A 144,179-nucleotide genomic window follows, 5' to 3' on the forward strand; every position below is an offset into this window, starting at 1 on the left:
AATTTCCCGTTAGTGCTGAAATAATCTAGAATGAGGCAGAGATACTGTAATTATGAGATTGTTTTGTGATTGCACTAGTCATTTTCTCCCCATTTGTAGACAAACCAGAATCAAAACAAGCCCCTCTCTTTTTTGTCCTTAAAAAAATAATAATAAACACAATAAAGCAACATTCAACTGTTTTTTTTTTTCAACTTTCTTTTTTAGAAAAAATTTCAGTGCTTGAGGTCACCCAAAGTTCAGAAAGCCAACTGGATGAAATTAACCACACCATCATTTGGGCTAAATGTAGATGGGTGGTCTTCTCAAAAACACCATTTAGAAGATTATTAAGAGTCAAAAGTGAGTCTTTTTAAAGTCTGAATTTCACACACTGACAAAATATGTTAGGTGTGGCAGGGTGTATAAACAAGAAAGAAACTTTCAATTCCAATGCCCTGGCTATGTTTTATAAAATATTTCATGGCACAATATGGACCTAAGGGGGCACCTGGGGGCTCAGTCAGTTGAGTGTCTGACTCTTGATTTCAGCTCCGATCAAGATCCAAGGGTCATGGGATCCAGCCCACCCTGGGCATGGAGCCTGCTTAAGACTTTCTCTCTCTCTCTCTCTCTCTCTCTCTCCCTCTGCTCCTCTCTCCAACTTACAAGTTCTCTCTCTCAAAAAAAAAAAAAAAAAAGAATAAGAACTGAAATAAATAACAATATGGACTGAAGGTCTAGTCTCAGCTCTGACTTTCTACATGGTCTTACTTATTAAGTGACTCCCCCACATTGTTTCTTTTCTTACATAAAAAATGACAGAAATACATATACTCTAAAGTCTCTTGAAGCCAACAGATTATATGATTCGTTGTTTAAAAAGTAACTTTAAGGCCTAAAATGGTTTACTGAACAACTGGGACAATTAGGGTGGGGGTTGTTTTATTAACTTAGAGGCTTTAAACACAAGACCTGGCCCTCACTTCCTGATTGTTACAAAGCATCTGCTACCTATGTTCTGAAGTACACAAATCTGCTCGTAGTAAATCACAGTCACCTCGAAAATGACCTCTTCCTCTTATGTTTTCATAGCAATCAACATTTACTAGGGTCTTTGCATTAAAGTCATCTGTGTTACATTTGATTTCAAGAGCCAGGTAAGGGGCAGACATTCCTGATGAAGAGCCTGATAGTCCTTGGGATAAATTGTCCCCCAAAATATTAGATTATGAACCTTTAGATCAGGCCATGCTCATCAGCCTCTAATAGGTTTGAGGGACTCACAGTCTTAATTTCCTATGTGAATCTATAATTGTCCGCAGGGGTCAATTTCAGTGGACGCCTCATATAAATTAGAATTGAAGATAATGATGCCTGTTCACTTGATCAACTAAAATGACCAGCTGGGTTTAATGGGAGGAAAACAGAAACCCCTGTGAAATTGGAATAGCTTCAAAGGTGATAGAATGTAATTATTTTTCTGCAAAGTTTCTTCTCTAAAGGTGACTGGCCATTGTGCTGTGGGCACCTGGGCTGGTATGTTATGAAGGTGGATATGGTATTCAGAGCAACCAACCGTATCCAAAGGCGTTAAGTTAAGAGTTAGCTTTCTGCTAAGGCAAGGGGGAAAGTGGATTTCTTCTCCGTTCTTATTTTAGTCATTTCATTTACGGTTGGAGAGGTGCCGTGGGGACTTGCCTAATTGATTCCCGAGAGGCAAATCCTAATTTAGATTGCTCCAAAAGTGTTTTCTCTTTATAGCCATAAAACATTTTCTAGAATTTGTTGTAATTACCCTCAGGGTAATATAATTTTAGGTCTGAAAGAACCTTGATGTCACCTGCCCAACCCCTTTCTTTTATAGATGAAGAAGCTGAGGTCCAGAAATGTGAACTGACTGAACCAAGGTCATAGAGCTAGAAAGAGGAAGAGGCTGGCTAGAATTCAGCAATGGGATGAAACCGAGACGGGTGCCCAGTGTGGGGTTTCCCACTTACGAGTAGCTGGAGACTCGTTCAGGGAGCATAAAAGATTCTCTCTATGAAAATCCCCATTTAAGAAGACGTAGGCACTATAATTCGGTAGAGGTGCCAGCAAGCAAAAATGGCAGAGATGGAAACCTGGAAGAGACAAAGAGCAAAGGACCGAGTAGACCACAAAGTAGATAACCATCCCCAGAGTGGACAGTGAGCTCTGTGTGTGCTGAGGGACAGCGATACATGGCATGACTGCACAGACTCAGGAGCCAGACTGTCTGTCCGGGCTTGATTCCTGACTCTGCTAATTTTGAGCTCTGTGATCTCTGACAAATTGCTTAAGCTCTCTGTGCCTCAGTCCCTCATCTGTATAAAAGGATGATAATATCAGTTCTGTTTTCGGGATGAAATAAGGATTAAATACATTGATCTATGTAAAGAGCTTAGCACATATTAAATGCTCCGTTAGTGTTTGCTGCTTTTTCTCCAATCACGATGCCAGAAAATCTTAAAAGTTTCAGAATATATACATAAGTTGTACTCACTAATAATGTTACTAAGGTGCTTTATGATATAAATATACAAAGGCTCTACTAGAGACATTCACAAAGTCATGGATAAAACCTTTTTGTATGTTTAACGGATTACTTGTTCAGTATGTACTATTAGAATTTATAGTTCCTTTCCAAAACAATAAACTACAGAGATTTTTTAAAAAGGCAATAGCCATAATGTCATATAACAATGACAGACGTTTCGTTAGCAAAACAATTAATAAAAGAGCGTATCTGTTGTAAAAATTAAAGACAGATTTTCATGGCAGGAAATTAGTGTCAAGTCAGTGAGTCCTGGAGTCATTAGAGTACGGCTGGCAGCTCTGGAATGCTCCATTTTCTTTGGCTAAAGCACATTTCTTGGGCAGTTTAGCATTTTTTTTCCCCTTAGAATTTAATGTCATCAAAGTTATCATTAATATTTTACTCAGAATTTTTTAAGAGGAAATCTTCACAAAATTAACAATGCAGATCATTAAGTAATTAGAACCATTTCAGATGTGCCTGAAAAGAATACCACGTATGGATTAGTTGTTTTTTCCTTTTATTTTTTGAATTAAATTCAGTGAAAGCTTGAAGGGAAAAAAAACAAACAAACCGTCAGTTACCTATTCGTTCCCTCATACTTTAAATAATTTTAGCAGTTATGTAGAAAAACACATTTTAAACATCGTTGTAAAGAACTTTTCTGGAATCGGTCTGATTTAGGACATAGGAAGATCGTGATAGGCTGCATATCTTCCAGTCACATGATGGTAAATCTGTGAGGAAAATCAGAATTCAGTTAATTAATAATGATTATATAGCATATATATCAGTTAATATTTACACTTTTAAATAATAATTAATAATTTAATTGATGTTTCATTCTAAAGCCCTACATTATTATGCACTTCAGCAGACTCTGCAGTCAGCCTACTTCAGGTGCAGGTTTGCTTGGAAGAAAACAGAACTTTGGGTACGATGAGGTAAATCCGATGAATTCTTATCTCTAGTTCTCATAGCCCAGTAGGGGTTATTCATTTCTTTCTCAAAAACACACTTGCCAATTTGTGCCAAGGACAACGGATTATTACTCACCTGCCTCTCGATGTCAGAAAGCAGAGTACTGGCACCTATTCGAAAGAGTTCTGGCGTCAGCCATTCGTCTCCTAGCTCTTCTTTTATGAGAGAGAGCCAGGCAAGGGAATCCTTTGCACTGCGGATGCCTCCTGCTGGTTTAAAGCCGATCTAAAAGGGAAGGTGGGAAAGAGAACAATGTTTGTTACTGGAGTACTTTAAAAACTGGTAGCGCATTAATACAGGGTCTCGATTCTCTTTCTCTCTTTCTCTCCTTCTCTTTTTTAAAGTCTATTTCACTTTACCCAGCAAAAGAGCTTAGATCGCTGGCTCACGCCCATTCACAGTACAAAATGACTTCTCTAAGATTAATGGGAAGAATGTCACTGCTTCTGAGGAGACACTAATGAGCGTTAATAACCCTCATTAACATTGCACTTATTGGAAAGTCATAAACCTCAACCATCTAAACTATAGCTGTGAACTGGGGATAAACAAGAGAGGTGTCAATAAACAAGGAAAACAGATATCACAAAAGCCCATTCATTCTGCATTTCTACCAGTGAGCCTGGCTAGTCACCTTTCAGCCCTTCATCCTGAGGTGCAAAAGACACACACATGTATTCAAAATAAGAAGAGGGAATCAGTGAGGCCACACTAACCAAACTGGCAGCAATCAGGAAGGAGTGTTGACAGTTGTTTTCATCAATGTAACTGCAGGGACTTTCTTCTAAGTTGTAAGTAGAAAGAGTTATATAAAGCAGCCAGACCACTTAAATAAGTGCAGCAGAAAAAGACAGTGTAGGAACTCTTCACAGTTCAGTAGTCTTTGCAGGTGAACTTAAAACAGCACAAGTCAGCCAGTATCTGATGTTTACAAATGATGTCCCCAAATCCATTAGAAATGGATAAATGTGTTCTATAAACAGTAAAACCTGCTTATCTGGATTTACTGGTCTCCAGAACTCGAATCCAGTAGTGTAGAGTATCTATAGATGGGAACAATCAAGAAAACACTCTATGGCCAAGTACTAAAGCTCAGGCATTTAAACACTAAGAGCTGTTGATTCGATAGGTAGCACCAACACGGGGTTAACTGCTAAAAGAATGCTAGAGAAGGGAGATGATAAATGCAAGGTCCCATAATTTACCCAAACTAGAAGCCTCAGAGTTAACCTAGACTCCGCCATTTTCCTCACCACACCAAACCCAATCAATCAATGGTCAAGTCCTTAATCTTCTCTCCTTAACTTCCATATCTACCACACACACTTCCTCTCTGCTTTCACTTCTGCCGTATTAGTTTAGACCCTCATTCATTCTCATATGGAATATCGGTCGGTCTCCTTACTGGTTTCCCTGCCTCAGGCACACATGGCCACATGACTAAGCAGCAGCTATACACTGATCCTAACCCTATCTGTCTATTCCTCTGGAGCCCAACTGGCTCTGAAAGAGTGCAGGGACATGAGGCGAGTGGGGGAGATAAATAGGATGAGATTATTTCTTGAGAAGAAGCCCCCAAAATCAATTAGCTTATATTAGCATACATGTTAATCATAGGAGCATTTTTGTCAATTAGGCAGTGCTGCATATAGATTTTTCCATATAGTTCAGTTGTGTCAGCAAGTCTGTTTGGCAATGTTTCTAAAGAGAGGTTCTAGCATAAGTTTATCCTTTTTTTTTTAAGGGAGAGAATATGGAAAACATAAATCTGCAATGAAATCAGTTATGAAATATTAAACCTCTGCTGCTCAGAGTGACACTAATCATGGTCTGGAAGACGGCCCATCACATTTTAAAACTCCCCTTAAATCAATGATGTAGAAAGTTTACAGTCTAACGGCTGCCCAGGCAACTTGTCAACAACCTGAAAGGATGCACCTGATTTGTAGACCGAGACACAGATCCTCACCGTGTGAAATCAAACGTGATTATAATGACTATGATTTGACTTGTATCGGTCCACTGTTGATAAAACTGGGGTGAACTTTGTTTGTTAGCTGAGGAAAGGGTCAATACAAGTAAAAGAAAAGTACTGGAAGACAGTGAAGTGTCCCTTCTACTGTACACTGACCTAGGATATTGAGTACTTAAAACTTCTACTGAAATTCTTTGCTTGTTGTCTAAGAGATCTCCTGGGAAGGGACTTGTTCATTTTGTATCCCTGTTAACACAGGTTAACATGGCACATAGTTAACCACTCAATCAATGTTTATTGAGAACACAACAGGATTGGGTCTCTAATGGTGAGTTTTAATCCTGACTCTGGAGTTTATGAGACACACAGATGCCTGAGGATTACTCCTGATCTAGAAGTTCTAGGGATGAGGGCCCAGGCATCGAACATCTTATTTTGTTGTACTTTGGCACAAAATAGGAACTACTGGTCTAAATGAATAGTAGTGGTCTCAGGTGGGAGGGCCAAAGAGAGAATTCTCTTTTTCAGAGCTAAACATTTTTTTTTTTTTAATTTGGATCAATGCAGAAAGGCTACCAAGTAGAGGTTACTCAAATTGAGTCAACTATCATAAGTAAGGTCACAGTAGACAGCATTCTTATTTGTACTTTTTTAAGATATGAAGTTATTCTGAAGGAGAAAATTCTGGAAGAAGTTCATTTCCTCTGAAACCCAGAACATTCTGAAAAGGGGCTCCAGTTCCAAAATGAACTGAAGGTACAGTGACATATACAGTCATCACATCCAGTTGGCACAGGATTAAAGGTCTTTTTTGGGGGGGGTTTCCATTCAGCAGTAATCCAGAGATCAGCTTTTAAAGATGTCTTCTGAGGAAGGGACAGTCTCATTACAAAACAAAACAAAATAAAACAAAACAACCTTTCTCTCCAGTGATATAAAAAAAAAAAAAAAATCCTTTGAGATAATTTGCAGCTAAACAAGCAACTTGAAGCTAAAAGGAAAATCCAAACTCATTTTAAAAAAACACCTCATACGCATTTTTCTTTTTAACTTCCTATGTTTCAAAAAAATATGTATTATTTTTCGAAAAGCTGACAAAAGCTAGCACATACCCTCCTCAGCTTAACAGTCTTCCAAAGAGCACATCCAACTGCCATAAAACGCAAAAATGGATATTTAATTCAAGAGCTATATAACGTCTAGCTACCTTTTCCCTGCTGTTTCACAGCATTTCATTATTTTGTTTAATAAGTTCATCTCCTCGAGAATTTTCTCTTCACCTCATATTATTAAAAGTAATAAGTTTTTCTGGACCGGGGGTTTCCCAACAGAAAAACCAATTTATGTGTGTCCTTCAATAATGACAGGAAAAGATTATTTCCCATTATATTGCATACTTTTCATATCACCACCACAGCTTATCATTCAATAAATGTTACTCTGCAATTCTTTCCATTCCTCAAGGAAGTTTAATTTCTGCATTAACCTGTTTTCGCTGGCCAACGCCTTACCAGAAAGCCTCTGTGTTGCAGCAGAATTAGTTCGTTAAAGAACCCATTTAGGAATCTCTTGTCAGTGATAAAATTGTCTTCAGTTAATAAAAGGACATAAAGTGAGTTTACATCTTGATCACACATACTTACTCCCACACTCACACTCACTTTCTGCTAATCGCACATTTTTCTCCATGAATGTGTTCTTTTGTAATGAAAGGTAAATTAAACATTTATCTTAATAAAGGTAACTCATTCACACCTTCTGCATATAAAGACAGTTTTTGTGGCTGTAACTAGTATTATAAATAACATTATCTTTACTCCGAAGAAAGATTTGCTGGCAATAATATACCTTGTTTCCAGTTTTCCAGAAGAAATCTCTAATGGCCCGTAGCATTACTATAGCTACCGGGAAAGTGGCATTTACTGTTTCTTTTCCAGTAGAGGTCTTAATAAAATCTGATCCTAAAACAAAAGGAAAAAAAACCCTCTATGTTAATTAAAATTTTATTTTTTACACATCTTAGTCAGCGGAAGAAATGAGTTGTGTACATTTTTTTCCTGAGGAACACAACTTTATTTTTCATTAGCTATCTGAAAAATTAAGAAGAAAATCCCTCTTTAAAATAATTCTATCCATACTTTCCACCCCTCCCCCCCCTTACTAGAAGATGCATGGAATTAAGTACCGAATGGATTCTGATTCCTAGGGCCCTTGCCTCCATCTTTCCATATCATCAATTAAAATCAAGTTGGTTTATTTAATGCATAACTAAGATGAATAAAAACAATTTTATGCCCTGTGCTTAATATCATTTATCACAACACTTTACTACAAAACTGCAGTGCCCACTCATTTTCCCCTCATTTTCTTATGCTCGACAGAAAGTACTCAGTACGGCTCTGACCACGCAAGAAGAATCACCACTAGCTTATTTGTACCGCGCTGTTCAGTAATGAAAGCTGTGTATCTTCCAACGAGATTAGGAATTTCACGAAAGACATCAACTATTTCATAACCTACAAATACTTTAAACAACTTTCTGTCTCTCAAATGCATCCTAAACCTATTGATGTAGTTTAACAGAATAGCCCAGGAGACAAAGAAATGATAATAACAGTTAAGATTCACTGTGTGTTATGCACTATTCTTTATTCTAGGTGCTTTACAAGTAATAACTCAGTCATTCCTCACAACACCTGCATAAGTTAAGTACTAATATGATCCCCATTTTAAAGGACAAAATTGAGATACAGAAAGGTTAAAATGGGGCTCCTGGGTGGCTTAGTTGGTTGAGTGTCTGACTTCGGCTCAGGTCAAGATCTTAAGGTTCATGAATTCAAGCCCCATGTCGGGCTCTGTGTTGACAGCTCAGAACCTAGAGCCTGCTTCAGATTCTGTGTCTCCCTCCCTCCCTGCCCCATCCCTTCTCGCACTCTGTCTCTGTCTCTCAAAAAATAAAACGTTGAAAAACAATTTTTTTTAAAAAAAGAAGACGAAATGTTAAATAACCTGCTTGGGGTCACACAGTTAGTAAGGGAACGGGGTAGAATTCTAACCAAAAAAACACAGCTTAACCAATATTATAGTGTCTCCAAGAAACTTACCTAGGGTCACAAAGTCAGGTAGCCAAATAGGGATTCCATCTTTAATGTGGTTATCTAACCTTGAAATACTCAACATGCCCACAGACCAGCAGCATGGGTACCATGGGGGTGCTTGCTAAAAATGCAGACTCTCAGGTCCTACACTAGATCAACTGAATCAGAATCTGAATATAAACAAGGTTCCTAGGGGATTCCTGTGCAAATTCATGGCTCTAGCCCACTGAGTCTGTGGGACCACAGGTAAGGCTAATGTCTGGGATTCTCCCAAGGTGCATCAAAGAAGTGGTCAATGGAAATGTTGGAAAGAAATGGCTAAAACTTTCCCCTTTAGTTTCAAATGGAAAGATACTTCCACAACTATTCTGTGGATGGGAAGGTTCAAATCGACACACCTTTGTAAACACACTGTGTGTGCGGCACAGTGGAAAATATAACAACAAATAATTCAAGCCCTTGCCCTCAAAAGCATACATTCTAGGTGCAGGTGGAAATGAAACATAAATCCTGGGTAATTACTTGATAGGCTAGAAGTCAGAAGACCTGGTTTTACCTCCTGAACCATCTTGCCTATAAAATACGCCTGAAAATTCTTACTTGCTTCACAGTGTTCGTTATACAAGGAATTAAAAGAGACAATCTATATGAAAGCGCTTTGAAAACTCTCAAGCATTATACAAATATAAATGAATCAAAGACTTAGGTAGGGTTTCAATGCGTAAAAATGTGATAGAAATTCTGATTTATGAAAGCAGGTCATCAGAAGCCTTTTTTTTTCCTGTGGGTCTATAGACCCACTGGAAGAAATGGAGATATATCTGTCATGCATGCATTTATCTAACGAATATCCACTAAGCACTTACTATGTGCCAGACTCTGTTCTAGATGCGGAAGACAGACCACAAAACAAAATAATAAAGTTCCTACCCTTGTAAGCAGATTTTCTAGAGGAGAAAGACAATAAACAAATGAATATAGAACAAATGTCAGTGGAGGTAAGTGCTATGAAGAAAAAAGCAATGTAATGAGATAGAGAGTGATGGAGTTGGGGAGAGGTAGCCATATTTAAATAAAGTTATCATAAAGGCATCGCTCAGGAGTGATATTCAAATACAGACTGAATGAAAGGTATCACTGAAAAGAACATCACAAGCAGGGAAACAGCAAGTGCAAAGAAAGGCCCTTAGGTAGGCATGAGCTGAGTTGATTAATAAATGAACAAATGAATAGGACTACAGAACCAACGTGTGGTCACTACCACCCCAGAAAAAAGACAACCAAGGAGAAGAGATTAAAGCCTCCAAAAAATAGATGTAAGAGGTGAGGGGAACATCTCCAAAGAATTCACAATGAGACCAAGACCAAGATGTGATTTCCTAAAGTGTGACATTGTCTTCTGATTCACTAGAAAGCTTTTGGGTACAACACTGGATATCATGTAAATTCTTTCAAGCATCTTAAAAGATTATTAAGATAAAAGTCCAAGGCCACATTTGGAGGCCTAAAAAAAGCTATGGTCACTTAAAAATCACACAATTTAAAGTTAACCAAAGAAGCCAAACTCCTTTGAAAGAATCTGGAGGTAGGATAAGGGAGAAGACTCTCCTCCTAACATATTTGGGAGGAGCAGAGCAGAATACCTATCATGATAGCAACAAAAGTCCAGGAGTAGTAACAGTGGCCTACACATAGTGTCTGTCTCTCATTCTTGGTTGTACGGTAAGCACATTTGAGGGCAGGTGCTATATCTTTCTATGCACTCTGTATCCCCAGAGAATGACACACAAGCAAGGCTCAATAAATGAATTTTGGATGGATGGATAGATGGATGGAAGGAAGGAAGGAAGGAAGGAAGGAAGGAAGGAAGGAAGGAAGGAAGGAAGGAAGGAAGGAAGGAAGGATACATGGAGGGATGGAGGGATGGATGGATGGATGGAAGGATGGATGGATGGATGGATGGATGGATGGATCAAGCGGTAAATAGAGGGCCACAGCTACCAAGAAAAAGCAATCTACAATATTTCCTACCTTTAACTGACTAATGGGAAAGGAAAGACAGTTTTGAGTTTCATCCCAGTTCAGGTAACAAAACTGGACAGGTGACTCAGAAGAATACATTATTTTATTTATTTTTAAATGAATTTTAAATTTTAGAACAGATCTAAATCTACAGAAACATTGTAAAGCTAGTACAGAGAATCCCCATAAACCCTACACCCAGTTTCCCCTATTATTAAAAACTTTTATCCATATGGTACATTTGTTACAATTAATGAAGCAATATAGACATATTGCTATTAACCCAAATCCCTATTTTATTTAGATTTCCTTAGTTTTACTTAGAATCCAATTGCACCCAGGATAGTATGATGTGTACATCTGTCATATCTCCATGGTTTCCTCGTGGCTGTGACAGCTTCTTGGACTTGCCTTGTTTTGATGACTGTTAACAGTTTTGAGGAGCACTGGTCAGGTATTTTGTAAAATGTCCCCATTTGGGACTTGTCTGAAATATCTCTCATTTTGATTAAACTGGGGTGATGGGTTTTTGGGGAGGAAGACCACAGAGGTAAAGTGCCATTCTCACAGTATCACATCAAGCGTACCTACCATTGACATGATTTACCACTGTTGATGTCGACTGTAAACACTTGGGAGGTAGGATTTGCCACGTTTGTCCACTGCAAAGTCACTCTCTTTTCTCTACTTTCCATACTGTACCCCTTGGAAAGAAGCCCTTATGTGAATCCCACACTTGCATGGGAGACTGGCCTGCTCCCATGTACATATTTATGATCATTTCTAGCAGTACAGACTCGGAGATATTATACTTGGGTTTATAATCCAGTTCATTATTTTCTTGCTCAAATGGTTCTACCTTTGGCCACTGGGAGCTCTTTCAGTTGCTTCCTATATACCTTTGACACACCTCCACCATGGAGCATTTTTATTTTTTAAGCACTTACTCTGGTATTGCCAAATGCTCCAAGCTCATCTTTTATGTTTTCTGCCCCAGTCTGAGAATAAGCCCTAGTTACTTTTATTAGAGAATGGTATTAGAACCCACCCCAAATCTTGGTGCTAGGCATACTCACTGTTACTGCAGGGGCTTGTTTCTGGCTCTCTCAGCTGCCTAGCAAAGAAATATACATGTGTATACTAACCCACTTATATATACACATCTATTAATAATTCCATGTTTAACTATATTACACTACATATGCATAATACTGATGTCTCCAACTCAAGACTCATCACCACATGGATCATTCTAGCCCCTTCCCCCTCTGGAAACTGCCATTTCAACAGTGAGGAACCTGGCACCTACCATCTGTCATTCATTTATTTAACTGCGCACATCCAGTATCCATGTGGAGCACTATCAGAATTGTTACCCACACCATGGGAAGTAACTTTATCAACTACTCCACAGTGCTAATGTGCAGTTTCATTTGCCTTTAGCCTTACAGCCCACCCTCATTTATAGTGTTATGTGGGTCAGCACCTTTCTTCCCACCTCCTTTAGTAAGGCTGTTTCATACATGTGTAACATAGATTCTTTGCTCAGAGCCAGCATTCTATCCTGGAATCCCCTAATCTCCTAAATTATATATATATATTTTTATCTGTATACATTAAGGGTCACATTTTGTGAAGCTTCTAGTGGTTCTGACAAAAGTGCAGGGTCATGCATCAACCATTACAGTATCACACACAACACATTCACAACTCTGCTTCACATTTTCATCTTCCCCCACACGCACTGGCAACCACTGATCATAAACTATTGGAACAGTTTTGCCTTTTCCAGAATGTCATGTATTGGAATCATCCAGCCTTTCAGACTGGCTTTTTCACTTAGCAATATGCATTAATAAAATGTTTTAATGTTTATTTATTTTTGAGAGAGGGAGAGAGAGAGACAGAGACAGAGACAGAGACAGAGAGAGTGAGGGAGGGGAAGAGAGAGAGGGAGACACAGAATCCAAAGCAGGTTCCAGGCTCTGAGCTGTCAGCACAGAGCCTGATGTGAGGCTTGAACCCACGAACTGTGTCATCACGACCTGAGCCAAGTCTGACTCTCAACTGACTGAACCACCCAGGTGCCCCAGCAATATGCATTTAAGATTCACTGGTGTCTTTTCATGGCTTGATAGTTCATTTCTTTTTATTGATAAATAATATTCCATTGTATTCATGTACCACAATTATATTCATCCACTCACTTATTAAAGGATATCTTGGTTGCTTCAGTTTTGGGCAATGATGAATAAAACTGCTACAAACACTCATATGCAGGATTTTGTGTAGACATAAATTTTCAAATAAGTTGGGCAAATACAGAGAGGGCAACTGCTAGATTACATGGTAAAACCACATTTTGCTTTGAGAGAAACTGCCAAATTATTTTTCAAAGTAGCTGTATCATTTTGCACTCCCAATAGCAGTGAATGAGAGTTCCTGATGCTCTATATCCTCACGAGCAATTAGTGTCATCAGTTTTTGAATTTTATCCAGTCTAATAGGTGCACGTATAGATTACATACATATTTTTGTCAGATTATACCTAAGTATTCAATTTATGGATTGCTGTTACAAGTGATAGTTTTTTTGAGTTTCAAATTCCAACTGTTCACACTGCTGGTGGATAGGAAAGCAATAGACTTTTTATATTAACCTTGTACCAGGAAGCCTTGGTAAACTCACTTAGTAGTTTCAAGAGTTTGTTAGCCTGGGGGGGATTTTCTCCACAAATGATGATGTCATCTGCAAACAAAGACAGCTTTATATCGTTCTTCCTGTAAATTTTTTCTTGTGGTTGTCGTCACAAGTTATAACAAACTTGGTATCTTAAAACAATAGAGATTTATTTTCTCGCAGTTCTGTATGGCAGAAGTCCAAAATCAAGTTGTCCACAGGGCTGAACACCTTGTGGAGGCTCTAGGGCAAATCTGTTCCCGAACTCGCCCCGCTTCTTCTAGCTGCCAGCATTCCTTGGTTGCATCACTTTGACCTCTGCCGCCGTCTTCTCATGGCCTTCTTTTCTGGGTATAAACCTAATCACCCTCTACTTCTCTCTGATAATAACATTTGTGATGGTATTTAGGTCCCACTTGGATAATCCTGAATAATCACTTCATCTCCAGACTCTTAATCATGTCTGCAAAGGCTTTTTTGTTTTTCCCCAAAAAAGGTAATAGTCAGATTCTGGAGATGTGGTTAGAACTCTAGGAGCCATTATTAGCCTACCACACCTCCCAATTTGTATTTATCTAATTTCCTTCTCTTATCTTCTTGCAGTAGGTAGGGCTTTCCAGTACAGTGTTGAATAGGAATAGTGAGGGAGAACACTCTTGCCTTCTTCTTAGGGAGACCTTTGGGGATAGTGTCTAGTTGTTCATACATGTGTTAGCTAAAGTTTGTAGATTTTCTTTACCAAGCTAAGAACATTCCCCACTATTCCTAGTTTGATGAGAGCTTTTATTATAAACAGATGTTACAATCTGTCATATGCCTTATCTGTGATAATTGATATGACCATATGATGTTTCCTCTTTAGTGTATTGATATGGTCAATTACATTACACTGAACCAGGCTTGCATATCTGGAGTAAATCCCCCTGTGTCGTGGTATATAATTCTTTCTATACATTGTTGAGTTCATTTTACTAACATGTTGTTGAAGATTATTTTTTTGCATTATATTCAAGAGTGATACTGATTTATGGTTTTCCTTTCTTGCAATGTCTCTGTCTGGTTTTGGTATTGGGGTAATGATGGCCTCACAAAGTGAGCATTCTCTCTTCTTCTATTTTCTGGAAGACATTGTACAGAATTGATATTCTTTCTTCCTTAAATGTTTGGTAGAATTCATCAGTGAAACCATCTTTAGTCAGTGCTTTCCTTTTTGGAAGGGTTTAATTTTTCTCTAATAATTTATTAAATTATTAAATAATAAAATTATTTTATAATATTCTAGAATTAAAATACAGTTTTATGACATAGCTTATAACATAGTTTATATAAATATATACTTACATATTTACTATTTTATATAATATTTACAAAATAAATTAAAATTAAAATTACTTCTTTGATAGATACAGGCTTATTTGGGATTATTTCTCCTCGCAGGTATCAATCCAACTAAATCAATAATCACTTTAAATGTTAGTGGTCGAAATGCACCAGTTGAAATCAGAGATTGATATGAAACAAGACCCTTCTATATGTTGTTTATAAGAAATCCACTTGAAAAATAAAGAATCAGGGGACACCTGGGTGGCTCAGTAGGTTAAGCTCAGGTCATAATCTTGCAGTTTATGAGTTCGAGCCCCTCGTCGGGCTCCATGCTGACAGTATGAAGCCTTCTTGGGATTCTCTCTCTCTCTCTCTCTCTCTCTCTGTCCCTGCCCTGTTTAAGTAGGCTCTCTCTCTCTCTCAAAAATAAATAAACATTAAAAAAAATATGAAGATTCAGAAGGTTAAAAATAAAGGGATGGAAGAAGATATAACATTAATCAAAGTAAAGCAGAAGAACCTATATTAATTTCAGACAAAGCAGACTTAAGAAAAAGGAACATTATCAGGGATAAAAAAAGGGTTTTACAGAATGATAAAGGGGCCATTTCTCCAACGAAACATAACAATCCTAAACATGTATACACCTGACAATAGAGCATCAAAATACATGAGGCATAATCTGGAAAGAACTAAAGAGAGAAGCAGACAAATCTACTATTATAGCTGGAGACTTCAAAACCCCTCTTTCAGTAATTGATAACTCAAACAAGTAGAATATGAGCAAAGATGTATTTCACTCGAATAGCTTTATCAGTCAGTTACCAATTATCATGATCAAACTGACATGTATAGGAAACTAAAAACAAAAAACAACAGTAGACTACATATTCTAAAATTCAGATAAAACATTCATCAAGATAGGGCTTTTTGTCTTACTTTTGTCTTTATTTTTACATCTCTTTTTCTGCCTTCTCTAGCTTTAATTGAACATTTTCTATAGTTCCATTTTATCTCCTCTCAGCATATCAATTATACTTTCTATTATACATTCTTTTAGTGTTGCCCTAGAGTTTTCAATATACATTTTTAACAAATTTAAGTCTATCTTCAATACTATACTGCTACTTCAATACCATACCGCTAGATACTGGGAGGTATCTTTTAACAAAGTATTCCTAATTCCTCCTTTCTATCCCATCCATACAGGATTAAATGCCCAGTACATTCTTACTATTATTTTAAACAGTTATCTTTTAGATTAATTGAGAAAGAAAAGTAATTTTATTTTTCATATATTCTCTTCTGATGTTCCTTTTTTTATATATAGATCAGAATTTCTGACATATATCATTTTCTGTCTCCTTGAAGAACTTCTTTCAGCATTTCTTATAGGGCAGTCCTGCTTGGCAGTGAATTCCCTCAGTTATACATGTCTGAGCTCCTTCACTTCTGAAGGATAATTTCACTGGATATCGATTTCTTGCTTGGGTTTTTTTTCTTCGAACACTATGAGTGTTCATTCTATAAGTACTTTATTCTACTCACTTCTTGCTGACATGGTTTCCAATGAGAAGTCTACTGTAATTATTTCCTTTTCTTCTATAGGTAAGGTGTTTTCTTTCTCTGGCCTTTTTCAAGATTTTCAATTTGTCTTTGTTTCCTTTGGTTTGAATATGATATATTTAGGTATAGTTTTTTGGGTTTTTTCCCCCCATATTTATCCTTTTAGGTGTTATCTGAGCTTCCTGGATCTGTGGTTTGATATCTGTCATTAATTTTGGAAAATTCTTGGCCATTAATTCAAATATGTTGTCTGCTCCATTTTCTCTTTCTTCTTCTAGTATCCCAATTATATATGTATTACACGTTAGAAATTGTCCCTCAGTTTTTATTGTTTTTCTAAATCTTTTTTTAAAGTTTATTCATTTTTGAGAGAGAGAGAGAGAGAGAGAGAGAGAGCACACAAGTGGTGGGGGGACAGAGAGAGAGGGAGAGAGAATCCCAAGTAGGCTCCCCACTGCCAGCACAAAGATGGATGCAGGGCTTGAACTCATGAAACATATCATGATCTGAGCCAAAACCAAGAGTCAAATGCTTAACTGACTGAACCACCCAGGACCCCACTGTTTTCTGTTCTGTTTGTTTGTTGTTGTTGTTTTCTTATCCTTTTATCTCTTTATGCTTCAGTTTAGGAGGTTTCTTTGGATCTATCTTCAATGGTCACTCATTGTATCCAGTCTTCTCATGAGCTCATCAATGCAGTCTTCATTTCTGTTCCAGTGTTTCTGATTTCTAGCTTTTCCTTTTGAATATTTCTTAGAGTTTCTATCTCCCTGCTTACACTAACTATCCTTTCATGTTGTCTATTTTCTCCATTAGAATTATTAACATATTAGTCAAAATTATCTTAAATATCTCTGATAATTTCAATATCTATATCATGTCTGAAGCTGGTTCTGATGTTTGTTTTGTCTCTAGAGACTGTGTTTTTTCTTGGGTTTTAGCATCTCTTGTAATTTTTTGTTGAAAGTCAGTATGACATTAGGAACAGACCTTTTGTGTCAGATTTTATGCTAATCTAATCAGGAACCAAGCTGTATTTTATGTTTGCTGTAATCACCAGTGCCAAAGTCTTCAAGCGCCATCATATCCTTGTTGTGGTCCATCCTGTTTACTTTGGGTTTCCTAAGTGTTCCTCCTCAGAGAGAGTCTCTGTCTTTTAGCTCTGTTATCTACAATCCACTAATTACTGGAACCCTGTTGGTGTAGTGATAATGTATAGGGGAAAACAAGTATTTCATAATCCTATGGTTAAACTTTTAGTGGACCAATGTGCCTAGATTGTACCCTTCACAAATGTGTATTAGCTTTTCTCTCCTACTTTGATGAGGCAGGAAGAGTGAAAGGGAAATGCCCTCCCAGGTGAGATAAAACTCGAGCAAATTCTTTTGTCCTGGAGAGCAGGTCTTTGTTAAGGAGAATGCTCTGTGTATATTTTGCAAAGATTATCTTCCCCTTACCCTGTGATAGCCAAGAGAAGAAACTTCTTGGCTCTTCACTGTGAGAACCTGGGGTTCCATGAGGTAAAACCCACAAATATGCCAGCACCCTATGCAGCTTCTAACAAGTGGTCAAAAAATTACCACTTAAAGAGGACATGGGTGGCTCGGTCGTTTGAGCGTCTGACTTCGACCAGGTCATGATCTCATGGTTCTGGAGTTTGAGCCCCACATTGGGCTCTGTGCTGACAGCTCAGGGTCTGGCATCTGCTTCGGATTCTGTGTGTCCCTCTCTTTCTGCCCCTCCCCAAGTCATCCTCTGTCTCTATCTCTCGAGAATAAATAAACATTAAAAAAAATTTTTTTTAATTACCACTTAAGTGTTCTTGCCAGTTTATGGCTCTTGCAGGTAAGTAAGCAGATCTTAGTTGACTCTCAGGAGTCCCTCTCTCCATATATCAGAGTGGGAGTTTGCCCTGAGGCCTAAGTTCTTTGCAAGGTCTGGGAAAAGCCACTGATTTTCAGTGTATTCATCTTTTTTTTTTCTCCTCCAAGAGCAGAAATGACAACTTCCAAGCTCTTTACATGTCAGGAAGTTCTTAAATATCAAGACAAGCCTTTATTGTCTAGATATCAGGTATAGATAAAGATACAAATTATATATAGTATTTAAGGTGTTTCAGGTACATGCCAAGTAACTTATGGTCAACAAAAATTGGAAAGGCCTGCAGAAATTCACTTTAGCTAAAATGATAAATGAAGGCTTCACGGAACAGATAGAATTTGGTATGAACCTTGAAGAAGACATAAAATGTAAAGACGAGAGGGCAGAAGAAAGAGTACAGCCATCAGAAGAAACACTGGAAGCACAGAAGGATGAGACACATCCTTAAACGATAATAAATGGATCCATCTAAGGAAACTCTGTGAGGGACAGGAAGCGTGACAGATGGCAGTAGTGATATTTGGGGGTAGGGGGTGTCGATGTGTGTTTTAGAACGTGTAACTTTTAGAGTCTGGGGTGTGTGGGATCTCGTGACAACAACTGAGAGTCAGAGACCACACAAGAGATTAAAATCGCAGTTCGGGCATACAGCTATTTCTTTATATCCAGGACTATGACCTAGCTTTAATTACACAAAATACTTCAGAAAGTACATTAGTATTTTACTACTGTCAAAAGAACAATGGATTTTCCAGTGGGACTAAGTGGGCACACACTTTTGTTTTACTCCTTATTTTAATATTGCTTCCCTTGCCCCTCTGCTAAAACAAAAAATTACCATAGAGAAATAAATGCTACATTTCAAATTATCCACATCACAGAGCACCATAAACTCTCCTCAGGGCTCATGTAAATCCAACATTAACCAAGCTCACCTCTGCTCAGCTTTGGGGGAAAACCCTTATGAGAAAATATCTCACAATTAAAATAGCTATCCATATAAATGTTCCTCCATCAGTGCCCACAATTTCAAGGAAATGACAAAACTAGGAGATAAAAGGCCTGAAAAGTCAAAAGCAACACATTAAATAGACTAGAATTCAACTGTGGTTAGTTGAAATTAACATTAATAATAAATTCATAGAATTACATTCAATTGTATTTTTTTATTTTCTTAATCTGAAACCTCTAGCACAATACTTTTTTTTGTGGTCTAAAGCAACTCAAAGCTTTTCTAAGGCCTATAATTACAAGTCTCCATGGTACAGTTTCATTAAAAACTTTCATTAAACAACAGCTGCCCTTGTATATGGTCTTCTAATCAATTTGGTCAAACAGAATGACTTCTAATCAGCTGTTGATAAAAATAGAAGATGAAATTTTAATTCTAATAGATTAACCACAAACTCAAGACAGTCTTCAAAATCCATCTAGCTCTATTCTCCAGTGGATTTAATGACTATTCAGCAACTCATTACTAAATAGAACAAGATGAACATTTTCCAGTTCATTAAAGAAATGTACTATGTATTTTTGCATTGTCCTCATGATTCGTTACAGGGAGTCTTAATTACAAGATAATGGATAATGGTTATTAAATGCAGACTGCAGTAATGAAGCTCTATTCATTTGCGAACCTCAGAGACTGCAAAGAGAGGAAAATAAAATTACTAGCTTCAAAAGATTAACGGATCAAATTATTATTCAATTTTGAAAATCTCATTCAGACTTCATAGAAACAAGAAGAGATTAAAAACTAGTATTAAGACCACAGTAGTACATTAAAAAAAATAATATCTTAAGGCTATTACTGCATAATAAGCTTCAGATGTGATTATTAGAAAAACATATAGCTAACAATGGGAAAACATACATTTTTATTTCCTGAACAAATCTTATTTATGAGATAGGAAGTTACTAGTAGGATCTTAAAGACAGTCTTGGTGAACACAGAAGATACATGCTCCTGTGTTACAAAAGAACAGCACAATGGAAGGTATTATTAACATTTTATACTTCGTTAATGAAAAATAGGATTTAAAATCAACTGCTGCTTGAGAAAGCTTGTCATTAAGTGGAATTCATGCCAACCCTATAATAAGAGCTTCTGGGCACATTATTCATTAGCACCATGTTTTCTATCGCTCTCTAAGAAACTACCTTAAAGTTAGCAAGAGAGTTTTGTATGGTAATTCTGGTAATTCTGACACTAATTTATACTTGCAATCTGCAATAGGACTTTTTTTTTTAAACAAATATAATGTACAAAAATATGAAGCCCCAAATTAAAACACATTCTTTGATACTGTATTCTTTTGATCAACATAGGCTTGAAAATAATTTGGGGTGAGATATCAAGATCCAGTGTTATGACTTAAGAACTGGCCAGAGTAAAGATGGAAGCAGAAAGCCTCTGGGGAGGTATCAATATGATGCTAATACTCAGTCTGGAGACAATTAAACCCACAAAGACAGCCTTACAAGATCCAGGGATAATAGCTAACTTTATGAAAAAGGGGGTCGGGGGTGTTTCCTAAAAGAGAGAGGAAAAGCTGAAGAAGGAAAGAAAAATAAATAACACCTGCTTTCTCAGTTCTTTCCTTTGATCTAAATAGTGAGCTCTGAAAATACTCCTCAGTTGGTCTAGTCCGTCACGTGAGAAATGCAACAGAACATCGTAATTAAGCAGTAAGGCATGTTCAAGCAGAATGGCAATCAGAAAGCAATCACAATCTCGGAGTTAGGAAATATCTCAAATACCCCAAGGGTAAGATTAGTTCATGATAACCACATTCCTCGCAGTTGCCTTCTCCTCAATAAAAATAAAAATGTGGCCATTTAAAATAATGCAGAACAGTATGATTCAAATGGAATACAAGGTGGGGACTCTGACTATATAATCCTTGGTAATTGACAGTAATGTCCCTGGGAGAATTTTCTAAACCATTATGTTAACCATACAAAGATATGTGTTAGAACTGCTTGACACAAACAAGAGTCCCTGAGTTATGTCTAATATGACAAGAAGTTTCCTTTCACTTCTAAAACTTAGGTTATTTGAAATGAGTTTCATAACTTTAATAATGCTGCAGATGACGTTCCAATCAATGCAAACAGCATCTCTTTTAGAGTGAATTCAAATTGTTTAATCTTTCAAACAACTCTAAATGGTTTTTGTTTATTGTTTTGTTTTTTTATTTTACAAGTTCGGAAAAAGAAAAGGATTATTTAACTCAACTGTTTATGAGACCATATTGTCAGCATTTTGGACTAAGAGTCAAACTGAGACACAACAGAATGTTTTCTAAACCTAGCTCTATGCCTCCTCTAATTTTTAATATTGCATTAGTGCTCCTGAGGATATCTATAAATATCTACATGAGTTAACAGTTCAGACAGGAGCTCCCCATGGGGTGCCTGGGGGGCTCAGTCAGTTGAGTGTCCGATTTCAGCTCAGGTCATGATCTTACATTTGAGGGATCAAGCCTGGTGTCAGGCTCACACAGAGCCCGCCTGAGATTCTCTTTCCCTCTCTGTCTCCCTCTCTGCCTGCCCCTCCCTTCTCAAAATAAATAAATAAACATTTATAAAAAAGAAAAAAAAGAGCTCCCCCAAATCATGCTACACTTCTGAGTTCTCATCTCTCCTCTTCCCACTCCCCCTTTTGAGTAAGGGTATCAGGGAAGGAGAGCTGGGACAGGCGAGCCCCAGAAGGTCTGAAACTAAAACAAAGGTTCTCGGAATTAAGATAGTGGGGATGGTTGCAAAACTTTGTGAACATACTAAAAATCCCTGAACTGTATAATTTCAAGGTGTTTATCTTATGGAAATTTTATCTCAGCTTAAAATAAAAAACAAAAGGCAATGTGTTCATGAGAGAAAACGGGGGAAGGCAAAAAACTAATAAAGCGAACTCTACATAAAATTATCAATTAGTTGACAAATCAAGTATATATAATCAACTGTACCCTTACCCTTTTCTTGAACACATTTTAACACTATTCCTAGTCCTCTCTGTAAGTGGTTCCTATTAGCTGCCAAGTAGGACATCCACAATCCAAGCCTCCTAACTGTCATCAACGATTACAATATAACTGTAAGCTGTTATTAGTCTAAATAAATATGGCATCCATTGATAATGCTTCAGCCCGTAGGTAAAGTTAACCAAAAAATACAGCATTTATATTCAAAAGCCTTAAACAATCTAAAGCATTACTTTTAAAGGAGAATACTTCAACAAACACATCATTACAATTCCTTAAAAATATTTTTGAAGAGTGGTATCAACACGGAGAGTATCATGCTGGCCAAAGAGAGAGAGAACTTTAACGAAAGGACCTTTCAGGACGAGTTCAATGATGCCTGGTGGGGGCAAGGTGGGGGATGCTGAGACTCTGCCCTTGCACAGTCTGGAGTTGCACTGTCTAATACAGTACTCACTCACCGATGTGGCTACTGAATACTGCAAAATGGTTAATCCAAACTGGAATGTGTTAGAAGAGTAAAATGCACAAAGGGTTTCAAAGCTTTAGCATACAAAAATGGAATGGAATGTAAAATATTTCTTAATTTTTATATTGATTATACATTGAAATGAGATATTGTGGATTTACTGGGTTAAACACAATATACTATAATTACTTTCACCTATTTTTTTACTTTATTAATGTAGCTATTAAAATTTTTTTAAATTATGCATCTCTATTAGACAGCACTGGTCTAGAGCCTCAATGAGACACCAAAGTCTGTAATCACTCTGAGTAGGCTACAATTTGATGTCCTTTTATACTAATATCCTTTACATGTTGGTTTGCATTTATTTAGGGGGGAAAAAAAGGCTTACTTCTGCATAGGGGTAGAACAAGAAGATTTCTGGTGACAGCACTTAACTATTCTCTCTCATCCAAGCAATTCAGCTCAGCCCCCAAATTTGAATCCTCCCTCAGCCAAACAAAAGCTCTGTAATTAACTAAACCCACCTTTATTAAAAAGTGTACACTGGGGCGCCTGGGTGGCTCAGTCGGTTAAGCGTCCGACTTCGGCTCAGGTCACGGTCTCGCGGTCCCCGAGTTCGAGCCCCGCGTCGGGCTCTGGGCTGATGGCTCGGAGCCTGGAGCCTGCTTCCGATTCTGTGTCTCCCTCTCTCTCTGCCCCTCCCCCGTTCATGCTCTGTCTCTCTCTGTCTCAAAAATAAATAAACGTTAAAAAAAAAAATTAATAAAAAAAAAAAGTGTACACTATCCATTTGGAGAACATAAGAGCATGTCCCTGGAATGTCTTATACCCAATCCTGGTCACATAATGTACAGGAATGCTAGCACATGCAATTTTCTCTGCCTGGAACATTTTCAGTGGTTTCAAGGCTTCTTGTGGATTAGCACCCAAGGAAACTGGCCAGCTGGCCGGCCCTTCATCCTGTCTGTGATTGACCTTGCTTTCAGTTTTCAAACACAGGACTAACTCTAAAACTACACTTACAGACTCATGACTATTTATGACTTGTGCTCACAGCTCTGTGTTCAAATCGACCCAGCCGTTCTCTTTCCCAACCCTTCAATATCCTATTTATCTACCGAGTCCTACTATGTGCCAGTACAGTGGTATATCTATAGACACAGCAGCGTGTACAAGCCAAGGCTTTCCTCTACAGGACTCTGTACCATCAGAGGTGACACTGACTTAGCTATATAAGTTACATTTGCTTTCTCTTAGTCTGGCTACTTAAATTAAAAAAGAAAAAATCTTTATCTGTCTCCATCACCTTACCCTCTGTTTTTCAGAGAGCTTGTGGCATTGCCGAGAAGACAAAAATAAGATTCGTGAGATGAGGCTAGCACCCTATGATCAAACAAAAACACCAGAAATACCCACAGGCATTGTTATTGTGTAGGTATGATGGTTTGGATAAAATAGTAAAGTGTTTTAGAGTCAATATAAAGTGAAAACATCGATCTGTAAACCAAGTTACTGATGACAAATACCTCAAAATCACAATGCTTTCCTTTTTAGCCAGCCCCTGCAGCCGAACGTACTGATGTAGGGATTTACTATGTTAAGCAAATGTCCTCTGTTGATATGGTCCTTTTAAAGTCATCTTATCTTAAAATGACACAAGCATATCTAACATACTCTTTTTTCCTTCACATTTGCGGGGAGGGAAGGGGGAGATGGAACTGCAATACAGGGTAAAACGTGATTTGGTATCACTATACTTTGGCAAAGAAGAGTAAAATGAAGAAGCATTTTAACAAAATAACAAGCTAGATATGCTTCAAACAACTGAATTTCATTTTGATTGTGCTTTCTATTGTCACTAGCAAGTTTGGAATATATAGTATATATTAACATTAAAAGTCAGGTATGCTTGTGTGGAATCTATTAACTTGAGAGAAAATTACTCAAATTGAAGAAATAGCTGCTTAAAATGGATTTAGAAATACATTTTACTGAACAAAGCAAGCTAGAAAATTAGTCTACTTTATCAGGATTAGAAAGTGCTATGAATTTTAAACACAAAGCTTTTAAAAACAATGCAGAGCATATTTGAGATTATCATACCTCAATGTCATCATAAATCTTTTTTTTTTTTTCCAACAGTTGATGATAAGTATGTAGAGTTACTTTTTACAGTGACCTGTCTTTCATAAAAGAAGTTGTGTTAATTTTTCTGTGGGGAGTTTTATCTCTTGGTGATTGTTTCTCTGTACCTGGAGACTCGTATCACATGCATCCCATTAGCAGATCTATAGATGGACACACCTTGAAAGGCTCTGAACAGAAAGTATTTACTGTGTGGAGCTCTCAGGCTGGCCATCTGGGTTACTGCACTTACCACTTACCAACCACTTACAAAGACAATGCTGCCCTCTCTCCTACTGTTCACAGTTTTCACGTTAAAATTCTGTCTCTATTTTTCAACCAGTCCTGCCTTCATTTTTATCTTTATTCCCCCTTTTCATTCAGCCACCACCAGAGGCCTTGATTCCTCAACAAAAGAGGTATGTACTGGCAAAAGAGAAAGTGTTAGAGCCCCCGCAAATCTCACCAATGGGTAAGGGTCTATAATCAGAGAGGGTCACCGCAAACTTTTCCCAGGTCGTGTGCATCACTGGGATATTAGAATCATTCACAATTCCTGAAAACACTTGAGGCAAGGAGAAAGGAAGGAAAAAGAGGTTTGTCAACGAGGCAGAAAGAACAGTCCTGAGCTAGACTCTGCAAAAGCCATGAACTAATGCAACATGCTTGCAAGCTGGATCCATTTTGAATATTAACTAGAACTCATCTAGGATCTCCCCGGATGTCACACATTTTTTTTTTAAAGCACTGCCTTGCCAATGAATATATATGCCTGTACTTCCCTCATAGCAGAAAGGTTGTGAGTTCCTTTTCCAAAAGTAAATAGAAATAGAAATAACATATAACCATACAGTAATGATGTATATTTCAGACAAATAGCTTACACTACACACTTAATACGGAGGTTTTATCTGTCTCTCGCAGAACTTCCTATTACAAAACTAATAGGTTTGATTAAAAGGCTATTCATTTTTAGGAGATTTCCCCCCCATCAGAAAACAGAATATAAATAGTTTCTTAACATGTATAAGTTAGGTCTTTACCTACCTTCCTTTTAAGCCTACATTTAAAATTTTTGATACATATTTAATGTTTTTAATATTACCTATATAATTGCTTTAAGTGTGGCATTTATTTCCTCCCTCTAAAGTACATGTTATATCATAGATATAATTTCTCCCTGGTATTTCAGGAAGCTATTAAATGTCAAAATCCAAAGTGAATACATAGGTAACTCAAAAATGTAAAACCTCATGAAGACAAAAATTCAGCTGTTAAGTTTATTACCAAAAATAGGAAATGGGATTCACAATGATAACCTATAAGGTAAAATGGCATTTAAAAAACTGGGTTAGAGACAGTTCACAGTGTCAACTTATGTTGGAGATCCATTTACTTGTGTTTCTGTCATAAATATCACAAATTTACTCTTGATAAAGAAGATTTTCTGGGTTGACCTGGCCTAGTTTTTTTTTTTTTTTATATCCTATACATGGAAACTAAAGAGCACAAAAATTTAAAATTTTTTAAGCATGAGGAGCTAAAAAGTGTTGTAATACGGAATGGGCAGATAAGACAGGTTTAATCAGGGCATTTTTCATCTCAAAACCTCCAACTGGTTAAAGAATAAAACTTTAGGATCCATTCGCCAGGATCTGCATCTAATCTAATATTCCACTGTTCTCTTCTGCTGTTCACTCTAAAGTATCACAGACTCTAGCTAACTCTTATGATGATGATGGTGCTGATGACAGTAATTACCAGTGGTAGTGGTAACAGAATAGGCCCCCCTTTCTGAGAACTCACCAGGTGCTTGGTTCCAGAGAACACTTTATACATCTACACTCACTCCATCTTCATGATAACTTAAAGATCAGTACTCTTTTATTTTTTTATTTTAGAGGGAGAGAGAGAGAGAGAGAGAGACCAGGGGGAGGGACAGAGGGGGAGAGAGAGAGAGAGAGAGAGAGAGAGAGACAGAGTGACAGAGAGACAGAGAGACAGAGAGGGAGAATCTTAAACAGGCTCCACGTTCAGCATGAAGCCTGATGCAGGGCTCGATCTCATAACCCTGAGATCATGACCTGAGCCCAAATCAAGAGTTGGATGTTCAAGTAACTGAGTCACCAGATACCCCTAAAGACAGGTTCTCTTATCATCTCCAATTACAAATGAAAAAATCAGAGGGTGCAGACATTGAGGCACTCATCTATGACAATTTGTAAGTGTCATGAATGGAATTTGACACAGCCTTTTCTAAGCCCAGGCCATACTCCTGTCCTCCCAACCAAGACTAGTTACTGTTTTGCAAAAACACCCTCTACCGTATCAACTTTGTACTCTCTATTCTTTCTCTCCCTCTCAAAATCTTATCTGGCCCAGTTCCCTCCAATATGAAGTGGCATTGGGGCACCTGGGTGGCTCAGTCAGTTGAGCTTCCGACTTTGGCTCAGGTTATGGTCTCACAGTTTGTGGGTTTGAGCCCCGCATCAGGCTCTGTGCTGACCACTTGCTCAGAGCCTGGAGCCTGCTTCAGATTCTGTGTCTCCTTCTTTCTCTGCCCCTCCCCCGCTCATGCTTTGTCTCACTCTGTTTCTCAAAAATAAATAAATGTAAAAATTAAAAAAAATTATAATATGAGTGGCATTAACACTGCTTTCTTTCTGTTTTTTGAATATAACATGATGACTGGAGCTATGGCAGCCATTTTTCAACCATGAGGGAAATGCCAAGAGAATAACAGGTATCAATCCTGACACTGATGATGAACTAACTAGACTTCTCATTATGTAAGAAAAATAATGCCTTATTTATTTAAGTCACTGTTGTCAAGTTCAGTGCTATTTGCCGCCATCCAGAATCCTAACTGATGCAGCCTCTGGACTATTTACTTTTGCTCTGTTGACCTAGAAATCCAATGGTACACTATATCTGTTAATTTCCCAGAGGCATCACTCTCCACAACCATGACACAAAGTATCACATCCCCATACACTCTGCTTTGCAGGGCTGAGACTCTTTCTACTGCTTTGCAGTACTATATACTGCCAGCTATGCTCATCCAAGCCTCTAACTTCCCACTCCATCTACACTGGTTAATCAGACAGAAGTCAGAATCCAGTGGAATAAAATGTGGAAGGAAAAATAGCAAGTAAAAGGGGATTCAAGAGGGGCACGTGGGTGTCTTGGTCAGTTAAGCATCTGACTTTGGCTCAGATCATGATCTTGTCATTTGTGAGTTTGAGCCCCACGTCAGCCTCTGGGCTGACAGCTCAGAGCCTGGAGCCTGCTTCGGATTCTGTGTCTCCCTCTCTCTCCGCCCTTCCCCTGCTTGCACTCTGTCTCTCTCTCTCTCCCTCGTTCTTTGCCCCTCTCCCCCTTTTGCGCTCTCTTAAAAATAAATAAACACTAAACAAATTTTTTTAATTATAAAAAAGGGGGGATTCAAGAAAGCTGTTAGGAATTACTAGGAAAAGCCGAAAGTGAAAAGCCACAGAACAGCAGAGATTTCTTAGAGAAGCAACCATCCGAGAGACTAGTGCATGAAGCATCTATATACACCAATCTGTGTGAACAAGTTATTGAAGAAACAGGAAGGAACTGTTTTACCAACAGAAAGTATAAGAAGCTCTACCAGTAGTAGAAAATGGAGGAAGAAACTAAGGCACAAGTCTTTCTTTTTTTTTTTAAGCTAAGCGAAGAAGCTACAAGGCCAGAATAAGTTGAGATATTTCTACACATGTCTGCCCCTCACTCCTCGGCCCAGTCCCTCACTTTGAGGGCCATGACTATCTCATTCATCATCGTGATATTGACCACGTGAGCTAGCACAGTGGTCATAGTATGAACTTAATAATTACACAATCCAAATGAATTCCGTATTAGTCAAGCTTTAGTGAAACATAATGTCCACGTTGAACACAAATGAACTCTTCAATGATTCCACAGCTGCCTACTTGTATAAACAAGCGGGTTTTTACTTAATTAATTCCTTTAATCAACACTTACATAGCACATACCAGGTGCTGGCCATTGCCCTAAGAGCTTTAAAAATAACCTGACAAATCTTTAAAAATAAAGCAGTGATCTGATGCTTCAGGATCCAAATGAGGCTATCTTGCTGAGAAAGTCTTAGAGTAACATAGGGAGAAAACCATATTTTTAAGGCTCAAGTACTCAAGAAGGAATCTTGAGAAATCCTTGATGGCAGCACGGGCTTATGCTTCCTGACTCTGGGACTCTTTCCTCGACCTATTCTGTCCCAACTCAAGTATTTGTGGCTGGCTGCTGTGTGCTCAGCAATAACTAATAAGCTTCCCTGACTGGAAATGGCTCCATTTTGAGAGAGGCAGACATATGTGCTAAGTAGCATGTACAAAGCGCTAGAGAGGGGAAGGAGAGTTAGGAAATACCATCAAGGGGCAATGACAGAATGGAGTTCCCAGGAGGGTATGATGGAAAGATGTGAGTGGCTGAGGAGAAACCTCAGAGGAACAGTGATTGGAGAGAGCAATTTAGTTCCAGGACATTCTAAACTAGGGCTCCTCACTAATTGGTAAAATTTGGGTTTTGATTACCCGATTTTAGTCCTAGATTCAGTCAGTTCAACTGAGCAAATTTATATTAAATTTCTTCTACTCTCCTTTTCTAAGTTATTTAGTCAAAATATTAACACAAAATATTTTGATTGGCAACACTGCTCTCAGCCCAGGGAGAAAATTTTCTCTTTTCTTGGAAGAGTTTCTGATTTTGGTTGGACAAATGACCTGACTTCTCTTCACTGGGAGGGAGGGGAGGACAGGGTGAGGAAGGGTTTGTAACCTATGGTTTCAATTCAATGAATTTTCTTTAATCAAATATTTTCACAAAGTCCATATCTAGTTCTCTTCACCTGTCAACTAGTTTTGTGCAAGTAATGTTACACAGTTACTAAATGTATTACTTCTTTCACATAGATTTAAATTTTAACAGGCTTAAACTAAGGACTAAGCATCTAATCATGGAATTTCATACATTAGCCCCAGGAACAGGAAGGGGCAATGTTGCAGAGACTGCAAGGGAGGTGTTCTGTACTTGGACCCTTACAATGGCATGCCTATGCTTCTACAGCTACGTGTTAACTGTAATACTGTCTGCTTAAAAATTTATATTTCTAGGGGTGCCTGGGTGGCTCAGTCGGTTAAGCATCCGACTTCGGCTCAGGTCATGATCTCGCAGTCCGTGGGTTCGAGCCCCGCGTCGGGCTCTGTGCTGATAGCTCAGAGCCTGGAGCCTGTTTCAGATTCTGTGTCTCCCTCTTTCTCTGACCCTCCCCTGTTCATGCTCTCTCTCTGTCTCAAAAATAAATAAATAAATGCTAAAAAAAATTAAAAAAAAAATTTATATTTCTACAGACCATAATCTTCTATGTCTACAGGACTTGACAGAACCTAATGAGTATTCTTTGGTTCAAAATTAATAATGATACATGAGGAAAACTTTGCCATATTTTCAAATGTTTGATGTGATGGACTTAAACAAAAATACACAATTTTCCTTTTTGTAAACATACAGGGTCTTTTCTAAACACATGTGTGCTATGAATGTCTTGCTGGGATATCTATTACACGGTATCCCCAAAGCTGTGTGGCCATGAGACCCTTTTGTAAGAAAGGTTTTCATTGGCACACTGTGCCAAGGAACACAATTTGAAATCACTGTTTTAGCTGAAAAACTGTCCCCAAATACACAACCTTTCTTTATTCATCTGGTTAGGGGCAACCTGGTCTTTAGAATAACCTTTCAATTCTGGCTGTACTTTTCCAGTATTCCAAATCATCCAAGGCCATGTATTGTTGAGTTCATTACACTGGCTACCTAATGAAAATGTGTTATGAAGCAGACTGCATGAAAAGGAAGAACACAATCTTTTAACTTCTAAAACTCTTTATTTTAGCAAAATTTTATTTGAACTTTATAGGACATGAAATCAAATCCTCATTGCTGTTTCTTCTTTAGTCTAGTTATTCACAGACCAAGTCTTAAAATAGGTTCATTTCAAATTGTCAAATTATCAAAAGGTTTCTAACCCCTTGCACTAAGATGCACACATACAGAGATGATCTTTATAAATCTTGATTTTGAAAGCTCCCACGGTATCTCCATCTTAATTTATAGTAGGATTTCCCTTAGTTCTTAAAAAAACATTTTTCATTAACATAATCCCGGTTAATTTTTGAAAAAAAGACTGTAACAAAGAACTGAAGTCCCACTAAGTCATTTGTTGCCGTTATACAGAGAATACATCTGCAAATGCCCTCATTCTTAAGAGGGGACACACAATTGCAACAACATGGATGGAACTAGAGAGTACAATGCAAGGTAAAATCAGTCAGAGAAAGACAAATATCACAATTTCACTCATATGTGGAATTTAAGAAACAAAACAGATGAACATAGGGGAAGGGAAGGAGAAGTAAAATAAAAACAGAGAGGGAGGCAAACCATAAGAGACTCTTAAATACAGAGAACAAACTGAGGGTTGCTGGAGGGATGTTGGGTGAGGGGATGGGCTAAATGGGCAAAGGGCATTAAGGAAGGCATTTGTTGTGATGAGCACTGGGTGTTATATGTAAGTGATAAATCACTAAATTCTACCCCTGAAATCATTATTACACTATGTCACTAACTTGGATTTATATAAATAAAAAAAGAGGGCATTGTATGAAGAGGGCATACAATTTAACAAATTACAGCGATTACTAATAAAAATTTAGGAAGACGGCCAGTTCTCTTCCTATGTCAGAGAATACAGCCTCCCCTTTCCTCACTAGCTTCATTTTTTTCCCCAGTTGATTAACAAAAATTGAGAATTGTGGCATTTAAAAGCTATTTTTTATTAAAGATTCCATGAGGCATGAGACTTCTAGATTTACACATTAAAGAAAAGAAACACGGTTTCGTAAGGGAACAAGGTTGTCAGCAGTTAAAGCTCTTTTAGTTTAGTGTTGCCTTATGTAAGGTCTCTGGGGGAATTATGTGTGCTTTTAATTTTTTCTCTGTATTTATATTTTGAATACTTGGTTTTAGATTCAGATTTAAATGATCTACATATATGAAACTGCTAGTTGACTACAGCAATAAACCAGTTATATTTTTCTACCTTCAATTATTAAATTGAACGGTTTAATACCCAAGTCTCCAACCTAGAAGTGGACTGCATTCCAAAAGTTTATAAATTCATGGCTGCCTGGAAATCAAAATGTACTTCTCCAGATAAACAATATTTCACCTGATAGTAAGTCCCAGGCCAGCACCCCAAAGCATGTTTTACCTTTACTGAACCTGAGTTCTACTAACCTTCCTAAGCATTATGCATAGCAATTCCCCTAAGAAAAGAGAGGAAGGGCCAGCCTACATCTGACCGTCCATCTCTACAACCCAACACCTCTATCATCTGCCAGGTTGGGGATGAATCACTCTGACCTTCAAATTATCAATGGGGTAATTTGGACAAGCAATCTCTAGATGATGAGGCAGAGAAGGGCGGTATCCAGGTTTGTGGGGGAGTGGGTGGTGAGGGCAGCTCTGAGGAGCAGAGGCATTTCCAAGTTCTCTGGCAACATTCTTGCTAGTCCCTGGTCATGAAGAAGAGCCACATTTATGTCAAGGTTATTAACACTAGGTACCACCTAGTATTTCTTTCTACATCCATAATTCCTCTAGCAAATAACCTAGTATTTCTTTCTTTTTTCTAAAATTTTTTAATGTTTTTATTTATTTTTGAGAAAGAGAGACAGAGCATGAGAGGGCGAGGGGCAGAGAGAGAGGGAGACACAGAATCCGAAGCAGGCTCCAGGCTCTGAGCTGTCAGCACAGAGCCTGACGTGGGGCTCAAACTCACAAACTGCGAGATCGTGACCTGAGCCGAAGTCAGACACTTAACCAACTGAGCCACCCAGGTGCCCCCCTAGTATTTCCTTCTACATCTATAATTTCTCTAGCAAACAGTTTAGAGTTTATAACCTTGTTGTTTAATGTGCCCCGTAATCAACCTAACTTTATTTAATTGGAGCTATTTGAGGCACTAAGGAAAGGGATGTTTAGTTCAAAAAGCCCACACTGGGATCTCCTTTCTAAGCTCCCAGAACACCCAAACTCTCAAGAACTTTGCTGCCAAATGCTTCCCTCTCCAATATCCCAGCTGTGGTTGTCTCTGGGGAGGAGGCAGGGTGGTCACCCTCAGTGTTCTCTCAACTCATTATATCGCCCTCTTAGGAAATTCTTCCTCCAATACCATTTACTCTTTTCTTGGCCTTCCTAGTTGCATTCCCCACTTACTACTCTACTAACACAGGGACTACCATGTGATAGACACAAACTCAGGCAGATCCTCTGGAAATTGATGAGGTCCAGGGATCCCATACATGTCTAGATTACTCAGCCATGGCACACCTTTAATAGCAACAAATACATCACACAAGACCAACACCACAAGACTATGGCTTTACAAGCACCTGTCTCCCTCTCTTTGTTTCTTAGCATGAATCTCTTTCCCATCTCTATGGGAGTCCCTCTTGTCTCGGAGCAAATTGTCTTGAATTAAAACCCTGAACTTTTCCAGTCTACCCCTGAAGGAACAACTAAAGAAAACAGTTAGTGGAAAGGGATGGGTATAAGTGAAAATTATATTCAACTATAGGAAGTACCTAATCACCTCTTGGGAATCTGGTTAAAAAGCAAGGTGGGAAAAAATATAGCATCAGCCAGGCCTGGGTGTGTGCTTATGGATAGGAGATGAAAATGAGAAACGTACTTCAAAAATAATTTCAGCAGAAGAATATATTTAATAACTACTCAATTTAGAGAATACCATCTATAATGAAAATGTCTCAGCTGTTTCAAGGATTTTTTATTTTAAATTTTTGAAAGGCATTATAGTAATGAATACTATAACATGCAAACACCAAGAAAGGTCGAAGAAAATCTGCTTTTTAATTGCCTCAATGATCTAATCGATACTCCTAGGCAGAAACCTCAACGTCTGTGAATGCAACTATAGGTAACACTACAAACTCTGAGGTAATTTATATGCTTTTGCTTTTTATTAAAAAATAAACAGGAAAATTTTAATTATTCACTAGAATGTTAATATCAAACCAGTGTGATAGCAGCTAACATTCTACAAACAGCCTTTTGCAGGCTTTGTGTGACATGGGTGATTTAAATTCTTTCCAATTTCATTGACTATTCAGCGCCTCTTCTGCTGTCCCTGCCCAATTTAGCAGCTTTGTAGCATCAGAAACTGACTTTCGACGCCCCAGTTGATGATAAATTTTTTACAAAATGCATCCTATAACATTCATTCTTAGGCCACTAGCAAAGCAAAGCATCACCCCGATAATTCAAGTAAAAGCATGGATTTCCTTTTCCTCCTCTCCATTTTGCTTTATATGCGTTGTCTTGTTCATGTGTTCTAAATAGAAAAATAGACTCTCTCTCTCTCTCTCTCTTTCACCACCATAATAACCTTAATCAGATTTCCTTAAGAACACTATTTTTTTTCCTTGTTACAAGAACAAAAAAGTAGACGAAAAGTGGTGAGACTCTAGCACATTCTGTAGTAAGCCAGCAACGGAATGAACAGGTGGAGGTCTTCTAAGGGGCAGCAGAGACTTGGTTCCTGGGCTGGAAGGGAGCCTTGCTCGTCTTGAACTCCCTACCCCGGGGAAATGGCACCATTATGAGTTATTGCAGTGAGGGTGCAGAACGACACCATTAAGAGTTGTTTTGTTCTATCCCTCCCCTGCTCAGCACAGAAGCACTCGCAAAACACTACTCATTCTGCCCCGAGTGTCTCTCCCCAGCCGTCTACCCCTCTTCATGCTCACTGCACTATCTCAATTCAGTGCCACGTGATGATCAACTAGACGGTTATAACAGCTTCCTAACGGGTTCCCTGTCTCCAGCCTAAACACAGGGCCCAAAGGCCATGTTCCTAAAATGAAAATCTGAGTACTGCTCCACTACTACAAAGTGTCTGGAGTAAGAGTGTCTTACTGATCTTTATCCCTGGTCACAGGGATGTGTCACCTGACACATAGGGGACTTCAATAAAGCCTTCAATAAAGTAAGAGTGTCTTACTGATCTTTATCCCTGGTCACAGGGATGTGTCACCTGACACATAGGGGACTTCAATAAAGCCTACCGAATGAATAATTGGATGGATAAATTACTCAACCATTCATTTCTCAGGCTAGAAACTTTCCAAGGGTCAAACTTACCCTACTTGCAAACAGAAAACCCCAACTCTTTAGCATGACATTAAGCCCTGAGCAACTCACCAACTGTATCCTCTCCTATCCTGCCACTTCTCCATTAACTCTTCATCCCAACCATACTAGCTTTCTCACCACGACATGCCTTGCACATGTCTGTGTATAAAAAAGCATGTGCTGTCTGCCTGAAGTGCCTTTCCTCTACATCTATCTGCCCTTGGCAACACCTACACAACGTCACTTGCTTTGCAAACCCTTCTATGACTCTCCAGAGGTTAGCTCAGCTTGTGCAGTGCTTGGCCGAAGTGTTCCTATGGCTCCCAACCTGTTCCCAATGAGGCAATCATAAACCCTACCTTTCACTCCCTCATCAGACTAAAAGATACTGTCAGTGTTTTGAAGGGATGGGGTTATATCTAATTTTTCTCTCCCCTTTCTCTCTTATCATTCTCCCATGTGCAGAACAGCATCTGATAAACATTACTGTGCTCACCAAATACTTATCTCCAGGATAGGCCAATTCAAGAGAAAGAAATGTCCCCAGGCACCAAGACGGCAGAAAACCTTAGCCCTTCTCTTCTTGACTAGCCTCCGTCCCTCTCCCCTGCTTGCTCAGTCCTCCCTGCAGACCTCACCATCCCTCAGCCCTTGGTCTCCTTCCACTCTCTGGCACAGCTTAGAATTGGGGAGTCCCCAGTCAAATCCTACACCTAATACATTAAAGGTGGAAGGAGGAGAAGCCATGCGACTACTATCGAGGTGGTGAAAGGAATAAAAATGTTCTTGGAGTCTTAATTAAAAGCATAAATTCAGGGGCGCCTGAGTGGCTCGGTCAGTTAAGCATCCAACTCTTGATCTAAGCTCAAGTCATGATCTCACGGTTCAGGACCCGCACTGGGCTCTGCGCTGGCAGTGCAGAGCCTGCTTGGGATTCTCTCTCCCTCTCTCTCTCTCTCAAAATAAATAAATAAACTTTAAAAAAATATATAAATTCATGTCCTTCCACAACCACTGTTTCATGTTTTAGTTAGGACCTATAGAACTATTGATACAGGGCTGACCACTTATAATCTTGTTTCTATGGGAGTGCAGGCATAGGGTTCCAAACAAGCAATCTGCAAAGTAGCCAGCTGCTAGGACAATAGATTTAATTGTGGGCTCTCTATGCTCAAGGATATTCCCACTCTAGAATTTGAATTTCTCTCTCTAAATAATTTCTAAACTACCAGGGCGAGTAGAAAGAACTCGTCTTAACATCGGGGAACCCCGATTTCAGATAGAGGTTCTCATTCCTGCCTAGACAGTAGGAACACTCAAGAAAGTTTTAGAAAGTACTAATTCTTTTGGCTCCATTCAATACCAACTAAAATCAGGATCTCTGGTGGTAGGATCTTTTAAATGGTTTATTTAAAAAGCCCTTCAGGAAATCCTAACATACAGACTGGGTTGAGAACCTCCTTCAGGACTATTTTGCCTTTAGGATATTTGTCCCTGGATAAATTCCTTGTGAATTTGACCTTTCTGGGTCTCGGTTTTCTCACCTGTAAAATGAAAGCTTTGAAGTTAATGAAGCTTCTTTATACTTTATAATCCTTTCCAGTTTTCAAAGCACTTACAACTCTTATGAGTTAACTTTTAAATGTTTAGTTGCTCTATTCCTCTCAGCTTATCTGACAATGTACAAATCAAGGAAAAACAGAGATGAATTTGTAAAGACCTTTCTGTGACTTAGACAAAAGGAGTTGCAAGCAAAATTCCAGTTTTACAAGTGCGTTTCCCACATACTTAACCGGAGAGGACACAGCTTATATATACAATTACTGAATTTTATGGATTGTTTCGAGCCATTATGTTAAATTTTTTAAAACAGAAGGGAGAAAAGTTCCATACTATAATATTTCACTGCCTCAGATACATAGCTACATCATTCTAAACAATGACTTTTTTTTGTATATGCTTCCATTAAAGTCATGACTGCAGAATAAGCTGATGATTTCAAGAACGCCCCCTCACTCCTTAAGTCTTTTTACTGAATAGCTTGCTGAGCAATTTAACACACAGGGTCCCTAATTTCTTCATTCTAGTGATGGCAATATAACCTTTGTCTTGCTTCAACTGATTTTTCTCTCAGCCAGCACATCTTCCCAAGTTTAAAAAGAATATTTTTCCCATTTATTTGGCTTATAAAGTAAACCTAGAAACCTGCAAATACTTTTTAAAAAGCAAATAGAGAAATATTCACCCATGCAGAAGAAAACAGAACGCAGGAGAATCGCTTGCTCCATTTTATAATATTATGGTACATTGTGTAGTCTTGTGTCAGTATTTATTATCAGTCATTTAGTTTATGATAGAGAATAACTTTTGATTACTGATGCTTGTAGTATTACTCACTCTGTCTTGGACTGTTTGAAGATCTGTATTTTTATTACAAAGTCCAATAAAAATAAAGTGAAAAACCCATAGGTCCCAAAACTGATTCCTGGCTTGTGCTGTATGTCACTCCTTTCCAATCTAAAAAGTATTTCCTTCTACTGTTAGTCTCTGTCTCTTGCTCATAAGCAAATTTATCTCCTAATGCCTCATTCTTTATTTTAGCCATTAATCTCCCATTGAGAACCTTACCAAATGCTTTTTGCAGATAAAAATATTTAATATCTACTAGATTTCCCCTATCCACAAAACCATCCAACATTGCTTAGAGGGAAAAATCAATCTTTTGTACCTGAATTTAAGTTTGCTGGTTTGACTCAAAAGTATTTTTTTTCTAACTTCTTCAGGTCTTTACAGGAAATAACAGAATCAGAATCACAGCACAAGAACCCTATTTCTCTTTGTGATGGGTCGAGTCTTGTCCCCTAAAAGAATATGATGAAATTCCAACCTCTGGTACTTTAGAAAGTGACCTATTTGGAAATAGGGTCATTGCAGACATAATTCATTAAGTAAAGATCAGGTCTTGTTGAGCAAGGTGGGGCCTTTAAATGAGTGGTGTCCTTATAAAAAAGGAAGAGACACAGACAGAAATACACATGGCCATGTGATGATGGAGGCGGAGAATGGAGCGATGCATCTCAAGGATTGCCAGCAAACACCAGAAGCTACAAGAGGCAAGCAAGGATTCTACCCAGCAGATTACAAAGGGAGCATGGCCCTGCAGATACCCTGATTTCAGACTTCTACCCTCCAGAATCATGATAACAAATTTCTGTTTTTTAAGCCACCCAGTTTGAAGTGGAAACCCAGGAAACCAATACACTCCTCTTTCATTTTTGCATTTGGGGCCCTGTCTATACTGGATTGTAATCTACACTGAAATTTCTCACACACATGTAACAGTTGTGTGTGTGTGTGTGTGTGTGTGTGTGTGTGTGTGTACACAATATGTTTTTCTCTTCTGCACAGGATCATACTGAACTCTGAAACAGCAAGCATCTCTAATCATCACTGAGCATCACATATGTTAACAGTAGTTTCATCACAATGCCATCCAGCCTCTGTGCTTTGAACATCTCCTACCTCCTGATGTGGCCCCTCCAAGTTCTGGAAAATCTGGGCGTTACAAAACTCTGCCTTACACCAGGTCAAAATCCATCCTTCCATAACTTCTAAAAGTTGGCCCCAATCCTCCTATCTTGGGATAATCGAGAACAATTATCCTTTTCCATCCTTTTTGTATGGACATATATAAGTATTTGAATACAGTATCACAACCCAGTAATTGCATCTTCCTAAATAAGATGCCCACTTTCCTTTCAATCACTCTTCACGGGATGTTTTCAATGCCCCTCATCCTATGCTAGGACATCCCCCCACCTATGCTCCAATACCACTGCCATTATCCCATACCCTTTAATGTCACGCCCTCCGCTCCCTCATTCCCAGACTATCCCCAGCTTTGGCATCTCTCCTCCTTCTTCATCGGGTGGATAAGAGAAAGGTCCACTTTCTCAGCCACTCCCTAGCTGTCCTCTCGACACCCAGGTAGGGGAATCTGAAAATAACCAAGAACTTTAGTGCAGAACTCGAGTAGAAGTCATTAAATCACGACTCTATTAATGTTCCCAGGGCATCATCATGGGACCATCAGCAGAGCAGGTAAACACGAAAAAACTGCAAACTGCCTGAGGTGAGGGTGTTCTTGGCACCCTTCCTTTCCACTCCAACAAGGATTTACTGTGGGCCTATGGGGCATGGGTTCCTGGGCTTTCTTTCATTTCTCTCTTTTAGGTTTATTTCATGTCCACCACCCCCTATAATTTTTCGCCAAATACTGTGCCTCTCTATTGTCCTTACTTCCTCTCTGTTGTCCTTTGCTTGTCAATAAAAAAGTGTAGCTCAGCATATAAATCTCATTCAGGGACTCTAGACATACCTCTTGCCCCCAAAGATTAAACATGGCTTATACATAGTATCTTACATACAGAACAATTGCAGGGTTGAGAACGGGATTGTGCAGTAACACCTGGAATCTAGAGTCAAGAGTCCAGAATTCTGCCACTTCCTCAATGTGTGGCCTTGGTCTAGTCACTTAACTCCTGGGCTTTAGGTTTTCAGTCACTGAAAGATGATAAGGTACCTTCCCTAGTTCCCTCTTAAGACAATTGTGAAAAGAATCTGTAAACTAGTGAGGTGCCTGGGTGGCTCAGTCGGTTGAGCATTCAACTTTGGCTCCGGTCATGATCTCACAGTTCATGAGTTAAAGCCCTGCATCAGGCTCACTGCTGTCAGCACAAAGCCTGCTTTGGATCCTCTGTGCCCCCCCTCTCTCTGTCCCTCCCATGCTTGTTCTCTCTCTCAAAAATAAATACACATTAAAAAAAAAAAGAATCTGTAAACTAGTAACTTCACATGATTTATTAATCTTTAAATCATTTGCTCCTTCAATAAAATGTGTATCAAGTACCTACCTGGTGCAATATGCTGAGAGACCCATTCAAGGATTCCAATTGCCCAGCATTTAAGAGTTTGCTAATAGATCAGTCACTACCTGACACAGATATTAAAGAATAAATAACAAAGGTGAATGTGGTAGGGAGTAGACAAATGAGTAACAGAATCTCAGAGACATGAGCCAAATAGCTACAGGCCTCTATGTCATGTACCAGAATTTCACCAAGACACGAAAAAAAAGCCCCTTAATGTTTGTTTTAATGCAAAATATAGATTTATTTAAACACTGAGTTTTTATACATGTTGCTTACAAACATCTATTGATGCCCCCATGCCTGACAGCTGAACCTATTAACAAGCACTTCTGAGGCACTTACTATGCACTAGCTTCTGTGCCCAGGAATTTTCTCTGGGTAAGCTAGGTCTGGAGAAGGCAGTTATAGGATTTTGGAATAAGGTGCGCTACATTTTTAAAAATCTCACACAGTAAAATTTTACACAGACTACTATACAGCACATAAAAAACTAAGCTTACAGGATTTTTCTTTTTTTCCCTAGAAGCCCAGCCATGAAGAGGCAAAGAAATACTTCATGGTTAAATGTATTCTTCATTTCTTTAAAACAATACATGTATACCAAAATGGACCATCAGAAGTTCCCGAGCTTCTGGGAGGTCAGAAAACATGGCAGTTTCTCCCTCCTGCTGAGCTCTCTACTTTGCACTCAACAAAGTGCAAAGGGGATGCATGAATACTGAAGGTGGGTGGGTGGGTGGGTGGGTAGATTTGAGGGGGTAACCTTTCTGAAAGCTTTGCTCTAGGGGAGCTGAATTTAAATTTGCTCCCTGGGGGCACCTGGGTGGCTCCGTCAGTTAAGTGGCTGACAGTGTGGAGCCTACTTGGGATTCTCCTTCTCCCTTTTTCTCGGCCCCTCCCCCACTCTCTGCCTCCCTCTCTCTTCCTCCCCCCCCCCCCTCCGCCCCCATCTGACCTTGGCTCAGGTCATGATCTCTGGGCTCCTGGGTTCCAGCCCCACACTGGGCTCTGTGCTGACAGCTCAGAGCCTGGACCCTGATTTGGATTCTGTGTCTTCCTCTCTCTCTGCCCCTCCCCTGCTCAAGCTCTGTCTCTCTCTCAAAAAAAAAAAAAAGAAAAGAAAACATTAAAAAATTTATTAAAAAATAATAAAAAATGAAATGAAATGAAATGAAATGAAATTTTAAAAATATATGCTCCCTGAATGAGATGGCAAGTTAATTGGTTTTAACCCTATAAGTGGTTTAATATTCAGGGCTACTTTAAGGAACTGTAAATCAATTTATATTTTAAATCCATGAACTCTTAACCAAATACACGTTTATATTCTTATGCCTTCCCCAGTGACTAACTTTCAATTGTAGCATACCTTTCATAAATTAAATGTTTTTCCTGTGAAAGGCAAGATCTTATTTAAAAAAAAAAAAACCCAAACAAGAAAACCAGGCTGGATCACCACAGGAGTCTAGATGTGCCATCTGGATCGATACTCCTTGAGTATACAGAGATTTGCAGCCCAAGATGAAGGACTCAGTGTGACTTGTGACAGTCTTTAGAAAGCTCAATCCACACTGCCCTTTACTCTATTTGATTCTTATGTAAATTTTTAAAAACGGTTTTTAAAAAGTTTTATATGTTACTTTGCTACTAATCACAGCATTTTTTTAGGGCTTTGGTTTCCTTCAGTCATAACAAGTTTCCCACTGTCTATTTTCTCCCCTTCATTTTATTTTTTTAATGGCTTCCCTTCTATTTTCTTTTATTTCTCTGCTTCACCTTATTGTTTCTGATTTACTCTGATCTTATTGGGTTGAATTTCAAATATCCCCTCCCTTGGTTCCTACTTTTTTCGTTTTTGATTTCCTATACATTACAAAATTCCAGCCAAGTTCAAAACTCATTTTGCATTCCTTCACGGTCTGCTTTTTCTCGAGCCCCATATTTTTGTGTTAGTACTCTTCCCACAGATCTTCATCAGCAATTCAAACCTGATGACATTATGATTGCATCTTTAGTGCTTTTCTACTCCAACCTTATTTATCATGCCTGCATTATTTCCAAAGATAAGGTCTAGAATAACTTCAGAGCGGGGCTTGTTAGCTGTTGCATGTGTGTGAACAGTCCACCGCTACTGAAAGATAAAGCCACTTTTCTACACTCTGGCATTATTCTTAATGTGTACGTTTTCAGGGCTGAAATCCCTTAGCAGTAGATTGACCTGCTTTAGACTTCTCTTTTCTACAAGCATGTTTCCCTTTCTATCTTACTTCCTATCACTTGTTCTTGGATTGTTTGATGAAAAACTATGGCTCTCGTTTCTCTTTCCTGATTATATTCCCTTCAAATTGTTTACTCCTACCTCTCCTCCTCCTTTATTTGTATCTCTCTCACCACATTTCCAGTAATGTCAAAGGAAGATCCATTTTCTTTGACTAAAAAGCCAAGGCAGGAAGTTTTTTTTAGTCCTTTCTTGGCCCTCGAGCTGCCTTGGAATCCTCACAAACCTTTTATAGGTCATACCACTGCTTAGATCATCTGAACAATACTCAAATACATAATCTCTTTGTCAAAGGTATAAATTATCTATCTTTTTGTTCAATTAAAACAAGATTTTGAGCTCAAAATAACATGTCCAAACTCTACAAGGTCGTGGCACGTGTAGAAAGAGGAGCCTAAATCTTCAATTTCTATTTTGCATGTTTTTCCTTTTCCTTCTTTCTTTTTTTTTTTTTTTTAATGTTTATTTATTTATCTTTGAGAGAGAGAGAGCAAGCCTGGGAGGGGCAGAGACACAGAGACACACACACACACACAGAGTCCGAAGCAGGCTCCAGGCTCTAAGCGGTCAGCACAGAGCCCAATGTAGGGCTCGAACCCAGGAGCTGTGAGATCATGACCTGAGCCGAAGTCAGACAGACGCTTAACTGACTGAGCCACCCAGGTGCCCCTACTTTTCTTTACCTCTATCTTTCTTTCCCATCCATTCATTCGTGTATTTCAAAAATTTTTTTAGGCTCTCCTAGATGCCTGGAATGGTAGTAATCACAGAGGAATATAAATAAGTACGATACAGCCCCTGGCTCAGAGGGGTTCATAGTTTTGCAAAAAACTCAACAGGTGAAACAAGTGATGATGATACTGTGTGACAAATGCTACTAGTATTTACAACTGTCCTAGGAGCACAATGGTATGAACAATTAAGTAATTCTGCCCCTAGAGGATCATGGAGAGATTTGACAAAGTATGGAAATTTTATTTAAATCTTTAAAAACACCTAAGGGAAGGAGAGAAAGCTGTAACAGACAAAGGAAATGATGTAACCAAGACAGAAGTATCTGGAATGTTTCCAAATATCAATAATGACCACACAGCATCAGCACAAAAAATCCTTTTTAACTGATGTTTTCATTTTTCCATGGAAAAGTACCTACCTCATAGAATTGGTGTGAAGGTTAAATGTAAATATACATAAAGCACTTAAAATAGTACCTGTTACACAGTAAATGTTCAAGAAATGTTATCATCTATTATTGTTGTTGTATTGTAGATTATATTACATATATTTCATCTCTTTGAAAGGTTTTCTTTCTTTTTCCCCTGGTTCCTGGTTTGGTTCTGGATCATTGTGGCTGCTGAGGAATCGATCCCTAGTTAAATGGCATTTTATTACGAATCACATCTGAGAGCTAAGGTGGCTGCTATAGTTTCCAGAGTAAAAGAATTAGGAAATATGACAAATAGCCATAACTGAGAAATGTAGCATAAAAAAATTAACTGGACCACATCTAATGGTGATTCTCAACTAATCAGATTTTCACACCTTTCTTTTTTAAGACAGAGCCAAAGTTGACAAAACAAGTTCCTATCTAACAGTCACTGAACAATCCTACAAACATATTAATAAGCTTTAAGATCAGTACAGAATGGAATCCAGCTCAATACATTATATCTCCTACAGCTATGCCAAATGGTTCTGAAAAAGGGGTAGTCTGAAGAATGCCTTGTGATAGTCTAGGGGGAAAAAAATGCCATTATATTTCCTTCCTGACTGAGGTAGTATGGCATAAGAAGGTACGCTGGTATTTTTTAATAACCTGCAAAGTACTTACTTTATAATGCAGCCATACACACTACAATTTGAATTAATAATCAGATTAATTTATTCACTTAAGGTTATAAACTGTGCAAATAAAGAACAGGAGTCCGGGTCTTCTAACTCCCATGACCCATGGTGCCTTCCTCTAAAACATTTAAAAGACTCCTAAGCAAAATTAAACTAAAAGTAGGCTACTAAGCATTTAGTTGACCAAAAATGTGAACACTTTGGTTAACTAACTTTTTATTTACAATGATAAGTGATACCAGACTTACACAGTTACATATCTGTAGCCTAGTCTCCAGAGAATTCTGCAATAATCTAAATGGCTATCCATATTACAAGATAATTATTATGAATGTAAATGATAAAATACCTTTCCTTTTGAGATTTCCATGCTAAATTAACGAGAAAACAAAAGCCATGAAGAATTACAAACACGACAGAATAGATGTTACCAGATTTTGGAATAAAATATAAAAGGCAACTATTTTCAGGCACTGGAAAACTGGCAGTTCAAGATATAAACCCTGAGATAATCCAGACATACAAATTAGCTGATAAAGACTTGTAATCAACTGTTAAAAAAATATTCACAAGGACTTATAGGAAAACATGACCCCAATGAGTCAAAAAATGTTGAACATCAGCAGAGAAATGAAAATCCTAAAAAAAGAATTAAATGGGATTTATAAAACTAAAAATGTACAATAGCATAAATTTCACTGGATGGGCTTAAAAGCAAATTTGAGATACAAAATAAAGGTCAATGAACTTGAAGTTCCATGTAAATTAGCCAATCAAAAGTACAGAGGGAGGAAAAAAGATTAAAATTAAAATTAAAATTAACAGGACCTCAATAACCTGTGGGATAAAATCTAACACTCATGTACTTAGAGTCCTAGAAAGGAAAGAGACAAAATGGGTAGAAAATATATTTGAAAAATAATTATAAAATGTCCAAAAACGGGTGGAAAACATCAACCTACAAATCCAAGAAGCTCAGCAAACTAAAAACATGATAAATACAAAGAAGACCACATTTAGGCACATCATGGTCAAATCAGTGAAAAACAGATTAAGAGAAAATATTGATTGACCGTAGCCAGAGTAAGATGAAACATTACAGGAAAACAAGAAAAAATGGACTTCCAAGAAATGGAACGACGTGTTTAAAGCACTGAAATAAAAGTAAAACTGTAACCTAGAACTCTATATTCAGCAAATGATCCTTGAAACTTGAGTGTGAAATGAAGACATTTTCAGCTGAACAAAACCTAAGAGAATTAGTCACTGGCCGACTTACAGGAAGGAATAAAGACAGAAATGATATATGTGTGAGAAAATATAAAAGATTGGTTTGGTTAGTTTTCTTTTGATTTAATTAAAAGCAAAGGACTGTTAAAACAAAAATTGCATCATTTTAAGGAGGCATTTATAAATAGGTGGATGAAGAAGAACACCAAAATAATTCAAAGGACTAAAGAGGGTGTAAATGGGACTGTTATTAAGGTTCTTACATGAAGTATAAAGTAGAATATCAATTTTAAGTAAACTGTCATTAAGGGATGCATATTGTAAGTGCTAGAGCAACTACTTGAAAAGTACAAAAAGGCTGTAGGTAAAAAGCCAATAGAAAAAAATAAGATGAAATGCTATCAAATATTTCATGAACCCAAAAGGTAGCAGGAAAAAAAATGGATCAGAACAAATAGGAAACTAATTGCAAGATGACAGACTTAAATCCTGTCATGTCAAAAATTATGTGAAGTGAAAATGAGTAAAACACTCGAATTAAAAAGCAAAGATTCTCAAAATGGATTAAAAAAAAAGACTGCCTATAAAAGAGAGTTTAAATATATAAATATATATAAGACAGGACTAGTAGCAGGGACATACTAGTAGCAGGGACATAAGAGGGACATACCTTAATGAATGCACTAATTCAAAACCTAAACATAACAATCTTAAAAGTGTATATGCTTAATAACAAAGCTTCAAAATACATTTAGAAAAAACTGACAAAACTAAAGAGATAAGTAGACAAATCCACAATCATATTTAGAGGCTTTAACACCCTTATCTTGGTAATAAATAGAACAAGTAGACCAAAACAAAATAAAACAAAACCAGACCTGAAAAATACAATCAACCAACTTGACCAACTTGATATTTACAGAACACTACCACTAATACCTGCAATATTATATATAATATATAATGTCATGTATATGACATTATTTTCAAGTGCACTTGAAGCATATGCTTAACTACACCATAAAATGGCCTATAAATTTCTTTAATTTCAAAAGACAAAAGATTCTTTCAGATTCTCTCAGAGCATAACATAATTTTAAGTTATAAGTCAATAACAGTAAGATATCTAGAAAAGCATAGAATACTTGGAGGTTAAACATTCTGTTGATTTCTCTCTTTATGTCCGTTAATATTTGCTTAATGTATTTAGGTGCTCCACTGTAAACATTTATTCTAGATAACACTCCAATAACATTCTAAATAACAAGAGAAATCACAAGGGAAATTAGAATTATTTTTAACTGAATGACAATGAAAAAAAAAACAAAGCAAAAAGGTGGCTCTTTGAAAGATTAATAAAATTGGCAGACCCCCAGCAAGACTCTTTTCTATCAAAGAAAGAAAGAAAGAAAGAAAGAAAGAAAGAAAGAAAGAAAGAAAGAAAGAAAAGGAAAAGAACAACAGGAAAGAAAACAAAATTGACAACACCAGCAGTAAAAAATGAGGTATAACTACAGACCCTATAGACATAGGGATATTATACACTTGATGTCAATAAATTTGGCAACTCACTTTATTTATACAATGGAATACCCCTAAGCAAACTCCTTACACACAGAACAACATAGATAGATCTCACAGCTATTATCTTGGGGATGGAGGGATAAAAAGCACAAAAGAGTGTATACTGTAGAACTATATGATGTTCTTAAACTGGCAAAGCCAATCTATGATGATAAAATCAGAGCACTGATAGCAGCTGGGACAGAAGGTAAAAAGGCTGGAATCTGAAAGCAAAGGGGCACAAAGAATATTTCTGAGATGATGGAAAATACAGATTGTAAAAAGTCATCATATCATACACTTAAGAACTCAACGTGCATAAATTTACCTCAATGAAGTTGATTTTTAAGGAAAAAATAAATAAAAAATACCAAAGAAGTAGAGCTGTAACTGATATAAATGTAAATTTAGTCCAAATTTTTTAATAATTCTTCAAAACATACTTTCTATCATATACCTTCTTAAGACAAGAGGAACCATAAACTATGGGCCAGGAAGTATGCTGGATGTTTTCACTTGCTATTACCTTGCAAAGGTCCTAAATGGTACCTTGAGAGACAGCAGTGTTACAGCTGATAAAGCAGTAACCCTGGAGCCAGAAGACCTGGGTTCAAATAATGACTATATGTTATCTGTTAGACAGATATATGACCTAAAATATGTATAATATGTGACCTAAAACAAGTTACTTTTTAAGTTTCTTCATTACCACAGGGTTGATGTGAAGATGAGGGAATATTATTTTAAAGTATCTGGTAAAGCACAACACAAATACAAGTCTTATTACCAACAGTAAGTGCTCAACAGACACCAATTAAAAGAAGAAATGAAAGGGGCGCCTGGGTGGCGCAGTCGGTTAAGCGTCCGACTTCAGCCAGGTCACGATCTCGCGGTCCGTGAGTTCGAGCCCCGCGTCAGGCTCTGGGCTGATGGCTCGGAGCCTGGAGCCTGTTTCCGATTCTGTGTCTCCCTCTCTCTCTGACCCTCCCCCGTTCATGCTCTGTCTCTCTCTGTCCCAAAAATAAATAAAAAACGTTGAAAAAAAAAAAAAAAGAAAAAAAAAAAAAAAAAAAAGAAGAAATGAAAGAGATAAATAACAATGTGGGCAGGGATATAAGCAGACAGGAAAAGACAGGTGAGAGCATGTTCCTACTCACACTTTTTTCTGTGGATGGGTAGGGTGGAGAGTAGAAGAGGAGCTTTCAGACATGTTCCCATCATGAGCAGCACTGAGTAGGGTAGGGTTGGAATGAATGAATGAATACACTTTTGTTGTGACCTGGATCACAGCATTCTAGGCTAGCAATCCATTGTCTTGGCAGGGAGCATGAGTCACTGACCAGGACTCCAAGGGGCTTCATCCAGGATCATAAGGGTTGCAGTGACTCATCTCTTATTGTGGACCTCTGAAATGCCAGTATAACAGATAAAGTGTTCCAATCCTCCTTATCCTTAGATTTTCATTTTGCTCTAAATGAGACAACCAGAGCAGACGTCATACAAAAAGACTGGCAATGAGCAGAGCAACAGCTTCACGAACACCTAGCTGGCTGATTTTCAGTAGAGTTCCAAGGAACAATGCTAGGTCTGACAGTACTCAAAAAGTACCCGAGTATAAAAATCTAGAGGGTGACTACAAAAGAGGCCCAGATTGAAAACCTGAGAAGTCACGTATCTTCACCCAAACATGGAGCCACTGGTAAGGCACTTAGAAATTCAATACTGTACTCAATTAGGATATGTCATCTGACTGAGGTTTCAACGGAATGCTATGGGGGCAAACAGAGGAGGTAATGAACCAAGTGGTAGGGGAGGAAGCAGTATTAGGGGAAACACTCTTGAAAAAAAGTGACACCTCTGCTGAATCCAAAGATGTTAAGGAATTACTTGGGCAAAAGGCATTCCGGGCAGGAGGCACAGCACGTATAAAGACTTGAAAGGTCTGGATGGTGCCATCTGCAGGGCACAAGGAATTGCATACAGCTGGAGAATATGTTATGAAGGGAAAATGAGGAGACTATAGAGGCACAGGCAGGGTCTTAAGAAGGACCTTTTCTTAAAAGCAGCCTGAAGGAATTTATATTTTACCTTGAAGATGAAGGGAAGCCACTGAAGGATTTTTTTTTTCAAGTGAGCAGGCCAGGTGCCCCTGGTGGTGACCCTGGCCCTCAGAAAGTGATGTGAGAGTGGAGGGGGGCAGTGTAGAACACAGTGTCTAGTGAAGGCCTGGTGTGTGTGTTGTTTCTCATTTGTATAAGTGAACTACATTTCCTTCACATCTTGCTGAAGAGAAGGCTGCTCCCTCCATCACCTCTTCTCCTCATATACCCTACACCTTCACATTGTCTTATGTTGTAAAAGAATCATTTGGTGGCAAGATTACATTAAACCCACTGGATTCTCAGGTGCCCTGCTGGCAAATATTAGCTCAAGTCTACAGGTGCACAAGTATCTTTCTTTGTCTCCGATAGGGTTCGGAGACAGCGTAAGCCACGGAAGGATTTTAAGCAGGCAATACCAAAATTGAATTAACATCTTTAAGAGATCATTCTGGCAACAGTGTGGAACACAGATTGGAAGGGGACAAACACGGAGACAAGGGCAAGTATTTAGGAGACTGGAGTGATCCATGTGGGGGATGGCAATGGCTGAAGACAGCAGAACTCAGGATGGAGTGAAGATGTATTAGACATGGTGAAGAGGCAGAGTTCTCAAGACTTGTCCACTGGTTTACGTGAAGATGAGGAAAAGAAGGAATCAAGCTGGACTCCCAGGATTCAAGCTTGGATGTACGAATGGACAGGCCTGCTGTTCACGGAGATGAAGAATAAGTTCAACCTGCGCTTGAAAGTATAAAAAGCAACGATACTGCACTATTTAAAAAGAAAAATTAACGCAAACAAAAGCACATCTCTGGGAAAAATCAAACACTTAAATTCACAGAGAGGAATAAGTCAGAGTTAAAGAAATTCCTGTCTAACATATGTTGATGAATGAATAATCAAAGAATAACAAGAAGGCAATTCACTAACAAGAGAGCCATCTACTGCCTTCCAAGGATAGTGCAGCGATGAAATGCCACAAAAAAATGTGGAAGAAAGCCAAGTTTGTGACCACTTCACACTGTACATGTATTCACAAAATATCTGACCCTTCCCACAAAAATTTCCAAGCAGTTAGCACTTTTTAGCTAACAGCCAAATCTTTTCACTTACTTATTTCTCCTAAAAACATCAATTCAACATATATCATCCTTTGAATATAGAACACTTACCTGCCATCATTGCTATCATACTGGCTTTATAGACATTAGTAAGAGATCCAAGTTCTCCTGTTGCTAAGATGGTTTTGAGATGAGCCTCCCCACAGGTCTTGCGAAACTGACGAATCTCATCATACAGGGCTGGGGAAGGAAATAATTGAGGCAGTTACAAAGCAGGCAAGTGATAACATAACTTGGCAGCCATTTGGAGCTGGTAGAACCCATCTCAGATTTAGGAAACATAAAACATTTGTCACTTTCTAAAAATCACCCCAATTTAATATCGCCTAGAGCATTCTGTTGCCATTCACATCCTGTTACAAGAAATGCTTAGTTTGCTACCATGAAACTTTCTAAGCCCCTGCCCGAGGTCCAGAACCATGCCGCTTTTTAAATTATCATTATAATGACATGCAAATTACAAATAATTTCTACCTCTCCCATATGTTGGTTACTTACAAGAAAAAAAGACATTTATCCACCATACATATGGGGGTGTACCCCTCTGCAAACTGAGGAAACCTCAGGTCCTTATTAATTCTTCCATTCACACATAATAAGTTCTCCTGTTAGAATATAAAGCAGGCCTTTTCTGAGAGCTCTGCTAATGACAATGAAGACATAACAGCTTTCCCCACTCGCTGCCAGGCCATGTATCTATATATCTGACTAAAAAGCACTGAGCCTAGCCAGGTATGCTGGATGTATGTGCACAGAGCCAGTTGTAGAGGGGCTCCCAGGTGCAGCCTTGAATCCATTAACCCCTGACCCCAGTACCAAATCTGGCTTTTGAGGGATCCACTTGATACCCTGAAAGCAGATTTTTGAAAAATATACATGTAAAAAAAAAAAAACAACTATCCTCATAACAAAAAGAAAATCAAGGGGGAGAACATTTCATATTCAAAAAGAATTGACAGAATTTTAGTAAACAAAATCAGTATAATGAGTATTAAATTTTTGAAAAATTATTTAACATCATCTTCTGTCATGACAGCAGTGGGTTTTGGCTCTTATCCTGTATCACGTTGGCTGCATTCATTCCTTGAACTTGGGCTATTACTACACGATCAGGACCACCAGCACTTTTTTTGTTCCTTTGCGTGTGTGTGTTTCATAGGAAGTAGTTCTACGAGCGCATGGACTACACTGAGCAGGAAAGAAAAATTCGTACTAAGGTTAGGGTTAGGGGAAGTGGTTTTTAATGTGGAGATGAGACTTCCGTAATTCACTGGTTTACTAAAGTACATGTAAAACACTAAAAATTGATCACAAGTCACCAAACTCAGTCAAAATCGTGCAAGTTATAACACAATGAAGAAAACTTGCCTTCCCGATCCTAGAAAATCTGAACTGAACTTGAAGCTCCAAGTGAAAAGTGAACACAAATAAAAGCAAAAATTCCACTACAGGATGCTTGGTAAATGTTAGAGTTTGTCCCCGTCAAAAGATGGCACCCACAGAAGGTTTTTCAAGAAAGGGCTAAATACTTTCACAAATCCCTAATAATCAGTGGTTTTGAGCATTAGAGACAATCTGAGATGCCACACCGCCTACCTCACCCTGCCCATCCTACCCAAATTGTGAGAAATCATCTCACCCACACATCCCATATGACAACATGTGTGAGAATGGCATAGACAACAACGACTACGTGGCAATAACAATTTATATTCTTTTAACTCAGGGAATGAATCTTGGATGGAATGACATTTCCCGAGTTACTGAATCTGAAAACAGGAAGTTGTTCTCTAAGAACTACTGACAAGGAAATCTCTTGATCTAAAAATTCAAGAATGGTACCCCAGAGTTAACTTGCGATTTAATTAATGACTTTTCTTCCACAGTGCAGCGTTGCCATCAAAAGCAGGCTGGCGAGTCAGACAAATGTGGATTTAAAACCCAACTGCATCTCTTCTTGCGTGACCTTGGGCAAGTAATTCTCAGCCTCAGTTCCATCCTTGAAGTGTCAATAATAATACTTACATTATAGAGTTATTATGAGGATTAAAAGGGAAGATATATACAAAGTACTCTGCACATTGTCTGACTGATTGTAAGAACTCAAAAAGTGTAACCATTATTCTTAAGCTCAGAAACCTAGTGAAATGAGTTTTAATTAAGTGTTGTGTGATAAAAGCCAAATCTTATTCATGGCCTGACCCAACTCCTTGTACTGCACCAAAATCTTGTTATATGGATTAGTGCTTAAAATCAGTGAGTCATCAGATAAGGCTTGAAATGTTTTATTACAACATTTGTTAAAGTAAAGTTTGATCTGTACAACAAAATTCTTAAAACGTTGATCCCAATCATATTTAAGAACAAAACTATCAGCCTTTTTCTAAAGAGTATTACCTTTTGATATCCAGTCCATTTCTTTACCTACAGTTAAAATTAATCAGAAAAAAAAAAAAAACCCATGTACTTTACGACTCAATTATCAGCCACCTGGAAGTTATTATGCCCTGTAATCCATGATCCAAACAGAATGAACCCAAAATAGTCATCAGCACATAACTGGATTTAAACAAATAAGTAACCAGTGCCTTCTCATTCTTTAACCACCAACTCCTCAAATCATTTAACTGACCTATCTCACCACATAACAGGGTCAAGTTTTTCTGAGAAAGTATCTCAATCTTTAGAGTTCAACTACTGAAGTTGCTTGTCATTTTTTTCTTGTTACTATTCTGCCCAGAGTAGTAATTCAATCAAAAAGCACACTGGACCTGTCCTTTGGAAAATGTGGCCTGGACTCCGAACAAGCAAATGCTTCTATCTGGGCCTCTGAATCTTACTGAGTTATGCAAAGATGACAGAGCATTCAAGATGTTCATTAGTATTACTACTGCGACATCCTCAATGGCAGCAGATCCAAGAGTCCCGTGGCCCCGTGGCCCCGTGGCCCTGTGCCAGCAGCACGGTACCTGTGCTGGCCAGTGACGGCAGCATCAGAAGTGGCCCCGTAACCACACTTCCCACGGCACATCCAGCTGTATTCTCTGCTCCCCAGTCTTTCATGGACCTGCCTGTTTTCCAAGCCTGGCTCCCCAGGCTTCTTACTCAGTGAGCTATTCCATGTCCTCCTAACAGATGTCTTTTCAGTTTAACCTAATCTGAACTTGTTTCATTAGTTTCCAACTCGTAATTCTAGCATAACAAGTATTTACTGAGAAATCTGGTATGGTGTGGGACAATAGCATTGGTGCCACACTGCCTGGGGTTCATATTCTAGCTTCAACACGAATTTGTTGTGTGATTTGGGCGATTAACTCTTAAACTCTCAGTTTCCTCTTCTATAAAATGAGGATAATTGAGGTATGCACACCTCATGGAGTTATTTCAAGTATCAAATAGACTAATATGTATAAAGTGCTAAGGATGGTGTCTGGGACATGTATTAATGCTCAAAAACTGTCAGCTACTTGTTTCCCTGTTGCTGGCTTTGGTGGTGGTGCTGTTGCAGTCGTTGCTGAGTACTTATCAGGTTCAGACATATAGCAACTTATAAAAGCAGAGGACACCATGATCTAGGTTTCTTAAAGAACATAAACACGACCTCTTTGGGGCCTAGAAAGCAGGCTGGTGGGGAAATGTTTATTACATCATGAACATTTTTTTTTAACTTGGAGCCCATGCTCCCAGACTCCTGGGATAAGAGTTCTATTACTTGCTGGTTACGTAAATTTACAGGAATCATTCAATTTTCCTAAGCTTGATCACTTAGGGAGCCTCAGTTTGCTCCCATATTTTTGTGATGATGAGATAAAACAGTATATACGTTTAGAATGGAACAAGGCAATTAGTAGGCGTTTAATCATCCAATACTAGATTTCCATATTTTTTCTTACATACTTCCAGAAATGCAAAAGTAACTTTGAAAAACAAAACAAAGTAAGCACTGTCTTAGTAGTTATAGAATTTAAAAATTTAACATATAAGGAAAACAGACCACTTCACTCCAACACAAACGACAGAAGCCTCAAATAAGCATTATTAGTGTCCAGGTGTTCTAAGCACCTTGGCATCACAGTGACAGATGACATATGCAAATCAGAGTAACATGATGGAGGGGCCTCTGGGTGGCTCAGTTGGTTAAGTGTCCAACTTCGGCTCAGGTCATGATCTTGCAGCTCATGGGTTCGAGCCCCGTGTCGGGCTCTGTGCTGACAGCCCAGAGCCTGGAGCCTGCTTTGGATTCTGTGTCTCCCCCTCTCTCTGCCTCTCCCGCACTTGTGCTCCGTCTCTCTCAAAAATAAATAAACATTTAAAAAAATTTTTTCTTTAAAGTAACATGATGGCTGAGGTGTAACTGTCAATCCCAAATCATAATGTCGTTCAACATACTCAACGGTCACTTACCTTTCAGTATAAATGAGCAAAACAATGGAAAACCTAATGGGTGGAATTTCCTCCACATTAGCGGGAAAGGACAGCAGGATGTGGATTTATATGATTGCTAGTGGAATACACATGTGGAGGAAGAAATCACAGTGGAATTAACAAGTTCAATAGATCCTCTTTCCAAAAAAAAACTCTTCAGGAGGAGTAGCTACTCAAAAGAATGAGAAACCCCATAAGTTTTCAAAGCATCTTCCTGCAAAAATGCTCAGTGTTTTCTACACATCATTTAAACATCCCTGTGGGGTAGCTGGTAGTTAGCTTCACATTTCATATACAAAAAGTGAAATGTAGAGAGATGAATGAGTTGCCTAAAATTTCCTCACACTTTGCTGCCTTTATCCCCCCACATGCATACACACAGGCAGCTACATGCATGCTGTCCTTACAATACGTTCTCAAGGACATGAACTGAAGAACTTAGCACAATATAGTAATCAACACCTAGAACCTAAAGGGATGTCAACTCTCATTTACTTCAAATTACTAACATTATAGATGAACATTATAAACCCAAAAGCTGATTTTCATTTTTCTAGGGAAAACAAAGTTGAGGAAACTGAAAAGTTCTAGGATAATTCAGAAACATAAAACAGTTAATTCTGTACGATTTAATATGCTAAAAAGACCTATAACTTGCTCTATAAGCCTTCTGGTTAAGATCAGAACAGCACATTCTGACATTATGTCGTAGAGAAGTTCACGTGTCTGAATCCGGACTTTTCCGCACTTGCTTGCCCACTGATTAGCCATGTCACTTGGGAAAGTTACGAAACCTCTCCAAGCATCATGTTTCTACTCAAGATTGGATAGAAGATCTTTACTTTGAGAGCTCAAACACATCTTAAATCCTAGAAATAAATGTAAAAAAAATTATTTAAATAATCATGAAGATAATAGATTATTTTTCTCTTGGTTCCACCTTTAATAATAAGCAGATATAAAAATGAAGACAAACTTTAATTTGCTCTAAAATGTTACACTGTTGTAATTACAACAGCTTCTTGCTATTGGTTTAGAAAGAGGATTTGGATCTCTACTTTGTGGGAGCTCTCGGCCAGAGAGAGATGGGGAGCAGAGTAGTCTCATTTGGTCACTACCATGAAGGGTGGGGGAAACTTGAGACTGGCACATCACTGGGGCCTTGAGAAACTCCAGGTTAACATGCTGCCAGATCAGGGTTGGGGGGTGGACATCCTCATCAGTGAGGACTGGGAATTCTGGAGGACTTGGTGAGCTCAACCACCCTGGGTGCACAGTACTAGACGAGGGAGACAGCCTATGTGGTCAAGAGACTGTTCCACACATGGAAATTGATCAACTAAATAAATATACTTAGGATAATGGGAACAAGATTTCTCATGACAAGAAAGAGGGACACAAATATAGAAAGGGGAGTGGGCAAGAATAGCCATTTGATGTTGGCTTGTGAGGAAATCATCAGTGTGAACCCATAGTTTCTGATACAGATAGATTATAGATAGATGGACAGACAAATAGATATAAATGCACGGTATTTATATGTGCGCATTGTGTATATGTGAAAATTCATGCATTTCCTACATCTGTCCACTGAGAAGACCTAGAAACAACAGCCTTACAGCAGTGAGCACACCTAGCACCCAGATCTTGGTTTCTAAAAATCAATCTTCACTAAAAGAAAGTAGACCTCCTTGGAAAAATGGCCGATTCCAGGGCTAGCACAGAAAAAAAGTTAAAGATAAGCCTGAAATATCCATGATAAGAATTCAAGGAACTTCTTGAACATGTCAAAGAATAATATGAACATGTCAAAAGGACAGAAGAACAATCTAACACAGCGCCTACTGGCCAAATCTGGGATAATCTGAATATCAATAATAAATAATGACAGTAATGGATTATAACCAATTGAGTCCAATAGGACTCCATGAGCTCTTATAAACAGAAAGGAAAAAAAAAAAGTAGGAGAGGAGAAGGTAATGCTAACTAGTAAGTATAGAAGAAATGATGGAATTAGAAAACCACCATTTGACAAATATCAGAGTAATAACTGAAGAATTATGAATGAATGCTAAAACTACCGAATAAAGTTAGATGAGGAACAGGATATTAATACAATCTCAAAATATCTCCATTCATTTCTGTATTAATTACTTGTTAAAACACAAAATACTGGGGCACCTGGGTGGCTCGGTCAGTTAAGTGTCCAACTCTTGGTTTGAGCTCATAGTCCATGAGATCAAGCCCTGCATCAGCCTCTGCGCTGACAGCATGGAGCCTGCTTGGGATCCTCTCTCTCCCTTGCTCTCTGCCCTTCCCTGTGCTTGCATGCACTCTCTTCTCTCTCTCTCTCTCTCTTTCTCAAATACATAAACTTTAACAAAAAACACAAAATACTTATTAATTTTATAATGGAGAAACTTGCCAGAAAGCATCTTAGCCAATTAAAACTTAACATCCTCAATAATGGGACAAATGCACATCTTAGGACTCCCGACATAATGCACTGAGAAGAACTGAGCAAAACTTCTGTGGTATTTCTCCCCAAAATATATAACTTGAATCTAATCATGAGAAAAACATCAAACAAACCCAACTGAAGCACATTTTGCAAAATAACAGGCACCTATTCTTCACACTCAAGGGAAGATTGAGGACTGTTCCAGAGTGAAGAAGACTAGAGAGACATGTAACCATTGATCCCAAAACTAAGACCATTTTTGAGACAATCTGCAAAATTTGAACAAAGTCTATGGATTTAATGGTAGTATGCTATCAGTGTTAATTTCCTGATTTTGATGGTATACTGTGGCTTGGTACAAGTGTTCTTGTTTTTAGAAAATATACACTGAAATATTCATGACTAATGGACCAATAGGTCTGCAACTTAATCTCAAAAAATTGAAATAATTACACATATATAATTTAATAAACACACACATGTATACACACAAAGATAATGAGAAGACAAAAGGCAAATGGGGCAAAATTTAATAACTGTGGAATCTCAGTGAAGAGTAAATAGTTCTGTGTACGATTTTTGCAACTTTTCTGTAAATTTAAAATTACTCAAAAATAAAAGTTAAAAAGATATTTCATATACTATTGTGATTTATTTAGCATCTAGATATTTTTTCTTATGGAAGGGTTTTCAAGATTATCAACTATTCTATTTTTTAAACAAAAAATATTTGATTATATATGGTACATATTGCCTGCTTTTTCCCCTTGAAATATCATAGACATCTTTCCATATTAATAAATATAGGTTTGTAGCACAGTTTTTAATGGCTACACAATCTTCCCCTACATGGTCATAAATAATTTATACAATCATTTTTCTATTATTGGATACTTAAGGTTTCAGATTTTTTGCTATTAGGAACAATACTTCAGTAAACGTCCTTATGGTTACATCTTTGCATACATCGTGACCTTATTCCCTAGAGCTTTCATTAATTTTTTTTCTGCTCACCTACTCACATGTAATCCATGTTCACTGTTAAAAAATTCAAACAGTATGGAAACTAAAACTTCTCCATTTAAAAAAAAAAAGAAAGAATAATTCTTGCATGTAACAGAAAAATAATAATCTGGAAGACTATTATAAAAGATGACTGACAAATGAAAATGGAATTCAAACACCACGACTGCAAATTAGTCAGAATAATGCAAAATATAACAAAACACATACACCAGAGAAGTGGCTGGCATAGTGATGTCACATTAAAAACCTGATAATAAATGTTTTGACTTATAATGAGGTTTTCAGGAGTAGCAAAAGTGGGTGTACTAGAAACCCAGGATATATTACATTGTAGATGCGTAATCAATATAGTAGCAAAACCAGCGGAGGAGTTGTCTCCTGTCTGTCCCCCCACATCCCTCCCACTACTGCCACACTGAGGAGGAGAAATGGAGGTCGTAACCTGACCTTCTGCTCATCATTCCCAGCTGAAAAACAAGTGAGGCTGTGTTGATGGAGCGTGTTCACTGACAGGAGTCAGAGAACTTAGCCACACTGGGAAAGGCCTGTGTGATGAGAATGTAGATCCAAGGAGCAGAGGGGGTCACACTGCATCTGTTTCAAGCAGCATCCAAAAACGGTTGACAACTGGCTCTCCCTTCTGCCTCCCTGTGTCAGCAGGAACTTGCGTCTACAGTATTTTACTTTTCTCTATTCAAAAGTATCTTGTTTCTCTCCAGCTTCCACCCGTAAGGGAAGTATATTCTTAATCTTGGGGCACCTGGAAATCCATAAAGTTTTCTGGGAAAGCACTGCTATAGACAAAGAAAACTGTGTTAGTAAAGCTTTTGTGAATAGAAATTATGATTTAAGTAAAAACCCAAGTGTTTAAAGCCTATGCTTCCTATCTAAAAGTCATAAAGTAGTTTCCTTTTATATTTCATGCTACTCAAAGGCACTTAAAAAATAATTGTTAATGAATTATATCTAAGCAATTATTTTTTGAGTACCAGAAAAGATGTTCAACACTGCACATGAATGGCCTGAAAATATCTCTTAAGATAATTATATGTATAGTAAAACACTTAATATAAAGTGTACAGCAACCTTTTAAATTAAAAAAGTCACAAAATGTTCAAGAACAGTTTTCATCCACCAAGGCAACTAATTAATCTTGTAAGACTAAAACAGAGATGAGCTAAAACGCCAGGTAGTAAAATAACCTATAAGAGATAAAACACACACATTTTGGTCAATACTATTTGAAGTTTCAAAGACTCATAGCCTAAAAACAAAAACCATAAAAGCATACAGCTGCTATAAGTATCTCCAGCATTTTTCTGTTATAAACAACCCCCAAAACAGAGAAAACACAGACTATAGATTATGTGATTCCTCCTCAAACAGTGTCTATAGATTTAGAAATGGCTTTTCTCATAAGATATTCTGATTAACAACTCTACAAAACAAAGAACAATTCCAATTTCTTTTAAGAGATGTTCTTTCTACCATCCTTCTTGTGTATAAATCAGCAAATAAGAAAAATAAATTGCTGCCAAGATTCAAGATGTTCAGGATCCACTTCATAAGACAGAATGATAGACACTGTGGCATTGGCCCCAATATTTCATTCTCTCCCCCCAAAACTCTTGATGGCCTGAGACATGTACTCCACAAACCAGGTTTAGGAGAACAAATCAGGACTGACGAACTGAAGAAGATACAAGGGGGATCTAGATACAGGACACAAACAACATTTCCAAGTACGACACTGAACACACTATGCTGAAAAATGTTACAGAAGAAGCCACCTTTGGGGCGATGTCTGACAGTGCTCTAGTATGGAATAGAAAGTCAGCTGTAGGTCTTGAGCTCAGAGAACTGGAAGATTCTTGAACAAGGCAGAATCTGATACCATGTTTCAATGTCACTGGTAATATATTAAGGTAAATACATGCGGCAGAGAGAGGTCATAAAAAAAGTAAAAAATGAACACCTCTATATTTACAGAGCATGGAATGCATTTAATTTTCAAAACCTGTTCAGTAAGATTTATGAGATGATGAACCCCTTCTGGTGAATGCTTTCTTCAAAGAACTGTTTAAGAAATGCAACTTCGATGTCGACTTTAATATCATCATGAAAAAATACCGTATTATAGGTCCTTATCTAGGGAATAATACTCCCAGACAATGAAAACGCCAAATATAAAATCACAGGCCATTATAGCTCTAAAGGACTGTAGAAATCATTAAGTTTTATCCCCTCATTGGTAGCTTATTTAAGTGGAGGCAGAGAGAAGTGAAGTGTTTGCCCAAGGACTAGGTATAAATTAGCGAAATTACAAAGACTAAACTCCAAGTCTTTTAGAGTTCTACTTCATTTACTCAATACGTGTACTATTACGGTTACTTCCCTTGACAACATACTATGAGCATCAAAAGGAGGAGAGGGAAAGAGAAGAAACTGCAGCTGGCATGGAGGCACTGATTCATCTGGGCCAGGCAATGGATGGTCAATTTACATTCATTATCTAATTTAATCCCCATTACAACCCTGTGAAATAGATGCCATTATTCCTACTTTACAGAGAAGGAACAGAAGACACAGAAAAGCAATGTGGCCAAAAGCTACTAATGGTAGTGCCAGGATTCCAACCACAGTCTATCCAGTGCAAAGACTCTGCTCTCAACCCTTCCTGGTCTCCCAGAGTTATCCTCCCTTCTTGTTCCATGGTATATTTGTTCTGGGTAAGCTCTGGGTCTGACCACCTCCAGTGATGACTGGCTTATATGCTGGCTGGCTGGCTGGGTGCCCCTGCCTGTCTCCTAGTCCAGCACAACATTCCAGGGAGAGGAAAGCCATCCTTTTCCCGAGAGCATAAGAGGTAGATGTACTTTTTGGCTAATCTTGACAGAGAAAGAAACTCTTTATCCATTAAGCCTTCTATTATAGCCAACTGCAGATCCAGACTAAATAGAAACACACAGGGAATACTATTTGTATTAACTAACCAATATATAAATTCAACAATGCTTCAATCATCCTGCACCCAAACTATGTGGAACCAAGAACAAGAAGTATTTTTTTTAAAAATAGATGTGGGGCGCCTGGGTGGTTCAGTCAGTTAAGTGTCTAACTCTTGATTTCAGCTCAGGTCATGATCTCACAGTTCGTGAGTTCAAACCCTGCATCGGGCTCTGCATTCACAGCACAGAATCACAGGGATTCTGTCTCCCTTTCTCTCTGCCCCTCCCCCTGCCTCTCTTTCTCTCAAAATAAGGAAAAATAAACTTAAAAAAAAAATAGATGTTTCAAGTTAGTGATTCTCTACAACTATGGGATGGTAGGGGAGAGGGTGGAACCAAAATCACCTGGGGCAATTTTCACAGTAAAGAAGCCTATCCCCTCAGTCCAACACCCAACCCCAATAGTACATATACTCAGGAGGGATATTCTAGGTTCCAGGAAGAGAGGAGTTCGGGCAAGTAATCTGAAAGCATTTTGTCAGGTAATTCTAAGAACCAGCATAACATACCATATATACCCTATATCCAAGTAAAACTACTGTCCTGAGGGATAAGTGAGATGGTGTACGTTTCTATGCCCGGACAGGAAGGACTAAAGGAAGTACAGGCAGGGAAAGACAGAGTACTATAAAGAGCAAAACAGGATCTGACAGTAAAAAGCTTACCAGAAAAGGGCCAGGCGAAACAACAAGAACAAAACTTTTTAAATAGAAGATATATGAAGTCAAAAGGCACAGGGGTCTGAAGTGTTAGCTGTGGGGAGGATCACCTCCAGGGTTTTCAGCAGCCAGAGAGCATCACTGTGCTCCAGAACAATCCAATCACTAACACCACAGTTTGGAAACTAACCTGTATTTAAGAGAAAGTGTTCAAATCAAATACTTTTTAATGGATTTCTTTCTAAAATGGCTAGATTCTCTGATCTGATCAAGATTCAACCGTTCTACTTACATAAAAATGACGCATGAAAAGCAGCATGGTTTCGTGGGGAAACTGAGCATGAGTTCTGGAGTCAAGCAGATGTAGGTTCCAGTACTTGGGAGGTTTTGTGGTCTTCAGTATAGGGAATGTGGCTGAAATCGGAGAGGTCAGGAGGTTTTCAAGGGGGAGTGTGCAAAGTGTGAGAAGTTTGAGAGCTTGTTGGGACCTAACCTGAAGACCGCCAACACTTCAGGGATGACGGAGGAGAGAGAGGACCTTGCATACAAGACACAAGGACACAGGAGTCATCAGAAACTTGAAGGAAAACCTGAAGAATTTAGGATTACCAAAGCCAGGCAAAAAGAGTGTTTCCAGAAGGACTGTGCACTGTGTCAAATGCTGAACAGTAGAGCTAAACAAACAACTGCAGAATATTCCCTGGGCATGGGAAAATAAGAGGACATTGGCATCTTGATTAGTACAGATCCAAGGGAAACAAGTAAATATAACTCTTTTAAGAATTGTAGCCATGAGGGAAAGAACAGAAAGGTAGACTTAGCTGGAGATGAGGGGGAAGGTTGACATGTGAGCATTTTTTTAATGGATAAGAAAAGCTTACATTATGTTTAGGTGTTGATGGGAATAGATCGTAGAGACAGATGAAAGATACAGGAGAAAAAAATGGTCAACAAATGGAGTAAGGCCTCTGAAAATGTGGGAGGATATGAGAGCCACTGCACAGAGGAGGGACTGGACTTAGGAGGAAGGAAAAGGAGGAACAAAGGAAAGCAGAGCTGATGCAAGGACCTCAAGGGAGACCCTGTCTACAGGTTTCTATTTTCTCTAGAAAGGAGCAGGTAGGTCTTCTGCTGAGAGTGAAGGAGCCTCAAGATGGGCAGAAGAATTAGAAGCTTGAGGAGAAAGAAACGTTAAATTGTCACCAAAGAGAATTAAAGAAGAGGAATACAGGCCCCCCTCCAGTCTCTTTGAGTTCATGCCCGAAACTGTGGACCCTGTGACCATGAGCACTGATTAGGATACAGTCTGAATGGCCAGGTTTAAAAATGGGACTCTTTTGTGCTTTAACCAGGGTCCTACACACCTCAGCGCACAGAGAGGAGAGGAATCTAGACTTGAACGTTTGAACATATAATAGCCTCACAGACATTTCCATCAGCAAATTCCAAGAAATCAACTCTAGGGGCGCCTGGGTGGCTCAGTTGGTTAAACGTCCGACTTCGACTCAGGTCACGATCTTGCGGTCCATGAGTTCGAGCCCCGCATCGGGCTCTGGGCTGATGGCTCGGAGCCTGGAGCCTGCTTCCGATTCTGTGTCTCCCTCTCTCTCTGCCCCTCCCCCGTTCATGCTCTGTCTCTCTCTGTCTCAAAAATAAATAAACGTTAAAAAAAATTAAAAAAAAAAAAAAGAAATCAATTCTAGGCTCATATTTTAGTAAACAGCTAATATCAAAGCATGACACTGAAAAATACAGTACATAATCAAATTGAGGCAAATTAAGACAAAATACCGCAGTGAAAAAAAGGCCTCAGTCATTGCAGGTTTCTATTTAGAATTAAATTTCCAGTATTAAATGTTCCTTTTCAATTTGTTTTGGGTCAAGAGGTTATTAACACCATAAAAAAGTTAATAGGAAAGTATGGTCTAGGACAAAGATGTGTTATTATATTTTACATGAATGCCTGTTATTAGGAAATTATCAGTTCCTAAAAACAACCATTCCTAGTTCATTAAGGGACAATTACATCAAAACTCATCTCTTATTATATTTTATTCCTCAATTAGTATTCTAGAGACAAGAGCACAAGTTATAATAGAAACCATACTTCTATGTCTACAACTGTTAAATAAAAGATATAGGACATACAGTTTTTTTTTATCTAACCAAATCATATAGTTTATTTCCAAATTTGTTTTAAATATTATGTTTATTCATTTTTCTCCTCTTACCCTGGCCCAAAATCTTAATTGAAATCTATGACTAGAAGGAAACAAGAATTAATATATAGGGACAAGAGACATCTATTTAAAAGCCTGGGTGGCTTAGTTGGTTAAGCACCCAACTCTTGATTTCGGTTCAGGTCATGATCTCACCTCTCCACAGTTCATAAGATCATGCCCTGCACTGGGCGCCATGCTAACGGCACAGAGCCTACTTGGGATTCTCTCTCCATTTTTCTGCCGCTCTCCTGTTCACATGCATGTGCACTTTCTCTCAAAAAAAAAAAAAAAAAAAAAAGAACTTAAAAAAAAAATGTTTGCAATTGGTCAAAGCTCACATGAACCATAGGAAAAGGAACAAAAATCAAAAGCACAAAAAGACATTTGTGAACTGTCAAGAATTTAAACCTGGCAAGGATTAAAAATGTTGATGAAGTATAGTTGGGAGTACAGGGCAACAGGAATGGCTTTAACATTTGTTCTAGATCATTCAGAACTGTGGTATCAGTGACTGCATCACAGTGATACTCTCAGTGCTGCTAAGATCTCTGAGATGACCTGCCCCACAGCTAATGGCACTGTGCCTTTTGACTTCATGTATCTTTTTATTTAAATATTTGTGTTACTGTTGTTTCACCTGGCCCTTTGCTGTTAAGCTTTTTACTGTCAGACCCCGTTTAGCTCCCTATGGCTAAACTGTCCTTCTCTGCCTTCTGTCCTTCTCTGCCAGAACTTCCCTCAGTCCTTTCCGTCTGGGCACAGAAATGTACACCATCTAACTTATTGGGAATGTTAATATTCTAAGCTAAAAGACTACATTTTCCCAGCTTCACTTGCAGCCAAGATGGCCACTGACTCAATTTGAGCCACGGAGGTGTAAGCAAAAATGGTGTATGAGATTTTTAGGATAGGACAGCCCTTCTTTGCTATTATCTAGGAAATGAGTGGAAAGACAGGAGCTTCAGGAGCCATCTTAGAGAATGGCGTGCCCTTAAGCATGAGAGCAGAAGCCAGACACTTTGGAAGTAGAAGAAAAAAGTAGCATAGGTCACCCCTGAAATACCTACCTCTAGACTTTGTACAAGAAAATAAATCCTGAAGTCTTTAAACTACTGACTGAATCTTTGCCTACTCCATAACCAAAGCAATTCTTAATGAATAAACAATGGAATTAGGATTTATAGATGTTAGGGGCACCTGGGTGGCTCAGCTGGTTAAGCGCCCGACTTTGGCTCAGGTCGTGATCTCACAGTTTGCAGATTTTGGACCCCGCATCGGGCTCTGTGCTAACAGCTCAGAGCCTGGGGCCTGCTTCAGATTCTGTGTGTGTGTCTCTCTCTCTGCCCCTCCCCTGCTCATGCTCTCTCTCTCTCTCTTTCTCACACACACACACAAATACATAAAAATTAAAAAAAAAAAAGGATTTATAGATGTTAAGTTAGATGGACTGATGGAGAGAAAGAAGAGTACCTGGGTGGCCCAGTCAGTTAAGTGTTCAACTTGGCTCAGGTCATGATCTCACGGTTCATGAGTTCGAGCCCCATGTCAGGCTCTGTGCTGACAGCTCAGAGCCTAGAGCCTGTTTTAGATTCCGTGTCTCCTTCTCTCTCTTCCCCTCCCCTGTTTGCATTTTGTCTCCCTCCCAAAAATAAATACACATCCAAAAAAAAATTTTTTTTAAAGACTCACAGAAAGATATCCAAGAGATACTGGCAAGTCCAATAAGTAGGTTAAGAAAAAATACATTAAATATAATCCTACTGTTTACTTAAACTTTGAAAAAGGGTGTCAGTTGCAGGACGTCTGGGTAGCTTTGTTGATTAAGGATCTGACTCTTGACTACAGTTCAGGTCGTGATCTCATGGTTCACAAGTTGGAGCCCCGTGTTGGGCTCAGTACCGACAGTGCAGAGCCCGCTTGGGATTCTCTCTCTCTTCTTCTCTTTCTGCCCTTCCCCTGCTTGTGCGCTATCCCTGTCTCTCTCAAGATAGATAAACTTAAAAAAAAAAAAAGCTTTAAAAAAATTTTTAGTTGAACTACTTTTATGATTCTTTTGAAATAGAAAATTGTACTTATTTTAGCTATCAACCATCTCTAGTATACAAAATATATTTAAGGCACAGGTCAAATCTATTTTTTAATATTTAATTATAAAAAGTTTGTTATTGAAATGGGTGATGTTTTTCATAATTGGTGCGATAGTAAATTATGAATCTCAAAGGTAAATATAATAACTCCTAGGAACTATGTGTAAGAATAGCAGGAATAAAGCAGACTTCGCAGACTTACTACTAATCCCACCTCCACAAAATCCACAAAGATTAACATAAAAAAGGGAAGTTTCCTCCACATATTAAACTCTGCATAAATGACTTGCCTAGAGTGATTTATGTATTGAGTAATAAAATACTGGAGGACAGAATAAAAGTTAACAGTCTACTGCATAGAAATAACCACTCACCTAAGCACTCAAAGGGATCTAAAAAGTTCACATAGGTGGGCAACTGTCTAGGATTTGTGAGGGGAACAAGGATGAGCAATACCAGCCGTGTTTTCTCTGAAATTCGCCTTCTGATCTAGTGACTTGTAATCTAGAACAATGACTTCCAAAACATGCTGCCTCTTTTCCAATCGTCTCCATTTCATTCACTAGGACAGAACTAGGCCTCCCTCTTAGGTAAGGACTTGCACATACCTTCCCACTGGCCTGTCAGCACCAAGGTCCTGTTAATTACCACATCAATTTCCGTAGCTCCATCTTCCACAGCCAATCTGATCTCTTCCAATCGTGTTTTTAAATGAGTCTGTCCAGCCGGAAAGCCAGTGGCCACTAGTAAAGAGAGGGAAAAAGAAGGAAGGAAGGGAGGGAGGGAGGAAGGAAGGAAGCAAAGAGAGAGGGAAGGGAGGAAAAAAGGAAGGAAGGGAGGAAGGAAAGAAGACAAATTTTAGTTGGTTTCTCAACAAGGAATTTGATACAAAAACACAAAAAACAACAACAAACAGCATTTAGACTAAAGCATTAATGACACTAAAGAGCTTCACGCTTATGTTGCAAAGTGAAGTGTGAAGAAATAGGTCATCTCATATAGCGTTATTGGTATTAGGATAAATATTAGTATTGCATCGTCTGGAAAACCTGAAAGTAAGTTGCTACAGTGATGCTCGTGAGGGGGCTCTAAGTAAATAGATACTAAGAGAATATGTTATCATCACACCGAGTCATAAAACAGTAGCTGTCGCCCTGTCTTGATGGACCCTGGTTAATTATGGATCCTACTCCTAATCAAGTTGGCTATCATTGTATTCTTGATTTACTCACTCACACTTACAGCTGTGGTAACCAAATTGCAGTATAGTTTTTTCCCACTGCCTATCTTAAAATGAATAGCTAAGCAGATGAGAATAAAGGGAAGAGACAGCAGGAGGGAAAGGTACCTAATTTGTCCACAAAATCGGGACAGGGGTGAGGTGGGAAGAACAGGACCAAGTACAAAACAAAAAACAAAAAACAAAAACGAAAAGAAAATACAGCCACACTTCTGAAAACCTATTATATTTTTTACACGTGCATCATTAATTCCATTTCTATGACTAAAGATAACCTTTTGTATTTCCTTGATGTTATTAAATTCCTTGGGTCTGCTATCTTACAGGAGAGCACGTTTCCCTGTTGTATAAAAGAAAAGCTGAATTGACAGAAGCTGATGAAAAATTAAGGCAGCTGCCAAATACTGTGGGAATCCTCACAAATGGCTTGTATATCAATACTGTATACTATGTTTCTTTTGATGTATCCCTAATAAAATAAATTAATCATCTTTTTAGACTCCTTTTTCAAGGCCCCAGGATATTCCTCTTAACATCTTCTAAAAGTACAATCTAATTTTATATCTGTCCATCCATATACTCACACACACTCAGCTACACAGAAGCTTTTAAGACTCTTCTTTCCTTCATGCCAAGTCCTACTGAGTCTCTCTTAAGCCAATAACTCCTGAACATACCCTCTCTACTTTATCTCCCAGGCTTTGGAGTGGCTCTCCTCACCTCCCACAGGGACTGTGATAAGTCCCCCTAACATCCTGTCACCCCTCCTTAATGTGTCCAGTACCATCTCCTGACCCACTACAGCATAAAGCTGATCATGACATAACCTCTTCTCAAAACCTTGCAGTATGTGCCCCATCACCAGAATGAGCCCAAAGGCCACTGCCGAGCCTAGTTTCCCTATGGGATCCGGCCTTGATCTACCTCTCCAGCTTCAACTCACAGAGCCCCTTGCCCCCTTGCCCCAATTTAGACCCAACAACTGCAAGCCATGTACAGTTCCCTGAACACGTTCCTGTGCCTTCACACACGCTAGTTCCTCTGTCTAAAATCATTCGCTAACTCACCAACACGCCTCCTTACCCTTTAAGACCCTATGCAGCTATTAGCTCCTCTATGAAGAATCCTCTTACTCTCTGTCACCAACCTCTGCAAAATAAATCACTCCCTGCTCAGAGTTACAAGTGTAGCTTCTGCATATCTCTATTAGCATATTTTGCATACATATAATACTATATATATCCTGCATGATGATGTTTTAAACTTGATTATTCCTCCTAAACAACTAAGTTTCCTTAAGGACCGGGAAACACTTCTGTATTCTTGGGAATTCACATGGTCAGCTACTTAGCAGGCAATCAGATACTGAGAGAATGAGTAAATACAAATAATTAAATAGATAAAACTAATTAAAATAATATAAAATTATATATAAAGCCTCCAGGAGTTTTGAGGTGAAGAACCGGAAACAGGTTGAGAGACAACAGCAAAGCCAAAACAATTTTACCCGAAGCCACGGGGATGGTGGAGCCGGCTGCCTTCAGTGCTTTCACAGCATCACACACTCGTGCGGGATAAACACAAACAGCGGCTGTAGTAAGGCCTATGAAGAAAGAAATCGTAACAGCCTACTTTAGCGGAAGTTCAATTTGTACAATATGCTTTTAATTATTATTTATACCACCACACTGGCAGAAATCAAAATGGCAGGAAAAATAACTCCCCCATGACGCTGCACTGAATGAAAAAGTTTTAGGGGCGCCTGGGTGGCTCAGTTGGTTAAGCATCTGACTTCGGCTCAGGTCATGATCTCACGGTTCGTGGGTTCGAGCCCCCCCGTGTGCTGACAGCTCAGAGCCTGGAGCCTGCTTGGATTCTGTGTCCCCCTCTCTCTCTGCCCCTCCCCTGATCTCTCTCTCTCTCTCTCTCTCAAGAATAAATAAACATTAAAAAAAAATTTTAATAGAGAAAAAGCTTTGACTTTCCACATTCCCTTCCAGGTCTTGACAATATGGGTCATTTTCTAACTGTTAAAGTCATGGAATAAAATAATCATGATGCTGCTCTTTGAGGATAATATAATACCACTTTTTAAAAATTCCTAGGGGCGCCTGGGTGGCTCAGTCGGTTAAGCGTCTGACTTCAGCTCAGGTCACGATCTCACAGTCCATGAGTTTGAGCCCCGCGTCGGGCTCTGGGCCGATGGCTCAGAGCCTGGAGCCTGCTTCCGATTCTGTGTCTCCCTCTCTCTCTGCCCCTCCCCTGTTCATGCTCTGTCTCTCTCTGTCTCAAAAATAAATAAACATTAAAAAAAAAAATTAAAAATTCCTAAATGGTAAACATAATGGTCTTGACTCAGTGACAATATTTTATTTCATGTAGATAACAAAATCCAGATTTCTACAGCAAACAGACAGTGGATGAAAAAAAAAATGGACGTGAACCTTACAAGGTAATATAGCAAAATGACATTTAATTGATCCTATTCCCTCTGTTGCAAGAAATAATAATATCTGAATCTGGAGCCCTTATTTGGAAGAATAAGCTCTTAAATCTAAAAAAAATCAAATAAAAATCAAATAGCCAATATAAAACAAAACAAGAGCATAAGACTCATATGAAGTTGTTACTTTTTTCAGCCCCTCCCTCAAGGCTGTTACTTTTAATAACTTTGTATAACAACACCTACAAATAGGTGGTGTTTTTATTGTCAACTCAAAAGAAACATCATAAATATTTTTCAAAAGCTGTGGCGTTATAGGTCTACAAATTATCTACAAATTACTTGGGATAAAACACCAGCATTGGACCAAAGCAGCATCTCTAGCTGCATTCATTACAGACAGGCACTCAGGGATCATGAAACATCTCTCCATGAAAAGCTCCTAAAACCAGCCCAGTGAGTGATACGCACATCATCCCGGAAATGCTGTTAGCCTTCCAGATCTCGGTTTCCTCATTTAGATACAGAGGATCAACTCTCAAAGAAAGGTCTCCTCCTTTCCTAAAATGTTAACATTCTAAACTTACGGCAACTTTAGAAAGTCCTTTCTTTCATGTATACTAAGAGAGTGAATATAACTTTTTTCAAAAGATCTAACCTAATATACGAGCATGCAATATTCCCCATTTGCATTTTATTCTCAAAAGTATTTCATTTACTCACAGAAAATACTTTATGTATGAGATGTGATTATTAAGTAATGAGACTGGCTTTTGCACATGTGGCTAGGGAATGAGAATCAGTATTTTAGAGTCACTAGATAGAAAATTTCCCACACTGAAGAAGTAGAAAGAAAAATAAAGAAACTCTCTACCAGCAACTTTAATCCATGATGGGAAGAACTGACCTAAAAAAGAGATTCAGATTCTCTCCCTGCTGTTTTTTAGAGAAGAATCTCAATTATATGCTATGTACACAAATCTACCAGTGGATCTTACTGCTATTACCATTTAAGCAGCTGAATCTTGTCTTAAGTCCTCTTAGATTTAGTAATTAGTACTGTAAAGGGGTAAACACAGACAGATTATACACAACATTACCTTTATCATGCACATTTAAAGCTTTTAAGAGATCTTCCCGGATTGGATACTTGGCTTTATAACAAAGCCTTTGAACGTTGGAAGATGTGTCATCACCTGAGAGTGTAGTAAGATCTATAAAGGTAACAGCTTTCAGGAGCCAAGCAGCCTGGTTTAAGAAAAGTAAAAAACAAGATTAAAAAAAAAATCGTCAACAACCCAGTTAGTTAGCAGGAAATCATTAGACAAACATTTGTGCTAAAATCTGACATCTACACTGTTCTCAGGCATGTCATTCTCTATATGATATAGACATTGCTCAACAGGGACCAAAAAGATGAACACTGCAGAGAACAAAATAAAAGAGGGGTACAGAGTAGTCTTAAAACTATTTTTCCTTCCGTAGCTATCTCAAAGTGAAATCCCTAATAGAGCAAGCCTCCCCACATCACACCTCCCCATCTTATCCACCAGGAGCCCTGATGGCTACCATGATATGAGAGAACTTGGGAATAAGAGGATCTCTATCTGATATTTCTACCTCCACCCTTGAGATCTAGGATGAGACATTAAAAAAGAAGTCTCTAATTTCTTTGCTGTTTTTTTTTTCACTGTATTCCAACCCCATTTTTAAAACAATATTCATAGTTTGTAATTCATTCTAATGAATTTCCTTTTATCTTTCAATTAGAATATTTCCAAGGATGAGTCAAATGAGAAATGTCACCCTAAAGGATTCAATGGCAATATTTTGCCTCACTTGAGAAATGAATTCTGAATTCCTTCTAGTCCTGTGATCCACAGCACATCTTTGGTCAGTATCCACTGAAGGATATGCTGACCACAAGTACCCCATGAAACATCACTTTTTGAATTTTGGAAAATGATTTATGAAAATTAATAGTGAGGTAAACACGGTGGTCAAAGAAGGTCAACTTTTATGCCTAAGGGCCTCAACAGCAGACACACCAGGTTTAGACGTTATGGTTTAAAAATTAAAATAGAAGACAACCAAAGAAGGTATGTCTAAGGAACTGAATAAATGTGTTGAGGAAATACGCCATTTAATTCACTCATGAATAAAGATGCCTCAAATTCATTTGCGGCTTTGCCACTCAAGAGTGGTAAGATGTTTAACTTGTTCGGATAATGTGCTATCTTTCTCCAACCCATCATCATCATATATGAATTATTAAAATAAGTCATGGACAGCTGCAATCTTTTAAGTTTAGATGCATCTTGAGCAAAATTCAATATTGTGGCCTTGAGGGAAGAGACCAGGCATTGTAAACTACAGGAATAGAATGCTCAAGAAGAAACCTTACTTGCCACTCCTTTTTCACCACTCTGCGAGCCTGGATTTGCTCTGCACGCCTCAGAACTGCTGGTTGATTCACTTGTATTTTGGAGATCCAGCTAAGGTCTAAAGGGGAAAGAAGAACACTTCTTTATCAAATATATTCACCTATTTTCACGCAGTCCTTGAAAGGATATATCATTTTGCATCGAAGCTCTTATAAAGCTTCTGTTTCCTTTTTGCACAATTACAAATCAATAGCCTTGTTGAAAGAAGCTTGGTCATGAAAAGGCATACTTCATGTAAAATCAAGTACAGGAGGAACCGGAAGAACTTGTATTGATTCATTACACAGACATATCTAACAGAGGAAAATGTTACATTACTCCTGCCATGTGCCTCACATCTGACGGCAAAGGCTTATTTGTAAGTGCCCCGTCCAGGAGAACAAATGATTAATAAACTACCTAGTGAATTAATGTTGGGGCTTAAAGGAACCCTTGATCACTACCCCCTACTGACAAGATTAGTCTCTACTAGATGCTGATATGATATATCCCATTCTTTCGTCAAAGGAGACTATTTCAAAATGTATTAGAAATTACAACATTGATAGAACAGAAGTTTCAAAAAGGGAAAGAAAGAAACAAGCTGTTCAAAAGTCTGGGAGACATCTTTATTGCTTCAGTTTTGAAATGCTCTTTCCTACCTCGATCCTACCCTCCATCTTAGTTAACTGTAACTCCTATTTTGAACCCAGCCTACATGTTAGCTTTTGTGAAAACACTGCCGAGCTCCTCAGATAGAGCTAACATTTTGGATACAGCTGTACTGTACAACTTGTATTCAGTTCAGCCAGGAGTCATGGTAAATTGGTCTCCTATGCTCACTGTACTGTGAGTCATGATCTTATCTTTGAGTATCTAACACCAAACACAGGATGGTGCACATGTATTTCACTTTTATCCACCAGCACTCTGTATAACAGAGGTGACCTTAGAGTAAATTGAGCACACACCCATTTACCTTCTGTAAATAACCTCACTTTTATATCCCTCCAGCATCTTCTACCTTCTATAAATAACTTCATTTTTATATCCCTCCAGCAACTTCTTCTTAGAAGAGGCTTAAAAAAAACACAGTGGGAAAGGTTATTCATTAGGAAATATGTCCCAATTATCCGTGATTTTGCTTCCTGCAGTATCAGTTACCTGTGGTCAACTGCAGTCCAAAAACCAAAGATCCTCCTTCTGAGGTACCAGAAGGTCAATAGTAGCCTAACACTAGCTCACAATGTCTGCATCATCACCACATTTCCTCTCATCAGATAGGTATTTTATCATCTCACATCATCACTAGGGTGACTACAGTACAATAAAATATTCTGAGAGAGACCACATCCACATGACTTGTATTATAGCATATTGTCATAATTGTTCTATTTTACTATTACTTATTGCCGTTAATCTCTTAGTGTACCTAATTTATAAATTAAAAATTCTCATAGGTGTGTATGTATAGGAAAAAATATGGTATATATGTAGGGTCAAACACTGTCCACAGTTTCAGGCATCGACTAGCGGTGGTCTTGGAACATATTCTCCATGGATAAGAGGGGACTACGGTACACAATTCTCTACAATGTGATGGGGAAAACCGCTGATTGCATACTGCACCACATAACAACACAAATAATAATAATAAAGCATTTGCATCTACCACAGAGATAAGACTATTTTTCTACAAAAAAAAATTCTCTCATTTCCAATTGATTCCTCTTATCAATATTAATGTTGTAGAAATTCGAAGTGCGAGTTTGAGCGATTAATAATGATATACTTATTTAAATATCACTGAATAAAGAGCAGAGTCTGGGTGCTTTTTTTTTTCAGTTAAACTATTTTGTTAGCCGAAATCATTTAACAAAACAGATTTTTAACATTTCACTCCATCTGCTCCTCAAAGACACTGTGTGTTTTCCTCCTTGTCTACTGAGCCAACATCACAGAGAAAATGGGAGTCTAAGGTCAAGCAAATGAAATCTGCCTCTTCTTCCCTACACAGAGATGGGTTCTAGGTAAAGCCCAAAGAAATAAGACCAGACTGACACATCAGACTCATCCTAATCATAAGACCTATAAGAACCCCTCTATACCCAAAAACAGGGGAGATTCTTAAAAAAACAAAAACAAAAACTAGTAACGGTGATTAGGTTTGTGGTAAAGATCGTTTCAGGCAGATAGTAAAACCAATGAGGCAAAGAGTTGTGTGAAATACAGGGCTCACCACCAAGCCACTGTTGGCAGTGGCCAAAAGAGGGAAGCCTATGCTGGTGGGGCAAGGCTTTGAGGGGCCGTCCTTTATCAGTCATGTGACACTTCTGGAAGCCCCTCCCCACCTCTTCTCTACCACTACCACCAATGGAAGCACTGCTACTGGAGAGAGGTCCAGGACGCTCCATCGCCTGGCTGCCTCTGTCCTCATATGACCCTCTTCTCCCTCTCTGCTCCTCCAACCCTGTGGTACAGCGTTTCTAAACTATCAGGAGTTCACTGGCAAGCCTGTCACGTTCTGTCTCTGGACCTGTGCATGCTGTCTGCTCCTTCTGCCCTTCATTATCTTGCCAATACAGTGAACTCCTACCCAACCTTTAGGACTCAGTTCGAATGCTACTGTCTCTGTGAACCTTCTCCGAACCATACCAGTTGAGCTACTCCTTTGTTCCTTTGCACTTAAGGCTACTCTCTAGTCTACCGTTAGCGCAGACCCCTTCATTCTGAATACACTGATTTGCCGAAATGTTCACATTCCCCACAGATTTTTAAAACTCCAAGCCAAGTGCCTGACACATGGCGGCATTCAATAAATAAGCCGAATGGTTCCCCGACACCAGCCATGATCGAATTCTGAGCAACACCATTCCCAGTTGCTTTAAAACAAAATGAGTGTTTACTTTTTCCCCCCACCACTTTACTGAGGTATAAGTGACAAATAAAAATTGTGTATGTTTAAGATACACATCTTGATGTTTTGATATGCATATGCACTGCGAAATAACCACCACAATCAAGCTAATTAACCTATCTATCACTTCACACCATTTTCTCTTTTTCCCTTTTTTGTGTGTGCTGAGAACAATTAAGATCTGCTCTCTGGGCAGATTTCAAGCACACGATAAAGTATTGTTAACAATGGTCACATTACCGTACACTAGATCTCTGGAACTTATTCACCTTGTATAATGGAACTTTGCACCCCAACTGTTTCCAGTAAAGGAACTTGGGAATCTCCACAAGAGAAGTTGGGATTGAGGCATGCATGGAATACCTGAGGACATCCACCTTAAAAACTAATTTTTAGTAATATTCCCCACCAAAGGTTAGAACCCACAGGGCCTGCTCTCATACTTCACAGACATCACTTGCCAGAGGTCCCTGCAAACCACCTACTGGAGAATGTAATAGGCTAACTTCTCTTGCAGTATCAGCCTCCACTGTTAAAAATATCATTAGTGGTCATAAAATTATCTGGCCCCATATTTAATCCAGCCACAGAATTTGCCTCTGTGACCTCCCATGGTAATGAATTATATAAGTGACTATCTCATTTTATTAGCACTTAATTTGCTACTCTTTAATTTCATCAAATAACCCTTGTTCTCATATTATGGGGTCTGGGGAAAAGAAAGGACTGATTGGCCTTTGTTATGTCCTTCATAATTTTTAATATTTTATTCGAGTACCCTTTAGCGTCTCCTTTCCGGGAGAAGTGATTCTAATGCACACAATCTCATCAGTACCATAGAATCTTCTCTTACGGGGCCAGGAGGGGTTTCAAGTGCACGTGCCTTTGGGGAGAATCAACATGAAGCCATAATTGGAAGGCGATAATACTCTTTTCTTAAAACTCTCCCATGAAAAAATGCCCTACTGTGTCTCTTAGTATGTCATTTGGGTGGCTTTCAGGCCCTTCTGTCAGTTATAAATTTATTCTCAGATACTCTTCTCACAATTTTTTATTATTGTTATCTTTCCTGTGTGAAGTCTCAATGGAGACCAATCATTTTCCTTACAACTCTACCATGTGGTCTGTCACTTCCACGAGTGCTTCCCTGGATGTTCTAGCACTTCTTCAGAGTATTTCAAATGGTAACTCTGTGAAAGGAGGTTTATTTGTATTTTGATTTGACCTTTGTTCCTAATAGAGAAAAATACATTGTGATAGCTTAGTAGAGATTTTTTTTCCCCCAAATTTGGGAAAAGGAAGAAAGACTAAATTTCCCATGCTTTCTTTTCATTCTTTTCTGTTTATTTCCAGTTCTAATTTGCAACTTCCCAGGAATCAGCCAGACCTTTCCATATGCACAAGTGCCTAGCACAAAAATAGTTGCTCAATAAGGCTCTTGCATCACAGTAAATTTATAAAATTTTTAAAAATGTTTATTTATTTTGAGAGAGAGAGAGAGAGAAGGAGAAGCAGAGAGAGAGGGAGATAGATAATCCCAAGCAGGCTCCACGCTGTCAACACAGAGCCCAACAGGGTTCAGTCTCACAAACTGTGAGATCATGATGTGAGCCATAATCAGGAGTCGGTTGCTTAACCAATTAAACCATCCAGGCGCTCCACAGTAAATTTATTGTTTACCACAGACCCTGTAACTGGTGAAATATCAACTTGACCATGTCTAGTCCTTTTTTTTTTTAATGTTTATTTTTGAGAGACAGACACAGATCATGAGCAGGGGAGGGGCAGAGAGAGGGAGACACAGAATACGAAGCAGGCTCCAGGCTCTGAGCTTTCAGCACAAAGCTCAACACAGGGCTCAAACTCACAAATCATGAGGTCATGACTTGAGCCGAAGTCGGACGCCCAACTGACTGAACTACCCAGCAGCCCCAACCAGGTAGGGTCTTTTAAACTCAGCCTTGGAAAAGGGCAGCTTGGCTAGAAAAAAAAAGAGCTTTGGATGTTAGTGCATGCCTGATCCATCCAAGCTCATAAGATACTCAACTTATATAAATGAGCAGACTCAGCCTTGCCCACTTCCTAAGCCAAAAATATACAAGAAAGACTGGAAGCCCCATCCTTACTAGCAGGTAGGAATAAGAATTAGCTTTCTTCACAAAGTCTACTACCATCCAATAAGCCCCCGGTAAGCTCTCTGGGGCATCCACGCCCCCACTGGACATGAGCCAACTTTTCCAACATCCTACTGTGTAAACCCAATTCTCAGAGCCCAGATAGATGATCTAAAAACTAAGACACCCGGGCTCAGTTGGTTTAGTGTCCAACTCTTGATCTCAGCTCAGGTCTTAATCTCAGGGTCATGAGTTTAAGCGCCACACTGGGCTCCATGCTAGGGGTGAAGTTTATTTAAAAAAAAAAAAAATAGAAACCAAGACACCAGCAACTTAGAACATATATTACTACTAGTCACAGAGCCTTACTACTATGACATCTCCCCAGAGCCACTCTGACCCTAATCTTCAACTCCTATCTCCATTAAGACCACTCTTTAGGTTATTAATCCAAGTCCAGGTGAATATTAAGTTTACTACACCCTCTAAAATATTTCAACTTAGGGGCACATAGGCAGCTCAGTCGATTAAGCATCTGACTTCAGCTCAGGTCAAGATCTCACGGTTCATGGGTTCGAGCCCCACATCAGGCTTTGTGCTGACAGCTCAGAGCCTGGAGCCTGCTTCTGATTCTATGTCTCCCTCTCTCTCTGCCCCTCCCCTGCTTATGCTTTGTCTTTCTCTCTCACTCTCTCTCTCTCAAAAATAGATAAATATATTATTTTAATTTTTAAATAAATAAAATACTTCAACTTAGGTTTCTGGCATCAATCTGACATGATCTGCTAACTTGTTCCTTCTTTACCAATCTAGAATATTCTCTGCTTACCCTCCTGTTCCCTCTGGCTTTCATTTCTAGTATGTATTGTATCCATAGCCATGTGGGTTATAACATTCTTTCAGAACACATCACAGTGGAAGAAAGTCTGGGCTCACATTATAAGATACATGTGCTCTTGTACTTGCTTCACATAGCAGCATCCCATTGTGATTTTAAGGTCTCCCCATTTTCTCTTATCCTTCATCCCTCCTTAAGACATGAGCCCTTTCCCAGCTATTGCTGCTCTTTACTAAGTAATTTCTCCCAATTATTCTTCTTCTCGATTCATCAGCTATTGCCTGTAGGTTAATCTAGACACCAAAAGGAGAACCTAGTCACTTGTTCTGGCATCAAAAGTACTGTTTGTTGCGGTCTCCAGGCTCCCTGTTTCAGATCCACTTGTTCCAAGGATGCCCATAACCACTCAGTGACTAGCCTTAAAGGTTCAACAGCTAGGGGTGGCTGCAATTATGTAGCCAGAGAGCCAGAAGCCCTTAGAGGAGTGAAGCACCCAAATGCAAGTCCTACTACCTCTCCATTTAGCCTGTCTGGCCTGTAGGCACTGTGCTACACAGGGTGAGAAATGCAGTGGCATGAAACAGGTTGCTGCTATCCTGAAAGAGCTTAGGGAATAAAGTTACAGACTGGCAAGATCTGAATAATATAAAAAATATGGGGACATATGTTGGCTTTTAACCAACATTTCCAAAGAATCAGTTAGGAATCTTTCAGTTTTTAAAAATGACAAAAAACTGACTTTGGTGACTGGAACAAAAAGGGAAGGATGGTAAAAACTCAGATAACTGAGAAGAGATTGGAGGAACAAGCTCAGAAAAGAGACAGGAACCCAAGACAACAATACAGAGCCAAAACCAGAACAACGCCAGCATTTAACAGCAATAGCCTGGCCAAGATGTCACAGCAGCTGCTGCGGACAATGACACCACCACTTAATCTAAGTCACTCGGAGCCTCAAGTTCCATATAAAAGCATCCAAAGCCTGAACTATGCATGACTGTGGGTGGCAGGGAAGAGGAGAGATCCATTCCTTCCTCTTTGTGCCTCCCTGATGGAATTGCCCAACACTAAGAGGACAGGAGTTAGTTGCTGGAAACTCAAAAAAATTATAAATTTCTATGACAATGGTCAGTAAGTTTGGGACATGCTACATGGGTTAGTTTCTCTTAGAGATACATAAAACATTTAGCACATTAGCCTCTACAACAAAGTCCCACAGGAAAGAAAGACTCTTGGATTTTCTTTAATTCAGCATTTCTCAAACATTTGACCACAAAAGGCATTTTCCCTGTAACATACACCTACCACAATGGCTGGGCAATAAGTCAAGTTCAGAGGAAGGGAAGGTCGGAGCCAGTTCATCCAGCTGGCTAAAAAAAAACTCTTAGTAAATAAGTGGAGATGAGAGATTGACCCTAAAGCAGAGGTTTTCAGTCTGGAGACATTTTTGGTTGTCGCAGCTGGTGGTAGGAAAGTGACACTTGCATCTAGTAGGCAGAGAGGCCAGGGATGCTGCTAAGCATCCTACAACGTACAGGACAGTCTCTCTCAGTAGTATAAGTGCCTGACACTAAGCTTTTGATTGCTTAGGCATCCATTTCAGGACATCTGTCCTGAATAAACACATCAGCAGCTGTATGACACTGCTACTAACAAACCAAGCAACAAGGAGCTAGACAGCCCCCCCACACGAAGGTCCCTCTCTCAGAGAGCCCTGGGTAACCTAGACAACCACCTGAGTCACCTTGCTTCCCCTTCTTATGCTCCAATTCCTGCTCTTTTGCTTTAAATTAGCCAATAGAGAGAGAGCCCACAAAACCCTAGACACCCACCCTGAGACCCTAAATAAAGACACAGGTCATCGCTTGTGCATGCACACTTGCTCTCTCTCTACCTGAAACTACACAGTGCGGCCCTCAGGTGTGCCGTGTACTCTCCAGGACCTGTGAGTAATAAGTCTTGATCCTCAAAGTTCCCTGATGATTTTTGCTGAAATGTGCCCTGCAGCTGTGACAAGAACAGGAAGAGGTGGCCCACCCACAAATAGGAGCCCCAGTAGGGGAACTGTCTATGGAATTTGCCACAAATGATGTAACCAGGTGGGCACTGCGGGCATTCCTAACCAAGGCCACTACCAGTAACAGGCTCAGGACCAACAGCACGGTCCAATAACAGAGAGTAATTGGCCCCAAACGTCAATAGTGCCAACGTTGAGAAAGCCTACCCGAAGGATGGGCAGGATCAAGAAGAAAAAAGTGGAACCACTGAAGGTTTAAGGGAAATAGAGTGTCAGGAGTAAAAGCAAGTTGGCTCTACATGATTCACTGTGGCTTATTTATAAAGCTTCTTAAGTACCAGGCTAAGGAGTCTAGAGCTGTGCTATCCAATCAGTAGCCACTGGCCACATGTGGCCATCCGAGCATCTGAAATGTGGAACAGTCCAATTTGAGATATGCTTTAAGTATAAAATACTCAGCAGATTTCAAAGATTTAGCACCAAAATGAATGCAAAACATCTCTGTAATTATGTTTTGGTATTGATTATACACTGACAATATAATATTTGGGTTAAATAAATATTTGGTTAAATAAAAAGTTATTAAAACAATTTTCACCTGTTTTTTACCTTTTATAATGTGGATTCTAGAAGACCTTAAATTACTTTGTGTTGCCCGTTGTATTTTTTTTTTTAAGTTTATTTACTTTGAGAGAGAGTGTGTGGAAAAGAGGAGCAGAGAGAGAAGAGAGATAGAATCCCAAGCAGGCTCTGTGCTGTCTGCACAGAGCCCAATGCAGGGCTCGATCTCACAAGCAGCAAGATCACAACCTGAGCCAAAATCAAGAGTCATACACTTAACCAACTGAGCCACCCAAGCACCCCGCACATTGTATTTCTATTAGACAGCACTGGTCTAGACTTTCTCCTGTAAGTGATCAGAGCCTCTGAAGATTTCCAAACTGGGCTGTAACAGAATCAAAGAAGTATTTTTTAAAAATAATCAGCATACAGAATATGTCCCATAGAAACGCTTACACAAATACACAAATACAAGTATGAAAAGGTATTTATGATAGTATTGTTACAAGGGGTACCAAGATCCATGACTGGTTCAATCAAATATAGCAGATCCATAATACAGAATATGATCCAGCCATTAAAAAGAATGAGGTAGATCAGTAAGTACTGTCACGGAAAACCGATCATGGTGCATTACTCCGTGAAAATAAGCGACCCGCACAGCAGTGATTTTCTAAAATAAAAATGTTTACAAAAACAACAATACAAGTATAAAACATATCTCTGTTGGTACGTGTGCAAAAAAAGTAGAATATATACCAAATTGATAGGAGGGTCTGTTCTCTTCAGAGCTAGAATTATATAAAATTTCTACTTTCTCATGTTGCAGTTCCATAAAACTGAAAATCTTTACCAAGTGCAAGCTTTATCTTACTGAGCAGTAAAAACAAACTACATTAAACTCTTTTGAATTACGAGGCACACAAGCAGGAGTGTGCAGGACAGGTGGAGAGAGACTACAGTAGGTAAATCAGTAAGGTATCTGTCGCTGTAGTCCAGACATCAGCATCGTAGGACGCCTCCCTGGGGCATTTCACACTCCAAACCTGTCGTGACCTACCTTGCCACTGAGCTCTTCCACAAACCCAGCCTGACACGGCTGTATGATGCCAGGTGGAAGGGATAACATCAGAATGCCACCATTACTGCTCCCGTAGAAAAGATCACCAAAACATTAGCACCATAGGCCACCAGACAGAACCTGATTATTATATAAATCCTATATGATACTAATATCACACCTGGGTGAGACAGGACCACACCGGCCCACCCATAGCAATGCCCTTCTGCATAGTTAAGGAGTTTACGGGGCCAAAGATCCAGACTTTCCCTGATACCACATTCTCTTTCCAGTCCATGTGCAGGTACACAGGACCCCAGAATTCCTGGACCAAATGGCATTAGGCCTGCTCACAGAGTGTTATATAGGGGTCTCCGTGCCAAAGTTGATAGCTTAAACTTAAGATATGAGACAGATCAGGGACTTTGCTCCTAGAAAGTCTGGTCGATACAAATCCATCAATGGATTACATTTATTCTTTCATTCAACTAATAAAAAGGGAGTACACACGATGGTGCCAGCACTGCTTGAGGCTCTGTGGATTCAGCAGTGAATGAAAAAACAAAATCCATACTCTCACAAAGCTTCTTCTAATGAGATAAGACAAATAAACGTATAAATATATGTTGAACACATTATGGAACGTATGTTACATAGGATAAGAGAAAGGAGAATGCAGGGATGGGCATGCTCAGGGAGAATTTCTGGTATGAAAACAACGGAGCAGAGCCCCATATTAAATAAGGAGGTGAGCAAAGAGACCATCAACCAGGGGAAACAGTGTTGTAGGCAGAGAGCGGAGCAAATGCAAAAGCCCTAAAGCAAGAGCGAACATGTCATATTTGAGGCAAAGCAGGGACACAGGTGTAACTGGGGGATGGTAAACAAGAGGACTGGGAGTGGTAGAGATAGTAGTCAAAGAGGCAGGCATGGACCAGGTCATAGAGTAAAATGTTCTCCACACTGAGAGCCATGACCCATGGACATGTCATGAAATCAACTTTGTCAGCTACAACCAGTATTTTTTAAAAAGAAGAAACAAAATGGAAGACATCAGGACACCTTATATACAATACAGATAAGGGTCATGTACAGACATTTTGTTTCAACATATGTACATATGTAGGCATGTACTACATGGCTGTAATATAAAGTACATGGCCTGTTGTGAAGCATGGCCCGTAAGGTTTGAAAGCCCCTTAAGAAGGACTTTTTCAGCACAGAAAAGACTTTAGATGTGAGACAGGAAGTCTTCAGAGAACTCTGTGTGGAGGAATGAAATGATCTGATTTAGATTTACATTTTAGGAGGTCCCTCTGGCTGCTGTGGGGAAGCTAATAGGAGGCTCATGCAACAGCAGGAAGTAGCTTGAACCAGAACAATGGTAGCGGGGAGGAGAGAGTGGTCATAACCTCATCAGTCCACTGACTGTACCATTTCAGTCTTCACACTTTGCCTTCGGACAAATAAGAGCTGCCTATTCTCTGGTGCCATCTGGAGAGTAAACAGTCCAAGAAGAGTTAGTATTCTAGAAGTGGCTGGAAGGTTCACAGAGCACAAAAATCAAGGAAGAATTCCTTCTGCGCAGTACCCACAAATATCCTCAGCTAAGTGTCTGTGTGGAAAGTTCACAGACTGGAACAAACCATCAGAGCTGATCCCTCTGCATCCACGCTCTGACCACTGGAGTAAAATCAAATACTCAGCACAATCAGGTCCATCTGCTGAGCTTCTGGTCCTCACTAGAGTCAACCCGTCATCCTAATTGGCTCAGGACACACTCAGTTGACACTCCCTGTCCCATCCAGTTTAGCATTGCTTCCATATTTCATTTTTTTAATAAATAAAATATGGGCATGTGGGTGGCTCAGTTGGTTGAGTTTCCAACGTTTCAGTTGGTTGAGTTTCCAACGTTTGATTTTGGCTGAGGTCATGTTTCCAGGGTCGTGGGATGGAGGCCCATGCAAGGTTCCGCACTGAGCATAGGGCCGCCTTGGGATTCTCTCTCTCTCTCTCTCTCTCTCTCTCTCTGCCCCTCCCCCCTGCTCACATACACTCTTTCTCTCAAATAAAAACATAAAATAAAATTTTTAATGAGCAAAATAAACCAGGCTGGGTTTCAGAGACCCCAGCTTCTACCGTATTCTCCAGTAATCATGTAAGAGGAAAGTGCAATGAACAGAGATCTCACTCAAATATGTACTTCACTCTGTAAAGAGACCACAATTCGACTCTTCCCCCATCTTCCAGACATAACAAAACTAACACTCCTGGAATGCAGGACATTCACTGAAAACTGAGGGTACTTGGGACATCTGTGGCTACCAACAGCTAACTCCTTCCAGTCTTGGGTGGTGGTAGGAGAAATACACAACACTCTTGTGTCTCTGCAGTCATTTGAATCTAACCAGCCAGTTGTGCCCTGGCCTGGGCCCAAACCCACAAGAGACACAGACACACCATACCACCAGTCAGTAGGGCATGAGAAGTGTGAGAAACTGTACGTTAGGCAAATAAGGAACGTGTACGGGGAATATCTAGATTCCTGGAGGAGAACTAACTGAAAGCAATGTTTTTGTCATTTTTTACATTTTGTAAATCTAAAACTATTTAGGGTTAGTCCTTTTTAGTTTGAAAAAATCTATTAGCAACAATGAGCTCAAAAAAAGTATGCTTAATGAAATATTAAATTCTGAACTTCCATTTCTCCGAAAAGCCGATGATCTGTAATTTGCACAAAATGCTTTTCAACGTTTACAGTGTGCCAACATAGCTCTACAGAGATGTCACTCACTCTAAGACCCAAATCTGCTAAAAAGCATCTTTATACATACTTCAAAAATTAGCTTATGTTAAGAAGCCTGTGCTTAAAGATGGCTTTTTAACACGGCCTCAGAAGATGCAGTTCCATAAAGTTCTGAAGCATGACTTTCCTTTTAGATAAAATGAGTATGGATGGTCCCCAAGTTACAATGGTTCAATTTACAATTTTTCAATTTTACAGTGATGCAAAAGCAATATGCATTCAGTAGAAACCATACTTTGAATTTTGAATTTTGACCTTTTCCCAGGATAGCGGTATGTGGTAGGATCCTCTCTCATCATGTTGGGCAGCAACAGCCACAGCTCCCAGTCCGCCACGAGATCAGGAGGGTAAACCACCCATACGCTGACAACCCCCCTGCACCCATAACAACCATTCTGTTTCTCGCTGTCAGTACAGGATTTAATACATTCTATGACTACTTGAGGGGCACCAAGGGCCCTGAGGGGCACCTGGGTGGCTCAGTGGGTTGAGCGTCTGACTCTTGATCTCAGCTCAGGTCACGATCCCAGTGTCGTGGGATCGAGCTCTACATATGGCCCCATGCATGGAGCTTAAGATTCATTCATTCATTCATTCATTCTCTCTCTCTCTCTCCCCCCCCCCTGCACCTCCCCTGCTCACTCACTCTCTCTCTCTTTCAATAAAACACAATAAAATAAAATAAAATAAAATAAAATAAAATAAAATAAAATAAAATAAATAAAACAGGCTTTGTGTCAGATAATCCTGCCCACTTGCTAATGTAAGTGTTCTGAGCATGTTTAAGGTAAACTAGTCTAAGCTATGATGTTTGTTGGATTCGGTGTATTAAACGGATTTTCCACTTACAATATGTCCAACGTATGATGCGTTCGTCAGGGCGTGACCCCACCATATGCTGAGGCAGATCTGTACTCTAAATACTGCTCATTTTTAATCCAAATTTCCCAGCGTGTGTATAAGAAGTAGAGCAGTGGTTACTAAGTTGTTGGCTCTAGAAGCCTGACTTCACAAACAACTAGAAAATACCAGTTTTATATCAGAGTCACGGGTGCTTCAAAGAGAAAATGTGTTAAATTAATTCAAGTATTGGCTCATTTTAAAAATCATATTTATCAAATCCAAGAAAAAAAATTGAGAAGTCTATTTTGTTGAAGGTAAAACATCTGACATCATGGTGACCCCCACTGTAAATTCAGTTAAAGAGGATGGTGTTGAACACATCATTATTTGATTTTGCAACGATAACATGGGTACAAATTTTGTTGGAATATACTATTATGATAAAGACAATTTTCTCATTAAATTAAGAAATCTATGGAGCAGAAAGATACCTGGATATGGATGTGACAGACACATAATTTACAGTTTCATCCAAATAAACTTCCACATTGTAACAAAGTACAAGCTGTAGCTGTCAAATTTTAAATACTTCATATACACACAGAATAAGTGAACTACCTGATCTTTCTGAGAAAGCTGATGTTTAATTAAAAATAAATACTTCTTCCCGGCAGTATGCACATTCTCTTTACTGATCATCATCCGATGAATATTAGAAATATTCATCTTACTCTTGGAAGAGCAAGAACTATTTTGTCAGTCAACTAAGCTGATGTACAACTAGCCCTAAACTATTCTATAAACAAGACCTTTGCATGGTTTTTGGCTTTACTGTTTTTCAAAATCAGTTGAAAATCTTTATAAAAAAAAAAACCCGTTAAATAAATAAAACACCAAAAGCCTCCAGCTTTTGAAACTTGGTGAACCACTAGCATGGGTGACAATTGTTTGTAAATATTGCACCCAGGAAGACACTAAGATTTATCACTACAAAAGTAAAGACAAAATTTCAACAAATTAAATGAGGGCATTTCAAGTAGTAAATAAGGTGCTTAGTTTTAAAATTCTAAAGCTGCACTTTGGAATACCACAACTTAATCTGTTTTGAGTATCTACTGCTGTAAAACAAATCACAACAAAATGCCATGGCTAAAATCAGCAACTCTTTTATTATTTCTCCTGATTCTGTGGGTCAAGTGGAGCTGGGATGTGCAAAGTGGTTTCACTCATATACCCAGTGCCTTACAGAAGGCAGCTAGAAGACTGGGCTCTGCTGGGACACTAGATGGCCTTCTCTTTCTCCATGTAGAGCCGGAACCTCTCCCTCTCCAAATGCCTTCTCCAACAGGGTAGCTGAACCTCTTACAAGGCAGCTCAGGGCTCCCAGAATCATAGAAACAGCCAGTAAAGCATCACTTCTGAAAAACTATTGGTTAAATTGAGTCAAGGGCAGCCCGAATCAATGCTGTAGGTGACATGAATCCCAGAAACCTGGTCCATATTTGGAGACTAGTTACCACAAATTCCTATTTTAAGTTGGTTACACTTATATTCTGTACTGGAAGGAAATGAAATTGAGAAGGTTTGAGATTTTACAGTATTTAGATTTAGCAACACATTCCAAAGAATCTTAAGCAGAGACATCTTATTTGACAAGTTCTGTCTTATCAAATTACATATTATTTTGTTTGCGATGGAGGCAAAAATACATTAGCTGTGAAACTATTTGTGCCAAAATATTTATGCATTTCAGTTTTTAAAAAATGAGAACTGAGAACACCCTCGACTTACAGAATTTGCTCTAAGCTTACCAGATATCTCACCATCTGTAGAGAAAGGATGTTCTCAATTAGAAATAATATGTTCTACACAGAAGAATCAATTGAAGGTGTCAAGAATTTCAAATTTAAGAAAAAATAAAATACAACTTTAAAAAAATTAGGGAACATTGTAATTATTTTAAAAAAATTTCAATGTTCTTCAAAAAACATTTTCAATGTTCTTCAAAAAAATATCAATGATAGGGGCACCAAGGTGTCTCAGTTGGTTAAGCGTCTGACTCTTGCTCAGGTCATGATCTCACTGTTTGTGAGTTCAAGCCCCACATCGCTGTCAGTGCAGAGCCTGCCCAGGATTCTCTCTCTCTGCCCCTCCCTCCACCTCTCAAAATTAAAAAAAAAAAAAAACTTAAAAAAAAATACCAATGACATAATAGATTGATACAGTTAAGAAACTGGTTAAAGCAGGGCAATAACTCAACTTATGTTGCTTTATAATGCTGAGGTAATTAAAACGAATACATTTTTTGGCTTTTTTTTTAATTTTTTTTTAACGTTTATTTTTGAGACAGAGAAAGACAGAGCATGAACAGGGGAGGGTCAGAGAGAGGGAGACACAGAATCTGAAACAGGCTCCAGGCTCTGAGCTGTCAGCATAGAGCCCGACGCGGGGCTCGAACTCACGGACCGCGAGATCATGACCTGAGCCGAAGTCGGCCGCTTAACCAACTGAGCCACCCAGGTGCCCCCATTTTTTGTCTTTGATGTACATTAATATATTTTGTTTTAGAATGAATTGTTTTTTAAAAGTTTTTGAAAAGAGCTATTTACTCTTGAATAGAAGATCCACTAAAATATAAAAACAAAGTCAGTTGATAAATATTTTTTAATTATATATCATTTAAAGTATTTTAGCACCCCTTTTCACTGTCTAAAGTATCTAGCTTGTATGCCAGGTCACCCCAATCAAAAATCCTACTCTACGTCAGCCTGGGAACTTTCCCAAGCCTTTCAATCACAAAAGCTCCCTCTGGACTCCACTGGAACCTTAACAAATAATATACGAATACAATTCTTACCTAAATCAGTCACTAAGTATTTAGGTGTTTACTATGCATCAGGCACAGGCATGTAATCTAGTGGTTATGTTGGATTGTTTGTTGAATTGTCTATTCAGATGCTGTCAACAGGAGAAGCTTCCCCAAAGCCAAGAGACTCAGACCATTTCATTAGTATACAAATTTCTACCTCCCCCCACCCAGCTCCCCATCACTGCACTTAAGTGACACACAGCCAATCATCAATAACATTTGAGGAATCAATCAATGATAAACACAGAGATTATAGAGAAAGGGGACTGGCAGTTTGGGGAAGCCTTGATACACTAGAACACAGTATTTCAGCCATTCACTTAACCAAGATTCATCGCATAGCTACTATCTGATGAGAAATCTTTTGTGGAAGAAGTGTTAGCATCTGAGGGGAAGGAAGAAGAAAACTGTAGGACTCAACAACACAAAGAACCAAATTATAAACTACACCACTTTGCCACACTTAACGAAATAATTGATACAGGCAAGCTCTGCTGGGACACTTGGTGTCCTTCTCATTCTCCATGTAGGGCCAGAACCTCTCCCTTTCCAAGTGCCTTCTCTAACAGAGTAGCTGAACCCTCACAAGGCAGCTGAGGGCTCCCAGAATCATAGAAACAGCTAGGAAAGCATCACTTCAGCTGCACTCTATTGGCTAACGTGAGCCAAGGGCAGTCCGAATCAATGCTGTAGGAGACATCAATCCGAGACCAGGATACAAAAGACACTGATTGAAAAGTTTGTGGCGAACTAGATGTTCACATGGTATGAAAGTATCACCTCATACATTACTTGCAGGTCAAAAGGGCAAGCTAGAAGCACAGAATTGGCCAATGCAGCTGCAATCTCCTTAAACAAATGATCAAACTTAGTATCACTGACAGCAGGATTACCAGGCATTCATTATGAGCCTCATGATATGACACAATATATTAGCATCACTTATGAAGTAATCTTACCAGAACTGTTTAATCTCAATCTAATCAGATTTTAAATAAGTGATTGCTAATTTTATATATCAACTTTGGGCCATGGGGTGCCCAGGTATTTGTTCAAACATTATTTCTGGGTGTGTCTTCTAAGGGTGTTTCTGGATGGGATCGACATTTGAATCAGTAGCTTGAGTACAGGAGGTTGCCTTCCCCAATGTGGCTGGGCCTCATCTGATTCGCTGAGTAGAATAAAAGGCTGAGTAAGAAAGAATTCTGTCCACCTGACTGCCTTTGAGCTGGAACACTGATCTTCTCTTGCCTCCGGACTTAGACTTAGACCAGAACTTACACCACTGGCTCTTCTGGATCCCAGGCTCTCAGATTCAGACTGGAACTTACAGGATCTACTCACCTGTCTTGGACCTTTGGACTAGGACTAGAAGTTACAGCATCGGTTCTTCTGGTTCTCAGCCCTTTATACTTGGACTGGAACTGTACCTTGGCTCTCCTAGGTCTCTAGCTCACTAATTGCAGATCTTAGATTTCTCAGACCCCATAATCATGTGAGCCAGTTCCTTATATTAAATCTCTTAATCTGTATCTGTATCTATATTCATATACCTACTACTGATTCTGTTTTTCAAAAGAACCCAAACTAATGTATGACTTCAAGTTAAAGGAAATACAGAAGAGAGAAAAATAAGTTAAATGACATCAGGAGGAAATAATCAGATAAACAAGTTAGATAATCTCAAATCATCAAACTCACGGCAGTAAAAGAAACAAGCGCTGCTCCAGATGAAGGGAGACAAATACAACAACGGAATATAATGCATGGTCCTTATTTAGATTCTGGCTTGAGGGGCGCCTGGGTGGCTCAGTCGGTTAAGCGTCCGACTTCAACTCAGGTCATGATCTCACGGTCCGTGAGTTCGAGCCCCGCGTCGGGCTCTGGGCTGATGGCTCAGAGCCTGGAGCCTGCTTCGGATTCTGTGTCTCCCTCTCTCTCTGCCCCTCCCCCATTCATGATCTGTCTCTCTCTGTCTCAAAAATAAATAAACGTTAAAAAAAAAATTTAGATTCTGGCTTGAACACATCAGTTACAAAATACATTTGGGTCCAACCGGAGAAATTTAAATAAAGACCTGGTATTAGATAGTATCAGGGAATTATTTCAAATTTGGTTATTGACAATGATATTATGATAGTGTAAGAAAGTACCTTTATTCCTTAAAGACATAAACGAGTATTCACAAATGAAATGTCATGATGTCTACAATTTTAATTTAAAATATTTCAGAAAAACATTGCCAAAGCACACTGTAAACCATTAATGACAGTTGCGTCTAGGTGACTTGTATCTATGGGTGATTTTACATTAGTCCTACTTTTCAGAATGTTTGAAATTTTTAGTAATTAAAGGAAACTATAAACAAAACCAAGCTAAAATAAATAACATAATGAATAAGGGAAACCATGATGGTCAGCCTCCAAAATTGCCCCCAGTGATTCTTGTCTCCTGGTATTCATGCTTCTTCCACAATGAATAGGACTGACCAATAAGATACTGTGGAAATATCAGTGTGTATTTTCCAATATTTGGCAATAAAAGACATTGTGGCTCTTGCCTTACTATCTTGGATCACTCTCTCTGGGAGAAGACAGATGCCACATCACAAGGACACTCAGGCAGCCCTAGGGTGAAGTCCACATTAACAAAAAGCTGAGGGCTCTCACCAGCTGCCAGCACGAACTTGCCAACCATGGGAGGGAGCCACCTTGAAACTAGATCCCAAGCTCCAGTCAACATTTAGGTGACTGCAGCCTTGGCCGATAACTTGACTGCAATCTCATGAGAGACCCCAAACCAAAACCACACAGCTAAACCACTCCCAAGTTTCTGACGCACAAAAATTATGAGCTAATAAATGTCTATTGTTTTAGGTTGTTAAGTTCTGGAGCCATTTATTTCATAGCAATACATAACATACAAAAACCAATATGAAAAGTTACCAATAGTAAACAGTGTCACAAGTATAAAATGGCAAACTAAAAGTTTTTTTTTCCACACAACTTTAAAACGTAAATATTTCACACTCCACCAATATAAACATATAAATCAAACCATACTAAAACTCATTTGTATGTGTCTATAAAAACTATACATTTAAGACTAATACATCTCACTGTGTGTGTATATATATTATATATATATATTATATATATATAATATATATAATATATATATAATATATAATATATATATTATATATATATGGTGTCTCACAGTCTGCATGCATGTTTGCATCATCTTCACACACACACACACACACACACACACACACACACACACACACACAAATTCATATGTTGAAACCTACTCTCCAGTGTGACAGCATTTGGAGGTAGGACCCTTAGGAGTTGATTAGTCATGAGAATGAAGCCCTTATGAATGGGATTAGTGCTCTTATAAAAGAGGCCCCAGAAAGATCCCTTGGCCCTTTGCCATGTGAAGTTAACAGTGAAAAGACAGCCATTGATAGAGAAGCCAGTCTTCATCAGACTCCAAATTTGCTGGCACCTTGATTTTGGACTCCCCAGCCTCCAGAACTGTGAGAAATAAATTTCTGTTGTTTATAAGCTGCCCAGTCTGTGGTGTTTTTGTTATAGCAGCCTGGACAGACGGAGACATATTTCCATTAAATTTATTTTTTTATTTATTATTTTTTTAATGTTTATTTTTGAGAGAGACAGAGACAGTGTGAGTGGGCAAGGCATAGACAGAGAGGGAGACAAAGAATCTGAAGCGGGCTCCAGGCTCCAAGCTGTCAGCACAGAGCCCAACGTGGGGCTTGAACTCACAAACCGTGAGATCACGACCTGAGCTGAAGTCGGACACTTAACCGACTGAGCCACCCACGTGCCCCTCCATTAAATTTATTTTTAAAAAAATTAGTGAAACTCTGGGAGTCAAACAGCATAGTGACAGACACCCATGTTTTTAAATTCAGCCTAATTTATTTACAAAGCTTATCTATTTTTTGGCTTTTCAAAACTTGGTGTCCATCAGTTGTGTTTCTAAACTGTCTTCCAAAGAGCTCCGTTAGCATTGAAAATATCATGTGCTATAATAAAACTGGTGTCAACCAATGACTGACCTCTCTGGGGGGTCAGCTTTTCACCATGCACTGTTTTTACTATTGTTTAAATATGTTCAAAACTATGAAAAAAGCAATACGTTTTACTCTATTGGCATTTTCTTAAACTCTTAAGGGAAGCATTATGAAAAGGTTTTTCAGAAACCAAGTATTTCTACCAGGTTCCCAGTATGAAGCATTTCATTAACTATTTCAAAGAACTCTTAACCTGCCAGATTGGAACTATACAGTTTTCCTCAGCAATCCGCATATCAAAGCTGTTTGAGAAATGTATTCTTGGCTTGAATCAAGAAGTCAAAGAAAGAGGCAGTTAAAATATCCAGCAGTTTCCCACCTATTTCATTTTTAATTTACTATAGTTCCAAGTGAGTTTACTGTAAAACTTCAACAGTACGATGGTAATAATCCAAACCCAGAAGCTATCTACTGGGGCCTAATACTAGATTGGCAATGATGGAAATTCATAAGCACATGGGGTATCAGCTCTGGGTACACAGCACTACCCTGGAAAAAAGGAAATCCCCATTCTGGCTCTGTGATATGGGTCATGATTGGATTTGAAAATGGGAAAACAGTTTTTAAGAGAACAAACTGAGGGCTGATGGGGGTGGGAGGGAGGGGAGGGGAGGTGATGGGCATTGAAGAGGGCATCTTTTGGGATGAGCACTGGGTGTTGTATGGAAACCAATTTGACAATAAATTTCATATATTAAAAAAAAAAAAGAAAATGGGAAAACATGGACAACTGTTTATGAAGCATTTACTCTATGACAGGCCCTCAACAGGTATCTTATAATGTTTTATCATAGTATAGCTGATTAGACGATGTGTCTTCTGTGATAAACTTATCCACAGGCATCATTCAATTAATCTGAACAGCAGGCATGACAGTGCAGAACAAGGCAAGAGACTGGGTTCCAGCTCCAACTCTGTCATAAGAAGAAGACTAGGCAGCCAGAGAAGGGTTCAACAAGCCAGCTCATCCTAACAGATTAGCAGAAATTAACTACAGGTCCAAGAGAAGGAAGACATTTCAAATACTGTGTATAATGTGAATGAAGACCAATTCAGGAATGGTTATAGCCTGTTACCAAAACAATCACAAAGGCAAAGAGGTGTGGTTGGGAATAAATAAGTGGTTGCATAGGTAAGGTCACGTCATAGACACAAGACACTGAAATTCAGACACAAGACACTCCAGACTTAAAATACTGGACCACTGTTAATTTATTTAATCAGTTGGTACATATGATAGAATGGAAAAAGGGGAAAACTACAGTCAAATTTCTCCCAGTTCTGTAGAATAAACACTTACTTCTTTAAAAACCTGGGAGGGAAAAACTAAAGCTTAGTTTAAAATGGTTAAAAGAGGGGTGCCTGGCTGGCTCAGTCAGTACAGTGTGTGACTCTTGATCTCGGGGTCATGAGTTTGAGCCTCACACTGGGTGTAGAGAGTACTTAAATAAATAAAACTTTTTTAAAAATTAATTAATTAAATAAAATGGTTAAAAGAAAAAGGTAAACGGGGAAAAAACAGGGCCAAATGGGTAGGCTCTTTTGCTTTCGATGTCAAATTATAATGTCAAATGCAGACGTAAATCAAATGGGGATATTCTGAAGGGATATTCTGAACAAGTATAACTTAGAACACTTACATGCATTCTCTGGGTGGGGCAGAGCGAGGTGGCTGAGAAGGCAGGAGAAGCATTCTAAGAAAGACCCTGAGGTGAAAGAACTCAAATTTAGTTCAGGAATAATCAAACGTTTTTTTAATTTTTATTTTGTCTGGAGAATCAAGTACAGAGAGACAGAAACAAAGGCTGAAAGACAGGCTGGGAATGTATCATGAAAGGTGAAGATGGGCAGATGAATACTAGATTGAATCTAATGCAACAGACAAATGGAAGACACTGAAAGTTTTAAACCCAGGAAGTGTAATACTAGTGCCCTAGTATTCTAAAGGCAAATTCAAAAGTTCTTCAAGCCATCTACTTAGGTATAAGCAATAGCTAATCTAAGTTTCAGTATCTCCTTAAAACTACTCTAGTTGGCCAGATTACCATTACAAAACAAAAAACTAAAATGGTACCTGGAAAGCAAAGTCAACAAAGAACACAGATTAACAAGAAAATTTATGACTAATGTAAATATTCAACTTTTCATAACAAGTCAAACTTCACATACCCAAGTTAACAAATTTAAATCCTGACTCCTAAACAAAACTTTCATTTGGGCCCTCAATGCCTTAATACATATCTGAAAAAGACATGGTATCGATTAACCACCATCAGAGGTATTCCCTTCAATCTACAAATTCCCTTAGGTATTATATCCCTGGTCCTATTTTTCTGATTACAACAGACTGACACCTTACTTGCTCCCCCTCTCCAAATAATACTGACACATCTATTCAAATAAATTTATAAGCCCTCTACCTAGAACACTATTCCTTCTATTCTCACAAAGCTAGCTCCCACTACCCATCCATGGGTATCAGTTTAAATATTCTCTATGAATCTCTCCTTGATGCCCCATATACATTATGTGTCCCTGTTAATGTGTTCCCTCAACATCCTGTACTGCTTCTGCTGTCAAGAGTAGCACAGAGAAAAATAGAAGGAATAAATGAAATTTGATATTCAGTGTTACTAACCTTCCCTACTCAATTCTGAAAACACCAGCAGTTAGTTTTATGTTCACCTATGCAAAAGACCAGATGATTCAATTCTGCAGAAACTGCTCAGGCCAAGAAAAAAGACCCCCAGACACTGAACTTGGAGTCTCGGTGAAATGGCCCAGCAATATCACCCTATGGCTTATGAGTCCCATCCATGTCCAGAACGCTTCTAATAAGCTTTTTACTGCTACAAAGCTTGGAGGAAATGCACAAGACAACCCTCACTTCTGAAACCAATTATAAGCTCATGGGGAATGGATCCCCAAAACCACCTCAGATTTGATAATTTACTAGAAGGCTTACAGAACTCGCTGAAAGCTACAAAGCTGTTATACTCATGGTGATGGTTTATCACAACAAAAAGATATGGATTAAATTCCGCCAAAGGAAGAGACAGAGGGTCCAGGAGGGTTCCAAACACAGAGCTTCCAGTTGAACAAAGGACAAATTTGCTCTCAGTGGAGCAAAAGACAGTGTTAATACCTCCTGGTAGTGACATGTGAGAATATGTACAGAGTACTGCCAACCAAGGAAGCTCACCTAAGCTTTGACGTCCAGAGTTTTTATCGGGGGATGGTCACAGAGATGTGGTTAATTCTCAGGGGCTGATCTCAGTCTCCAGCCCCTCTGGGAGTAGAGCTGATACCACTTGACCCAAAGTACTCAACATGAACCACATTGTTAGACTATCTGTCATGGCCCAAAGCCCCAAGTAAATACACTATGAGGCAGGACATTCCAGGGCTTAGGGTGAAAGAGAAACCTCTTTGGACAAGACTAAATTCTTTACTACACAAATGTCTCATTCGTAAATATGAATGGACAAAAAAAGATTATCTGATATATGAGGAAAGCTTCAAACACAAAAGATACAGCATAAAAACAACTGGAGGGGAGTAGAGAGGAGCGAGTGGAGGGCACTCAGAAGAAAACATTGCAGGAAGCAGGAGAAAACTTGAAATTAGAAAGCTAAGGAGCTCTTAGAAATTAAAAATGTTATGTCAGAAATGAAAAGTCCACACCACCAAAGCACATCGCTATGAAATTTCAGAATGCTAAAGACAATGAGAGTATTTTTTCACCTTCCAAAAAGAAAAATGAAGGAGATCACATTACATAATGGGGACAAGAACAGCAGCAAATTTGTCAACGAGAACACGGCATAGAATCCAGAATACAGGAGACTGCTGGCGAAGACAATGGAATAGGAAGATCCTAAGCTCATCTTGTCCCATGGATACAACCAGATAACGTCCACATCAGTGTAAATAACCCAGAAAACGACCTGAAGATGGGCAGAACAGACTCTCCACAGCTAAATGTAGAGAAGAGGCCACATCAAAGAGGGTAGGCAGACTGCTGGACTGTCCTGAGGAAGGAGAGACATGCAGGTGCAGACAGGGGAGAGAAGCAGATCTGCACACCACGCACATATGGGGAATCCCAACCAGGAAGATGAATCCCCATAACATTCGGCTTTGGAAGCCAGAGAGGCCTAATTTCATGAGTTCTTACAATCAGCAGGGCTTAATGTCTGGAACTTTAAAAATCTGTGGGGTCAGCTCTGGGAGAGTCAGAGAGCAGGGTGTGGGAGGAAATGGAGTCCTGCCCCTAGAGACACAACACAACAAACAGCCCCTGGGGAAATACAACACGGAAGTAGCAGTATGAAAATGACTAGGACATGTGAGAGGGAAATTTCTTTACTAATCTGAATGTGTGCTGGAGAGGCTTCTCCAAGAACTACAGACTTCTTGAAAGACTTCTCTAAGAACTAAAGAGCTGACGGTCACCATTTCCCTCCCTCACCCCCCAGCCTAGACACATGGACACCCGTAGGAACCAGGCCCAGCCACTACTCTCCACCTAACTTGCTGCCCTCACATACCCCTGTGCACACACCTCCTGCAGCCAGGTCTCTCCTCCAGGTTCCCTCCCACAGCAGACCCCTGCAAACCTTGCTAACATTGTGCACCCCACCCCCATATTCTCCCGGGGACTCGCCCTTCTAGCCTCGTGGCAGTTTTCTAAAGTGAATCTAGGTCCCCTTCCAGCAGGCCTGTACAAACCTTGCTAACACTGTGCACCACAGGCCAGCTTTCTCCTGTAGACCTGCCCCTTCCAATACATCCTTGGCCACGGCCCATTGAAAGTGGTGCCATAAGCAGGGTGAGAAATGGTGCCTGGAAATGTGCGAGCAGCCCCGACAGGAGCCAGCACCACTCCAAAGTGAATCCTGCCCTGGAAAGAAGGGAACATAACCATACACACCTGTCTGACTGTGAACCCAGAAGTGGGCTGGGGCAGACATCTGGTCTGAATGCAGGCCCTGCCCACCAGTGAATGCTTCTCAAGAGACACCACAGGAAAAGCACCCTACAGTTCAGTGCTATTGCATTTCTGGAAAATGCCGGGTCTGACTCAACTCAAGCCCAAGGTAGTCCCAGACTGGCCCACTAACACCACAGGGATAAAACCTGCCCACAAGAGGCAAAGACAGCCACTGCAGACAACTGGACTAAAGGCAAAAGTGGCTTAGCCAAAACAGCAGGGTGCACACTACATGAGAGACACCCCTATGCCACGTTCCAGTGAACAAGGGACACTGCACTCCAGGGTACTACAGGATCTCTTCTTCATAAGGCCACTACTTTCAAGAGCAGAAGACGTAGCTGACTTCTTGAGGAGAAGAGAAATGAGAAGACAGAGGAATATGTCCTACATGAAAGAACAGGACAAAAATGACAGCAAGAGAGCTAAATGAAACAGATAATATGCCTGAAAGAGAATTTAAAGTAATGGTCATAAAGATACTCACTGGACTTGAGAAAAGAGTGGAAGACCTCAGTGAGACTCTCTACAGAGTCAGAAAATGTAAAGAAGAACCAATCACAAAGAACTCAATAACTGAAACTAAAAATATGCTAGATGGAATACATAGTAGACTAGAGGAAGTAGAACAGATCAATGACCTAGAGGACAGAAAGTCATCAAGCTGAGCAGGTGAGAGAGAAAAAATAATAAAAAATGAAAGTAGACTTAAGGAACTCAGCAACACCATGAAGCATAATAATATTTGCATTACAGGAATCCCAAAAGGGGAAGAGAGAGAAAAGGGGGCAGAAAAATTATCTGAAAAAATAACAGCTGAAAAAATTATCTGAAAAAATAACATGAGTCTGGGAAAGGAAACAGAAATCCAGATCCAAGAAGCACAACAAAATCAACCCAACGAGGGCCACACCAACTCACACAATAATTAAAATGGCAAAAAGTACTGATAAAGAGAGAATTTTAGAAGCAACAAGAGAAAAGAAAATAGTTACATACAAGAGAAACCCCATACAGCTATATGCTGATTTTCAGCAGGAATTTTGCAGGCCAGAGGCAGAGTGGCATGATATATTCAAACTACTGAAAGAAAAAAAAAAAAAAAAAAAAACCTGCAGCCAAGAATACTCTATCCAGCAAGACTATCATTCAGAATAGGAGAGATAAAGTTCCTAGACGAACAGAAGTTAAAGGAATCATGACCTACAAGAAATGTTAAAGGGGATTTTGTGAGTAGAAGACCATAAGTAGGAGTATGAAAAGTAGGAAGCACAAAAGCAGTAAAATTAGGCATATTTATAAAAATAAGTCAAGGGGCACCTGGGTGGCTCAGTTGGTTGAGCGTCTGACTTCGGCTCAGGTCAGGATTCCATAATTCATATATTCGAGCCCTGCATCAGGCTCTGTGCTGACAGCTCAGAGCCTGGAGCCTGCTTCAGATTCTGTGTTTCCCTCTCTCTGCCCCTTCCCTGCTCATGCTCTGTCTCTCTCTCTCAAGAATGAATAAATGTTAAAAATTTTTTAAAAATCCGTCAAAAGATTCACAAAATAAAGGGATGCAAATAAAGTATGACACCATATATCTAAAATGTGGGGGGAGAGGAGTAAAGAATGAGTTCAAGCTTAAGTGACCACTAACTTAATATAGATTGCTATAGCATAACATTATATACCTAATTCTAACCACAAATCAAAAACCAGTAATAGATACGCAAAAAATAAAAAGAAAAGAATCCAAGTATATCACTAAAGAAAGCCAGTGAACCATGACAGAGAAGAGCAAGATAAGAAAGGAACAAAGAACTACAAAAACTACCATAAAATAAGTAACAGAATAAATACATACCTGCCAATAATTCCTTCGAATGGAAATGGACTAAACATTCCAATCAAAAGACACAGGGTGACAGAATGAATAAAAAAGCAAGACTCCTCTATAAGCTGCCTACAAGAGTATTGTTTCAGACATAAAGACATAAATAGATTGAAAGTGAGGGAATGGAAAACCATTTACATTGCAAATGGAAGTGAAAAGAAAGTTGAGGTAGCAATACATATATATATCAGACAAAATAGACTTTAAAACCAAGACTGTAACAAGAGACAAAGAAGGACACTATATAATCATACAGGGAACAATCCAACAAGAAGATATAGCAATTGCAAATATTTATGCACCAAACATGGTAACACCCAAATACATGAAGCAGCTAGTAACAAACCTAAAGGAACTAATCAATAGCAATACAATAATACTACGGGACTTTAACATCCCACTTACATCAATGGATAGATCATCCAAACAAGAAAAGAGTGGCTTTGAATTACACATTGGACCAGATGGATCTAACAGACATATACTGAACAATCAATCCTAAAACAGCAGAAACAAATTCTTTCAAGTACATATGGAACATTCTCTAGAATATATCACATATCAGCCCACAAAACAAGTCTCAACAAATTCAAAAAGACTGAAGTCACACCAGGCAACTTTTCCTACCACAAAGCCATGAAACTAGAAATCAACCATAAGAAAAAAACTGGAAAGAGCGCAAATACATGGAGGTTAAATAACATGCTAATGAACAATGAATAGGTCAACCAAGAAATCAAAGAGGAAATTAAAAAATCTATGGAGTCAAATGAAAATGAAAACACATGGTCCAAAATCTTTGGGATATAATAACAAAAGCTGTTCTAAGAGAGGTTTATAACAATACAGACCTGGCTAAAAAGCAAGAAAAATCTCAAGTAAACAACCTAACCTTACACCAAGGAGCTAGAAAAAGAAAAAAACAAAATCCAAAACTAGTAGAAGGAAGGAAATAATAACATCGGGGGGGGGGGGGGGGAATGAAACTAAAAAACAACAGTTCACTGAAACCAGGAACTGATTATTTGAAATGATAAACAAAATTGATAAACCCTTAAACAGACTCAATAAAAAAATGGGGGGGGGGGGGGGACTCAAATAAATAAAATCAGAACTCAAAGAGGAGAATAACAACACCACAGAAATACAAAGGATTATGGGGCGCCTAGGTGGCTCAGTTGGGTGAGTGTCCAACTTCAGCTCAGGTCACAATCTCGCTGTTTGTAGGTTCGAGCTCTGTTTCAGGCTCTGTGCTGTCAGCTCAAACCCTGGAGCCTGCTTCAGATTCTGTGTCTCTCTCTGCCTCTCTCCCATTTGTGCTCTATCTCTGTCTCTCAAAAATGAATAAATGTCAAAAAAAAGAAAGAAATACAAAGGATTATGAGAGAATATTATGAAAAATTATATGTCAACAAACTGGACAACCTAAAAGAAATGGATAAATTCCTAGAAACATATAATCCCCCAAAACTGAAGCAGGGAAAAATAGACAATTTGAACAGACCAATTAGCAGCAATTAAAAAAAGGGTAATCAAACCAGTAATCAAAAATCTCCGAACAAACAAAAGTTCAGGACAAGAAGATTCACATGTGAATTCTACCAAATATTTAAAGAAAAGGTAGTATCTGTTCTTTTACTTTTTTATTTTTTTTTCTTAACGTTTATTTATTGAGAGACAGAGAGAGACAGACCATGAGCATGGGAGGGGCAGAGAGAGGAGGAGACACAGAATCTGAAGCAGGCTCCAGGCTTTGAGCTGTCAGCACAGAGCCCGATGCGGGGCTTGAACTCACAAACCACGAGATCATGACCTGAGCCGAAGTCAGACGCTCAACCAACTGAGCAACCCAGATACCCCTATTCTTTTAAAGAAAGCTCCCAAATTGATTCTATGAGGTCAATACTACCTTAGTACCAAAAGCAGATAAGGACACTACCAAAAAAGAGAACTATAAACCAATATCTCTGATGAATATAGATGCAAAAATTGTCAACAAAATATTAACAAACAAAATCCAACAACACCTTAAAAAAATCACTCTGCATGATCAAGTAAGATTTATTCGTAATCAATCAATGTGATACATCACATCAACAAAAAGGACAGAAACCATAGGATCACTTCAATAGATGCAGAAAAAGCATTTGATAAACTACAATATCCATCTATAATGAAAGCCTTCAACAAAGCAGGCTTAGAAGGAACATACCTCAACATAGCAAAGGCCATATATGAAAAATCCTCAACTAACATCATGCTCAAAACTGAGAGATTTCCCTGAAAATCAGGAACAAGACAAGGATTTCCACTCTCATCACTTTTATTCACCATAGTACTAGAAGTCCTAGCCATAGCAATCAGATAAGAAAAGTAAATACAAGGCATCCAAATTCATAAGGAAGAAGTAAAACTTTCACTATTTGCAGATGACATACAGAAAACCCTAAAGACTGCATCAAAAACTACTAGACCTGATATAAATGAATTCAGCAAAGTCACAGAATATAAAATCAATTTACAGAAATCTGTTGTATTTCTATACACTAATCATGAAGCAGGAGAAAGAGATATTAAGAAAACAACTCAAATTACAACTGCACCAAAAATAATAAAATACCTAGGAATAAGCTTAACCAAAAAGGGGAAATATCTGTACTCCATGAACTATAAAACACTGATAAAAGAAATTGAAAATGATACAAATAAGTAGAAAGATATCCAATGCTCATGGACTGGAAGAATAAATATTGTTAAAATGTCCATGCTACCTAAAGCAATCTACAGATTTAATGCAATCCCTCTCAAAATACCAATAGCATTTTTCACAGAACTAGAACAAACAATCCTAAAACCTGTATGGAACCACAAATAGCCAAAGCATCTTTAAAAAGAAGAATAATAATGGAGGTATCACAATTTCAAATTCCAAGATACACTACAAAGCTGTAGTAATCAAAAGAGTATGGTACTAACAGAAAAACGGACACATAGATTAATGGAACTGGATAGATAGCCCAGAGATAAATCCACAATTATATGGTCAACTAGTTTCAATTTAATTTCAAAGGAAACAAGAATATGCAATAGGGGAAAAGACAGTCTCTTCAAATAAATGCTGCTGGGAAAACTGGACAGCTACATGCAAAAGAATGAAACTGAACCGCTTTCTCACATCATAAGTACACACACACACAAAAAAAACTCAAAATGGAGTAAGGACCTAAATGTGACACCTGAAACCATAAAAATCCTAGAAAAGAGGACAGGCAATTTCTTTGACATTGGCCATAGCAACATTTCTCTAGATATGTCTCATGAGGCAGGGGAAGCAAAAGCAAAAATAAACTATTGGGACAACATCAAAATAAAAAGCTTTTGCACAGCAAAGAAAACAACAGATAAAATTAAAAGAAACCTACTGAATGGGAGAAGATATTTGCAAATAACATACCTGAAAAAGAATTATTATCCAAAGTATATAAAGAACTTACACAATTCAACATCAAAAAAAAATCCAATTAAAAATGGGCAGGAGAGGTGCGCCTTGCTGGCTCAGTCAACTGAGCATTTGACTCTTGATTTCAGCTCAGGTCATGATCCCAGAGTCATGGGATCAAGCTCCATGTCAGGCTCTGTGCTGAGCATGGAGCCTGCCCGATATTCTCTCTCTCTCTCTCTCTCTCTCTCTCTCTCTCTCTCTCTCTCTGTCCCTCTGCTCCTCTCCCCTATTCACTCTCTCTAAAATAAAATTTTTAAAAAATGGGCAGAAGACATGAACAGACTTTTCTCCAAAGAACACACACAGATGGCCAACACACACACGAAACGTCACTGAGTGATGCTCAGTATCACTCACCATAAGGGAAATAAAAATAAAAACCAGGATGAGATACCACCTCACATCTGCCAGAATGACCACAATCAAAAGCAAAAGAAACAACAAATGTTGTCTAGAATGTGAAGAAAAAGGAACACTTGGCCTCTGCTTGTGTGTCCACTGTGGAAAACAGTATGGAGTTCCTCAAAAAATTAAAAAAAGAATTACTGTATGATCCAGTAATTCCACTATTGGGTATTTACCCAAATAATATAGAAACACTAATTCAAAAAGATATACGCACCACTACATTTATAGCAGCATTATTTACCAAGCCAAATTATGGAAGCAGACCAAGTATCTTTCTCTAGACAATGGAAAAAGAAGATGTCAGTGCAGCTGGGTGGCTCAGGCAGTTAAGTGTCCAACTTCAGCTCAGGTCATGATCTCAGAGTTTGTGGGTTGGAGGCCCACATCAGGCTCTCTGCTGTTAGCACAGAACCTGCTTCAGATTCTGTCTCCCTTTCTCTCTGACCCTCCCCACCCATGCTCGTTCTCTCTCAAAAATAAATATGTTTTTAAAAAGATGTGATACAACACACACACACACACACACACACACACACACACACACACACACATACTGGACTATTATTCAGCCATAAACAAGAATGAAAATCTTGCCATCCTCAACAAAATGGATGGAGCTAGAGAGTATAACGCTATGGTCGATAAAAATGTATACAGCTATATACACATAGACATATGGTCAATAAAAATAAAATAATATTTTAGGAGTGCCTGAGTGGCTCACTTGGTTAAGCATCCAACTCTTGAATTCGGCTCAGGTCGTGATCCCAGTGTCGTGGGATAGAGCCCCACATTGGGCTCTGTGCTGAGTGTGGAGCTTGCTTAAGTTTCTCCCTCTCCCTCCCTCTCCCTCTCCCTCTCCCTCTTTTTCTCTTTCTCTTTCTCTTTCTCTTTCTCTTTCTCTTTCTCTTTCTCTTTCTCTTTCTTTCTCTTTCTCTCTCTCTCTCTTTCTCTCTCTCTCTCTCCCCCCTTGGCCCCTGCTTGTACTCTTTCTCTGTCTCTCTAAAATAAAACAATCAATAAAAATAAGATAATACTTTAAACAAGAGAAGAGGTGAAGCATTTTATAATTAATCAGGATGAATACCAGCAGGCTTTATATTGTGTGACAAAAGGGTATGGGGAATATTGTTTACATTTCTCTTGTTTTCTCAAAGGAATCTTCTCAAAGCATTAGCTGACCAAAAAACTCAGGTGTGAGAGTTTGAGCCCAAGATTGAAACCAAAGAGCCAACCTCACCTCAATGCTTATAAACTACTGGTTATTTATAAATTCCTTTTCACTCTAATAATTCTCCCAAGAGATGAGCTATCAGGGGCACATCCCACATTAAGGATCACTGTTTGTCTCCCAGTAATTCTCTATGTTGAATCCTGCTATTTCTTTTTCCCTCTATTTCAGAAATGTCATTAGCAACCATTATACTCCTAAATGAGGCAGCTTTTCCTTTCTTACAGACCATCAGGACTTACATTCTAGGCTTAACATATGGACTTATACCATGACTGAAATATCACTGTATCCCAGATGCTCTGCTTTATAAGGATAAGAGAAAATATCTCAGAAACAAGATGACAAAAAGTTCTTTACAGTTTCTTTTACTTTCTACCTGGCCTATCCTTCACCTTTATGAAATGGATGCACTCTATCCACCTAAATCAATTATTGGCTGTTCAGCCTCTATCTATGCTTATGACTGTGTCAGGCAAAGCAAGTTAGGGATCTACATGGGTTTCGTCCGTGCTTGTCAAATTCAGAACACACACACGTACGCGCGCGCGCACACACACACACACACACACACACACACACACACACACAATTTACCAAACATTGCTGTGCATTAATCCTTAAACTGACAATACCCTTTAAAAACTGTCCTCTAAAAAATCACTTCCTTCATGCTTTTCAGCCAAATTAACATCTTAAACAAAACTGCTGAGAGAGAAAAATCTCCCATATCACAAGACATTTCATTGCCAAGATCTTGGTTTTACTCCTATACACTCTCATGAATGTACACCATAAGTTACTAAACCATGTCCGGATTTCCAAATATACAGTCTTTCAATTTAACATACTCTGGGAAAACTTCTGATAAGAGTTTCTCCAAACCCCTAAATGTGCCTAGTGTTCAGAATGAATCATTAGACCTTAGAGAAATTCACCAAGAAGCTAGACAACTGTGGCCCCCTGTTGGGTAAAGATTCAACTCTCAGTTCTTTGAGAAGATTTGATCAATTATTCCAGGAGCTAAGAGCTGCCAAGAAAATCTATTTAACACTTTCCTCTCAGTGAGAGAGTAGATGACACACTTTCCTAAATTAAAATTTGAAAATGTGCAAAAAAGCCCTGCTACTTATTGAGTTCACATTGTAAGTCAATAAAAAAGACGCATAAAGCAACTACCCGTGCTGCGTGTTGTGCTAGTCTTACAAGAGTCTGGGGGATACTTACGTGTTAAAACAAACCTGTAGACAATCTGTCCCATCAAAAATGTAACTGGAATGCTACAGAATGGAACTACAAATAATAAGATTGATTTCATTTAAATTTAAATAAGCATGTTAAGCTCAAGAAAACATAGAATAAATATGTTAATGGAACCTAGAATTTATATAAAACCTATTCTTATTTTTCCTGAGACCGATTTCACCATTTGCACTGCCTTCCACTCTCACCACACACTCAACGTCCTTCCACTCTCACCACACACTACTCATGAATTTAAGGTACTATGTGGCCTCTCCCAGGAACATTTAAGTTTTACCTCTATGGTAAGATATAGCAAATTATGAATGACAAATTTTATAAAGGGTATTAAATTATTTCAAAAATTTATGAATTTATATTATTCCTACTTAATCTCTTATGCAAATATTTTTAAATGACCTACTGAGAACCACTATAATCTCGCTATTGAAATTTGTATGTTTGAATTTTGAAGCCCATGTCTACTTTTACAAAAAAAAAAATATTGCTATTCTTAGGTGAATGGCATATAAGTACTTGTCTATGATTATTTACCTAAAATGGTCATAGAGTGGTACCAAGGGGACTTACTGAACAAACACCTACTCCATAGTCTGGGTATTGATCAATTTCCAAAGATTCTGATTACAGGAGAAAAAAATAGAAAAATAAAAGAATTTGGGATGAATAAATTACCATCTGGGTGAAAAAAACCCAGTGATAACTACCTTTTGTCACATTTCCATATGGAGGAAAGCAAATCACTATGAAGGTATTGAGTACACATGTAGTTTCAACCCCGTTACGTGCCAGCACACTTGGGCTCCAGCTGCCCGAGACCCTTTGAATCTCTCCCTCACAACCCCTTGTTATATTCCAGTCAACATATACCCTTGTTCACAATGAGTTATTCTTTAGCTTTAGGGCCAGAACTTTCCAACACCTCTACTGTATCTGTGTAAAAGGAAAAGTACTTAATTCCTATTGTGGCTCACTTTGTTCCAGGCACCATGCCAGTTGCTATACGTGTAATACCTCATTTAATCTCCACAATTATTCTATGCCCTAGCTATTACCCACCATCACTTTTATGCACTTTTATTTTAGGTGTGCAAACTCAGAAATCACAGGTGGACAAATCAGAATTTGAATCCCAGGCATTCTGACTTCAAAGTCTAACTTCCTTTCCCCAAAACAGCTCTATTTAATGAAATGGGTAACCATCAAGCATATGTTTATTTGCAAAAAAATTTTAATCTGAGCTACATCTAGAGCTACAGAACCAAATTCTCAAACTTGAACAAGAGACCACCCTTTGAACTAAATGAACTAAGTGAACATTCAAAGTGAAGTACGTTTTGAAAGGAAAATAGAAACTAAAACAAGAGAAACATTTCTGGTGGAGCTATCATATGTATTAAACAAGCCTTATATCATCTCCTCCCTACCTTTTGATTTGCAGGAAATACCAAATGTTTTCCAGATCCCTACTTACCACAGTCTCCTGCTCTCTGGTAATGCCTGTATCTGTGTTCAAAAAAATATTTAAACACGCAGAAGGAGCTTGGCATGTAGGTGTACCCCTTAAACAGCAGGCATCTAACATGTGCTAAAACACCCTGACTGTAAGCAGACAGGGCTTGAGTTGATATTGTCTTCCAAAACAAACAAACAAACCCCCGCTACATTATGGAGCACAATGATTGCCAACACTGCCTGGGCATATCTGTTCAAAACTGAATTTGAGCGGTATTCACCACCTGCTGGGTGCTGATTCAAAAAACTCCGCTTCCCCCAGCACCTCATCTCCTTCTGTAATTTCTCCTCAGGAAGTTCTTTCGTGGCACAGGTTTTGACAAGGTGGCTGATTTTCCCCGTGCTTTCAGATGCTCTGTGACAAGTCACCAAAAACTTTACAGCACCACCACCCCTCCTTTTACAAAGTCATTAGACGTGCCAACTCAGAAGTTGGTCTGAGTTCACTCTACAATAACAACTTGGCGGCCACGTTCATCTGGAAGCATTCCCCCTGGTGGTGCACCACAGGAACACGGGCTTCCTGCAGCCTGCTCCTGGGGGGCAGGGGAAACCTGAAGCTGTCATGGGTGTCACATGCCTGTGAAAGTCACATGCCTGTGTCAGCTCTCTAGGGAAGCTGATTCCCGTCCAATTCTCACAGAGAAGGCTACTCCTGTCTGCAGGCAGGGTTTCACAGCAGCACATCTAGAAGACTGGAGATTTTACTTAAGGTCAACTGTACAAAACACAGAGCAGCCGGAAGACAAAACAGCGAGATCTCAGGTACGGAAGAAGGCTCCCCGTCACCCAATATTCCCTATGGGTAAATAATTCAAATTGCACAATTAAAGTATCATTCCTTGGCATTTATTAAAGCTACCTTTCCCGGGGAAATGTAGCCCTTTATCTCTCACACATTAGCAGGAAGTGAATTTTCTGTTCTCCTCCCAGACAGCGTGTGAACAAGGGGAAAGGCACCCTCAAAGTACACACCTCAGGGGTGGGAAAGGTGTGCAGCAAGAGGCTGTTGCACCCAGAGGCAAGATTTCCCCTGCCTCATAAGGACTGTCCCTTATGCCAGCTGACTCTGGTGATGATCCAAAGAGGCTGCTGTAGGCCCCTGGCCTTTTCCTGTTCTCACTGCTTGCCCACGGCATATCCAGCATACAGTACAAAATGCAAATAGACAGACTTGAATTTCAAAGTAATCATTTTTGTTTTAAAATCCCTCAAAGAGGAAGAATAAACAAGACATTTTAAAATTATTAATTAAAATAACATTTGAAAATTAGCTATAGATTTCCCATCTCCCTTCAATTTGGGTTTCCAGTTAAGACAGGTCACGAGCAAGTGGTCATATACGGAAGGCGTGGTGTTATCAACAACAAAAAATATAAGTGGAAAAAAATGTTAAATAAGTCTATACAGAAATAGTGTAGTTTTCAGGCTAAGAGGAGTTTCTCAAGTCATACAGACCAGGGTTGAGTTCTAAGTCACCACTCTGTTGCTACATGTATGGCTACAGGCAAGATGCCTTACCTCTTAAAATTCAGACCCCTCATTTGTAAAATCAGGGTGAAAACAATACTGACTACATAAAATTGTTGGGGAAAGTAAAGTACAGGCTACTCCATGTACTTAGCGCAATGTCTTGCATATGAAATACTCTGCTCTGAATGATACTATTTTCTGAAATAGTATTTTCTGAAAATACTATTTTCATTTCCCTTTGAAAATCTTTTAAGTAAATCAATTTTAATTTTGTTAGCATGACAACGATCAAGTAATTTTGTAACAACAGAATGTTTTTCAAGAGATAAATATCAAAGTAGTGGGGGTAAAATGGCATGATGTCATTTTGAATTTTAAGATACTACAGCTAAAGATGAAGGCTAGTAAAGGAAGTGTGACAAAACTGATTTCTATCGAAACTGGGGGACAGGTAGATGAGTTCATCACATTAACCTCTCCACTTCTGTGCATGTTTGAAAACCTTCATAATTAAAAGGTTAAAAAGAATGGACTGGTCCATCAATACATATTTATTAAGAATCCTCCAGGAGCCCAATATAGAACTGATGACGTAAGATAACAGTTAACTATTACTTTAAACAAAATCACACAGGCAGGCATCAACTTTACCTTTCTGGTATGATGCCAAGAATCAAAGACTGAGTGAAGGAAAAGGTTTTGATCTGTGAATAGGGATTCTACAGCATCCACAGATGGTGTTTATGCCCACTCATCAGCAGAGCCCCAACAGCATTTCTCCGACAGGGTTCCTCATCTGAACCAGAGAATAAAAAAATGATTTGAATGACTATTTTCTCATTCCTCCCAATGGAGAATTAGTACCCTTCTAGAGACATCAGAGAGAAGTTAATTCATGATATATAATTGATGCCTTAGGTCAGTAAGACTTCATTCTATTGCAGAATCCCAACTACAGAAAGCTGCTGGCACCCCCACTCAGAGGTTTGCTCTTAGTTTATTCACATTTCCACTAACCTTGATGCTCTTGTTTTGAGCATACTGGAAACAGCAAATCAGAAGGTGGAAATCTCTATAGCAGAAGACTGATCACAGGAGAGAAATTTAAAAGTTTATCAAAAATGCATTCAGGAAACCAAAACAGCAGAGCAGCCTGGCCACCTATCTAGAGGGAATTGCTCTAAAAGCCCCACAAGTCCATAATATTTACCGAGTACTTACAATATTGAGTACTTACAAGGAGTTACATGCTTGTAACAGTAATACTCCAAGTCACAAAAACTATTAAATTCTACTCCGTGTACTTTTCCTCAGACAGGGACTAAACCTTCAGAGTTCTGCTGCTCCATGGGACATTACTGGGCAATTTTTATTTCCTTCTTCATATTTATAAATTTTCAAAAACGTCTGTAATGATTGTGCATTACATTTATAATTAGACAAGAACATATTTTTAAAAAATATTTATTTATTCTGAGAGAGCGTGTGCGCATGGCAGGCAGGGGCTGAGAGAGGGAGAGAGAGGGGATCCCAAGCAGGCTCCATCCACACTGTCAGCATGGGCCCAATGTGGGGCTTGAACTAATGAACCATGAGATCATGACCTGAGATCAAGAGTCGGATACTTAACTGACTGAGCCACCCAGGCACCCCTAGATAAAAACATCTTTTAAAGATACTTAATTTGGGGGCACCTGGGTGGCTCAGTCAGTTGAGCTTCTGACTTCAGCTGGCTGGAGCCTGCTTCGGATTCTGGGTCTCTCTCTCTCTCTCTCTCTCTCTCTCTCTGCCCTTGCCCTGCTTTCTCTCTGTCTCTCTCAAAAATAAACAAACATTAAAAAGGTTTTAAAAAACTGATTAAAAAAAATAAAGATACTTAATTTTAGGAAAATTTCACTCCAGGTGACCTGAGTTTTAAACTTTTTAAGTCATTCCACAGTGATCCATTCTCCAAAATTCACAGATAGGTATGCATCTTAGGTATTGCCCTTGGTATTAAGGAAAATGTGACCGAAATGGTGAGAAGAAAACTTGTAGAGAAAAAATCAAAATAATTAAGTGTTAACAGACATCTATTAAACACGATGGACAAGTTTTCAAGAAGCGGGTAGGGGGTCAAGCTTGACCTCGAAGGGCAGAGGTGGGTAGAGGTAACAGGAACAGGCCAAATGACCCAGGACCCTTAAAGAAAGAAAGAGCAGAAGTGTTGGACTTGGCACAGTAGGGAATAAAAAGCCACTGTAAGTTCCTAGAAAAGGCAACAATGCTTCTTCTTCATTCATTCATTTAATAAACAATGATAATAATAAATTACTTACATCACGAAAAATACTCTTGCACATGAAAGGAGGGATCCAGAGACCTAACAAACACAGATCCTACCCTCAGGCAGGTTATTAACAAAGTATCACTACGACATACAAACACAAGAAGGATATCAGTAGGTACGTAAGAGAAGGAGAGGACCTTGGCAGGTGAGTGATGAACAGTCCAGCAGAGGAGACAAAGAGTCTTCACAGAGGAGATAAAATAATGAAAGCAGTATTTGGGGAAGATTACTGGAATAATCTATTCCATCTATTAGTCACTCCTCAAGTTAAGGTGATCTAACTACATTTCTCATTGAATACTGACACTAACTCTGCCACATAGGCATCAGGTCCATTTTACAGATGAGGAAAACTGAAACTCAAAGAGATGGAACTACTTGTCAGGGCTAAGATTCAAACACAGGTGTCTATGATTCCAAACCCAAATTACTTCTAGAATGCCGTACGTATAATCGTTAGAGTGAAAAACATTTACTTAATTCAACTATATGACATATAATTTTTACAGAATTTAACAGACATTTCTATTTCCAGTTCTTGTGAGAATTCCCACCTGGCTAAACCATCCACTACTTCCTGACAGAACTATTTGGCTATCCCCAGTAAGTCTTTCCTTTGACTAAAGACAGTGATTGCATTAATTTAAGTAAGAGTATATACTTCTCTTGAAATGGAAGTACATCTTAAGGAAACCAAATAACCCAAATAGCAAATCTGAGAAAATAAATATAATTTGTGCTGTGTGCAAAAACAAAGAAAAGGTTTGACCAAATAGAGATTTTCCTGGGGCAGATAAGACAGACCAGAGGTGGAGAAATCAGCAAGGAGGCCACTATTGTGATTTAGGTGTGTAATAGAACAAGCCAAGCTTAGGAATAAAAGAGAAAGGGGTGAATCCACAAGACATTTTTTATGGAAGAAACAGTGAGACTATAATCAATACTCTGCCATGCAGAGGAATAAGTACAAAATAAAAGGCTCTGTACATAAAGATTTATGAAGTCAAGATGTACGCTCATGAAACATCTAGAGAGAAAGAAAATATATAGTTATTATGCAACCATGTTCAATCATCAGAGAAAGGGGAAGGAGGAATGCACACCAATAACTGGAACTTAGAGCCTCAGAAGCCAGAGAGGACTGTGATGGCCAGAGGAGCCATAAAAAGGTATGAATTCCAAGCACAGGGAATATCATGGACCTACAATTCCACAGAACAGTAATTCTAAGTAATGATCAGAAGACTCAAAGAAGTCTTGTTAGCATCGATGCCTATTGTCTAGACTCTACATGCTAATCACTATGTCTCACAGTTTCTCTATATTACGTAATCATTAAGGCACTATGACAACCAAACATAGTATTCATCTACAGACTGAAGTTTTTTTTCTCCCTGGACTCAGATCTATGGAAATGTTTTCACTCATAGAAATCCATTAGATCTTTGCCGATATGAAGATACTTCCCACAGTATTTTTAAATGATTATCTAAAGGTTAAGAATGTAATGTTGACTGGTTCATCCTTTGAAACAGAGCAGCTACATACCCTGATGATGAGCAAAGTTTGCTTTGTGTACAGCAGTGTGCTTCCCCAGTGATGTTTTAGTTTGATTAAGGGAAGTTTCTCAAGGGCAGAGCCTCCTAACTTCATTGCCCTTGTCTCTTTCACAAAGACAGGGAAAGTACGGAGAAGGTACTCTACATGTATATATATATATGCCTGCTGAATGAAAGAATTTGAAATTATAATAAAGATCGCATCCTGAAGAGTCAACAGTAGAAAAAAAAAAAAAAAGGAAAATAAACTCTGCTTATAAAGATAGAAGGCTAAACTATGTTTCTTGTTTCAACTTTGGAAAACTATCAGAAACATTGAGGTTTCTCTCTGCATACTGAAGGGAAAGAAAAATCTCCCCCAAAACATCAAAATGTACACAGCTCGAGCTACTTTGCCAAAACAAATATGAAAATCATCACAACCTACCTTCCCACCGAATCCACAACACAAACTTAATAATCTTAAAGGAAACATGAATGTGTTCTTTTTTTTTCCACTAGAAAATTAACTAAATCACTCTTTCTGTTAAACCACCTCGCATCTGTACGCAATGAGAAATCTTTAGGCTCTGTCCCCTCCAGTGTTGGAGACCATGGAGAAGATAAACTCATGTCAATTTCCAAAAATCGCCATGAAGAGTGCTTTTAATTCCCATTAGTCACTGGCATTGTTTGAATAAAATAGGCTCCTCTTTAGACACAATGCACTTTTCAGTTACCTACCACCTACCACCCACTTTACTACCTAACCCTCTTGATTTTTCCGATATGCTTTCATTCTCATTTTAATACATTTCTTCACTTCCTGAATCAAAACATAAAAGGCTAATTTCTCCTAAAATCTGCTAACAAAATGTTAGCAGAAATGTTGCTAACAAAATATAAAAAATATCATAAAGAAATTAATTAGGGGCGCCTGGGTGGCTCAGTCGGTTAAGCAGCCGACTTCGGCTCAGGTCACGATCTCGCGGTCCATGAGTTCGAGCCCCACGTCGGGTTCTGTGCTGACAGCTCAGAGTCTGGAGCCTGTTCCAGATTCTGTGTCTCCCTCTCTCTCTGACCCTCCCCTGTTCATGCTCTGTCTCTCCCTGTCTCAAAAATAAATAAAACATTAAAAAAATTTAAAAAAAAAGAAATTAATTAAATATAAAAGTGACAGGATTTGTCAAAAATAATATATAATAATTAAAGATTCTCTGAATCTCTAGTTAATCTGGGTCACTCTATAATTTACTGCAGGGTTCTGAATTTGAAATGTCCTTAGGAACCCTCTGAGGAGCTTGTGAAAATGAAGAGTCCTGGACTCCTCCCCCTACAATGGACAGTTAAAGCTACTGAGCAGCTCAGAAACGTTCATCCAAGGATCTCTACGTTGGAGACATGGGGTGCATACCTTAAGCATGCCAGATACCTAGTTTAGTGTCAAATGTTAGGCACTTGAATGAAATCACACACACACACACACACACACACACACACACACACACACTCCTACCTAGTGGCCATGGGGGCAAGAATGTGACCACTAGGTGTTCAGTTGAAAAGCTTATCCAAATCTGGATTACAAAAGTAGTTAAATTGGATATTTTTACCAGCCATTAAAGACCACAATCTTGACATCATTAGCCACATTCCAAAAGAACCAAAGCACCCGTTAAGTGGCACCTTTTTAGGAAGTAATTACCAGAAGCCACTCTTATATCAGACTTTGCTTTAGGGGAGGAAGGCCTGACTCTACAAAGAGAGTCAGAAGTTGCAGCCAGTGTCTCAACATTTTAAAAATTCTGTATAGTTTGCTGGAGCGGAGATGAAACATTTATCCTTCTCTTGCAACCACTTTGGTTTCCAGGGGACTGACTCACAGCTGAGGCAGGCGGACGAGAGGTACATCCGTAGACACACACACAACACACACCAAAGTTAACTGAAAAATTTCAAAGTGCCTTTTTATGCCTTTAACTCAAAGATGAACACATTTCAAGGTGACCCAATCCTCAAGTGACAGACAGTGTTTTAAAAGGGCCAGAGCTCTCCACTTAAACAATTTCTAGTGACATGTTTAAATCGTATCCTCAAGGGCTCTATCTGCTGTCCTATTTACTAGTCTTTTTTTCCTGGCAGAGGCATCCCATTTTAAGTGAGCGCTTGAAGTTCGTCTTCCTTCCTAACAATTAAAATCTACGGGGCTTAGATACTTTAAAAAAAATTTTTTAAGAGGCACCATGGAGAACTTTTAATTATTTAACTATACGACCAACCCAAATTATTACTTTGTAGGTTTTTTCTATTTATCAGAACAGTATCAGAATAATAAAAGATAGCCTCATCATCATGCTTACAAGCAAACAGTAAAAGAACTTATAAGGTAAAATCAAAGTTAGCATTCATAAAAGGATAATCATAACATTCACTGTGTATGTATTTTATATATAGAATAGGAAGGATTGTTTTCATCTTTCTTCACTAAAATATTACCCTTAGCCATTACAAAATGAGAAAATTACACTAGAAATCTAAAAATTGGGTTCCTATAGTTAATGAAACATGACAAGCTGGTCTTACTCAGTTCCTTCACAGAAACTACTCCCTGTCAAAAATACCCTTCACCAAAAAACCTCCCCTGAATTGTTCTGTATCTTTCCAATCTGACTACTTCTCTGTAATGATTTACATGACTAACTCCCTTAGCTGACTGTGAGCTACAGGGAGAGCAGAGAACAGGTAATATTCACTTTGGTATCCCAGCTATTCCCATAAGCATCCAGAACCAAGTGCCAGGAACAGTGGGCACTCCACAGTTTGTTTTTTAAAAGACAGACTGGGTGGCTCAGTCTGTTGAGCACCTGGCTCTTGATTTTGGCTCAGGTCATGATCCCAGGGTCGTGGATGAAGCCCCACATCAGACTCTACGCTGACTGTGGAGCCTGCTGGAGATTCTTTCTTCCTCTGCTCCCTCCCCCACTTATACTCTCGCTGTCTCTAAAATAACAAAAAATAAAAAAATACAAAGAGACAAGAAAAAGAAATTTAAAAAACTAAAACCCCTTTACTCTGATCACTTGGAGATCACTTCCAGGTCCCCACCCCAAGACACTCTGAGGCACATCAGCACATCTACATAAGGAACTTCCAGAGGAAGGCTGGTTTTAACATGTCATCCCATAAAATTTCTAATGCAATGACATCTAAACCTACTCTCCAATCTACCAAAGATTGGATATTTCCATTCTCTCCCAAGATAAACTTCTTCTCTGAAACAAACTGCCATGGTTGAGGTGTGGACCATGGGGCTGCCTGGCTGGCTCAATTGATACAGGCTGCGACTCTTCACGTCGGGGTCACGAGTCCAAGCCCCATGTTGGGTGTAGAGCATACTTTAAAAAAAAAAAAGAAGAAGAAGAAGAGGAAAAGAGAAAAAGGTAAAAAAAAAAAAAAAAAAAGTGGATGAATATAAGAAAACAAAAAGCGCTTTGCCTAACTTTAAGATTTAAACTTTCATTCCAGGGGTGCCCAGGTGGCTGAGTTGGTTAAGCATCCAATTCTTAGCTTCAGCTCAGGTCATAATCTCACAGTTGGTGAGTTCCAGCCCCACATCAGGCTCTGACAGCGTGGAGCCTGCTTGGGATTCTCTCTCTCCCTCTCTCTCTCTCTCTCTCTCAATGCCCTTCTCACTCTCTCTCAAAATAAATAAATAAACTTTAATAAATAAATAAATAAATAAATAAAATTTCATTCCAAATACTTAAAAAATTTTAAAATAACTTTGCAGTGGAAAACCACCATTACCAAAATCTACATTCTCCACCAAAGTTATGCTTTAGCAGGAGTGGCAAAAATGAGCTCCCTACATCCCTGATTCTTATCTAAGTTCTTAAAGGGAAAATAAAAATTACAATGCAAGAGGGCACTTGGTTATCACAATCCATTTAAGGTACAGTTTAGGTACATCTATCTAATTTCTTAAATAGACAAAAAAGTAACTGCTTATCACATTCGCAATTATTTTAATTGTAGACTTGGCTTGATGCCCAGCTCCTGAATCAGATGTAGGTCTTTGAAAGCAGGAACTATCTTTGTCCATCTTGTATCCAGGGTAATATTACCCAGTACACAATTCGTACTCAATAACTAACTATTTTGTGAATGAATAAATATGCTTCATAAAATACAAAATCCCATCATGGTTCTTGGTTTGACAACTAGCCAAAACTAATCTCCTTTATCTGTGTTTTAAATAAGTAAGTTGCCCTTTCTGTTTGTTCTGACTTGCACTACAGAAAAGTCTCCACAGAGAAAAATAATCTCTACATTCCTCAGTAATCACAGCCCCTGATCATTCTAATTGCGGATATATGCCTAAAACAACCTCTTATTAATGCGCTACAGAAAATCCATAGACTTGTCCCCATTCCTCCAAATTAAAAATCAGTTTTGTTACTTTTTTTCCTATTGTTTTTCAGATATAAGCTATTTGAAATTTTTCTTTCTGTACACAAAAGCTGACAGATACACAGATACAGAGTGGAAAGGTCTTAGAAGTCACCTAATGCAATATCCCTACTTTCCAGATGTCTCCAAAGAAAATCACAATTGAAATAAAGTCACACTGTCAACATGGTTCCTAAGCCTCTTGGGACAAAACAAATATCAACTTTAATGATATTCAGAAAAGAGGGAGGTGTACATCCACCAGCTCCTGTCTACAAAGAAAGGCCAAGGCAGAAGCCCCAGTTCTCCCAAGCAAGTAGTTCTAAATTCACTTGTTCATTCAACAGTTTCGTTTGAGGGCTTTCTGGCGTGGTAGACGCTATTCTAGGTGCCTGAGATACATCAATGAACAAAAAGAAAGATCACTGCCCATGCTGTACCTACACGTTAGGTAGAACTTTGGAGGCATCCAGGAGAATAAAGAAAAGAACATAGGTTCATTTTAAGAGAATGCGCAAGGCCAGAAGCAAACCTTAGCACCACTAGTGGTTCTCAAACTTGAATGTGTTTCAGAACCATCCAGAGGAATTATTAAAAACTCGGAAGGCCCTGCGCCACCCCAGAGCTTCTGATTCATTAAGATCTCAATGGGGCCTCAAATGTCCATTGACAGATGAAGGGATAAAGGTGTGGTATATATATACAATTGAGTATTACTCAGCAAAAAGAATCAAATCTTGCCATTTGCAGCTACGTGGATGGAACTAGAGGATATTATGCTAAGTGAAATTAGTCAGTTAGACAAAGATAAATATCATATGACTTCACTCATATGTGGAATTTAAGATATAAAACAGATGAACATAAGGGAAGGGAAGCAAAAATAATATAAAAACAGGGAGGGGGACAAAACATAAGAGATTCTTAAATATAGAAAACAAACTGAGGGTTGCCGGGGGGGCTGTGGGTGCAGGGATGGGCTAAATGGATAAGGGGCATTAAGGAGGGCACTTGGGATGAGCACTGGGTGTTATACATAGGGGATGAATCAAAGGAATCTACTCCTGAAATCATTATTGCACTATATGCTAACTTGGATGTAAACTAAAAAATATATATACATATACAATATATACATATACATATATACATATATATGGCAAAAAAAAAAGTAGAAAAAAATATCTCAGTGGGGCCTTAGAATTTACATTTCTAATAAGCTCTCATCTAATGTAGACACTGCTAATCTAGGAAGCAAACTTTGAGAACCACTGACCTAGCTGGAAACAAAACGAGTAACCTGGCCAGAACCATAGGCTGCTTGACACCAGACCCAGATTTAGGGGTTTCTCCCTTCTAACTCCAAAATGGTCAAGTCTTTATGAAGATATACTTGCCCGCTTAGGGCAAACACTGCCCAAAGAAAAACATTCTTTTAGCTCTATGTTTCAGTTGGAGAAAATCAGAAATAAATGCTTTAAGTATAAAAGACCTTAAGCAGATTGCACTGACCACTAAACACTGACATAAAAACTAACATTAAAGTTAGAGAATTTGTTCTTTCTTTCATGTGTCTAAATGCCATGATAAAAGCATGTTTTCCCTAAAGGGCTTTATATCATAAGGGCCAGGTTCAGTCTCAAATGAGCCTATTAATTAAAAAAAAAAAAAATCTATTAACTAAAAGTATATACACTAAAATATAAATAAGTGATTGGATTAGTAACAATTTTAGTTTTTTTTGTGCTAATTGTATTTTCTAAAATTTTTACAATAAACATGCATTTCTTTTGTAATAGGAAAGAGAATAAAAGTTACTTTCTTTAAAAAAGTGACAGTGTTCATTTAAAAAGACCTTTAATTAGAAAACTATAAAAGGCATTAGTTAATATGCAGCATAAATTAATACTAAATGATTTTTTTTCTTAGTACATAAATTCAAATAACTTATTTTACATTTTAAGTTAAATCTCTGTCTGGATTAATGATTAATATCAGTGAAGGAAAAAAATCCTTGAAATATATCTGATTTTATTTAAACAAAGAGAATAAAACAAAACCATGATCCTTTAAATAACTGCATAAAAATTACATTTACTATTATTCTACATAGCAATTGTGGGGTTTTTTTGTCATTTAGGATTTTTTTTAAGTTTATTTATTTTGATGGGAGGAGACAGAAGAGAGAGAAAGCAGAAGCAAACATGTGAGGGAGGGGCAGAGAGAAAGGGAGAGAGAATCCCAAGCAGGCTCCACACTGTAACCACATAGTTGGACGTGGGGCTCAAACTCATGAACCCCAAGTTCATGACCTGAGCCAAAATCAAAAGTCAAATGCTTAACCAACGGAGCTACCCAGGTGCCCCACAGCAATTTTTTGTCATTACTATTACTTTTCAACAAATGTATGGAAGTGATGGGAAATCTTCCAAGTTAAGAAAGCTTTGATTGTATTTCTTGAAAGAAAAATAAACATGTAAGTTTTGGAAAAATAATGTTGTATCCTTGATGTGTACAAAGTTAAGACATCCATATCCCTGAAGATACCAAGGTAAGACCTACACTCCATCTCATACCCCATCCACCATCTATGTGGATCTTCTAATCTAGGGGTATTCCTTATTACTAAAGTCCACATTCCATAGATACAACTAGAGTTTATTTTATTTATTTATTTATTTATTTATTTATTTATTTATTTTTAGAGTTTAAAACATAATCTTCTGGGGCACCTGGGTGGCTCAGTCAGTTAAGCATGGGACTTCGGCTCAGGTCATGATCTCAGGATTCATGAGTTTGAGCCCCACGTCGGACTTTGTGCTGACAGCTCAGAGCCTCCTTTGGATTCTGTGTCTCCCTCTCTTTCTGTGCCTCTCCCTTACTGCTCTCATGCTCTGCCTCTCTCTCTCTCTCTCTCTCTCTCAAAAATAAATAAATACATAAGTACATAAATAAATAAATACATAAATACATAAATATATAAATAAGGCATAATCTTCTAAACAGCAATGACTAAAAGAGAATAAATTTGATGAAGAAATCAAGTGTCTTTATAAATCACACGCTAATGATTTAACAAAATTTCTGGACTACTTTTAGTCTAGAGTACTTAGAACAGTCACTTTTAAAGAAAATAAAGCACCTTATGTGTTATATACAATCATAGCTAATTTTCTGAAAATTAACCTCTAAAAATGTAATTCTATACAATATTACTATTAACACTTATTAGGTACCCACAATGTACCAAACACTTTACATCCTCTCATTTGATCTCCAAACTACCCTATGAAGTACTATTACAACCATTTTACAGATTAAGAAATTTAGGCACAAGTGATTAAGTAATTTGCCCAAAGTCACACAGCTAAAGTGAAGAACCAGGATACAGATACCCCAGCTATGATACTTAAACTGAGATCCTTGACCTTCGGCTCCGATCATGGTTTTGCTACGTTTTGAATTATAAATTTTTCACATTTTAGGAAATCAGAACTAAACTTTTCACCCAGTAATATTTAATAATATCAGTTAAATGAAAAATACTGACATAATTCAGGCACTCTTACAAATCTCTGTACCTCTAAAATCATACACAATTTACAGTAAGTTCTACAGTACAGAGATCTGGCAACTTTTCCACCAGCATGCCTTTTTGGGATACAGCTGTGTTAAAATTATCTACAGAAATCCAGCATGCACAGGGACTCTACTGAGTGGGTACAGAGGTTTTTATCTTGTTTTGTTTGGGTTGCTTTCTGTTTTGGTTTTTTTAGTATTTTGGTTTGGTTTTTGGTTTGGTTTTGTTCTTTGCAACCAGAAAGCTAGAAGGTGAACGCATTAAGTTGGAAGATGAAAGTCGAATCCTTTGCTGTCTTCCGCTTACAACATAAGGCCTGGGTGCCAATGTGCACAAGAGTTCCTAAGTCTCGGAGGATCGGCCTTTGCTCAGGGTGCGTGCGGACCCGGCGCCACCCTTTCCCGCCCCGTCGAGCACTCCCGGCGGCCGACGCCAGGGCACCGGGTGGCGGCAAGCCCCGCGTTCGGCGGAGGGCGGGGGACGGAAGGCGATGGAGACGGGCGAGGACAACCCGCGGGGGCCTTACCCAGCTCCGTGCCCAAGTTGCGAGCGGACATGGCGCGGGCCACAGCAGCAGTCGCAGGCTCCTCAACGCCCAGCTCACCTCCTCCCAGCCCTTCCTGCGTCCCACCCCCTCGGCTCCGGCGCGCTCGCCCCGCCCCTGTCCCTCTGGGGGCGGAGCCGGCGACCTCTGCCCCCGGGCCCTCTGCCCGCCCCGCCCCCCCGGCCCTCTGCCCCCGGGCCCTCTGCCCCCGGGCCCTCTGCCCCCGGGCCCTCTGCCCCCGTCTGCTGCGCCGCGTAGGAATCCTGCCGCCCATCGCCCTGGCTCCTTCCCGCAGGTATGCGACTCGAGCCCTAGCTCCCGAAACAATGCCACCAAAACCCGTTTTAAAATGCTTGAGTTGCCAACTGCACTGAACAAAGACATTTCGAAACTTTTAACTGTAAGATTAAGTAACCAGAGGGGAGAGCATTCCTCCCAGTTACTGTCCGAGGGCAGAGCTCTGCAGCCCCATGCCTGAAGGGCAGCAGCGGTCCCTTAGCCTCGTAAGGGCGGCCAGCGAACAAACAAGGGTCCAGAGCACACTGGGACTTCTAACCTAGACCTCGTGAAAAAAAAGCAGATCAGTTGCCTGAAAAAAAGGGGGGTGGGGCTAGGAGTGAGAAGTCGGCTTTCTCAGCATAGCACTTGCAGTAATTAAGTGGGACAGTGGGCACATCAACTGCCTTTCTAAGGTTCATTTTCCTCGTCTCTAAGAAAAGACTTTGACGATTTCTTAGAGCTCTAAACTCTGAATCTGTAATACTAAGATTTTTTTCAGCCTAACTTTTCTGTAACCAGGAGGTTAAAATTGTCTAGAGTCATTCAACATAGACTACTAGTCAGCTCATCTCTACTCACCATAAAAGGCACCTCCTCTCTGCTGGAAGAAAGAAAACTCCTAGTCGTGGCTTGTCCATCAGGAGCTAGTTACTGTGCTAGGTGCCTTTAGATGTATGATAGCATTTGAGTTTCAGAACAATCCTGCCAAGTATGTATTACATCTCATTGCTATACCTGCAGACACCAAGGTTCTGCGTAAAGAGGCATCCTGGGATACTGGAAACTGAGAAGGCTGGCAAAAGGCACACAAACCCCTTAATATACCAGCAATTCCACTAACAACTCATCTGTAAAATGGGGATAATCAAAATATATATGCCTTGCAAAGCTGTGTGTGTCGAGCACCTAGGAAATATTATGGCATATAATAGGTGCTCAACAAATGGAAGCTGTTAATGTTATTGTCAAGTTCACAAAACAATTATAGGACTCAACAGGAAAAGTAACCCCAGTCTTACTCCCTTACACTGAGCTGCCTCTCAGCTTTGTCAAGACATAGCTATTGCTCAGTAGTTTGAATGTGTCTAGATTCTAATCCATGTATAACAGCATGTTTTCCTTTATTTTTATTTTAACCCTCAAAAAGAGAAGAGCAAACCCTGAAAGTCTGGAGCACTTGCAGCTAGACCATCTGCTCTCAGGTAGAACATAAACAATGTCACAGAAAATCAACATCAGCCAAGGCCATTGTAACCATGATGAAACAACAAAAACAAGACCACTCGTACTCCTGTTTGAACACAAAAAAAACATGAGCATGTCCAAAACACAAAAATGACAAAATGGCCCTTTTCCTGCCTAATGTAAGTGTCACTTCTTTATCTAGCAACTTTAACCTCACCCCCTTCTTCTTGTATTCTAAATGAGAATTAAGATGCTCTGTCATAGAACACTTGGGGCAGCTGGCTGGCTCAGTCAGAAAAGCATGCAACTCTTGATCTCAGAGTCGTGAGTTTGAGCCCCACATGGAGTGGAGAGACTACTAAAAAAATTTTTTTTAATTAAAAAAAACACAGAATTTTCACCACTTCCTTCCAGCATCCAACCCAGAGTAATGTTCTGCTTCCTTGAACCTTCCCCAAATCATGGAACACAAGCCCATTTCTAACACTCTCTGACACACCTCAGAGTCCTGCATGGTGAGTGTTCTTCCTTGTTTCAATAAATTAATAAATCCAAATTTATCCAACCACAGGTGTGTTCCTGTGATCTTCAGCTAGAGAGCACTGACATCCATACAAAGACAATAAATGGAATTCTGCTTTTAGGGGCAGACACAACTCTAAGCCAGATTCTAAGCCACTTATATACACCCACATGCAACACAAATTTATTAAAACAAACAAAAACTGTGAGATCCTAACTTAGTTAAAACACAAGAATCAGGGAAGCCTCCTACAGCTGACATTTCAGCAATGTATCTGACAAAAACTTCTCAAGGACTTTTTCTAAAATTGACATGTTGCTAATACTAATCTGGAATTAATCTCTACAGTTTGAAAGTATGTTAAACTTTCAGGATTCAGAAGGATAGTAGGGATAGAAGGCAAAAAAAATGAGTTTCATTTAACTTTTTCTTTTAAATGTTTATTTATTGAGAGAAATAGAGAGAGAAGGAGTAGGGGGAGGCGCAAAGAGAGAGGGAAAGAGAGAGAATCCCAAGCAGGCTCTGAGCTGTCAAATCAGAGGCCAACTAGGGACTCCATCTCATTAACCATGAGATCATGCCCTGAGCTGAAATCCAGAGTCAGATGCTTAACCAATTTCCAGATGCCTCTTATTTTATTTTATTTTATTTTATTTTATTTTATTTTATTTTATTATTATATTTTTTGGAGATGGGGAGAGATAGAGCATATGAGTGAGGGAGAGCAGAGGGAGAGAAAGAATCCCAAGCAGTCCGCACACTCAGCATGGAGCCCGTCAAAGAGCTCGATCCCACGACCTGGAATCATGACCTGAGCTGAAATCAAGAGTGAGATGTTCAACCAACTGAGCCACCCAGGCACCCCAATTTTTTAAGTAAGCTCTATGCCTATGCCCAACATGGTCCTTGAACTGACGACCCTAAGATGAAGAGTTGCATGCTTTACAGACTGAGCCAGCTAGGCACCACACAAAATAAGTTTAATGGGGGAAAATATTGCCAAGTTTCACTTTGTGAATATCATTTTTAAACTTACTGCCTTCTGAAACTTTTGAAGTATCCCTAGGCAAGGCTTCTCCAAGAAAGATCTGTAGACCACTATTATGACACTGGAATCTCCCAGGAGTTTTTCCTAAAGCAAATTCTAGGCTTTACCACAGCCCTACTGAATCATAATCTCTAGGATCATGGAATCCATATTTTTTTTTTAAGTTTATTTATTTATTTTGTGAGACAGAGAGAGGAGGGAGAAAGAGAATCCCAAGCAGGCTCCTGCTCAGTGCAGAGCCCAGCATGGGGCGTGGTCTCACAACCATGAAATCACAACCTGAGCTGAAATCAAGAGTCAGCCACTTAACTGACTGAGCCACCCACACACCCCTGGAACCTATGATGTTTATGCAACCTAAATGTAAAGAATCATCAACCTAGGGGCAGAGAAAGCTATACATGTCACCCTGAAGCTTCAGCCCAAATTGGCTCTTACATGAATAAAGTTATTTCAAGTATAGTATTTTTTTAATCCATGCAAATTTTGTCATTCTTTTTTTTAATATAAACTTTAAATTGCCAGATAAATTACTTGTCTTCCCATCCCCACTCCTTCTTCAATTAAAAGTAAAGCTCTAGGACTATGTCATATTTATTCTTGAAGCCTCAAGAACCTACGATGCCTGGGACATAAGAGTAATCCAATTGTTAACCTTCAAAGGGCATGGACCATTTGTGTTTGGCTGTTCACATGCCTAAGGTTTAGTGGCATCATTGGTACACGGTAAACCGTGTATATTTGTTAAATGAATAACTGTATATTACTGGCGGGGCTATTTTTTTTATAATGCCCATGGTTTTATCCAGTCCAATTCCATTTGACTGTAGTCTCTATCCTATGATTTCTAAGAGCATTCACAGATTCCTTAGGTAAATATTCACTTGGAATATATGGATTGTAACCAGATTTTCTAAATCAAAAGAGGAAAGAAATAGAAGCAAGGAGGACCAGACAAGAGTAGGAATGGCAGAATCGAAATCTTTCAGAACTGAAGGGACACTTATAGGACATCTAATTTCTATTTCATGGTGAAATAAAAGAAATAAGAAGTATATTCAGTCTTTTATAGAAGATAAATTTATTCCATTTAAATAACAGTTCTTTATTCTGATACTAGGTCTTTACTACCAACTTGGATTTGTAAAAATGTCTCTTTTATGAAGACTGCAGTGGTAGAAAGAAAAAATTTAACAGCCTCACTTGGCAAGACTAAAAGCAAACCATTCTTTCTTGCCCCTCACCCCTCCTTTTTCTTTAATCTATTGGTCCACAAAATCCCAAAGTTAGAGAATCATTGGTAGAATAAATCTATAATACTAGCTAATACTAAGTGCTTCCTATGAGTTAAGTTCTTTACATTATTCAAGATTTCAGAAAAAAAAAAAAAAACCGTGTTAGATATTTCCAAAAAGATGTATGTGTGAACTATCAATTTCTTTTACAGATAAAGAAACTAAGGCACAGAGAAATTAGTTTATGTGCTAGAGGATGATTTAAAACCCAGGCAATAGGGGCACCTGGGTGGCTCAGTCAGACTCTTGACTGAGTGTCAGACTCTTGACTTCTGCTCAGGTCATGATCTCAGAATCGTGGGATCAAGCCCCATGTCAGGCTTCACCCTCAGCATGGAGCCTGCTTCGGATTTTCTCTCTCTCTCTCTCCCTCTGCCCCTTTCCCTTGCTCATGCTCTCTTTCTAAAGTAAAAAAATAAATGAGTATTCTCCTTCTCCCTCTCCTTCTGCCCTTCCCCTGCCTACAGACCACACACATACTGTTCCCACTATCTTGTTGAACCCAAACTCATTAGATCGGCCATTTAACCTCTGAAAGTCAGGTTTTCCGTATATAAAATAGGGATACTATCTTCATTGGGTTATGGATATATTCTGCCTAAGTTCTTTTCTCTCATTAATTATATAAGGTGACTCAACCTATAAAGTATTAGCTATCATGGCTAATGATAATAGGCTTTGGCCTTATTTCCACAGGTACTTTTGTTAGATGCCTCCTTTGTTTCGTCAGGAACTTTATCGATCTATAGTCACACTGTTGTAGGTGACACTATCTCACTGGCAATGGTGCATTCCTATAGATAAACAAAGAAAAGCTAAAACTCCTGAGAATGCTCTTGTTCCAGTAATTCTTTTTACCTAAGAATTCCCCTAGTATAAGAACCAACATGTACAGTAATGCATATGGTAACCCAGTAAGAATCACTTTTTGTTTCAAAATATTAATCCTCCTTGTGTAAAACATAGGTAGCTACTACAGAAATATTTTCCCCGTCTGCATTTTCCAACTCTCATTTTGTTGTTGCTCCTTCCGGAAAATTACATCTCTCTACCTCAACCCCCCTGCCCTTAGTCTCAAAGAAGAAAAGACAGCTCAATTAATAATACCATGAATTTGAACTACTAAAAATGTCTTGTCATTATGAATTATGGTACATACTTACCATACTATTTCACAGCCTGAAAAAGAATGTGTTGAGCTTAATTTACTGGTAGGACAAAGCCTCAAGACAATTAATTTACTGACCACACTCAATTCTGGTTTCTTGGAAGAAACCTCTGGATGATACCAAAACTGAGAAGTAAGGATTCAGAAGTGAAGTTACTAAAAACTAGGTGGGAATTCAATCACTATGACCTACTGCCCATTAGGACATAGACAGGAGGCTCCATGGGAAGAATGGAACGGGAAACAGTGGGTGGAGACGAGACTATCCTATAAGCTGGACTGCTCCTAGGTAATTGGGCCTCAGGTTGCCTTTGGCTGTACATGGGCAAGGGCTTTGAGGGGACCGCTCCATGTCAGATTCTTCCATGAACAGGATGATCTGCTACATGGGGGATAACCAGAAAATTATCTTCCTGGTCTGATAAATTTGGTGCTAATTTAGGGCCTTGTTTCAACAACATATTTATTTATTTATATATTTTGAGAGAGAGGGAGGGGAGGGCCAGCAGGGGAGGAGAGAGAGAGAGAGAGAGAGAGAGAAATCCCAAGCAGGTTCCACGCTGTCAGCACAGAGCCCAATGCTGGGCTCAAACTCACAAACTGTGAGATCATGACCTGAGCCAAAGTCAAGAGTCAGACACTTAACCGACTAAGCCACCCAGGTGCCCCTCAACACCTTTTGAACACTTGCTAGTATACCAGCCTCTTTTCTAGGCAAAAAAAGATAGTATTGTTGAAGATGAAAAAGACTCAAGATAATTTCAGATAGTGTAAGGACTATGAATGAAAAAGCAAAATATAACTTGGATGTAAATTTAAAAAGAAAAAAAGAAAAAGAAGAAAGAAAAAAGAAAAGCAAAATAAGTGACAACAGAAGGGATACAGGACTTGAGACCTGAATCACAAGAAAGGGTTAGCCTTGCAAATATTTAGGTTAAGAGCGGACCAAGCAGCAGATATAGCAAGCCAAGCGAAAAGGCCTTGAGATAGAAACAAAACCACCATGGCCACAGCAGCGTAAGCAAAGGAAAAATGAAACGGTCACAAGAAGGCAGAAGTCTGATCATAATAAAAAATTGGTAAAGTGGGAGGCCACTATGGATTTAAATAAGGCAGTCCCTGGTCTCTTCAAATCCTAAAGTAATCACCTTTCCTGCCATGTTGAGGATGGATGGGATGAGGGCAGGGTGGGGGAGGCAGGGGCAGAGAGGCTCCACAATAGTCAAGCGAGAAATAGAGCCTGGCCTAGGAGAGTAACAGTGGAGAGAAGAGGCAAGGTACAGATTCAGAAGAGCCCACAGGACTTGCGTAGAGATTAGAAATGGGGATGGGAGAATGGGCTCCAGGACTTCTTTCGTTTAGACAAATGTTAGGTAGTGCCGGTAGAGCTGGTAATGGAAATAAGTAGCTGAGTGCTGAGAGCAACCGGTTTGGTTGAAACAGTGAGATTTGTTTTAGTTAGGTAGGTCTGTAATACTTATAAAGGTGAAGGTGCAACACTCAGGTGCTCAGGGAGGCAGGCTGGATATACAAATTTAGAAGATATCAGAAAATACTGAATGCCATATGGATGATGCTTTTTGTCCCCCTTTGGAGAGGCAGAGCTAGGAAGTACAGCCCAGACCAGAGGTCAGAAAAGGAAGATTTGGCAACTATATGAGCAGTTGGAAAAGTAGAAGGAAAACCAGGAGTGTGGTTTCATAGACAGTGGGGAAAAAAAGTGTTTCAAAAACAATGAAGTAGACAACTACTGAATCTGCTGAAGGTTTAGTAAAATGAGGACGGAAAAGTGACTAGGTTAGAACCATGACAAACACTGAAGACTTTGACAAGTGCAACTTAAATAAGATATATTCTCGAACTTTTTGCTTAAGTTAATTCTACTAGAAGATTCTACCATTACAAAGTGTGGTAGGCAGACTAATGGCCTCCAAAAGATGGCCATGCACCCCCACCCCCTGCTCCAGTCCAAAAGATGTCCATGTCCAAATTCCTGGAACCTGTAAATATGACCTTACATGGCAAAAAAGAGTTTGTAGAGGTCATTAAGGATATTGAACTGGGGAAATTATCCACAAAGGTCCAATGTAGTCACACATGTCCTTTTAAGTGAAGGACAGTGACAGGAGAGTCTGAGATTTGAAGATTACACTACTGGCATTGAAGACAGATGAAAGGATGATGACCCAAGGTCAGTGGCTTCTAGAAGCAGGAAAATGCAAGGAAACAGATGCCCCCCTGGAGTCTTCAGAAGGAATGCAACCCTGCCAACACGTGGACTTTTAGATCAGTGAGACTCATTCTGGATTTTTGACCTCCTTAACTTCAAGACAAATTTGTATTGTTTTAAGCCACAAATCTGTGGTAATTTATTACAGCATTACAGCAGCAATAGAAAATCAATACACAAAGGATACCAAACTGGTTGTTTCCACAGCCTGGTCTGTATAGTCAGTATATATGACTACAAAGAAAAACAAGGTTAGCCTTAAGAATTAAAAAGTAAAGTCTCTGAAAACATGCCTTTTCTTATTAAAAACAAAAGCAGTGGGTGCCTGGCGGGCTCAGTTGGTGGAACATGACACTCTTGATCTTGGGGTTGTAGGTTTGAGACTCACGTTAGGTATAGAGATGACTTAAAATTTTTAAAAACTCTGGGGCACCTGGGTGGCTCAGTCAGTTGAGCATCTGACTTCAGCTCAGGTCATGATCTCATGGTCCATGAGTTCAGCCCTCATCGGGTTCTGTGCTGACAGCTCAGAGCCTGGAGCCTGCTTCAGATTCTGTGTCTCCCTCTCTGCCCCTCCCTGGGTCACACTTTGTCTCTCTCAAAAATAAACATTAAAAACATTTTTCAAAATAAATTTAAAAACCTCTTTAAAAATACAGAAAAACAAAATAAAAACAAAAGTAGCTATCAAAAGCAACATTAATCTGGCAAAAGCTGACAACTAAAATGACTTACCTGAGTAACCAGTATGTAAAAACATGCTAAAAGCTTAAGAACTTGACACTTTATTCAACACGGTCAACCAGAAACCTGACCAACATGAATAGCCTAGTTACAAAAGAATTATAAGGCATGGTATGACAGAACTTCACGCCTGAAATCCTTCAACTTACAAACTTAGCTCGAAACAACTTTTATAGATTCCAAGCTATATGCCACCCGATGATGTGGAAGCATGTATCTGTGTTATTGTCTTTAGATTTTTCTAACCCCTAAGGAGAAGAAATCCCCTTGAATCATAAATTTCATGATTCCAATCTGACATCTATAAATCTCAACTTATTGAAGGTCAGTCAGACTCTTACTAGAGTCTAAGCAACCCACGGTACATTGATAATATTGCTGCAGCTGAGCGGAGAAGCAGGCGCGGAACAAGCGGTCACAAAACCACCATCCTGAGACCGTGGGGATTATCAGCGGCTCTCCCCGCGCCATGCCTCTCTTGGCCTTCAGAGGACGTCATGGCCTACAGGGCTTTCTTCTGAATACCACAAATCCCCCCAAACGTATTCTCTGGTTGGTTATTTCTTTTAAGGAAAGTTATCAAGGGTCATTCACAAGATGAATACGGAGAGAAAAAGCAATTTGGCAGTGATGTTATTCATTGGTCTAAAGTATTTTCCAAATTACTGGTTTAACAGACTCCTCATATTTAAAAAAATAAGTACAAGTCTAAATCCAGTTGACCCATTTTATTATAAGGTTGGTAACAAGGCTTTTTGAATGCCATCTGAACTTAAAGTAAAATAAAACATTGCAGGTGTACAATTATCCCACGTTTATAAAATATTTGCTATCTGTATATACACATATAGGTACACAAATGCGCATTAACGCTCAGTATATTTTAACAGATTTTGGGGGGATGGTGAGATTTTAAGTGATTTTCCTGCTTTCCGCCAATTTTGATTTACTATTTTTTTTCTTATAACTAGCATATATCATTTAAATAAGTCATTATTCTGAATTTCTTTTAAAAAGCAAGTCAAGCATTTCCATCCAAAGGAGGAAGAAGGAAGGTAAATGCAAACCCAGCAAAAAACATGGAAATTTTAAAAATTTAGTACAAATAATTGAATTTCAAATTCAGGAAACATGTTTACTACAAATTCTTTAACCACATTGTCTTTTTGATATAGTTATGATGTAGAAAAGCTTTCTGGCAACTTCCATTTATAAACTCAAATCTCCCAAGAAACAAACATTGTTTTGTTTAGAGGCATTTTATTTAGACAACTAAAACAATTAGATGTTCAGAAGCAGTGTACAATGAAAGAGAAATCAAACCAGTTACTTTATCATGAATTCCCTCTTCTTTACAACTAAAGCAAAAGGAAAAAAAAAAAGGCTTTCTGCTTTTAAGGGAAACGTCAGAAAAATAGGCCAATATATTTTTCTTCTCCATAATAACATAAACGGCTACAAGAAATCTAATTATAATAAGAGAAATTGGATGTTGGCTTGCACATACTCATTAAAAAGACAACAGGCCATCATACCACAAGAGCCTACTTCCACCTGCCTTCATGTGAGACTCTTGCGTTTTCATGTACAGGTAACAAACACCAAGTTAGTTCCAGCACTGGAGCTAAGTCATATTCCCCATAATTTACTGCTCATGTTTGCCTTAAGCAGAGAGTAACTCCGGGAGGCTGATGCTTTTCTCTGCTTGCTTGTTTTAGTCCATAAGTTGTACATTATCTGCAGCATATGCCCAACGCTCAGGCCTTAACTTCAGGAGTTGAACTATAGATGGAATCTGAGTTCTCTGAAGCAATTTCTTCTGCAATGAAAAAAATAACAATGAAAAACACCCCACATTAGTCAACTTAATAAAGAAAATTTCTGTCTAAATTTCTGTGTTAACCACATTTCTGTGTAATAAAGGAATGAAAATTTTTTTGGTAAGTGTGCTGGTGACGCGAGGCAAAAGAGAACAAGGGCACAAACCATTAATGACTAGACTCATGTCACTGAAAATGCAATGAAGAAAGAGTTCATGTATTTCACCCATTACACTCTTACACTGTAACTTAACTTCCCAGGGGACCCTCTGCTGGGCTACACTTTCAGTGACTCCAACTATTGAGTAAACACTGAATTAAAGTCTTATCTTTGGAAGACCTGGCCGCCTCCTTTATTCATTCAAAATCAAACAATACTTTATGATCAGTATACCTTCCAATCTGTAATTCTACATTTGGGAAGTAGTATGTCCTTAATAAATGTTACAAAACAATTACAACTGCAACAGCTTGTATTTTTATTTTAGCAACTGCCTCATAAGTTAGACTCCACTATAAGAGTAACTACCTCGAATCCACACTACATCTCCATGCCTACCACTATGCTATAGATACTTAAATATTTGTTTTATGAACATGTGTATAAAATTACATACATATAATAAACTTTCCATTACTTAAGTATGTCCATATTTAGTAAGTGTCCTTTGTCAATCAATAAAACTCATCTAACCCTTTAATTTACATCCCCCAGGACTCAACGAAAGTTCATTCATCAGTATTTACCTAGCTCCTCTTCTGTTGTCTCTGGAAAACTGATCTTTGGCTTTGCCAGCTCACCACTATCTTCTTCTATGGAAAGAAAAGCACTTCATGATTATGTGAATAACTTCCAATAACTTCCAATATTTAAAGAAGAGTACGCATTATTCTAAGCAACGAGCTACAACATAGGAACCTCTTTCTTAATAATTAAAATTCTAAAATATTATGTGTCTCCTCAAAGTTCGCTTTTAAATTCATACTACAACTATTTTGGGATCAATAACTAAGTATTTTTATTAAAAACATGTCTACCTTATTAATAAGAATCTGTGAGTAATACCATTCAGAGATTAAATACATTTACTTATAAATTCTTTATACTGCCCTCTAGCAAAATTTGAATTAGGTCCATTCCATTCACCAAATGATCAAGTATAAAAACAAACAAAAGAACAAAAAACACAACAAAAAACTTTAACCAAACAAAATAACACAGTAGCCAATTTATAATCATGGGCTTCTCTGCTTCAACCATATTATAGAATTTAAAATCTATAGGCGACAGAAACATAGAAATAAAACTAGTGATGAAAAATGACACAAAATTATGAAGTTTAACTTGATAACTTTGTGGGCTTTTTAAAGTACAGGGCTTCAACTTCCAACCCCTAGATTAAGATTCACATGCTCCACCAAGTGAGCCAGCCGGGGGCCCCATAAACTTGATAACTTTGAATACAAATTCTTACCAGGAAGCACACATTTCCAAAGGCCGTATGTTTTTCCTACCACAGTCTGCCATAGTCTCAATGTTCCATCTTCAGAACCACTGGCATAAAGTTCTCCATCAGGACTAAATCTCACACAGTGAATAGGACCAAAGTGTCCTTTGTAGGATTCTGAAAAAGAGGAGAAGGGCTATTAGATAATTTAAGACTTAAATAGTGGCTAAGTATTGATACACTAAAGAAAATACTGTCTTTTATTATTGGGAAGATGCAAAATTCTCAAGTCCAAATTCAAAGAGCTAAACCTCACTAAAAAAAATGAAGTGATTCTGGTTCGCCTGGTTGACTCAGTTGGTTAAACGTCCAACGTCAGCTCAAGTCATGATCTCATGGTTCATAAGTCTGAGCTCTGTACTGACAGCTTGGAGCCTGGGGCCTGTTTCAGATTCTGTGTCTCCCCCTCTCTCTGCCCCTTCCCTGATCATGCTCTGTCTCTGTCTCTCTCTCTCTCAAAAATAAATAAACATAATAAAAAAAAAATGAAGGGCACCTGGGTGGCTCAGTCAGTTAAGCATCTGACTTCAGCTCAGGTCATGATCTCACAGTTTGTGAGTTCGAGCCCCACGTCAGGCTCTGTGCTGACAGAGCAGAGCCTGGAGTCTGCTTCAGATTCTGTGTCTCCCTCCCTCTCTGACCCTTCCCCACTTCCACTCTCTCTCTCTCCCTCTAAAATAAATTAAAAAAAAACATTTTTCAAAAATCAAAGTGATTCTTCTCACAAAGTGGTACATAATGTCTACCATTTCTCAATAAAATTACCCTCTTAGAATTTTAGCGCACATTATGGTTTCGTATTATCCCTCAAAAAAAAAAAAAAAAAAAAAAAAGAGGCTTCATGTCCCAATAAGGACGAAGGAAGGGAGTAAATTCTACAGAAAACAGGTCTAAAGTCTCAGTTCAATCCCAATTTCCACATCCTAAACTCACTGCCTATTTACCAGGAAACCAATTCCTATTATGACTACGGAGAGCCACCAGATGGAGCTCTTTTATACACGTTGCCTCTTAATTTCCTACCAGACTATCTGGATTCTACTATTCATTCTGTCACATGGAACATTAAGATACAAGCTCAATGCTGATCCTTAAATATTTTAATCTGTGGAATTTAATGAGAAAATGTACAGATCAGTAGTGGTGCTGTTCTGTTTAAAGCATATCCTTGTTTATGAACTTTTCTCATCTACTTTCTAAATGCTAATCATCTTATTAGTTTTCAAAGTCTTTATCAGACCAATGCTCCTGTTCTGTCTCCATCCATTCAACTCAAGGACCCTCATCTTCCCCCATCTCTGTCCAACCAGAGAATATCATGAGAGTATTATCACAAGAGAAAAGTTTTCATGAGAGTAGAAAGAATATGAGAGGTTTGTAATGAGAATAGCTGGATCAAAGGTCCAGAGTTCACTAACTGTAACCTCAGATCTCAGGCAAATAATTTACTTCTTTTTCAAAAAGAATAAAATACACGGCCAAAACATTCTGAAACCTTGGAAACTGACATTAAATAAAGATAATGAAAAAAAGAATCTTAATTGGGGCATCTGGCTGGCTCGGTAGAGCACCTGACTCACGATCTTGGGGTCATAAATTCAAGCCCCCACTTTGAGTGTAGAGATTACTTTAAGAATAAAAGAATCTCTTATTTAAAAGTCATTTATACTCAAATAATAAAGAGTGAACCATAAGCAATTATATGGTCCCTTCACCAAACTTCCACTTATCCAACCCAAATCCATTAGCTTCCCCAAAGAAACAAAACATAAAGTTGTCTTTTGCTCTCGTGTATAATTCTAACAAGCTTAATATCATTGGGTGGTAAAGCAGGAGAGTTAGAAGAAATAAAGTAGCAGCTTATGGAAAAAGGGATTATAAAAACTGAACACACTAGCTCAAAAAGCAAAAACTATTTTGGGAAGGCTAAAAGTAGATACTGAGAGCAATGATTATGAAATACCTACATAAATGTAAACCTAGATCACTTCTCGGCCTTTTGGCTAAGATCAAGTGTAGTATCTGTTCTTATCAGTTTAATAAATGTAAACCTAGATAAATGATTACTAAACCTAGATAAATGTAAAGTTAGGATGTATGTCAACTTCAAATTAACTTTACATGTCCCTCCCCCTCCTTTACTAAGGACTATTATTATGAAAATGGAAGCAAAAGTCAGACTCCAAAAAAACCCCAAAATCTCCTCCAATTCAGATCCCAAAGGTATCCCTATAATAGGTCACAGCTGTTTCCCCCCCCCCCCCCCCCACACACACTATTCTCTACAAACCTTAGAGATTCTTACGCTGGCAAAACAGAGGAGCCAGATAGACGGGCTACATACTAGCACTATATTTCACAAAGAACAAACACCCTTACAGCTGCTTAACGGAATTTTGATATAAGACTGCCTTGTTGTATCCTCAGATAAATATACTGCACTACTGTATAGAATATCAGAATACAATGAACTTAGGTTAAAAGGAAAAGGTAAAATTTAGAGTTCAGTATACTTTGTTTGTAGTTCTACAAATACTTCTACCAAAAATGGAAAAAAGTCCTTTATTTTTTTGCTTGGAAATAGCAAGCTTTAGTTAGCCATAAAATTTGCTAACTGAGGTGTTAACTACTAAAACCTAGCATTTGACAAATGTAAACACATCATTTTAAGGGAAGAAAAAAAGGACAACTCACCTAATTCTTCTCCACTATTATAATCATACTTATAAAGTTTAAAGTCTTCACCACCTGCAACAAGAAATTCTTTCTCAGGATGAAGAGATGCAGAATTGATGGTTGCAGGAGCTTCAAAGGATTTAATTGGGTCCAAACTGGAAAATAATTTAAATAATATTTATAAACGTTGAATACTGCATAATAATACCAAAAAATAATTCAGTTTCTTTTAAACTGTTCCTAATTTCTGAAACACAAGGAATAATTACATCTTCATTTAGTCAAACATAAATAGAGATGTTAAAAAAAAAACAACAAACCTCTAAATAATATTAGCAAAAAAAGTTCAGAAAGATACTATGCCCAAGCGGAGCTCATACCAGAAATACAAGGCACTTTGGGCAGCGAATGCCTTCTTGGAAATGACTGTTAGCTAATTAAAACAGCATGGCTAATCTATTTGGATTTTTACACTGAACAAAATGTAATTCTGTATTGTTTGATTTTTCCATGATAACCATGCATTATCTTTGTAAACAGAAAAAGGTTTTACAGTAAGTAACATAATGGATTATTTGTACATTATTCTCAATTGCTGAAAATGTATGAGCTTCTGCAACAACAAAAAACCTTCAGTGCCATAAAAATATAAAACTGCTAAAGATGGCTCAGTTTTTAATATCAAGCTTTAAAAGAATAACCAAATTTAAAACTACAGCTATATAATAAAAATCAATGCACAACAACAGCTTCACCTGAGTATCAATGAGTTTGGACATCGGCTCTTTTCCAGTCTAATCCTAAAAGTCCTGAAAGGCTCCAACATAAAACATCAAGAGCATTCCTGCTCCGAAATGCCACCACCCTATTCCCATCATCACACACTACATACAGAAATTCAAGTTAGTCATGACTGGTGCAGGATCACTGAAGAGCAACCTTCTGCCTTGAATGGTAGAACGTTCAGTAGGCCAGCAAACCTCTGCCACTGAAACAGGATCTGAGGTGCTGATCTAAGCAGGGCTATGTGCTGCCTAAATCCACAAGGGACCAATGAACACAGTCATACAAATTAATGGCTCCGGGCAATTGTATTCTATTACTACCACTTCACTGTGGGTGCATGAACTCCTTTACATTCTTAACTGCTTTTCTCCGTTTTTACTACCTCCTCTTTCCTTTTGCCCTCCAGTAAAGCTCAACTGTGCAAGTGGCCCTTCTGACAAAAGGTAAAAGACTGCTGGTTGGAGCATAATGTGGTATAATCTTTACAGAAATCATGTATGCAAAGAACTTTATTTATTTATTTACTTACTTATCAAAGTTTTTATTTATTTATTTTGGGAAAGAGAACAAGCAGGTAGGAGCAAAGACAGAGAAAGAGAAAGAGAATCCCAAGCAGGTTTTGTGCTGTCAGTACAGAGCCCAAATATGGGGCTTGAACTCAAACCAAGAGATTAGGACCTGAGCTGAAATTGAGTTGGACACTTAACTGACTGAGCCACCCAGCCGCCCCTACAAAGAACTTTCCTACCCTTTGAACTGCTAATTCATATAAGGAAATACTCAGGTTTCTCTTACAAGGAAATATCAGAGATGTACCATAAATCACTGCAGCGTTAAAACAGGGAAACTGACAAATGATTAACACCTATTATGTAATACACCTACCAAAAATATTTTCAAACAATTTTTAATAGCTGAGAATAATTTAAAATAAAAAATCTGAATTACACTCATAGGACCCTAGTAACTAAAGACAAATGCCCACATGAACACACACATATAATGTTATAAAAGACTAAGACAGAAAATAAAACTACCATTAACATTCTGGCATCTATAGTTGAAGAACTGTGGGTAAATTTTTTTTTCTATTTCCCAAATTTACAACAGAGGTATTAACCATATTTATGGTCACAAAAAAAAGAGGTCTGTTTTCGGAAAACATCACTAGGTCTACACAAACTTCAAAGAAAAAAAAAAAACAGTTTCTCTAAAATTTTAAAGGGAAAATTAATAAGAGAATCAAGATCACAGTGGTTTTATACAGTAATGAATGTTAATTATAGCACCAGTCTAGCAATCCTTTTAAGAAAATTATCATTTAAAAGTTGTTAAGTTTTACCAATGTCCTAAATATCTGGAAATTAATATGATTAATTCATCAATATTCCAAATTCTTAAAAAACATATTGTTAATGGAATGGAAATATTTCCTCCTATATTATGTAGTATAGGCTAAGATTTGTTTTGTAAAGAGTTAAATACCTTTCACATTTGCCTTCTAATTTTTAAGTTACCAAAAAAAAAAAAAAAAAAAAAAAAGACAGAAAAGAAAAGAAAGAAAAATTAAGGTATTTCTTGGACATACCTTACTGCACTATGAAAAGCAATAGATCGTCCATAAGTTATTACCAAGATCTCTCCCTCAGGAATATATTCCATACTGCTAACAGACATATTAAAATTTAGAGACTTCACTTCTGTCATAGTAGCATGATCCCAAAGGCTGCAAAAAAGGAAGAGGAAAACAGTGGTATTTACTCATTTAAGAGAAGTGCGTAATTCCCAATTATACCTACAGATTAATCAATGAGAGAATAATCACAATTGTGGTACAACAACCTTCATTCCAATTCACAAATTATAGATGATACAGAGAATGTTTGGGTTCCTATACAATGATAAATTACTTGGTATCTGGTTGGTGAGGTCAACTTTAACACTTACACATACCTCCCAAGCAATTTAGCAAAATTACACTGTTAAGACATATAAATCTTAATTTTGCCATTCTAGTGTCACTCTAAATAATGGTTCTTATACTCTGTATTTGTGAATATGATGACAGCTATTATATATTACTACGGGAGAAAACAATCAGCACAAAGAATTGTGTATAGAATTTCAGGACTTTCATGGACTCCCTACACCCAGCCTGTCCACTGACTCAGGTTAAGAGTACGTGCTTATAAAGATATCAGTAGTTTTAATTAAGTGTCTTGTGGATTCTGCTCTAGGTTTATAATAGTAAACAGACAGCTCCAGAAAAATGTTATCTATGTACAGCTTAAGTTTTAAATTATTAAAGAAAAATTACTTACCGGACAGTTTTATCATCAGCTGAAAGAATCTGTTTATCCTCACTGCACCATAAAGCTTTTTTAATACCAGAAGTGTGACCACTGATTTCCTTAGGTTCTTAAGATAAAACAATTTAAAATTGTTAATATTTCATTTTCTTAACTGAGCAACATTGAAACAAATATGTAAAAAGAAAAGAAAAAATAAATTTTAAGTAAGACTGCCAACTTTTCAAAGCCCAACACAATACAAAGTTACAGTTTATAAAAGAACACATTTAGTTTTTCTGCACTGGATGGAAAACTTATTCGCATAACAAAGAACCCAAGAACTATGCTGTTATTTATCCTCACTTGGGACTGAATATATCACTCCCTCCAGGCTACTTTCTGCTTTCAAAAGCATTACCATTACTGTACCACAATGAAATAAAAGAAGCTAATCCAACATCATCACTAACACTGGGACCTTCATCCAAGTCACTGTTGGTAGTAACTAACAGGAAAAAAGAGGGAAATAGAGGCTGACAGAAGAAAAGGAGAATAAAAAGCAATGTGGCAATTCCCAAGAATATTTTTTTTTAACTTTATTTATTTTGAGAGAGAGGGAGAGAGAGAATCCCAAGCAGGCTCCACACTGTCAGTGCAGAGCCTGATGCAAGAGTTTGAACTCAGGAACCATGAGATCATGACCTGAGCCACCCATGTGCCCCTCCCAAGAATATTTCTACGCTGAGAGCAAAGCACCCAAAAAATAGGAACCTGTCTCCATTGGGAGACTTTCCCTTCAAAAGATTAAAAAACAACAACAAAACTACTCAGTGTTATCTTTGGACAAAAACATGCTGGAGGCAAAGCTAGTCAACACTACTTTGATTTGGGGCAAGTTACTTAATCTGTCGAAGTAAAGGTTACTTAACCCTTTCATTTCTTCATCTGTATGATGGGATAACGACAGTTACTGTACCTCATAATTTGAGTATAAGGACCAAATGAGAATATTCATCTGAAGCTTCTAACCCGGTGTCTGACATACAGTAAAACTTCAGTTAATTGCTGTTATTTCTATTGCCAGTACAGTGCAAGAACCACTTTCAAAAATCAGCTTTGAGAAAGGTAAAAGATGAAAAATATCCACCAAAGGCCTGAACTACCTTGCAGAGTCAGATAGACATGCTGATTGTAAGAGGTCCAAGTACTTTGCTATGTTTTGGCTTCAAGTTATCAAAGAGAATGAAGAGAAATACTTCCAGATGCTAATGAAGAATCACCTATAAATGTAGTCTGTTTGGTCACCTTAAAAATGCTTTTAGGAAAGAGAGTATCTTGAGAATAATTATTTAATATCCAATGTAGCTTTGACTTTCACACAAACTTTGGAAGTTCACAGATTTATGAATAAATAATAAATACCCATGATACAAAATTTAAGAGACCAACTTATATAAAACAAAATCTTGTTCATCATAATTTCATAGCTTTTAAAATATATTATAATGTGGCTACAAAGCATTAAACTACTACAAAATAGACTACTACAAAATGAATATCTGTACCAGAAAAGAAAAGGTATCTTTTACAACTTCGATGCAATAGAGAATTCATTAGGGAAATGATAAATTTCACCACCAAAAACTTTACAATGTGTATACCATAAACTTATTTATTTGAGAGACAGAGAGAGAGAGAGGAAAAGAGAGAGAGCATGCATGCATGAGCAGGGGAGAGGGGTAGAGGGAGAGATAGAATCTCAAATAGGCTCCACACTCAGCATGGAGCCTGATGCAGGGCTTGATTCCACAACCCTGGGATCACGACCTGAGCCAAAATCTCAACTAACTGAGCCACCCAGACACCCCTATACCATAAACCTGAACTAATAAAATTTAAGGGGCACCTGGGTGCCTTAGTCTGTTAAGTTTCCTACTTTGATTCAGATCATGATCTCATGGTTTGCTGAGTTCCAGCCCCACAATGGGCTCTACTACACTGAGAGTGCAGAACCTACCTGGAATTCTCTCTCTCTCTCAAAATAAATTAACTTTTTTAAAAAATGTAAAAGCAAGCAACAAATTAGAATACAATAAAGAACCTTAAAACCAATAAAAAAAGATGAACACCACAACAGATAAATTGGCAAAAAGTACGAACAGGCTATTCACCAACAAATACATTAAAATGGCACTCCATAGTTATTTAATCTCATGAATAATTTTTTTCAAGTTTACATTAATACCACAGAAACATTTTTCTTCTACTGAATTGAGAAAGATACAGTTAGTTATCAGTGTTTGCTAGAACAGGGTAACTATAGATATATTTTTTACACTTCTGTAGAACACACTTTAGTAATTCCTACCAACAGTTTCCAAGTATACCTCCTTTTTGTCCCAACAATTCTATTTCTATGTAGTTATTCTACAGAAACAATTGCGGAAATATTTGCAATTAAAAGGATGTTAAGCATAACACTACTTATAAAAAGATTTTTTTAATGTTTTTATCTCATTTTTGAGAGAGAGAAACAGAGCACGAGCAGGGAAGGGGCAGAGAGAGAGGGAGACACAGAATCTGAAGCAGGCTCCAGGCTCCCAGCTTTCGGCACAGAGCCCGACGCAGGGCTCAAACTCACGGATGGTGAGATCATGACCTGAGCCAAAGTTGGATGCCCCACCAACTGAACGGCCCAGGCACCCCAAGCATAACACTACTTATGATATTTAAAATCTGTAAGTAGCCCAAACAGGTCACATAGTAAGAGATTTTTTAATCCACTTATCCATAGGATGAAAATGATACAGTCATTAAAAACAGTGGATAGAATATTTCAAAACATGAAAAAATTGTGAATTGCAATTTTTAAAATTTTTTTAAATTCAAAAAAAAATTTAAAAATCCTATTAATACATTCACATGGTTCAAAAATCTGAATATATGTACACACTAAGAACTTGCACCCTTCTTACCTTCTACAGATAACCACTCATTCTTACCAAAAAGTAGTAACAATGCTATGCATCTTTTTAAACTTAATATGATAAAAATTTAGCAAAATAAGATTTTAGGTTGTAAGAAAAAGATACAAGTACAATGTAGCAAATAAATAAATGGACATTATAAAAAAGAGATTTGCATAGAAAAAAAAAACCTGGAAGAATATGAACCAAAAACTAAAGATATTAACAATGATTAATACTGGATTATGAATTATGTTTTCATTTTTTTCTTTGTGACTATCTTTAACTTCCAAATTTGAGCACTGAACATGATTCTTTTTAATCAAGAAAACTTATTTAAATTAAAACAAAATATAATACAGGTATAAATTATGCTTACCTGCTTCAGGTTTGTTCAAATCATATATGCGTAACAGTTTATCCTGTCCCCCGGTTAATAAGTAATTACTATCCTGAAAACACACACAAGGAAAATGTTAACAGATTAGCCATTTTAACAGCTATATCTTTCTGAAACTTCTTCAACACCAACTAAAATCTAAATAAAGTTCACCGACATCAGGGGCGCCTGGGTGGCTCAGTCGGTTGAACATTTGACTTCAGCTCAGGTCACAATCTCAGAGTTCATAAATTTGAGCCCCACATCGGGCTCCGTGCTGACAGCTCAGAGCCTGGAGCGTGCTTTGGATTCTGTGTCTCCCTCTCCTCTGCCCCTCCCCTGCTCACGCTCTCTCTCAAAAATAACCTTGAAATAAATAAAGTTCGCAGGCATCACAAAGAGATGTAAAACGTACCAATTCTGAGAAGATACTGTAGAACATTTATTCTTTTCGTAATTGCCTAAATTTCGTAAAACCCTTTAAGCTCTCCAGTTCAAGTGTATTACACCACCTACCACATGAATCTTCTCCATCTGCCTTATCCTGCTCCCCTCCCCACTAACAAACACTTCTTTGGTGATCTCAACTTTATCCTCTCCCCTCTGAAAGTAGTTAGGAAACATTATTGGCACATTTTAGATATTTGTTGCTACCGACGGAGAATTCGTCCAAGAGTTCCAGGGTACCTCAGGATTAACCAAATAAATAAATAAATCTCTATAGCTTAATATGCAATTATATTATCAAATATAAGGCAATATACACCTAATATCGCCCCAAATATACAAACCAATCAAATATACAATGTCACTACATCCTATAGTAACAGCAATTTCACTCCCTAAAATAAATTCTATTTTCTGATACCTGCGTAAAATCCACAGTCTTGACAATGTGTTTATGAGCCAGCGTCATCAATTCATCTCCTGAGACAGCATCCCACACTTTGCTAAAAGTAAAAAGAGTGAAATTAGAAGAGAAATATAATGGTAATTTTGATGATTACCAAGTAAGTTAGATACATGAAATGTTATATAAATGTATTACGTATCTCTCATTATCTTTAGTATCCCTCACTGTTAAGAGTTCATTTGATTAAATAATTTAAATGATTCTAAAGAAAAATATACCTGTAGAAGCCATGTAGCGAATCTAATTTTGACAATGAAAAAGATCTACAAATTTAAGTAAATGATATCCATGAACCAACCCATCCTTACCTTTAGCCTACAGCCATAATATCCTTTTAGCAAGACTACAAAACATTTTAACCAATTTTAAGTTTCATCTTTCCAATTTGTTTCTCTAGTCACTAGTCTCACTTACGTGCAAAACAAACAAGCGAAAAACAAAAAATCCTAGAAAAAATTTGCAGAAGAATGAAAAGGCCAAATAAAATTTTATATCAAGACAGTAGAGAAGAAAATATTCTCTTCCTCAAAGCTGACTCTTAAATTCTCAAATTCTAGTCCAATTAACTTCCCCCAAAGTATCAGCCTTTGATTATATAATGCTAAAACAGGATTTTTAATCTCTCAACTGCCTGTTTCCCTGACCCACTCCAACCCAAAGTATATGTGTGGTTGTGTGTCTATACAAATATATATGTATGTATGCACACTATAAGAGGTTCCCCAGGGCGCCTGGGTGGCTCAGTTGGTTAAGCGTCCGACTTCAGCTCAGGTCACGATCTTGCGGTCCGTGGGTTCGAGCCCCGTGTCGGGCTCTGGGCTGATGGCTCAGAGCCTGGAGCCTGCTTCCGATTCTGTGTCTCCCTCTCTCTCTGCCCCTCCCCCATTCATGCTCTGTCTCTGTCTCAAAAACAAACGTTAAAAAAAAATAAAAAAAAAAAAAAGAGGTTCCCCAAATAAAAAAGCTTAGAGAAGAAAAAAACTCATTTTCTATCAGAAGTGATTATTGAAAAATAAACAAGAAAACCTTGCTTACTGGGAAAAGAACTGTTAAGAGTGAACAAACTATGCTCCAAAAAGATATTCATTTTAATGTAACTGACATTTATTTTTAAAAATAAAGGGAACCATATACAGTGGGGGGCAGAGTGGGGGGTGTGGGGGAAGCATGACCAAAGCAGCAGCATCCAGGGTGCCAATATATCTATAGTCTTTTCCATCCTATTTAGAAACACTACTAAAATTGAAGATGACCCCTTCTGACAGTGTTTTCTAATAATCACTTCTACTAACTTTGGCATATTTCCATTATTCACAGTAACAATCCTAAAAAGGGTTTATAGCCCTAAAAATAATCTAGAATAACCTAAATGTTTTCTAATGTATTTTTCAATCACCAGATGTGAAACTGTATTAACTAGCTGGCTGAGGGGCTCAAATGAAAACAGTGAAGGATCATTAAAACAATACCCTTTCATCAGCGAATCATGCAGCATTTACGTTCTGCACAACTCATGAAGTACCCGTCATCTCCCTAAACTACTGATTCACCTTACATCCCCTGTTTCGTGCATATAATA

At 38.5% G+C, this 144,179-nt stretch overlaps 2 protein-coding genes and 1 pseudogene across 5 annotated transcripts in view; 1 reads left to right on the plus strand and 2 right to left on the minus strand.

Annotated features, from left to right (window-relative positions):
* Positions 1–2,574: 2,574 nt before the first annotated feature.
* On the minus strand, positions 2,575–120,899 carry DERA (deoxyribose-phosphate aldolase). 3 transcript variants are annotated; one of them, XM_053894703.1, is made up of 11 exons: positions 98,928–98,980; positions 93,729–93,794; positions 79,133–79,197; positions 71,940–72,037; positions 70,636–70,783; positions 68,600–68,695; positions 66,461–66,595; positions 50,016–50,144; positions 7,341–7,453; positions 3,593–3,742; positions 2,575–3,273 (listed from the first exon to the last, which is right to left on the minus strand). In XM_053894703.1, exons 1-11 carry the CDS (start codon positions 98,963–98,965, stop codon positions 3,217–3,219), a joined length of 1,095 nt encoding a protein of 364 aa, XP_053750678.1. In that variant the 5' UTR covers positions 98,966–98,980; the 3' UTR covers positions 2,575–3,216. The 3 variants fall into 3 exon arrangements, with proteins under 3 accessions (XP_053750678.1, XP_053750677.1, XP_019307632.2); XM_053894702.1 differs by lacking the exons at positions 79,133–79,197; positions 98,928–98,980 and adding an exon at positions 120,772–120,899; XM_019452087.2 differs by lacking the exons at positions 79,133–79,197; positions 93,729–93,794; positions 98,928–98,980 and adding an exon at positions 120,772–120,899.
* A 9,075-nt stretch (positions 120,900–129,974) lies between these two features.
* Positions 129,975–144,179, minus strand: part of STRAP (serine/threonine kinase receptor associated protein) — a 20,467-nt gene continuing 6,262 nt past the window's right edge. Inside the window, exons 3-10 of one of the 2 annotated variants that reach the window (XM_019452086.2) lie at positions 142,556–142,637; positions 141,688–141,760; positions 138,373–138,469; positions 137,640–137,777; positions 135,284–135,420; positions 132,557–132,706; positions 131,829–131,891; positions 129,975–131,080 (exon numbers count right to left, since the gene is read on the minus strand). In XM_019452086.2, coding sequence (XP_019307631.1) covers positions 131,019–131,080; positions 131,829–131,891; positions 132,557–132,706; positions 135,284–135,420; positions 137,640–137,777; positions 138,373–138,469; positions 141,688–141,760; positions 142,556–142,637 — 802 coding nt within the window. In that variant the 3' untranslated portion in view covers positions 129,975–131,018. Of the gene's footprint in view, positions 131,081–131,828; positions 131,895–132,556; positions 132,707–135,283; positions 135,421–137,639; positions 137,778–138,372; positions 138,470–141,687; positions 141,761–142,555; positions 142,638–144,179 lie in introns of both variants that reach the window. The other variant, XM_019452085.2, reaches the window with a different exon arrangement.
* On the plus strand, positions 134,573–134,745 carry LOC128775224 (U2 spliceosomal RNA; annotated as a pseudogene).

The sequence above is a fragment of the Panthera pardus genome, unplaced genomic scaffold (assembly GCF_024362965.1).
Source record: "Panthera pardus isolate Hobbes unplaced genomic scaffold, ASM2436296v1 HiC_scaffold_6, whole genome shotgun sequence".
Taxonomy (NCBI): domain Eukaryota; kingdom Metazoa; phylum Chordata; class Mammalia; order Carnivora; family Felidae; genus Panthera; species Panthera pardus.

What these genes read in the sequence shown, in the direction of transcription:
- DERA (XM_053894703.1), bottom strand. Translation starts at nt 98,965, where the DNA reads ATGTTTAGTCCATTTCCATTCGAAGGAATTATTGGCAG. An exon ending in TTTAAATGTGCATGATAAAG is followed by an intron (nt 68,696 to 70,635) that starts GTAATGTTGTGT and finishes CTTTCTTCATAG; the next exon opens with GCCTTACTACAGCCGCTGTT. An exon ending in TCTGGAAAACTGGAAACAAG is followed by an intron (nt 3,743 to 7,340) that starts GTATATTATTGC and finishes CTTCCCTTTTAG; the next exon opens with ATCGGCTTTAAACCAGCAGG.